The sequence below is a fragment of the Cheilinus undulatus genome, linkage group 6, assembly GCF_018320785.1.
Source record: "Cheilinus undulatus linkage group 6, ASM1832078v1, whole genome shotgun sequence".
Classification (NCBI taxonomy): Eukaryota; Metazoa; Chordata; class Actinopteri; order Labriformes; family Labridae; genus Cheilinus; species Cheilinus undulatus.
Genome location: NC_054870.1, coordinates 12956557 through 13100735, shown reverse-complemented (window position 1 = coordinate 13100735; position 144179 = coordinate 12956557). Strand labels below are relative to the sequence as shown.

At 39.5% G+C, this 144179-nt stretch overlaps 2 protein-coding genes across 3 annotated transcripts; one reads left to right on the top strand and one right to left on the bottom strand.

Moving 5' to 3' along the window:
- Positions 1-15869: 15869 nt before the first annotated feature.
- On the bottom strand, positions 15870-18154 carry LOC121511426 (5-hydroxytryptamine receptor 7-like). Its single transcript, XM_041790108.1, has 2 exons — positions 17577-18154; positions 15870-16776 (listed from the first exon to the last, which is right to left on the bottom strand). The coding sequence occupies exons 1-2, from the start codon at positions 18152-18154 to the stop codon at positions 15870-15872; spliced, it is 1485 nt and encodes a 494-aa protein (XP_041646042.1).
- Positions 18155-30327: 12173 nt separating this feature from the next.
- On the top strand, positions 30328-127023 carry arfgef3 (ARFGEF family member 3). 2 transcript variants are annotated; one of them, XM_041789829.1, is made up of 42 exons: positions 30328-30710; positions 37228-37279; positions 46724-46805; positions 47422-47562; positions 48004-48072; positions 57823-57939; positions 59993-60038; positions 63438-63522; positions 65561-65665; positions 66108-66232; positions 68927-69174; positions 70343-70455; positions 70615-70747; positions 70928-71511; positions 74388-74731; positions 80915-81081; positions 82192-82357; positions 82608-82715; positions 87161-87376; positions 88927-89037; positions 91322-91472; positions 92133-92438; positions 95429-95562; positions 96336-96481; positions 97469-97648; positions 97764-97905; positions 98031-98153; positions 99940-100043; positions 101543-101687; positions 101787-101915; positions 103221-103397; positions 104890-105004; positions 107187-107289; positions 115217-115348; positions 116267-116397; positions 117050-117058; positions 117734-117952; positions 118108-118279; positions 119335-119436; positions 120325-120695; positions 122103-122592; positions 122706-127023. In XM_041789829.1, exons 1-42 carry the CDS (start codon positions 30626-30628, stop codon positions 122895-122897), a joined length of 6870 nt encoding a protein of 2289 aa, XP_041645763.1. In that variant the 5' UTR covers positions 30328-30625; the 3' UTR covers positions 122898-127023. The 2 variants fall into 2 exon arrangements, with proteins under 2 accessions (XP_041645763.1, XP_041645765.1); XM_041789831.1 differs by lacking the exon at positions 117050-117058.
- Positions 127024-144179: the final 17156 nt, after the last annotated feature.

The window sequence follows — 144179 nt, the reverse complement described above, 5'->3', positions numbered from 1 at the left end:
AGTCACTTCCTGTTAACAGTAGGGGATGGGTTATTTACAGGCAAGCATGTTCAGTCTGATGCTTTGTCTCTCCAGAAACTACAGAAGAATAAAGAAAATGTGTTTACAAAAGTTTTAGCATGTTTAACTCATTTAGCACCATGAAAAAGCTTCATTTAGAAATTCAGATAAGCTGGTGGACTTCCTGTTGGGATTAAAGCATGGGTCCAAGAGGGTTTTCTGAGGTGTTCATGGTGCATATGCATGGCAAAGACCATAGCTTGAAAGTAGAGTGGGGGGTGAATGTTTTTATGTTTTACATGGTGAAAAATTAAGAATGAAGTTCATGTTGCCACAGCGGGGCGCTGTGACAAAAAAAGGACTCAGACATGGCGGTATTCAGGTTGAATTTGGCATTATCCTCGTGATGTTTAGTGATGACTGACCAAAGCACTGAAAAGCTGCGAAGAGTGTTTTTTTTTTTTTCAAATAAAAATTAATGCTGTTACTCGATTATAACTTTAATCAAGTTAATCACATCACTACACTGTGATTAATCATGATTAATCATAGCATTTTTTATTGTTTGAATATATTTTATGTTTTTAGATTTTTTAAGGTTGTTATTGTCAAGTGTTTTATTTTTATTCTTTAATTCTCTGATCTGAGTCCTTATTAGTACCACTACTGATACTTTCTGTAGTTTGGTGGAAAGACAAAATAAGGGCAAACATTGAAACTACAGTGGTCTTAGCTGAGTGGTGCTTGAGTTTAAAAGCTATGATTCAGGCCGTCCATTATCAAATATAAACACATATTCACAACTGTATTTATTGAAGTTTCTCATCAAAAAATAAATTTTTCCATTTTTGAACACATCATACATCTAGAATACAGTCGTCTAATTTACTGAGGTCACCTGAACACATCATATTTTCCATCTTTCAGCTCATAAAATTAGCTAATTTACTTCAGTTTCACCAATTCCACCTCAGGTTTCTATACTGGATTAATATTGTTAACAAACAGGACTTACTCAAAGCTTTGGAGCACTCCTCATCATTTATCTGAGCAGCTGAAGAAGAAAACTGTCCTGAAGCAGCTGGAGAGAGCGGTATGACCATGGCTTGATCCCGTGCTGTTGTTAGCGTCTTTGTAAAGATGTGCTTTACCTGAAGGTGGTACTTCAGACTCGTGGTCATTTGGAGTAAAGACAGTTCATCACTGCAGTATGAACCCACAGCTTTGGTTTTATCTTAACTAACATTCACCAGCTTTTTAAAAAGAAAACTGCCGTTAAGCAGACCTGCGTCTGTCTCCTCACTCCTGGCTGTGTCTGACCTGCCTCTCACCCCAGGCACGTAAACATCCACACTGGAGGACTACGGGAGCAAGCTGTGGTCAAACTTAGTCATATGATTAAGTTACGTTATTATTTTTTTAACTCATTAAGGTTTCAAGATTAATCACAAGCATTAATGTGTTAATCTTAACAACCCTATTAAAAACCCTTTGAATCATTAACATTTGCATATTTTTAAGTTAAGATTAAAATGGTGGACTTCCTTTTTGGGCATTGGTCCAGAAGGCAACCTGCCTCAGGGGCTGATTTTGTAAAATATTGTTGGAGGCACCATTGAACCAGTAGGTTATACCCACTTATCAAAATCATATCAACCAACAAGCTTCATGTGTGTGAAATCTGATGATGATACGAGCATGTAACATCCTCAATAATCTACTTCCTGTTGGCCTTTAAGGCATAACCATGTCAACAGTGTTATACACTGCATTTGTGTTATACGTATAAAAGATGGAACCGACGTAGCGTTGCATACTGGTCAATATATTCTGACTAAGGAAGCGTCAACATTCATCCAGCAGTAACTCAGTTCTGGTCCTACACAAACACTCTCATTACAAACAGGGTTGGGGCAGATCTTTCTGTCCTGGATTGCTACAATGGCCAAAGCGTAAGGATTGTTCAATAACAATCCTTAGTTCTGAGATCTTGTGCCCTCTTGTCTCAAGCTACTCAGGGCAGAGAATAGAGCTGTGGTGTGTTGCACAGCACTGCAGGCATGTTTCCAGTGTGTGAGGTCGCTCTGCTTTGGTTGGAGCAAAGCTGCTGCACGTTGGATTGCGGCACAGGCGAAGGATATGGAAATTGGAGGTTAGGGTGGCAAGTTTCCGGAGCTGAAAGTTTATCCCAATGTCTGATTTTGTTGGAAAGAGGTGGAAATTAAAAATAAAGAACATCATTCTCCTGTTTGGTGATGCCAGACCTTTCCCTAAGCTCTTTTTCCTTCCAGGCCTCCATACTCGGCTTGTGGCTGAAAGCTTTACATTCTCAGGAGTAAATTTGCACTTTTTAAACAAGAATTAAATGTTAACTGTACAGTTTATATTACCCTTTTATATTATCACACTGAAAAGGAGCGTTATAGGTATACATGAGATAAAAAATGACCTGCTGCCCCTTTCCTTGTCAAGGTTTTTATAATTCTTGAACAGTGTTGCAGCTTTTGGCAGATCAGCATGGATTTTAAAGTTGGCTTAAAATTTATGTCCCAGTTTTTGGACATAAAATGATCTATTTTGCCCTGCTTCTGGATGAGAATGACAGTTAATTAGAAAAGTAAAGTATAATAGCTTGAATACAGGGCAGTGAATCACCATTTTCTTTTTCCTCTCCTCTTTCCCACTCAGTCTGCCTCCATCTTTCCATTCATACATTTAGGCACCTCCTTACCAGCATTACTCTCACTCATTATGAATCTAATTTACCCTCATTTTTTTTATTATAAAAGGAATTATTTCAGTGCATTTATTCATTAACAAGGTGAGTCATCAGTGTTTTAGAGAAAAACAGTCTTTTCAGAGAAGCTTCTGTCATATCTGGATTCATTCATATCAGCATTTCAGCGCTGTCAGAGAAAAAAAAAACGCTGTTATTTTCTAAATGTAGGTCTGATCTTTGAAGAAATCACATAACAGCTTTGGGTCTGAGTCCTCTTTCATGTGGCAGAGACTGAACGAGATAAAATTCTATGAAAGTTTCAGACAATAACAAGAGTTGTTTTTCAGTCTTGGCTTATTTTTGTTCATCCTAAAACAAACAAGAAAATCACAAACAGAACAATTCGTCACCCTGCTGTGGGTCACTCTCATGTGTCCATGACAGCACCCGCTGAGGCTGGAGGCATTATGTATTCAGGTTATCCATCAACCTTTGAACACAGGTTCACAATGCCTCAAGGAGGAGCTAGCTAGATTTTGGGGGTTAAAGGTCAAGACCACTTGGGCCTGTTTTCATCTCTTGCTTGTGAGCATTATATCAAGAACACTTTGACTGGTTTTTGACTAAAGGATGAACTGAAAAATATTTTGAAAATTATATGTCAAAGGTAAAGGCCAGTTGGTCTCACCTCCAATTTCACCATACTTGGCCCATGCACCATCTCGGCCCTTCTCAGAAGCGCTACTCTGCTCCGCTCGAGATATGTGCCAGGTCTATTTTCAGCACCATGTCTATCCACGCAGAGCTGGTCAATCCAAACTGTCAGAAAACCATACGAAGCATCTGATCCGCTTCAAAGTACAGCACAATGCATAGACTTTTGACTGTAAAACATCACTATTCAGCATTACTCCATCCTGGCACAAGCAACAGGCCACTGATTGGTGAGCGGGTCACCGAGCTACTACAGAGAAAAGATCCCTTTTGAGGCGGAAAATGGAAACATGAAAACCAGACACCTTTTGTCAAAAACCTACAGCTTTTAGCTTCATATATACTCATCCAGGGGAGGCAGAAAAATCATGGAATCGTGCTAAAATGACAGCAAATCAACCCCACAAAGTCAATATAATCCACTGATTACATATTACTGTTTGAGCTTGTGGTTCAGCCGTGATCATGGGATCTAGAGCCTTGAGCTTTGGTCAGACTAAAGCACTGGCAGAGAATATGAATTTTAGGGGTCATGCTCACCCCTTCCTTGTGATCGCAGCATCTTAAGAATTTCTTACTGAATTTTCTGAAAGCCTTGCTCAAATGTTTACTTTAACCTCGGGATAAACTTGTTTGATTTTAGGGAATACTTCAAGGTCATTGGGCATCGTATTCCTCTCTTGCTTGTGATCCCAGCATCTCAGGATATTTAAGACTAGAACAGCCAGTAAAATTGACCCAAGGCTGTTCTTCAAATTGTGTCTAACTTCTTAATGATAAAATTTCAAAGTCTCTCGGTCTTTGACTTTTCATGTAAGTTTATTGTGTGGTCACTTTTTTTTTTTTTTTTTTTTTTTTTTTTGCATAACTCCAAATTTTATAAGTGGCCATTTATACCTTGAATTACCATGCAGGTAAAATGTACCCCATATGAAACTATTGATTTTCCATCCATTTTGTTTCACACCATCAGATAAACAATGTAGCAATGGAAATGCCCTCTCTCATTTACTGCACTACTTAAACACAAATCATGGATCAGTCATCAACGCCAATACCACGGGCAAAAAAAAGACATTCACAAGTGTAAAATGTCAAAAAAAGATTTGCTCAGTGCTTTGAGTGAAGAAAAATCTGATGGTGGAGAAGTTTCAAAAGTGAGCAGTCAGTCCTGAGACAGTTTTTGTGATTCAGGTCTGGGATTAAATAATTGCTCTTAATCAATGCTCTCTGTGAAAATCAATGCACTCAAAAAAACGGGTAAATTTTACCCATTGGCTGTTTGAGGTATACAGAGATCCCTGTTGGTTCTAATGTTAAAGGGATTTTTGAAGGCTATAGGTCAAAGGTCAAGGTCAGCCAACCTAATCCCATCCTTTTGGGAGCAATATCTCTATAAGTCTTTGAAGGGTCTTCTTAAAACTTTGCACTAATATCCACTATGATTTAAGGTTGAACTGATAAGATTTTGGAGGTCAGTGTTTTTGGGCATCATGTTCACCCCTTACTTATAATATTTCTTAAAAACATAATGCTACAGTAACCAGCCCAGTCCTCTTTACCCACCACTGTACTTTCAGGATTCAGCAGTTGTATAGACTGTGGAGGCATGTAACATCAACCATCAGTTCTAGTTTGAATGATGTTTTTATCATTTGGTAAATGTAAAGGTAATGAATAACATAAAAAGATATTTTTCATGATCAGTGTTGGTAGTTTTATAAGAAAGGACTCGACCTTATTCAAAAATGGATCCGTTTCCATTGCTCTTTTATCTCAAATTTTAATTTAAAAGTTTAAGTACTTAACATTTCTTCTGTACTTGTTATCATCAGATTTGCAGCTGTTTCAATTGTCCCATTGTTCCTGCATGCGTGTTGAAAAATGACTAAACAGGGGGCCCATAATGATTGCCCAGTCAGGTTTCAATATTGGCAAGGAAATGCAAATAATCAGTGTTGATGTATTTGAGCAAAATGTATTGATGATAACCCTCACTCTGAGGGAAGAAAATAATTTCCTTACATGGAAAACATTGTACACTAACAAGTAAACACACTGAGCGTTTTCTTTTATAACAGAAATCTGCTTTATTGGGTCGTATTTACAAGTTCGTCAAAACTGAAAACCGTGACACAGCATGGCATTAAATCAGTCAACAAATATAAAAGATGCCCTGAAATGTCCTTCACAGCAGAGTTCGAGATAAGAGGCAGACAGTCTAAAGGGCAGAAATGACTGCAAATGTTGCCAGCGTCATGTCTGGTTTTCAAAATAGTGACCTTTCTCTGTTCCTCATTTCACCAACATGATTTTCTTCAGTCTCGATGGCTGTTTTCTAGTTCTGGGTCAGAATATATTCATTACAGACACTGAGTTTTCTATTTTCAGGAAGGTTTCTTCCACTGCTGACCAGCCCTAGCTTTGCATTAATGATTATCCAATTAAAAGGGATTTGTGGGGAATTGCTCTTGACAAGGATAGACTATGTAGTTTTAGTGGTTCACTGTTTCTGAAGAAGGATCTATGGTGACATTTCTGTTTGTCTCCTTAAAAGTCCCTTTTCTTAAAAACATACTGATAATCATTTAAAATTCTGATTTCAGCCTTGTGGCCTTTTTATGTGATACAACTGAGGTATAAATAAAAGCATACGCTATATGCACAACAATATTTGGCTGCCTGACCATTACATTGACAGGGACTGTAATGACATTGTATTCAAATATATGTACTTAAAAATTACTCCCCCCCACCCCCAGCTATAACAAGCTCCACTTTTCTTGGAGTGTTACTGTGGGAATTTGTGCCCATTCATTCTGTAGAGCATTGAGGTTGGGTTTGGGCTAGGCCCCTTATCTCCAGTGAAGACCAACCTTAATGCTTCAGCATTTGGACAACGCTATGCTTCCAACTTTGTGGCAACGGATTAGGGAAGGCCCTTCTCTATTCCAACATGACTGTACCCCAGAGCACAAAGCAAGGACTATAAAGACATGGTTTGATGACTTTGGTGTGGAAGAACATGACTGGCCAAAGTCCTGACCTCGACCCCGTTAAGCACTGTTGTGTTGAACTGGAACAGAGATTGTGAACCAGGCCTTCTCACCCAACATCAGTGGCTGACCTCATAAATGCTCTACAGGATGATTGGGTACAAATTCACAGAGAAGTTCTCTGACCAGATTTGAACAGGAATGAATAAATTAGACTAGGATGAATGAATAAAACATTTGAACCTTTTGTTTGGAATTCTAAGGCAGCCTGAAAGCGGACTTTTTGAAGTTAGTTTAAAACTTAAAATAACTAGAGCATTGTTTTTGCACTGTAACCTCACTGTCTCAAATGTCAGAAATGTATAGAAATGGGTGTTTGGCTCCTCCCAGTGTGGTTTTACTCAATTATTTCTGCTTTGCCCATGAATTGACTTTAAGTAGCACGCCAACTGTGTCTCATTTTTTAAAAAAGGCTCATGTTTACACCTAAACCAATTATTTTCAGCTTTCTAACTTTTACTACCACTAAAATGTGTGTCTTGAGCTTTTATTTTAGACATTCGCCATGTCTGAGACAAAAGCAGTCAGAGCTGATCCACCACAGTGTAAATTTCACCCATGCTGCTTTTATGTGTGTAATTTTGTATCAAAAAGCATTCAAGCATGTATTTATTTGACTTTTCCAAAATGTGTGTTTAGCTCCTGGTTTTGTTAAAAACTGTTTACATGACTCTATATTTTATAAATGACAGTTTATACCTCATTGAGGTAACTTTGTTTTAATGTTGGGGCTCTTGTGCTTTATGTTTACATCATCCAGCCTATCTTAGCAACTTGAACAATATTTCTTTCCACTTTGTGTGACACAGAAAGTTGTAATAATTTGAAAGAACAAGGTCTTCATGACTTTGTATTTAGAGAGGCTGAAAAAACACCTTGTACAGTTTTATTCTTAGTTCTGTCTTATCAAAGACAGCATCTCTGTGATGAAGGTAACCTCAAAAGAAACAAAAATGCTTGTTAGCTTTCAGGTGCTGTTTTTAGCACCAAGCAGAACGTGAGGACGCTTTAGTTTTCCTTTAACATTTATGGTAAAACTAAAGAAACGTAGAACTATCAGAGGGAATGAAAGCTGCTGTTCTATTTGCCTGTAAAGGCTTAGGATTTCAAAGGTCAAGATAAAGACAGGAAACCAGACGTTTTTAAGAATAATTTTATTACAAAATATGGTGGCTGTCCATTTCCATGTGCTCTCTTTAGGCGCTGATTTGAACTCACTAAAAGGTATTCACACTGACAGAAATCAAAGCTGTTCCACTTTTAGGTGAATTTATTTACACTGACAACAAAAGAGGGTAAAATACAAACATCAGTTGTCTGGTGATTGAACACTGACCTTCAAACATATGACCATGAAATCTGCTCGTCTTTATTCTTCTTCCATATTTTGTTTGTTTCATGGACCATCTGGTGATCATACTGTCTCATTAAAAACCTGCTGTTCAAGTCAAATGTGAACATTTTACCGTCTTGTCCCCAGGAACTCTTTGTTGCATTTATACAAGGATACTGGGATTATGATTGGTTCACAATTCTTTGCATCTGTGCTGATAAATCCCTTAGACAAGCCCAAAAGGAAGTGATGTCATCACTCCCCTTATTTTTTTCTGTTTTTACCATTAACTATATACAGCATTCACAAAAATACACATTGCTAAATATTATATAAAAGCATTACTCCCCCATGAGGACTGCTCTTTATTAAGGATCAGTGTGGTACGTCCTATCCCGGTAGAGAACATCCCCTTTGGTACAAGTGCTTTATAAAAAGGTGATTGTATGCACTGGTCAGGACTACAACAAGGTTCTCTGCTGTCTTTCAGGACCAAAACAGCTTATTGTTACGACATACTCAACACAGTGAGCATCTGTTGGCACAAATACTGAAATGTCAAGCATCTCTGGTACATTTCTTCCAGCTTTTAGCAGCAGACGGTGACTTATTGTCCAATATTCCCTTTGCAAGTAAGATGATCCTGTAACAGTCATTTACTAAGACTCATTTAGGCTTCTGATGGAGGATGTATTGTAAGGGAACATTTTCGACTCTTCTGTGCCATAAAGATTGATCTTTGGTTGGTGTGTCTTTCTTAGCTGCCATTGACACAGATCTCCTACTCTCAACCTCACTGACCTTTGACCTCCTCAAAGCACGGGTCAGAAAATATACAAAACCACTTGTGACCAGGTTGACCAAATGAATGTTTGCATCCATCCTCAGATTTCTTTTGAGCATTTTGGGGGTTAAAAGTTGAAATTTACAGTCATAAATAGAATAGAAAGTCAAAAGTTGAACACACATGAAAAGAAGTATATTTCACAAGGTAAAATCTTTTTGTCATTTATATGCTTATCTTCTTAGTCATCTCACAAACTCTGGGTTAGGGTTAGGCAACTCTTCCATCGGCCCTGACCCACCGTTTCTGCACTTTGATTTTCATACTTAACACTAATTGTTTGTATTGATTCTGGCGCCCCCTGTGGACAACAAACAACTTACATTGTCATTATTTTTTTCCCTTTAATTGTGTAAGTTTTTTCACAAATTATCCATCTTTCTTTCATTTGCCTGCCATCTGTATTACTGCTTATGGATTTCTGCAGTATCAAATTTAGCCCATGCCACAGCGACCTTCATGACGCATTTCCAACAGGTGGTCCTCTTTGGATCAGTACAGTTTGGCATGGTTTGGAATAGTGAGCTCATCTTGCTTGTGTTTCCATAGTCTAAAGAGGGGTTTCTATTTAAATGTATTGCACAAAAATATTTTTGGAAATTAAGCAAAAACAAAATACAAATGTGTCAATTCCATACACTACTATTATGTAAGTACTGGGAGTCAACAGTTCAGGCAGCAGGTGGCACAACTCATGAAAAAGAGAAAACCACCGCAGAAGAAGGAACTCCATTCCAGTCTATTACCTTTAGGCCATCTATACAGTTGTAGTGAGCTTAGCTGGGTTCTCATCTTAGGATGACGGTAAGCATCGCTGAGCTAACTGCTAACGCCACTACAGTTTAGCAGCCACTTACACACATGCAGAATGCATAGACTAGATAAAGGCAAGAAAGGAGGATTTTAGTGGTGAAAATGGTGAATGTGGTGTTTTTCTTTTTGTTTTGTTTTGTTTTTTTAAGTTAAGCATGCATGGCTTTTAAATTGGAGTCAGCTCTTGTTGTTCACAGTAAAGACCAGGCTATTAGCAGCAGCACAATGACGCACCACTACGGCTTGGAGCTTGTGTTGATCCGCATTTATGAAATAAGAACAACTGAAAACTGGCTCTCAAACTGGAGTCAGCTCCTGGCGTTTACATGAAAGACCAAGCTCTCAGCACTGGCTCGTTTGTGAATGACATATCACTGCCTTAAAACTTGTCTTGAACTGAGATCCATCTAACTAGTACCCTACCAGGTTTTATTTCCTACACAGTGTTTAACTGTTTCCTTTTTAAGCATGTTTATGACATAATGAGGGGAAAACAGCTGTTCAACTCAGTACAAAACATGGCGTGTTCCATATTTATCTGTTATCATCACCATTTCACAGGTAGTAAGGATGTTAGTCTAGCTCTCCTCGTTAGGGTCAGAAAGGTACACCTGCTGCCCCGACTGAAGGGTGCAACAAAAGTAGGACGGTATGGATCAGTGATTTTAGTTCTGCCTCCTACTTTTGACTGAAAAAACTCAAGTATTTATATACGGTATACTAAACTGAATTCAACCAGACCACTTGGTGGAAATGCAGCTTTACAAGCATGAAGTTCAATATAGAAATTGCTGATGGTCTGCAGTGTTAATTTCAGTCTATTTCAGCTCAAAACTCCACACAGAAGTTTTAAATAAGGAAAGACTGATGTCATTATTTTGATGATACAGGCTTTGCACTCAGCCCTCAAAGTCAAAGCATCAAAATCCTTCAGCTCTGTTGAAAACATAAAAAAGGTACATACTGTATGTACCAGGGAGCAGGAAAGGATGAGTAAAACCAAAAAGATTGCACACTGTGTTTTGTTCTATTAGAAACCATTATCTGTGAAAGTGCCTCCTTTGATCAGAGACATTTATATGGAGTGTTTTGGGGGCTGCTCACCCAGGAAAGTGGAGCGAGGGAGACAGGCTTTTTAACTCTCTTCTTGTCAAATGGAGGGGGGACATTCGGTCACACCTGTCAGCCTGTCTGAGGATAAGACACAGCTGACAACCTCTGAGTGCAGGGAGGGAGCTTCTATCATAAATTCACCTTTTAACCCTTTCCTATCTCCATTCACCGTGAAGTACAACCAATAAAATCACCCCAGACCTAAATGGGCTTTGATTACATCTCCCTCATCCTTCAAGTTTCTTCTGCGCAGCGGTTAAAACTGTCAGAGAAGAGTCACCAGAGAACCAACTTTCAGTTGACACGATGTGACTACATCTACATCTGGATGGTGCTGCTTTTGCTGGAAAGATGTACGCCTGCTGACATCCACTGGCAAACTCTCTCCTTTTATTTTATAACAGGAAATGGAGCCAAGCCAGGATCCAGTTCAGTTCAATGGTTCTCAACCTTTTCAGTTCAGTTTACAGCCTGCAGACAGAACTAATTCCTTTACTTACAAGGCTGAGGGCATGAATCGGCTCAACCATGAACTATGACGAGGAGGATTTATTTGAACAGTTTAGCTGAAGTTACTTTAGTCAGGTTCAAAAGGTTAGGAATCCTTTCAGCACCCACAACACCAACAGCATCATGTTTACCAATCTGATATAAAGTCAGATGAAAAGTCTGAAAAGTCCTATTTTCCTCTGAATGAACTTTGTTTGTGTGCACATTTTGGACTTGTAGTTTGGGTTCGATTGCCCACTAATGATCAAAGATGATGGCAGCCTTTTATTTTGGCACACTGCAGCTGAACGTACACAGCATCTCTGCTGCAGTCCCAGTAGGTCATTAGGGCTCTGAAGCCTTTGTGTTTAAAAAAATATAGCACAGAGTGGCTTTAATTAATAATCAGAAAAAGACCAAAGGCAGTGACTGCATTGCCAGCTCAGTAAACAGACCTTACTGCTCTCTGTTGCTCCTTCTGCAGTTCAATTCAAGTTAAGGAGGTTGCATTTAGCAGCACAGACTGTATTGACAAATAAAGTTCAGTAAAAGTCCATCGTTATCCTCAAAAGTATTAAGAACATAAAACACACTGTTTCATGAGAAATAGGAATAACACCTCTTTGCCACTAATCTCTGTCTCAAAGGGAAACACCATATTGGAAAAGGCTGCCAAAAATAGGACCAAACATGCTCCAGCTGCTGTCTAAGGTCCCTCTCATACAGTAGGAGATTATTCCAGGCTCCACACAGGAGACTGCCATACCATTAATTTGATTGGAATTTCAAAGTGCATTAATATCATACACAATCTGTTGCAGCACAAGTGTAATTTCCAGAGCTGAACCTGTGCTTTTCCATAATGAAACTCTAAGCTGAGTCAACTAATCTCTGTGTGCAGGGCTTAAAAACACCAACGAAGTACCTGCCATCATATTTCCACATTTTTAAACCGAATCCTACCTTAGATTGACCTTTGATTTGGAGCCCAAAAAGCACAACTCTTCACATGTCATTGTACTTACTGTCTGGGATCACTTGTTATGCACAATTTGACACCTTGAGAGACATAGCGTACATAGCGTATATCCCTATGAGCATTACACTGCACACATTTAAATGTAAATTAATCATATGTGTCTAATTTCTGGTCAAAAAGACTGATTCCAAACATTTTGAGCCACATCCCTCCAACAACTCAAGATAAACATCTTATTTCTGGAATGTATAAACACAAATAATAAAGCCTGCATTGCTTTCAATAAGAAAAGCAAACTTCTCTTGCTGCATGTCTTAAAATGACATGTACTCTTTAATTCACATAGTAGACGTCACTCTTAAGAAGCTACTTTTAAGAAACTAACTCTAAGAGGGTTAGGGACCCTAAAGATCTGCAGCCAGATGCCTCTTGTTTTTTGTCTTTGTATAGAATTTTAATTTGGATTTTTAAGGTTAACGTGGCTTTAAAAAGCACAGTTAGTTATTTGATGCAAAAATCATTTAAAAAAGATTTTAGCTGTTGCAGTGTAGGAATAAGGGAATCTGCTTTAGTCCCTTGGTTCCAATGCTCAGACCTGATTATCTGATTTTCTGTGAGGGGGTTTACTGATCCATTCTTAATCTACCCAAACAGAAGATTTACAAAGGCCTCATCCATCTCAAACATGCTGTTTTTTATGAGTTAAATTCAGGATTATATCTTCCAGTGAGACCAAGCAGAACCGAGGCAAACATGAGCTATTACAGAAATGTTTATATATTTTTAAAACCCACTTTGCAGGAGGAAAGACCACTTTGGCAAAAATTATTTAACATTGAATACATTTGGTGGATGAGATCAGATTGTACCATATCCATCAACGTTGTGCAATGCTCTGAATCACAAACCAACTAGTGCTTCATGTGTCACTATTTTCAAATCTTTAAGTGTGTGCATTTTATAGATTAGAGTGAGTAATATATGTTAATGTCTTTCGTTCCAACTCTATTCCAACATTAATATTTATTTAGACAAAGCCCGACTTGAACATTTTTGTCTTTGCTGGGAAAATGTGTTAGAATAGAAACCACTTTCCCACAGGCTTTAAAAGCTCCTGTTAGGAGTTTTAATTGGTTAAACAGACTGAAACTAAAGTTGATATCATTTAATGACCTACAAGGCTGAGGAAGACCATCAGACTTAAGACTGGCCAGTGATCTCTGGTTATTCTTAAAGACCTTGTAAACTGAAATCCAAAAGTTGTTTTAAGACACTAGATATGTTGGAATACGGTTGATGTAAACAAGTTAAAACATGTTGTTGTACATCTTGTTTCATCGTTTGGTTTGGGTGGGGCAAATATGTAGGCTGGTGATGTCACCAGACATTTGCCAAATCTATCTGCCGCAGTGGTCTATGGGTTATTTAAAATATCATTAGAGATTTGTGCTGGAAAACAGACTTCTTCTCTTCTCTGGTTCAGAGCCAGGCAGCTGCGATCTGATCATAAGGTCAATGTAAGGTCAAGGGGCAGGCTTGTAGCGTGACAGCTTTCCTCCAATCAGATTGTAGCACGTTTTTTTGTTTGAGAGGATCGTATTTCTCCTCAGTGGGCGTGGCTTCAGCTCATTCAACAGACACGCCCACACCATCTTGGAGCAGACTTTACTGCCTCATTTTTCATGATTTTAAAGCTTAATTTGATGAACTTATGGATGTTTTATTTGACTGAAATTTGGCCTGGGTGCTCATCACACAGTGACCTGTCATTCAACAAACCTAAATACAGATTTATTTTCACTTAGGGTCTTTAATGTCTGGGTTGGTTGTCAGATGAAGTACGTTATAGTATGCTTTGAAACCACTTTTGTTTACATCTTTCACCTGAAGCACTCCCAGTAGGCAAGTTTGACTGCAATGACAATAATTATAATAATAATGAGCTCAACTCAGATAGGAGATATGACCACAGGGGGCGTCAAAATTCACGCAACCCGAAAATTCTTTGCAGGAGCTTTAAGTATATAAAAACAATTATTAATATACAGTACTATGCAGAACTTTAAGGAGTGTTTGGGTCAAAACTTGAGGCTGAAAATAAGTGTATAATGGTGTGTAGGCCTGTCTGAGGGCACCATTGGCAAGGGAGGAGGATTGACACAACCCCAGTTGTGCTCTGGATGTACTTGCATATTACCAGGGACATGGGAAATAAATAAATAAATAAATAAATAAATAAAGTCCACACCTTTTGGGCAGAGTAAGGGGTGGATGTGGGGAGTAAGCACAGCCTCGGGAACTGTCTGGGCAGGTGGTAGTGTTGTCACGAGCCCCTTGTCTTACTGTGGATGCCCAAAGTCCCTGAAACGGCCTGTGGTCTGCGAGCGTATTACCAGGGGTGAAAAGACAAAAGACAGACCATCAAGCTTGACCTTGGCTGCCAACTCTGAGTGACACAAGTCGACATGTGTTGAGCCTGACTCTTGCCACCCCTTCCTTCCCAGGGTTGTGGCACATCAGGCCCTGTGATGAGTCCTTAGAACCTTACATGCCTAAAGCATATGCAAATGACTGTAATTAATAGTTAAACTGCTTATAATTAACAGAAAATGTCTTGATTTTGGGAAAGGTAGTTTTCTGTATGGTACAGGTGTAAACCATAATCCTCTCTGCTTAGCCTTTGCCTGGATAGAGCCTTTTTCACAAGATAAAACTTAGACATGATAGACTCAAGAGTGCCTAGGGAACTGTCAAACATTGTGTCAGATCTAAAACACAAGGTGCATAGTTTGAAAGTAGACTCTCATATACTGCATCCCTACACAATAACTCAGGAGAAGGCACAGGCATGATTAAAGTGATCTTTTTCTTTACCTTTTTACTTTAAGCTCTACTTTCTTTCAGTGTAATTTCCCCAAAAAATGATTCATTTGTAAGCAGCCTGATTAAAAAAAACATCTATAAATTCAAAGTTGTAGCATGTCAGTTTAGAAAAAAGTGATCAATTTTTGGCACATTCAACACATGGTGACACTGACCAAAATAAGTATCTCCAAGAGCTAAAAACTCAATCCAGGTACAAAAAGGTCGTTAAAATGAATCATTCTGACCTCTAGGAAACAGTGTGGCTTGATTTGTGTACAAATTCTTTTAGTTGAAATAGTTTTTTCTTGCCAGCTTGTCATTAGGATTGTCCATTAGAGCAAACTCAACATACAGAAGCAGTGAAAGACCATGTCACTGTGATATTCTGGGACAAAGGTCTACGCTTTTGTTGTTACAGCCTCATGGACCAGTAGAGCTCAGAGGGATCCAACATTTACTCATAAGGCTCAAGTTTTTCTTGGCTCATTGTGGAAATCAAGACACCAGCTGTGGGCATGCACGTTTAAGCCAGGGTGCAGCTCCACCAACCTTTGAAGAATAATGTGCAAATGACCATTCAGCAGGGGAGCAGCCAGTTTCAAATGCACCAACTTGTCAACTACAGTTACAATTGTTGGACCTCACCGTGGGTGTCAGAAGAGTTCAGTAGTTGCAAGTGCACTGCCACAGCAAAGTTAAATAACTGAATCTGTCCCCAGTGAGTTTAAAGTCCCACAATTATCACTTAATCCCTGGAAAAATGTCTGTCTTCCATTTGACTTAATGTGGGTCCTTTTAACCACAGAGTCCTTCCTCAACTAGTTTCAGTAATCATCATATAAATGTGTTTAGCAGCACAGTGACCTTGTGCCACAGGCTGAGTCCCACTGGATGTTTTCCATAATGGTTGTCAGCCTGCGCTGCTACGCTGATGACCCACATCTTTACACATCAGTGTCTGGCTTCTCCACCAGCTTCAGAGCCTCATGCATGCCCGCCGCAGACAGTTTACGATTGATGTTCCTGTAGCGGCACCGCAGGAGATTACTATAGGTGGTCCTCAGATCCCGGTTGAAAAAAGCATATATGAAGGGATTAATGAGGGAGTTGGCGTAGCCGAGCCACAAGAGAGTTCTTTCAAGCCAGAGAGGAACGCAGCTGCACTCCACGCCACAGACAAACGGCCTGGCCGTGGAAACAAGGAAGAATGGCAGCCAGCAGAACGTGAAAGCACCGACCACAATGCCTAGAGTGGCTGCCGCCTTCTGCTCCCGTTTGAAGATGGACTGATTTTTCCTCTTCCGGCGTTGGTGGTGCTCGCCGGTCTTGAGGAGGCGAGAGACACGCGTGCTGCACTCCTCCTCCACTTCACGCTGGAGCTTCAGGGCAGCTGCCACACAGTCCAAGCTCTCCTCCTCTTCCTCAATTTCCTCCTCCTGCTCAGCCTCTGTCCCTTCAACGCTTCCTGTTTCTTCTGATACTGGGGGACGGGGAACCTCCTGCCCTCCTCTTCCCCCTCTGGCTGCCGCCCCTGCGCCCTGCTCCCCTTCCCTAGGGAAGCCGGTGATGGTGTGCTTAGCAGCGCTGAGTTTGGCTGCTCGGTAGATCCTGTAGTACATGATCAACATCACAGACATGGGAATGTAGAACGCCACAGCGGTGGAGTAGACAGTGTAGCCGAAGTCCTGGCTGATGAGGCACACTCTGCCGTCGTTGACATTCTGCGCCCATCCAAACAGAGGAGGGAGAGTGATGGAGGCTGAGAGGAGCCACACTGACAGGATCATCTTGGCCATGCAGCAGCCGTTTTGCCGGACAGGATACGTCAGGGGTTTAGTGATTCCCAAATACCTGCAACGAAAAATAAGTTGAAAGATTTCCACGGCAGACAGACATAATTCACATGTACTAGTTTGATTTTCTCATTTCTAGTCCTATAAGAAAAAAAAAATGTTTTTTTTTGCATTACCCTGCCATAAGTTCTGTCTCCTCCCTCCACAAGGTGCCCTTGAGCAAGATGGGTTTGAACAATCTGTGACTTCCAAGAACAGCCTCCATGTGGAGTCTGTGTAATTTTTATGAATGAAAAGCTTCATGATGCTCAGAAAAATATATAAACCTTTAACCTTTAACTGTTTATTAAAGGCTATAGTTTCTTTTGGAAAATCTGAGAGTCATCTTTCTTTCTGATTACCTTGATTCTTGTCTTTAACTTCTTTAGGATGTTAAGACAGAAAAGAACTTAGTGTACAACATGCACAGATCCAAAAGGTCTTAATCTTGATCCCCACATCAGAGGTAAGGAGTGAGCCTCCACGCGCTGATCTCCCCTAAAATGCTTTTGTTTCGGTGGGTGGAGAGCTGAGCCATAAAATATCTTATCAGATTGCATAATGGGATTTTTACAAGAATGTGATATGAATTAGGAGTGGAATTAGAGATTATTCGCCAGTGTGTTGGCTTCTTACAAAAGCGATGGAGAGTCACTGTCCATGCGTAAAAGTTCAGTCAGATAAAGAAAATCAAGAAACGACTGTGTTTGACTTCTATCTGATGTGAAATCTTAAATCATGGAGCCTTTATGGCCGTAGATGGCCGTTATGATGTTAGAATTTCTTAAACTTTGTTCAAAGAAAATAAGTTGATCTCACCTGTCAATGCTGATTACGCACAGAGACATTATGGACGCGGTGCAGCACATCACATCCATGGCGATAAAAACGTTACAAAAGAACTGTCCAAATATCCACTGGCCACCAATCAGGTCCGTGATGCTGACGAACGGCATCACCGCCAGAGCGACTGACAGGTCCGCCATGGCCAGAGACACGATCAGATAGTTGGACGGCTGGCGGAGCTTCTTCACGAAGCACACGGAGATGACCACCAGTAAGTTCCCGCAGATGGTGGACAGCGTGAGCATGGTGAGGACCCCTCCGATCAGGACTTTCTCCACCCGGCCGTAGCTCAGAATCTGCTCGCCGCACCGGGTCCCGTTAGTCTCCATGACCTCCGGCTGACTGGAGGTGGACGGAGAAGTCGCTGCTGCAGCTGCAGCTGCAGCCTCTGCGGCGCCCTGCGCAATCATCAGCAGCCGGGGCGCAAGAGCCTCCGAGATCATCATGTTGGTGGAACCCCCGGGATCTTCAGCACCGACCCTGTCCTCTATGAACGAAGACCTCATGTTGCCACCGCCAAAGCTTCCGTTAGTCGCTCCCACAACAACCATTCTGCTGCCTCCTGTTCCTTTTTATCCATGGACTTGGAGACCCGTCCGGTGGTGACATAGACGCGCACAGCCGGTGTTGGTGTGAGAATGAGTAATTCCTAAACACAGCACCCCTCAGGGTTCGCTACTCAAACAGACTCTCCCTCCCTTCATACAGACTCGACGCCTTCATTCTATTTAGAGGCATACTCGTCATTACGCACGTGGCGCTCCGCAGGCATTCTCCCAAAATACCTGACCTATAAAATACTATTTTATTTCCTGTTGTCTGTGACCATCAAGGCTTCCTCTTCACTTCTGAGCCTGATGTGCAGAGACACAGAAACTTAAAAACCGCAGTGCGCGCATCACAAAAGTTGACGCGTGACGTAGAAAGGCGTTTTGGATCGCCTGTAGGCTGCCGAGCACCTGGCATCTGTTTTTCTGGACAAAGGATCAGAAGAATCAGTCCTTCTTTGAGCAGCTGTTAAGTTTATTCCACCTAAAATGTACTGGCAGAGCTAACTGTGCCAGTGGAATGGAGCGTGCGTAATTGCGCATAAGAATGAACTGTTCCGTCGACATCAAATACATTTTGACAGGGTGGTTTCTCCCTCCACGCATACACGTGCCCACTCAGACGCTCAGGAGGGAGAGGAGACAAAGAAAGGATAGCACAGAATGAGAATAGACGATACATGATGGAGTCAAATGAACAGTCGTGGGGTATACAAGAAAATTGCAACTTTTATTCTAATCCATCCCAGAGAAAGCTCAGGAGTATTGTGTCACTTTTTGGATGAAAGTAAAAGCTTCATCTGAGCAGTGATTTGTTCCAGGTTTGACTTTCATCCTTCTATTTTGAGGCGAAAGGAGCCAAAGATGGCAAAGTGACTTCATTTCATAGAGACAGGTTTAATTTTAAAGATCGCTTTCTCCTTATGTAACCAAGGTGAGAGCTGAGGAGGATTCACCCCAGTGCCCCTTCAATCATTTTGCTATTTAGCGTTCAAGCGGAGGCATTAAATTAGTGTTAGGACAAGATGTGCCATCTACCGCCATCTCACTTGTAAAACTTATGAGATTTATGTTGCCAAAGGAAGGAGCAGAAACACAAACAGCCCCTGAAGCCTTTTCATCATTTTCTAATCTGAGCTAAATTATTGTGTGATAACCCCAGACGTGGGAAAGATACTAATGCAGAGAAGGCTTGAACAGTGGCGCACCCTAGCGGCCAAAGGCGTTCACTGCAGTGTGTTGAAGGCTGTCAGTGGCAGTACCTGTTTTCTCAGGCTCACTGGGAATCATGGGCTGTGCAGAAGACTTCAAGTGCTTTACAGTGGTGCCACTGCAAACTCTGTGATTTATTTTCAGACTGATTTCATCAGCATAAGGAAAGGCAAGACTGCCCATAAAGGGGTTAAATAGGAGAGCTGTCTGGGGCCATGGAGGTCAGCAACATCATGGCCCACAGAAAAGTCAATCTGTGATAACCACATTTTATTTAAGCCGAATCATAACCACTCTTCTCAAAGCAGCAAACATGATTTTCATTTATTTATTCCGTAACAGAAACTTTTTAAAATGCAAACCTCTTTTCTTCAAACAGAATGATGTTTTCTGGTAATGTTAACCATGTGGATGGGCACATGGAACTAAACCATTTGGAAACTAATGGCAGACTAAAAAGAAAAGCCAGTATGTGCTCAAATCTACCGACATCAGGCAGAAACTGATGTGACTTTAAGGGAAAACAATTTAACAATTGTAAAAGTGGCAGAAATGAGTTAAGTACAGCAGGAATTGGTAAATGCAACAAAAAATAGGTGAAAAGTGAAAAAAAAGGATAAAAAGAGGCAAAATCAATTTAAAAAATGGTCAGAAATGGGGGTAGAGGATGGCAGATAAGGACAGAGAAGGGGTTTAAAGAGGTTAAAAAGTGGTGAAAGGTGGTTGAAAAGTGGCAGATCAGGGCAGAAAAACTGTCAAAATGAGTTTGAGGAGGCAAAAATTCTTTTTAGAAGGCAAAAATGGCTGAGAAGCGGCAAAAAAGGGCAAAAGAGGCAAAAATGGTCAAAAAATTGGCAGAATGGTTAAAATTGGCAAAAGGTTTAAGAGAGGCACAATGGGCAGAAAAAAAATGTAAAAATGGGTAAAAAAAAAAAAAAAGTGGAGAAATAGGGCAAGAAAGTGTCATAAACAGGTAGAGAGAGGTTTTTATTTTTGCACAAATCGGTTAAAGAGGCAGCAAATAGCTATAAATGCAACAATGGCTAAAAGAGGTAAAAATATGGATCAAGGCATAAATGGGTTAAAATAGTCAAATATTGGTTAAAAGAGGCAAAATTGGGCAGTAAAAAGTGATGAAAGGGTTAAAATATTGCATTTAAGGCCTGTAAAAGTAGATGAAAGTGGTCAAAAGTGACAACATTTTTTAAAAGATTTTAAAAAATGGATTAAATGTAGCAAAAATTGGTTAAGAGAGTCAGAAACTGACTTAAAGAGACAGAAATTGCTTAAAAGTGACCAAAAAGAGACAAAACTGTCATGAAAAAGTAACGAAAGCAGGTTTAAAGGTGATGAAAAGGGGTCAAAACTGTCACAAAAAAACATTAAAGATTTAACAAAAAAAAACATTGGTTTAAAAAAAAGGACATTTTCTTAAAGATGCAAAAATGGCGGGAACATGACCAAATAATTAATGAAAAAAGGCCTATAAGAGTGGTGAAAATGTCCTGGAAAAAGTGCTGGAAATGGGTAAATGATAAGCACCTATACATTTTTTCATCATCATCATCACCAAATCAAAGCTTGGCACAGTTTTTTGGCTCCAAAATGAGACAACCAGTATAAAGGCTGCCAGCACCACTGCTACTGATCCAACACATTAGTTTGATATCATCAGTAAATCACAACTGGGGCAAACCCATTTTCTGAGTTTTGCAGGGGCACAGCAAACCCTGTGGGCCGAGCTGCTCAAAGAAACAGTTGGGAAAAGTGTTGCTTTCATCCTTTTCAACCTTTTTCTGTCATTTAAATTCATGAACAGTAATCTAAGCTGCTAAGTTCTCCCGTGAAGCTGATTTTTGTTGATCCCCAAGAATTATGGAGGCATTGAAATCTGCAGTATTTTAAAAAATCAAGTGAATAGGAGAAAAATATATTTGCAATGAAAAATGTTGACAGCATTTTTATCCTTCTCATTTTTCTCTAACCCAGATATGTACCCTGCTAGTCCTTCTGTCCTCTATCAGCATAATACGGCAAAAAGAAAATTTTATTTCACTTACATGATTGGAAAAAAGCATCTGTAAGCTGATCATCTTCTATAAACCTTCAGTGTTTAAGGACTTGTATGAACCCCATTCAAAAGTTTTTTTTTCACCAAATTGCACTGATGCTCTTATCCAAAGTCACATATCAGATGCATACACGGGAGAGCTGCAGAAAATAGCCCACTACACAAACACGACTCAGTCATTAAACAGGTCAGACTGTTTGAATGGAGGTCTGCCTTCAAAAGTCTATTTAAACCCAGAACAGCAGCACAAAAATGCAGGGTAAACCACAAAATAGCTGCAGATTGACACTGGCTGAACTGGAGAGGTCAATAATTTCTGAAGCTCTGGATAAAAACAAGCTTTTTAGAAAATGTCGTGAGAGTAAGGTGTGAAAAAACATACATGCCAAATGATATACTGTCAGTGCATTAAAGAACTACCCACATCAGCTTCATTTCTGCAGGAACATGAAAAAAGATAGCTTGTAAAATGTGCAACATGATGAATTGGTGTTACAGAAGCAGGTCAACACGGGCAGGGCCGGAAAGTAAATCACATTACTCATGTTACTGGAATTGGGCTGCTCTTTTGTGTATTTGTACTTTGTGGACAGTTTTTGAAATCACTGCTTTTATTTATTTGGTGGACATATTATATTTCACTGTGGTCACTTAGCATCTGAGTTTAAAAAGTGATTGAAGCTTTCCGTCAAATGTGTGAAACTGGCCCACAGACTGGCTAAAGTCTACCCGACTACAAAAACACGAATGCTAACACTCAAACAAGAGCAGGAGCAGGAAATTGTCACTTTGTGACACAGAATCAACCTGTTTGGCTTCAGGTTCAACAAAGTCAACAGCTGTATCACGAATGCTGGTGTGGTCTGTGTTTGCCCGGAGAAGGAACCTGACATCTAGTCTGCACAAGCATCAGAGGAGAACCCCACTGGATTGTGGACTACCCTAGTTTACTGTAAAGAACATAAACCCTGAAAAGTGGGGCTCTAATAGCCAGCAAAGAGGTGTAGAGGTTAAACATGCTGCCTTAAATTGGAAAGGGTGAGGGTTCAAACCCAGACTGGGGGAACTCATGTGGAGTTTAAGGCCTGGTCCACAAGTAGGCAAGTACTTTTGAAAAGTGAGGTTTTCCTGTTGAGGTTCCATACATGCAAACTTTGTTTTAGGCAAGCGGCAACCTTCAGTCCTGAAAAATAAAGCCAATGAAGAATTGCAAAAAAATGCAATACCACGAGTGTCCACTTGAGGCTGGCTGCAGGAACACCAGAAGTCTTGTACACAACACATGTAAAAAGCTGTTTTTTTTACTCTAGAAATAAACTGGTTTACAGCCTGGTTCAAATAACCAAACATGTCTCAATAGCCAGTGCTCTCATGTCCTCTCACTGTATGGGGGTAGAATTTCTTTGTACCACAGTTGTTTAGATTATATTGGGGAAAAACCTCACTGCGCACTGTTGGCACATCTCATTTGATAAACAGACGCTACCTTTCCTTTAACCAGAGGTAGCTGACAAGAAGTCGAGTCAGTAGGCGAACTGTTAGGTTGATCCAAAGTTCGGTTGAGAGATGGAAGCTGCTGCAGATTGGCTTCAAAAGCTGTTTGAGTCCACCTATTGTAAGCAGACAGCTGACATCACACAGGCTTTGTTTAATTCTTTCTACAATCGTTTTAGGTCACTGAAAATGGACTTTACACTGGACCTTCCAGGGTGACAATCTTTAGAAACTCTCAGTTTAATGTCTCAGGTGTGCAACTTTATCACTTTTTGGTTTTATGGAAACAGCAGACACTGAACTTGTGCTGGCGTTAACATTGCTAACAGGACTTTTAACATACTTATACATAAGCGGTTAAAGCATTTTGGACAATTTGCAAAAGAGGTTTCCCAAAAAATGAATAACACAGTGTATGAATCAAGTCTCTTCCTTTATTCTCATGCTGCTGCATGGAGAAAAGACCCAAAGTGTTCTCTCCCGTCATTCTTAGGACTCCACCTTTTATACCTAAGGGCAACATTCTACCACTGGTCATCCCTCCAGCATACACCTGCTTCTTGCCACTTATTTACTTGTAAACCCCCACAATGCAACAGTCATATCCTCAAAGTCTTTTTTCTGACCTTTTACAACAGACAGCTGTACACACATCACATGAGTTGCTTTCCTGAACAACATCATGAAACCCCAATGACTAAAACCTTACCCCCAAGAAAATATGCTTAAAATTCCCTTTGAAAACACACCGTTGCTGTGCCAATATGTTGATGAACAGAGACGCCTGACTGGACTACAGAGGTCACTGCTGCTTCAGACAAGACTTAACCTTTCAGTGCAGATAGATTGGCCAGATTCCATGTCTGTCATCAGGCAAATCCATCTTGCAAAGCTCCAATCTGGAACAGTTGTGACAGGTCTGAAAAACGATCTGGCCATCAGTGTCATTTGAAAAGAACAAGACAGTAGCTGCCCTGTTCTGTGTGCTAGAAGTCATTAAGAAAAGCTGCTGCCAGTGTAGCATTTAGCTTGAATGTAGAAGCAGAAGTTGGTCACATTACTGTGATAAACAAGAGTTAAAAACAGCACTGAAAGCTCCAGTTGACTGAGAGGTTTTCTTTGTACTTCTCCCACCCAGCTGCTGCATGAGTTTTATCCAACAACAACAAGCTCCAACATTCATAAACTATGATCATGCCAGCCTGCAGAGGTCAGGTTAGTACCAGAGCTGTGCATGCCTACTACCTCATTTTGTCTTGTTGCTCTGCCTTTAATGAATGTGACAGACTAAACATTCCTCAAATCACTTTCCAAGAATTTTTTTGCAAAGTCTTGCCTTTTCCAAACACTTTTATGGGAGGTTTCCCAGATGAATGTGAACTGTGTCTCATGCAATGGATAAATAAAACAGACCCATTCTAAACCTCGGCATTGTCTCCATGAAACAAGCCAACATGGAGGAGGAAAATGTCCATTTAGTGTTGTACTATCTCTGAGTGTAAACCATGAATATTTAACTACCCTTAAGAACAAGGATGTTTTTAATATCTTACAAACAAAAAGGTCATTAACAACAGTGCTGTTGTGCTTTTGAGTCCTGAGGTTCTGGGTTTCAAATCTTGTCTACGTTGGTCACCTTTGAACTTCTCTATTATTGTAAAAAGTACATTGACCCCAAGCAAGCACTAGAGGATGGAGTATTATTGTGGCAGTTAACACTAATGGCATCCAGGCATATGGGCCCACCCATACACAGCTGGACGGTTACGACCTTCTCTGACTGGAGCATGCACAATGATTTGAATTTGAACTGCTTTAATGTACTCAAAAAAAAAAAAAACATTGATTTTATTACAATAAAGGGGTAATCCATGAGTGTGGATAGAGGGTTAAGCCTGGCTTACTTCGATAAGTCTCACTCATTTTGGTGAGATCTCGGTTCCATCACCATGGCTTATCTGCCTCTCTGCTTTCTCTGCTTAAAAACCATGGTTACTTAGACAACAGAACTAGCCTGCTCTGGGGCAGGAAAACTGCCCAGCTACATCTAGCATCAAAAAATGTCAGACAGGCTGAAACTCAGCTTGCAAAGCAGATGGATTGACCAGATTCTATGTCTGCCATCAAGCACATAAAGGAACATATGGAACATAGATTGTTTAAAAAATTTGTCCCTTTTTCCTCAAGTATCATTGCATGGTTTTACTTCACTGTTGTAGACTATGTTTACCTAAAAACAGACAAACTTTTGAGACTGTATGGCCACCCCCCAAGCTCTTGGCAGCATCATCATGTTGTGGGGATGCTTCTTAGCAGCAAGCCCTGGAAGGCTTATTAAGGTAGAGGGTAAAATGAATGCAAAAAAAATATAGGAAAATCCTGGATTCCTTCTGGCCAAAAAAGCCAAATTATATTGAACATGATTGATTATAAAATTAATAAAAACTGTAACACATCAAAGGGGGTGGATACTTCCATAGGCAGTATACATGTAGATTACTGCTGATACTCATTCAACACACTGGAACAATTTCTTTGTTTCAGTTTTGTTAGTCAGCTTACTTCACTGTAATTATCATCTAATCTATTTTGGCAAACAGGATCTGTTCCCATCTTTAGCCATGTGCCAGGTTTTGACACCTTTCTGACCTAAGAAATGAATGACATTACTTTTGCAACTGTGCCAACTGTGGCCTTTTCTTATTTTGCAAAAGTAAAATTCTTGCATTTAAACTTGAAAGTTGGCTCATCATCTTAAAACCCAACAAGATAAGCTGTCATTTAAGAAGCCAATTAATTTCATAATCAAAGTAATTAAAGTTCTGGTTTAACAACTGTGTCTGAATAACCAGGAGCCTGGCTCGCAGCGATTCTCCTCACTCTGGTCTCTGTGCAGACATCATTTTGTTAACAGATCACCTAACTTCTTTTGTGGACTTTAAACACCTGCAGGAAGTGTATTAAGTAATCTTTAATCCGCGTTTCACCTGTGACTCTTGCATTCTGCATGTTATTTTCCAGTCTTTAGTTACCTTAGTCTCTCACTGTCCTTAACATCACACTGATAGTACAAGAGGCAAAACAATGAATATATGAATAAATGAATACAAATCATCAATCATCTTCATCCATCTTGCACAGCAAGAAACTATGAAAGCACATTATCATGTATTTATGAATGTCATGCATTAGCTCCTCACTGCTGGCCTTTCTGATTCAATCTGACCACTTTAACTTTCTAGCAAGTGCTTGGAAAGCCAAAACATTTTAGGATAAAGTTATGACTTATTCAACAGCTCATTTCAATCGGTGCACATACATTTCCCCTCATGCAGGGAGTGTGGTTACAAGGAGGAAAATGTTGGTCATTATGTAAATCCGATTTTTGGCAGGAAACATTAGGATGGACTATGTTAATATTTAGTTTACTAATGTCCTAAAAAGATCACCTGCCACATCACATTCATTTGACAATATTGCTCAAGTAGGATGCTTAAAGTTGTAATATTACATTAACTTTCTACTATTGAATATACAACCCAATTCCAAAAAAGCTGGGGCACTGTGTAGATGTAAATTAAACAGAATACAATGATTTGCAAATCTTATAAACCAAGTTTTAGAACATAAACAACATATCTGATGTTGAAACTGAGAATTTGGAGAACTACCCTGACTTGTTTGTGCTAATAATAATAATAATGATAATAATAATTTTTTAAATGCTATAACCCAACATGATGGTAAATGAGGGAAATCTCAATCATCCTAAAGGTTTATATAAAGGTTGATGATGATGAATTTGATGATGATGATCTCTGTGTGCAAGGGACAAGGCTGAATGTCAGTACTGAATGCTTGTGATCTTTGGGCCCTCAGGAGGCACCGCATTAAAACAGGCATGATTCTGAACTGCCTGGGCTCAGAAACACTTACAGGAATCATTATCTGTGAGCACAGCTTGCCGTGCCATCCACAAATGTAAATTAAAGCCGCATTGTGCAAAGAAGTTACGTTGCTGTCTTCTCTGGGCCGAAGCTCGTTTCATATTTGCTGAGGCAAAATGGAAAACTGCTCTGTGGCAGATGAATTTTTTTGTAAACCACATACATTGTGACCTGCTGACTAAATAGGACAGGAACCATCCAGCACACAGTTCAAAAGCCTGCATCTCTGATGGGAGGAGTTGCATTAGTGCTTGTAGTGTGGCCTGCCTGCAGTCCACACTTTTCACCAATAGAAAATGCAGCATAGAAGACCCAGGACTGTTGAGCAGATACATCAGACAAGAATGGGACAACATTCCTCTCCCAAAACTCCAGCAACTGGTCTCCTCACTTCCATGACATTTTCAAACTGTTGTTAGAGAAGAGGGGATGTTACACAGTGGTGAACACAGCCCTGCCCCTACTTTTATGAGACATGTTACTGCCATCAAATTTAAAATGAACCAATATTTTTCCTGAAATGGTAAAATTTCTCTGTTTCAACATCTGATATATTGTTGATTTTCTTTTGTGGATATTACATTGGTTTATGAGATTTCCTGTATTGGATGCCTTTCTTTTAGAGCTTGGCCGGACATAAACATGAGAAACTTAGCAGTTAGCACGTAGTAGGAACAGCTCCTTATGACAGTTATTTTATCAAAAAAATTGGAAATAAAGTAGTAAGCAGGCTGTTGAAGGTTATACTTACTCATCTAAAGTGATGAATAACCAAATTAAACAAGATATTAATCTGAAAAGAGGCTGGTGGAGCTAGCTGCTAATGCTAGCCATGCTCTACACAGCAAATTAGACTCAAATCATGTCTGCTGACACGATGACCCTGTGATGAATTAGACTGTGTTCTTTAGATATTTTTCCCTCTTTAGAGTCTGTTATACACTATTTTAATGGCTGTTTAGCTGATAGGGGAAGAGAAGCCTGGGAATATTCTTACATAGCTTTTTTAAAAGAAAAATCCTCCTCTATTTTAACTACAAAATGGATTTGAATTCACTTAAAAGTCATACTATATAGAGAAAAACACCAGAAACAAGCAACTGACACCATTCACTGGTAACATGTTTAGTGAGCTTATAAATAAACCTAGAAATTGGCTTTCATTTCCCATTTTGCAATTTTTTTTACACATTCAGAGCTGCCGCTGCCTGCTGGCAAATAGAAGATCAAGATCTCTCAAGTTTGCGTTATTTTTCAAACCAAGGAGCTGATGGCAAATACAGTCAATGTTGAAAATGGTCTTTTGTTCTGAGGGTTAAACCGCCTGGAGGCAGCTCTTACTATGGAGGACCAAACCTGCCAAAATTAAAAATAAATAAATAAATAAAGTAAAAATAAAAACAAAAAGAAAAAAGAAAAAAGAAAATTCAAAAATTAAATACAAAAAATAAATATAGATGGAAATAAATAAAAAATATAAAAAATATGAATAAATAAATAAATAAATAAAAGTAAAAATTAATACAAAATTGAAAATAAGATTCAAAAATTAAATATAAATAAATAAATAAATAAAGGTGGAAATAAATACACAAATAAATATATAAAAAGAAATTAAATATCTATAAATAAATAAAAGTGCTCTACTCTCACATTTATTTATTTCATGCTGCAGACACTGTCAGCATGAAATGCAGCATGAAATGTAATGTAAATGAGGGGGTGGTCCTAAGTGTGTCTTGGGTTGAACTGCTCCCCTATTGGTTGATCGACATGTGAGTGCAGAGATCGACTAGGCATGCCTGCCCACTGCCACAGCAAGAGGAACACTACATGAAGTCACTACAGCCGTGTTTCCATCAGGGGGTCCGGTTTGATTCAGTTCGGTTTGGTATGGTTTGGTACACTAAACCCCAAATTAGTTTACGTTTCCACAGACACCCGTGCTCTCACTTGGTGGGCGGGGCCGTGAGCATGCATGTGAAGTCACAGACAGAGCGAGTCAGCTGTTCCAGCTGCAGAGTTATAGAAAGGACGAGAGACAGAAATCAGTCAGGAATAAGCAGTAAACAGCTTTATTTCAGCTGAAAGTGTTTTTAAAAAAATAACTACATCTTAATGATGTTAACAGCTGTCAGTAAAGATCCTCAGCTGATGGAATACGTGTACAGAGAGAGTTTGAGTCATAACGCTATGTTAATATGTGAAAATATCTAGTCTAGAACAGTTTATAAGACAAAATATGAAAGTTTAGAGCTGTACTGTGAGAATTAACCACATTGAAAATAAATTAAAAGTTCAGCTGGTGTTAAAACCAAGCTAGGTCAGAAATCCTAGGTGTGCTGATCTTATTTTAAATAGTCTGCAGCCTGAAGTTTGAGCACATTCAACAACCACAGAGCGATGTTTTCACAGGTTACCTAAAGAAAGAAGCAGATTAATAACTAGTTACAGAAGAGAATGAACTGTTCCAAGGCTTCATATTCACAAACCTAAGCATTAACTTAGTTTCTCATCCACAGCTGATAGGACAGGCTGATGTGAGCCTTCAAGCACTGCTTTGAGTGCTTAAAATCATCCAGATAAACATCAGGAAACTTGATTTGTGGCCAGACATCAATATCCATAGACTAGGAAACAGTTTGGATCTCCTTCGAATCCAAATATTTCAGATTTAAGCAGATATCAGTCCATTTTTCTCCTGTTTTCAGACTTCTGTGTTTACATGCCTAGTCGATCTCTGCACTCACATATTGATCAACCAATAGGCAAACAGTTCAACCCAAGACACACTTAGGACCGCCCCCTCATTAGCATTACAGTTCATGATGACAGTGTCTGCAGCATGACATAAATAAATGTGAGAGCAGAGCACTTTTATTTATTCATTGATATCTAATTTCTTTTTATATATTTATTTGTGTATTTATTTCCACTTTTATTTATTTTTTATGTGTCTATTTATTTATTTTTTTATGTGTATATTTTTTATTTCTATGTATTTTTTATATTAAATTTTTGAATTTTCTTTTTGTATTTTACATTGTTGTTTTTATTTTTAATTTATTAATTTTAAATTTTGGCAGGTTTGGTCCTCCATACTTATCCACCTGTCGCGCTGCTGAGACAGGAAATCCCATTCCAGTGCCTCCTCAGATTCATGCCGTAGTTTAAAGCCTCCCCACAGGGAAACGATGTAAATACTGTGTTGCCATGTTGGGCAGAAATCCCCCTCTGCGCGGCAGACTTTGGTGGTTCATTCCTGGCGTGTAAAGCAGCTTGAATTGAGGGATAGTACAAACCGGATCTGGATTCCGTGAGGAGCACTAGTGTCTTCTGGAAAGGATTTCAAAACACGGACGGTAGCGCCGAGGATTAAATGACTGACGAAGATGATAAAAAAGCGTTTATTTCCCAAATCTGTCTACCTTTTGATGGGTTATAATTAAAGATAATGATTCGTCAGATGTCTGAGGGTGTTCGTTGTTCAGAGTGGAGGACATAGCGGTGGATTTATGCTTATAAAACACAGACGCTTCCTCCTTCCTCCTCAGGATTGACGGCTGGCCTGACATCATTGGCTGCTCGTTGGGAATGAATCATCGCCTCCATCAGGGGGGGTTCAGAGATGCTGTCACTGTCACTTCACCCTTAAAAGACCACAGACAACCCCACACGTACACAAACACGCCCAGCCGGGGTGTCTGTATTCTGTGACATCTCAAATCCCGCCGTTTCCCTGGAGCCAGCATGGAGGAAATCCTGCGAAAGCTGCAGAAAGACGCGTCCGGACACAAGCACAAAGCTATCCGCGATGCCTGCGTCTACGCCTGCGGTGAGTGTTGAACAGCCCCCACCCGGCTCTCCGGCGGCAGGAGGGGGGCGAAATCTGCGACTGTGTTCACCTGCTAGCCTTCAGGGATCAGCTAATTTGACCGTACAGGCCTTAACAGCATTACAGAAATGTAGCAGGAATCTTCCACTTGTGAAAGACTATGTTTCCCACAATGGTCAACCCCCAAAAATGATACTTGGGTAGAGGGGGTTTCCTTTCCCATGTGCAGGTGGGATGCTCCACCATCCAAGAATCAAAGCTGCACCTGTTGTGTTCATGGATGAAGCTCTTAACTGTGTGCAGCTGAAAACAAACCCAAGCCATATTGTCTATTACTGTCTGTTCTTTTTCTAAAATTTAACCTGATTATACATCATAGCTTCAGCAGATTTAACTGGCAGCAAGGAAAGTACATTGTAATGATCACTAAAAAGTAGATAAATGCTCCAGGTCCCACTATTCATCGCTCAAACAGGCCTAATCATTTCCTTTAATCTGACTGTTTCATGGCTGAATTTATTTTAGGGCTGCTGGTCTGTCCACAGTAGGTCCTGATATGTAAAGACCTTGAAATTCAACTTTGATACTTGTAATAATCCAGTTAAAGCCTGTTTCAATATGGCGGCAAAAATGTAGATCTCCTAGGTATCTGGATATTTATATTTTTTTATATATTGTGTTGTTAATATTGAGGAAGCTTCTGCACTCTGTCTAAATTTCACAAATACAATAACAACATTTCGATAATGAATCATCAGTGCAGTTTGCAGGAGTTTGCTTACCATTTTTGTCAGCTTCACATCTAGTCATGTACCATATAAGAAATAGCTGAAGTACTTCTGCAAGCGTGGGTACTTCACATCGCTTTTAATCATTCAGGCAACAGAGATTGTTCTGTTTTTAAAAAACACATTATTGAAAAGGATCAGAAAGCATCAAAAATTTGACAGCCTTAACGGAGACTGATAAGCAAGTATGGTTGAGGACCAACATGGATCACCTTAAAGGTTGTTATGATCAAATATGTCCCAACATGGATACAGTTCTAGTAAAATTCTAATGATCTTGGTATCTGCCTCTGTTTGATACCACAGTTAAATGACCAGATTGGGGCTAAAATCAGTCAGTCTTTATCTGTATGGTGCTACATGACCAAAGTTATCTTAAGACATTTTTCAGAATAGGGCAGGTGTAAACCGTACTATTCTTAACTTCCTTTTACAAGGCCGACACCTTAAACAGAACCAGACCCATATTGAACAGCCATCTGCCAAAGCTGTGCTGGAGTAGTGAAAGGATAGAGGGAAATGCAGAGAGCGAGGAGGGAGATTCAGGAAGAGACAAGAGGGAGAGACAGAGAGAAGGAAGAGCAATGAGCAGAAAAGAGAAGAGAGAGAGAGAGAAGTGTGGGAAGAAGGAGATACAGAAAGACATAAGAGGGAGGTGCAGAGAAAGAACGATCAGAGAAGCATGAATTCATCTTCAACTTAAAAATCCTGCTCACCATCTAAACTGCACACATGCTAACATGCTAATATACTTAAGCAACAATTTTGTTCTAGATGATGCCAAAGTATGGATCAGACAATAGATGTTCAGTGCCTTGGATTTTTTTCTGTGTCCATCCCCCTGACTTATATTTTTCAATAACCTTTTCTCTGAGTTGCTTGGAGTGTTCTTTTTCCTTGTGGTGTAATGGTAGCCAGGAATACTGATTAACCAGTGGCTGGACCTCCCAGTCACCGGTGTCATGATACTACAATCACTTGAGACTCATCACTGCACTCAGGTGATCCCCATTTCACTAACTGTGAGAGTACTGTCACCAAAGGGCTGGATCTGTTGAGTTAGGTCAGTCACTTTAACCCTTTAAATCCTGGTGCGTCGCTGCTGACGCGCTGTTGAAGCACACTTTGCATGACCATAATTGCATGAGTGTTTGTGTTATAGGAAAAATTCAAACAGTTTCTGAAAGCTGAGAAACGGTGCTTCACAGCCAGCATGTGGTTCTTACTGTAATTTCCCCTTTTCTCACTAAGATTGTAGCATGAAGTTCCCCCGTTTTTGTGTTTTTTCATTTTAAACTGTTAAAACACTCAACATGCAGTAAAATGTGTTTTATCCATGTTAATTATTTTTCCATCATCGAGTTACGATTATAAGGGTTTTCTCCGTTTTTTAAACTTTTTTGGCCGGGAGCTCCTCGTTTTAGCTGTCTACAGTCTCATCTACAAACCAGAAGTCCCAACATACAGTAAAATAACTGCCATATATTTAAAGTTTTGAGTATTGTGGAAAAATGGGCAACAGCTCGTACTCACAGGACATTTTCTGGGCCTTTTATGGTTTAAATAAGAAAAGAGTCGAGAATCTCAGGTTTTAAAGGGTTAAAAGGGGTGAATATCTATGCAGTCATTTTTTTTACCTCACATATTATTGTTTGACATAGAGAAACCTGCTTCACTTTGACATTAAAAAGGTGATTTTGTACAACTTTTTTTGTCAAAAAAGCCTAATTATATTGGCCAAGATTGTTTTATAAAATCAATAAAAGGGGAAAACATCCAAGAGAGTGTATACTTTTAATAGGCACTGTATGTGACATCATGCACACTGCCTTGTCAATTGGCTTAAATTTGAGTCTTAAATGGTTGCATTGACCCTGTGTGGTATTTAAAAGATGACACTGTCTTTCTTAAAAACCTTCAAATGTTCACTGTGATTTAGTAGAGGAAAGAATACAGGCAAAGTTAGTGCTGGCTTACTCCTCTGTTGCTCTACTAAAAGGGCTGCAAAGTTAAAGTGATTGACGACTTTGGGACTTAGAGTATTGTGGAAAACACAAAGAATACATTGGGAAAGAAAGGGTCATGCCTTTGTTTTTTAGAAAGCCTTTGCAAATGTCATAAGTCCTGCACAGTTCAGTACTCCCCCATCCCCAGTTATTCTCTCCTCTTCAAAACACTACACCAAACTGGTTAGAAATACTGCAAAGAAATCATTCTGAGACTTTATCAGCATAGCAGTTTCCACTGACGTCACTGTTGCCATCATCTTTATTAATGGTAGGCCTGATGTGCCGGCCTGACCTTTCTGATAGCAGGGGAAACTCAGCAAACAAAGAATCAGTGCTGATGAAGGGACAGTTGTGTTACATAATAAATAACACACACTGATTTAATGCACACACACACACCAGGGGTATGCGTTAACCTAAAGGGTATGAAAGCAGTGGACAGCAGACCTTGTAGAATCACCTTTAACTGCATTCACTAACAGAGAAGACACAAGTATGAATTAAACTATTCATTCTGGTGCATTAAATAAAGAGCATATCTGCACATTATTAAATCAATAATATGTGCATATTAAAGATGCTGTGTGAGAATGTGTTTTCATCAGTTAATGAAATGTTTCCTGGAGACACGCCCATACATCAGTCAACATGCAGCACATATTAGTCTGCAAATGTGAGGATGCCAAATGCTCCCATTGAAAGCCACCTTAAATACACAGACATAAAGAGAACATACAGACATATACAGAGCAGGGCCAAGGCTACTTTGAAATGCAACATGACAGCATGTGCAGTTACTGGAGATTTATATCTTTCAAACACATCAGCAAGTATTGTATTTCAAGTTTTGGTAGTAAAAAGGTATGTCCATATAAAGCTGAAAGCATGATGCCAAGGTAACATTTTGTCAGAGTTAAAGAAATATTGCACGTGGAACCCATTTGCTTTTAAAAAAAAAGTCAGATGTATTATTTCATGTCTTAAGTGTCTGCATGTTCAGAAAATAGCAGAATTATTTATTCATTTGTATTTTAACCTTTATTTAATCAGGAGGTATAAAAATCTCTTTTACAAGGGAGTCCTGGCCAAGACAGCAGCGTGACAAGTTACACACATAGGACAAGAAAACAGAGCATAAAGGTTAAATCAACGAACCAGTCAGCAGCTTTCATAAGAAAAACACATGCACACTGGTCAAATATTCCCTAATTCTTTCTTTAAAGTCTCCTAGAATAATATAATACTAAAGTTTAATATGACTGAAGATGACTGAGCAAACACATTAAAGCCCTTTTACTAAAGACAGAGCAAATTTGAGGAATCTCATACATAATGAATCCATGAGAACAAAATTTACAGCTACTGACAATATTTTGAGTCATAGGGAGCGTGAACTTGCCAGCCACTTTATTAGGTACACCAGTTCAATTGCTTGTCAACACAAATAGCCCGTCAGCCAATCACATGGCAGCAATTCAATGCATTTAAGCATGTAGATGTGGTCAAGATGACTTGCTGAATTTCAAACTGAGCATCAGAATGGGGAAGAAAGGGAATTAAGTGACTTTGAATGCGGCATGGTTGTTGGTGCCAGGCAGGCTGGTCTAAGTATTTCAGAAACTGCTGATCTACTGGGATTTTCATGCCACCATCTCCAGGGTTTACAGAGAATGGTTGCATGAAAAATGGTAAATATCCAGTGAGTGCCAGTTCTGTGGACAAAAATGCCTTGTTGGTGTCAGAGGTCAGATTGGATCAAGATGATAGAAAGGCACCAGTAACTCAAATAGCCACTTGTTACAACGAAGGTATGCAGAATACAATCTCTGAATGCACAACATGTCCAGCCTTAAAGCAGATGAGCTACAGCCGCAGAAGATCACACCAGGTGCCACTGTCAGCGAAGAACAGGAAACTGAGGCGACAATTTGCATGGGCTCACCAAAGTTAGACCATGAAAGATCGGTAAAACATTGCCTGGTCTGATGAGTTTCAATTTCAACTGCAACATTCAGATGGTAGGAATTATGAGTTTGGCGTAAACAACATGAAAGCATGGATCCATCCTACCTTCAACAGTTCATGCTAGTGGTGGTGGAGTAATCGCTTGGGGATATTTTCTTGGCACACTTTGGGCCTTTTAGTACCAACTGAACATTGTTTAAAAGTCACAGCCTACCCCAGTTTGTTGCTGACTATAACCAGCCTTTTATGACCACAGTGTATCATCTTCTAATGGCGACTTCCAGCAGAATAATGCACCATGTCACAAAGCTCAAATGATCTCAAACTGGTTTCTTGAGAATACCAATGAGTTTACTGTACTTCAATGGCCACCACAGTCACCAGGTCTCAATCCAGTAGAGCACCTTTGGGATGTGGTGGAATGTCAATATGGACCAAATTCAGGGGGTTCAACTCATTACTAGCAAGGTGTAGCTAATAAAGTGTCCGGTGAGATAAGGCAGTTCATGCAATATGGCCTTATTAAGAAAGATATTCCAATTTTCCATCCTTCTACTGTATAAGAACAGAAATCTTTCTCATACAAAACACAGTGATGAGAGAAGATGATGTAGCATGAATGTTGAGTATCACCATAATCATTTATGGAAAAAATAATGTTGCTTGAATGATTTTCTTGCTTGCATAAAAAACAGTGTTTGTTTCAGTTTGTTTCAGTATATTTGTTGACTAAAAGACTAATCATAAATGTTTGAACACATTCACTCAGCTCATTATTTGAGGGAAAAATCTGAGCACCATCTAGACCTTGAGAGGGTTGTTGTTTTGGTCTAGTTGGCATGAAGTAAAAGGCTTAAGTCACAGAGGTGTCTCAGGGAAAAATTTAATGCCACTTGTAGTTTATTTTTTAACTTCTAAGGATCATGACGATGCATATATAACTGTATCGTTGGCATAAAAACATACTTTATGTCAGTAAAGATAAAACGTAAGTTATTTATATAGATAGTAAATGAAATCAGGAACAATATGAACCCTTTTGGGACACCATTTTGAATATTCCATAACTAGATGATAAACCATCAACTTTTAACACTTTGTAATTTTCAAACCAATTCAGTGCTGTTATTTTTTTTTAACCTTTTTCATTATAATCTCGCTGTAATAAAAAGACAAAGTGGTTTTATTGAGGACTGTTTAAACTAGCACATGAAATCCCATTTTGCACTAAGTTAGCTTTTGCTGCAGCATGACAGTACCCAGGGGGATTAGGCCAAAAATAAACAACAACATGTGCATTTAGGGTGATTAAACAAAATGTCATACACTCCATGACATTTTTGTGACATTTCTTGTGTGGATTTTAACAGCTATAGTGCTTCAGACTTCAGTATTTCCTGTTTAAATGGTCCGCTGTCATTTTACTTGTTATTCTACTTCTATGTTCTCAATTTTTGCAGCAAAAAATGAGGTCAGAATCCTTTTATGTGTAAACATATTTGTGAACAAACCAGATTGTGGTACAGCTAAAAGGAAGCAAATATACTAAAAAATTGTTGCCTCAAATGTGGTTGACATGGGCTCCTGTGTGAGTTTTTTTTAATTCAATCTATGGATAAAGAAAAGCTAAGATCAACAACAGAAGACCTCTCATCAGTGAATTGTCTTTTCTTTCAGTTCATTTAAATGTAACACATGATCTCTCAGGAGTTACTAACCACAGTTTGTCCTTTTCTTTGTCCCCTTAAATCACAGAAACCCTTGAGTCTCAGAATGGATCTGCCAAGATTTCCCCAGCCCAGCTTCGGTAAGTTAAATGTCAGCGATGTGGATTTATTTTAACACCTATAGCTCATTTCTGTTAAAGCTTCAAAAGTATGACGACTGAACCTGCTAAAGTCTTTCTGGCTCAAAATATCAAACTCAGCTGACTTATAGAGATGCTAAACATGTTCATGTCATTTGATATGATGCAGAAGCTTTTGCTGATTCTGAATTCAGTCATTTCATACATTTTTCTACATAGGTTAAACTACTAGGATATCCTCACAGAAACATGAACATTGAGTTATCTCACTAGAGGGAGAAGATAACTGTGTCCACACCACTTCTCACACAGTTTGATTTGAATTAATTTGAATGCTACAATGCTCTGTTATGATAATGCAAATATTCAACTTTACTGAACCCAGGCAATGCCACACATTACTCAGCTTACAAACTTTTACAACACCAAACTAATTTAAAGTTTCTGTTGATAATTTCCTCTTGTGAAGCTTTTAAAATGTGCAACTGCCAAATAATTGCTGCTTTGTTTAATCCTCCAGTTAAGATGCCCTAGTTGTGAAAATTAGAACTCAAACCAACACCACTGTTTACAGTAACATCTGATTGCTGATCATGATACCTTATTTTACATTACTGAGCTAGTGCTTAGTACACTGTAACAGTTGGTTGTGGTTGAGGTGTGGACAAGTGGTTTAGTACATTTTAACAATTTTCAGTTGTCCAACCTCATGAAATGTCACCAAAACATATCCTACACAGTAAATTTACCTGAGTAAGTTTTACTCAAATTGAGTAAAATTTTACTCTGAAAAATATAACATTTGGTCCCAGTCTATTTGGAGGAAAATTTACTCTGCTTGCAGTGTAATGTTTTCAGAGTAGTTTTTACTGTAAAAAATGTTTTTATTTAACTCTAAATGATGCTTTTGTACCCTGTAATGAACAAAATAAAAACAACTCTAAAGCAACTGTACTTCCTGCAGAGTAATTCAGACCTTAGTTTATTCATTATAGAGCTGTTTTTCTCAATATAAAGTGACAGTTAGTCCTTTCAGAACGGGTTTTCATTCCTTATAGAAATGTTTCTACTCATTACAGAACATTTTCTGCTCCATATAGAATTTGGTAATGGTTATGCAGTGCTGTATCTTACTCTAAATGGACTGATCTTCCTCTTTGTATAGTACGGAAGAGTATTAGGGCCACTGAAAAAAAAAATGTTGAGACAATTTTTTTTTTCAATTGTGAGAAAAAAGTCAGAATTCTGAGATTAAAGTCAGAATTCTGACTTTGTTCTCAGAATTCTGACTTTAAACTCAGAATTATGACTTTTTTCTCAGAATCCTGACTTTAATCTCACAATTGAAAAAAAAAAAAAGGCTCAAATTATTTTTTTCAGTGGCCCTAATACTCTTCCGTAATATAGAGCTACATTTTCCTCTTAATAGATAATTTTGCCTTTCCACCTATAAAGGTCATAACAACAAAAGAGGTGTTTTTACCTATACATATTAGACACTGAAAAATCACTAGATTATCCAAGGTTAAAGAGGAGTTACCTTACTAGAATATAGTCCACAGCTCTCTGAGAATTCATCACCAGGTGAGGAAATCTTAATTGCCAAGGATTAGCTGCAGCTGGGACCGGCCATGAGTGATGGCAGCTGAGTTGAAACTTAAGTGGGTGTGGGTAAAAGTTTTACTCCAGCAGAATTTACTCTGTGTTTTTACTCCAACTCTGGTGGTGGCTGGAGATAAATATACTCAATAAAGAGTGAAATTTACTATTTTTGAGTAAAATACTTTTTACTCTGGAAAAATTACTCCAAAGATTTTCCTGTGTACCAGCAGCATTTCTCTGACCTCAGTGACAGTGTATATCTTCCAATATCTGTCAACATTTTTCTTCACACTTAACAATGCAAACAAATCAGAGGTTATCTCAAAGAAGAATCTGAATCAGCGGTGAGATATACCAGCTTGCCAGCATTAAATGGCATTACTACAACAGACCATATGCTTCTGACATTAATGCATGCCACTGTATTTGCCAACATGCTGTTTATCAGCATGTAGGAAAAGTACATTCAAATATCATACGCTTGTGTTCACCTCAGACCTCCTCTCAGGTATCTAACTGAAAACTCGTACAAAAATCCCTGAGACTTCTAGATGAGGGAACAAGGTGTTTGAGAATGCTAACAGACGTTAGAACTCACACTGTACAGCTTTGTTAGGTCAAGCGACCAGGAAGCAGATGCTTGTGTCTTATTTGAAATAAACTGTCAAAATTGATACAGTAATTAATCACTAACAAGGATAATGTTCTTAACCTAACCAAGAAGTTTAGGCCATTACATCTGACCATATATGTGCTAAAGGTTGTTATAAGTTGAAGTGAAGTTAAATTTAGGAACCACAACTATTTGGGTAAGTTTAGCTTCAAAGCATTGTTTGGATTTCAAAATGCTAATAAAAAAAGTGTATTAAATGCATCTTTATGTTATATGAACAATGGTCTTCTGTAGTCGACACTGAATGCAATGACAGCAGTGTGCACCAGCCAATCACAGCGCAGTTGTCATCGTTAACCATTTAACCATGGCACAAAAGGAAAGAATTATGTGGTACTCTGGGAAACCAAGAAATGATAGCAGTTTACATAAATGAGCTGTCTATTCAAGATTATAACTGATTGGTAAAACTGAGTTTAACATTGCCACTGACAAATGAAACTGTACACCTGATCCGTTTAATACGTCTGGAATTAAACAAGATCTGCTTCTCCTGTGCATGATCTCAAAACTTAGCAAGGTGCAAGATTTATTGGCTGCCTGGCCAGGCTGTTGAGTTGAGTTCAGCTTCTTTTATGCTGACCATGTCTTTCAAGGCATGCTGAGAAAATCAAAACACTTGGGGTGGCACTTAGGAAATTATTAAGCTGATGTTGACTGTGGCCTGAAAGCTGTGGCCTGGTTCAAACTTTAGTTACAATGTTTTCTTTTTTTACTACTCATCTATTAAATTTCTTAATGTTTAAACACACAAGTATTTTAACCTTGTTTTCATAGAAATACCATGCCTATAATTGTATCCACCCCCTTTAGTGTTTTTCCCTTTTATTTATTTATAAGTCAAACATAGTCCATATTATTTGGCTTTTTTTTTTGACAAAAACAAGGACGAAATCGTATTTAACATCAAAGGGAAATCAGATTTCTACAAAGAAATGTCAATTAAATACAAATTTGTAAGCTTAAATGAGTGACTGCATAAATATTCACCTTCTCCAAGTCAGTATTTAGTATATGCAGCTTTGGCTACAATTACAGCACACACATCTGGACACTGCAATTATACTTTATTCTTCTTTAAAAAAAAAACTGCTCCAGCTCTGTCAGGCTACATGGTGATTAGGCGTAAACAGGCCTTTCAAGTCCAGGCACAAATTCTCTATTAGATTGAGGTCTTGGCTCTGACTCGGCCCTTCCAGAACATTCGCCTTGTCTTTAAATTATTCGTGGGTAGTTAATGCAGCATGTTTTTGGTCATTGTCTTGCTGGATAACAAATCTTCTCCCAAGCCGTAGTTCTCTTGCAGACTAAATAAGATTGTCCTCCAGGATTTTCCTATATTTTGGCGCATTCATTTTAATATTTAAAACCTTCCAGGGCTTAGGAGCATCACACAGCATGATGCTGCCATCACCATACTTCACAGTGAGGATTTTTTTTGTGTTTTTGGTGATGTGCAGTGTTGGGTGTCTGCCAAACATAGCATCTTGTCTGATGGCCAAGAAGCATCATTTTGGTCTCATCAGACCAAAGAAGTTTCGCCCACTTGACCAGGGAGTCTCCCACATGCCTGTAGGTAAACTCCAGTCCAGATTTAATATGAATTTTCTTCAACAGTGGCTTTCTCTTTGCATCTCTCCCATAAAGCTTATACTGGTGAAGAACCCAGGCAACAGCTGCTGTATGCAGAGTCCCTGGCTGAATCTCAGTCTCCTCCCTAAACTCTGATCCCTTATGGACTTAACTGACTGCACCTTGAAAGGGCTTGAGTCCATGAGGCTGCAAGGGGTGGAAGTGGTATCAATGGGAATGGGACAGCCCTTTTTTGTTGACAGCATCTTGCAGAGTTAAAAGCAAAGATAAAAACACCTATAGGCCCATTTCCTCAGTGGATGAAGGCTGTTTTGTATAATAAATTCACAGGAAAATTTCTTCCCTTTTTACAGCTTCAATGCTTATTGCACCCTCCATGTTTTTTTTTTTTTTTTTTTTTTTAACCATTTTGCTTTTGCACTTTGGTTTTATGGCGTTCCCAAGCTGGCTTCCCAGGGAATTCCCTTCATACGTTGTAATGCTTTGAACTATGGGTAATTCCCTCTTGCTAAGTCTGCAGATATGCCCACTCGTGGAAAGGGTGCATGAAGGGCTCAAAAAGTCTGCAAGAGATCCCTTACACACTCCAGGATTTGACAGTGGGACAGCACTTACAGACACGCCTCAAAGTCAGTGAGTGTGAACGTTGAGACTGGGGCTGTATGCCATTTTGTAGTGGCAAATTCTGAGTGAGCCTTGTTATTGTGCACTCATTCTATCCCACAATGCATTGTGAAAAGTAGTGAACAACCAATGGTCACTAGCCCAGCAGTATGTACCATTATGCATCGTGGTTACTGCTCTAAAACATGACAGATGAACGAGAGGAGCTCAGGAACACTTTAAAACATTTTTAGCTTTATGCCAATAAAGAATCAACACTTTTTTATCTATTAGTATTTTTATCTTTTGTGAAAATATGTTGCGTTTAGTATCAGTTTTAAGTGAAATTCTACCGTTAATTTCAATCCTCAGCCATTGTCATGGAAATCTATGAGTAGGGAATGGGTGAGTGGTGTCAGGCAGAGCCTGGACCTCTCTCATCTCAGCTCCTGACACAGGTGCCTTTATACTACAATCACTGCTCTCTGATGATCCCCATTTCTCTAGTAGTGAGACTACTAGCACCAGTTGGCTGGATTTCAGTTGAATTAGGTCAGTCACTTTAAAAGGGATGAATATTGATGCAGTCGCTTATTTTACATTACACATTTTTATTTAATTGTCATTACTTTGTAGAAATCTGCTTTTACTTTGACATTACACAGTTTTTTTCTGAAAAAAAAAGATATGACAATAAAAGAGACAAATATTAGGGATGCACGATATAATCGGTCTGGTACCGATGTCTGTTCATTTCAGCATACATTAGCTGTAAATTTTGTCCATATATACTAATAAATTAGAAGAGTTTTAGGCTGAACCAACAGACCTATATCAGTTGAGGTCTCTTTCTTTATTTATCCTCATTCTTTAAACTTTGAAGTGTTTGTAAGGACTAAAGTTTGTTTCCTTGGTCATCCTCAAACCTTAAAGTGTGTCCTAAAGGACTGAAATTTCTTTTCCAACAAGCCTATTTAAATATTGGTATTGATATCGGTGTCAGCTGAAATTAATCTGTAAATATCGGCATACCAGATATTGGGAAAAATCCAATATTGTGCATCCCTATTGACCATGATTGATTTACAAAATCAATAAAAGGGTAAAACATCCAAGAGGGTGAATATTTCTAGACATTGTACGATGTTCATGTAAGAGCGTCGAGGCTTGCTCTGTTGTAACAACATGAAGTGAGCTGCTGCTGGTGGCCGTCGAATAGCAATGCTGTAAATTCTGGATGCTGTTTGTGCTCGTATCTTTATGAATTATTCACCAATAAACTCTATTGTTTTATTAGAGATTATAGATTAAATATTGATGATAATGTCTTTGTATTGTAGTGCCACAGCGCTCCTCTGTCTCACAACAAAGGAGAAGAAGACACTTTTATCAACAGTGAAATAATGAATAAAGGACTGAACATTTTTGAGAATTGCATTTTGGTGTATAGGCATTTTAGCTTTATTTGTTGTGCACCTGACTTTGAGACTCATCTTTTATTGATAATTTCCCTCATTTCTTGTTTAATGAATACCTGATTCTCTATTTACATTCTAATGTCTTTGTAGCCTTTCATTTGTTACCCTCTATATTGGACTCATTGACAGTGTCGCCTTGTATTTAGGCCAGTGGTGGTTTCTTGCAGCCCCTTTGCACTGGTGTAGTTGTGACAGCTCAGAGATGAAGCCCAGTAGCCCGCTATCAGCAGCAGAGCACGCTGACTCAACTGTCTACGAATAATAAGAGGGAGATGGAGCACAAGTGAGTGTACAGTGGATCACAAGACAAGGACAGGAAAGAAAATAGCACTGTGATTCAAGCACAGTCGCCTGGTTATGTAACTGATTCTGTCCTCCACTTTTGTTTATAATTTTGGGAATAGAAGGAGGTGGATTCTAAATCTTCTATTTTTATCACTGGTGTCATTTCTATTTCTGTAAATCCATAAATAAATGTGTTTTTCATCTAATGCAAGTTGACAAAACTGCAGTTTTGTTCAGTGTTTGGTGGGAACTATAAGTAATCAACTTTAAGACTAAAAGCAAACAGCAGGGGGCAAAAAGACAAATTCAGAGCAAGAGATTACCCCTGAAGTTCCTCGTGCATTTATGTTTGCCACTGGGTGAGCTTTGAATGCTTTGGTATCTGTAGAATTCACTGTTGAAATAGCGTGAGCTTGTTATCACAGGTTCTCAGCCTCTGCTTGGCACTTCCCGCCTGAAGACATGGCCTGCATGACTGCGTCTCCAGTCTCATCACAGTCAGCAGTGACATTTCTCTGTCTGCGTGGGTCTAGACAGAAAACGCCTCACAGAGTCTGTTTCTCCAACCATATAGATTCAGTAATCAAATACTTCATTACTCCTCTTTCTCCATACTCTTCATATTTTTAAATAATCTAAAGTGAATCCAAATTGACAAAAGATAGCAAGTTTCATTTGATTCTTATCAAATCTGAAGAGGATTTAATTTTGAGTGAGTAGCAAAGAAGCTTCTAGCAACATCAGAGCATGGTGTCCCTGTCAGCAGCTGAACAAGAGAGATGAGAGACAAGACAGAGATACAGACAGGCCTCTATCTCTGCAATCCTCCCTGCAAGATAAATCCAAAACCTTGATGTGAGATGCTCGATGGCTCTGTTGTTGATGAAAGGAAAAGTTGGGGGACTGAAGCTCCGCTGAGCTGTTTCTGTTGTAACTGATATTGTTAAAAATGCACTGATTTTAACAACCAGGCAATGCAGATGTTTAAAATATCACCCTAAGCTGATGGCCAATGCTGATGCCAGTGTTTCTTTCATTACTTCTTAGGGTGTCACGCTCCCACAGTAAACTCAGTGAATGGGCCCTCCCCAGTGGTGTTTTATTGACGTCAGTGCATGTGTGCTGGCTCAGTAGCACTGGTGCTAGCATCCTGGCTAACAGTTACTTCATTTTGGGGCGCTTTTAACTCATTTTTTTGTCATTTATATTTGCCACTTTAGACTCATCTTGGCCACTTATTTTTGCCACATTTAACCCATTTTTTGCCTCTTATTTATTACTTTACACCTATTTCTTACTGCATCTTTTTACCTGTCCTTCCACTTTTGCCCCCCCCCCACACACACACACATTTTCTCTATTTTTACCACTTTTTCCCTTTTTTTGCTACTTTTAAGCCTTTACTGCGTCTGTTTGTAGACATAACATTTTTGCCACTTCTTTTTTTTTTTACCACATTCAACCCATTTTATAATTGTTTTTGTGGCAAATTTAACCAATTTTTGCCACTCTGGACCAATTTTTTAGCACTTTTTGCCCCTTTGAATCAATTCTTGCCACTAACTATTACTTGCTACGTCTTTTTGCAGCTTTACCTACTCTTCTTTCCACTTTTTACCTATTTTTTGGCACTGCTTTTTGCCACTTTTTGCCTTCTTTGACACTTTGAAGCCTTATTTGCTCCTTTTTGCTCATTTTTGCCTTCTTTTTGACACTATAACCCTTTTTTGCCATTCATCACGTTATTTCTTTTATAATTATTCAATTCTTTACCATGTCCTTGTCTCAATTTCTTTGACTTTATTTTCTGGCTTCCTGACATTTGTGCACATTATGGCCTAACTATGAAGTCTGACATAGACTTCATTAAAGAAAAAGGAAACAGGACCTAGAATACTTCCTTGTGGAACATTTATGGATAGGGCTGGGTATTGCCACTGATTTCCTGAATCGATTTCAATTCGCAAGGTCCCGATTCGATTCGATTCAATTCAATATCGATTCATTGAGGGATATTTCAGCTACAGTACTCGTTTTGCTTGAATATGCAAGGGGGTCTTAGAGAACTAATGTCAGAAATGATAATTTCAGTTGAATTATTAATAAGAAACCTTTTAACTAGGCACAATATTTAAAATATTAAAGTTCACACTAAAAACTGACCCCAAACTTGTTTCCTGAAAATACTTTTTATTGACCAACACATTTGATCAATCAACATAATAAAGTGCAACATAGACTTAACAGTCAATAATAAAAGATTGATCTGTGAAAAAAATGAATCGATGTCGAAAATTCAAACAAAAAAATCAATCTGAATTGGAAAATCGATTTTTTGAACCCAGCCCTACTTATGGACTACAGAAGAAGTGGAATTAACTACAGTGACTCTACCCATTTGATTTTAGCCTGATATTTTTAAGCATGGAATTGGTAATATGGCTGTCTTTAATTTTGAAGTCAAAATTGAGCAAATCTGGATAAGTCTTTTCAGTCACTTTTTAGCAGAGCACAGAATAAATCCAAACTGACACGCACTTGGTACAACACCTAATGAATGTTTTAACACTCTATAACAGCATAGCCAAGATGTCAAGTTCAGTGACTGAATCAGCTGAGGTAATGTCTGGCAGACAGCTAGTGGTTTCTTCCTGGCACTGAAGAATCCCCATGCCCTATTATGCCTAAGTTTATTCACCTTTGAAAAAAAGAAAAAGTTATGAGTTGTCATCATTAATCACCCATCATATGGTCAACATTAACAGAGTTTAGCTATAAATACCAAAACTGTTTTACCAACACCAGGCTGCAAACATGGGATGATTTGCCGTAAAACTGGGAATTTTGACCTCTAGGACACTTGAATCTGACTCTCTTTTGCAGATGGCCCCAAGCAGCCATTTTTTTTTTACTGAAAATAATTGCCTTTTTGAAAAGAAAAAAAAAAGATTTATTTCTGGCTTTTTATGCCTCTATTGACAGAGGAGGATAGAATCAGAAACAGGTGTGAGAGAGCTGGGGAGAGACATGCGGAAAGTGCCACAGGCCAGATTTGGCCTGACCGCATCCCAAACCGCCAGGCCACCTGCACCTCCACTTCCTTTTTTAACCTACATGTCGCTGCTTGTGAAAATGCTATTTAATGAAGCTGCACCAAAAACAGTAAGAGCAACAGAGTTGTTATAACATGGTTGTGTTTCTCTTTTCCAGAGAGTGCTGTCTGCTGCCTCTACAGATGGCCCTGGAGTCTAAAAACACTAAACTGGGACAAACAGCACTCACTGGGATGCAGGTAAATATTTACTGTAAAGATGAAGTTTGTCTCCCTACTCTTTGATCAATTTCTTGAAGCGGCATTGTTTTTGATTTATAAAAACGCCAACATGCAAAGTTGAACTTGACCCTCAAATCGTTATACTTGGTCTGATTTGACCAAAGGTTTAGAGACATTGAGTGTGTTTCTTAGCTGTACTATCACTGTTGCACCATTGTTTAGAAACCTGAATAAGCCTGTAATTCTCACTACAAAATAGCTTTGAATCCCATGAACATCAGATTTTTTTGCCTGTATGGTTTTGTTGCAACAAGATGTTAATGAAATAAAATAGTTAGAAAATATAAAATTCTGCAGACATTGACATTTTACCTGGTAAGTTCTGGCCATTTTTTATTTATTATTGCATCTTGTATTTGTCTGTTGTACAAACCTCCTTTATTTTTGTAGTGCTTACAGTAAACTTCTTCTATGGCTGATTGTCTTGTTTTGTCTTGTTTTATTTGAACAATTGATGCCCATTGTGGATATATTTTAGGATGTTTTAACAATCTGCAGCATGTGCCTGCCACTTAGAGCTCTATTCCCTCTGCTTTTTTTTTTTTTTTTTTTTTTTTTTTTTTAATCAATTTAGAAGCTCCTGTGTGAGGATAGGTTTGTTGGTGGAATCAGCCTGGAGGTGGAGGTCCTGGAGAAGCAGTTGCTGAGCCAAATGTTGGAGGCCATTAGAGTAACTCCATCTCTCCATGAAGACCTACAAGTGGAGGTCATGAAGGTAAGACCTGGGGATGTGCAAACAAACAGTTTTGCCCTGATATAATGCTTCATGCTCATTAATGCCTGGAATTTATATTTAGCAAAGTGCACAGACATCTTGCAGAAACCCTGTGTTTTAGTACATGTAAGGATTTTTATATACACAACAACATATTTTTATCTGTTATAGGTTAACTGTGATAATTTCCTGCTTTTTTGGTCTCTTCAGTCTCCTTCCAGTTGGTTTGTGTCTTTGTTATATTCCCCTTTTTTTGCTCAATGCAATATGACCTCATTTTGTCAGAGAGCTCATAACTATGTTGACATTACTTCCATTAAGTTCAATTTCCCCCAGCTGTTATATTTTTCATACCTTATAAATAAACATAGAAACTGTCATCACTGAACCAGTTTTCTCTGAAAAAGAAGATAAAACTGTGTGTGTGTCTGTTGTGTCTAGGTCCTACTGTGTATCACCTACTCACCAAACTTTGACATCAATGGAGACTCCATCCTTAGGATCGCTGAGGTAGGATGCCCTGAGTCTTTTACTTAAGTTTTTATTCAGAGAAACAAGCAGGACCATTGTTTTTTTGTTTTTTAGATTTTTCCCCTGGCTGCTTCTGGAATTTCTGTAAAACTAGAGCCCTGTGTGGGACTCTATATTCCTAATCCCACTCCCACCAGCTCTCGCTGGATTTCTGACCATTACCCGCCCTCGCACAGTGGGTGCCATCCATTCCCACCCACAACAGATGTGTCGAATCTCGCACGGATTCTGACAATCCATGTTAAATATTCAGAATAACAGACAGTGATTTAAGTTTTCTCTCTGAATGAAGCAAACCCAGAGAAAACAACCACATCTTTGCCATGCATAATGGTACCAATTATGCATAAAAGAAAGCAGATGAGAGTCTCAGACTTATTTAACTCCTGGTTATGGCTTAGTATTGGCAATGACAAAGCAATATTTATCAGCCTTATTTACATATCATTTATCATCGTTTATTTCAAAGTCATACAGAGGTGAAATTGTTTTGTGATCTCTGGAAAGTTCATGTGTCATAAAAACTGCAGTGCACTTTCATCAGCTCTAATTGACAGTAGTCTCACCTTTACTCTATTTATTCTGTGCTGTCACTGCCCGTGTCATTAGATGCTTATTGCAATAAGGCCAATTTGTATGGAAGGGGGTATTTTTCCCCAAATAACAGCATAATGGCTCAGCATCTCTGTGCTCTGGTGCATATGTGCGTTGATAGGCCAACAACACAATACGGGGAGCATTAAAGCTGTGACTTTTGACTTATTTACAAAGTTTTAGTGAGTGCACTTTTTTGTGGAGCTTAAACTAAGCATCACACTGCCCACCTGCCATCTGAGGTGGTCTGTGAGCAAAGATATGAGCAAGGAGAACAGTGGGAGAGTCCTTTAATGAGGGATCATGGAACAGGTGTATCATCTCATCCAAATACATTTCCCTGTGGGCGTGTTTCTTTTGAAGTAAATGGAACATAGCAGAAGTCCCTAAATGCTGACTCAGCACAAACTTTTGGGGATTTTATAGAAAATCTGTACATATTTATGATTTTTTTTCATGCCACCAGTTTTGAACCAGTACATCCAATAAGTCTTCTAAGAGGCATCAAGGACAATTGGAGCAACGGTGTGGCGTGCAAATCAACACAGACGGACAGACACATTGGCAATTGTAGTATTAAAATGAATTTCATCTATGGTCAAGGGTTTTAAAATTCACTTCAAAAGATTTGTTCCCTGTATAAAGGATAGAAAATATTTAACCTACCTCATCTTTTCAAAACTAATTAAGCTTTAATGAATTTACAAAAGAAAGCAAATATTGGATGCTACTGTTTACCACACATTTTATTTAACTGCTCTGTTTGCTGTTTCTCTGTGAAGATATCCTCACTGACTGCATGTAACACAGTACGCTAATAACATAAAACCTCTCTCCTTTTTGTGCTCTTAGCAAGCACTGCATGGTCTGAAATCTATTTTTAAGATTCACTTCTTCCATACTCATCCAAAGGCCTTGTTTTATGATGCAATCTCATCAATTATTCAGACAGTTGAGAAGAGTGGTTCTGCATGTGTGCACACACAAACAGTGAAAAGATCGGCTTATTTTGGAATATAGCAAGAAAAAGAAAAAAGGCATGAAGGTTGAGAAGATAGAGAAGTATAAAAGAATAAGAGGTATTGGCTTTAAACCAAGAGACACTCTAGTCCTGAACGACTGCACAACAACTGTCAGGATTTCCATTATTTTTGAGCTATCATTGAACACTGCACTTGCTGCAAAGCTTATCAGTGATAAATAGTGATGTATTTTCAGATTAGATTTAAATTATAGGTTTAGAAAATGCTTCGGAATTTAAAGAAATTGCTTGATGTGATCCAAAACACTTTATAAATCTTCTCTACCGTCTTTGACAGTAGCTTGGTGCTGCTGTTAAGTAAAGTTTGTGTGTAAAAAATATTCTGGATTAATAATTTATTTCCAATGGTTCTTGATATTGTTGTGTAGATCATTCAGAGCAGCTGCAGCTCCATGATGGCCAACAGGTTCAATTCTGTGCTGGTTTTTGATTTAGTTCACCTTTTAGAGATGACTATATTGTTTGTTACTATCATTGTAAAAGCTTAATATAGCAAACAAGGCTATCTATGGTGCATGCCCAACCATGTACAACTACTCAAAATGATTGAAGCTTTGCAGCAGACTTGTTTAGACTATCATTTCAGGTTAGATACCAGTTGAATGTGTTAACCAAAAGCCAATTCTTGTTGCCAGTTGATGAGTTGATGTTTTTGTTTACTGTTATTTAACTCAAAGTCCATATATTCTAGATACATTTTATACAAAGTGAAATATTTCCAGTCTTTTTTGTATTAATCTTGTTGATTACAGCTTCTAGCTCACAAAAATCAAAAACCTGCTTTCTCAGATATTGAAACAATATGGGAAAGTCTACTTTGCAACTTTCCTGGGCTTTCATTCTCTCATTCTGGTTCAGTACACACAACTGAAATCATGGAAAAGACTGCTGACTCGACTGTTGTCCAGAGGACAGACTGTTCTCAGAGGCAGTATCACAGCATATTTATGGAAGGGAAAGTGTGGTAAGAAAAGGCTCACCAGTTCAAAAAAATATTTATAATACAGAAATGTTGACCTTCTGGAAAATGATGGTAATTCATGCACTCACTTGGTTGGATCACCTTTTACTTGTATTACGTCTATGTGACATGGCAAGGAGCCAATCAGTCTGGGGCACTGCTGGGGTGTTATGATGCCCAGGTTGCTCTGATAGCAGCCTTTAGCTGAGTCTAATGTCTCTCATCTTCCTCTTTGGCAATACTCCAGAGATTCTCCATGGTGTTCAGGTCAGACCAGTTGGCTGGCAGATCAAACACAGTAATACCATGGCAAACCAGTCCCTGATAGTTTTGGCTTCACTGTTGGCAGATCACAAGTCCTGGTGGAGAAGGAAATCAGTATCTCCATAAAGCCTCTCAGCAGATGGGAGCATGAAGTGCTCTAAGACCTCCTGGTAGACGGCTGACAGTATTGATTCTGGACTTGCCAAAACACAGTGGACCAACAGATGACATGACACCTCAGACGATCACTGACTGTGGAAACTGGAAACACTGGACTTCAAGCATCTTGGATTCTGTGCCTCTCAGATCTCCCTCCAGACTCTAGGATCTTTCCAAATGACATTCAAGATTTACTTTCATCTGAAAACAGGACTTTGGGCCACTGAGCAACGGTCCAGTTCATCTCTCTCAAGTCCAGGTGAGACCCTTATTCATTTTATGGTTCAGGATTGGATTGACACTAATAACACAACACTTGTAGTCCATTTCCTGGCCCCATCTGTGTGGGGTGGCACTTGATCCACTAAATCCAGCCTCAGTCCACTCCTTGTGAAGCTCCCATATGTTCTTGAATCTGCGTTATTTGACAGTCCTCTGAAGGCTGAGCTTATCCCTGTTGCTTGTTCACCTTTTCTTACAACATCTTTCCCTTCCAGTCAACTGTCCATGAATACACCTTGATACAGCCTCTGAGAACAGCCTGTTCAGTAGTCAAGTCAGCCGTTTTCCCTATGATTGTGGTTGTGTGCACTGAACCAGAATTGGAGAATGAAGGTTTAGGAAACCTTTGCAAATTGGACTTTTCAACAATATTCTAATATTTGGAGATAGTGGATTTTAGATTTTTGTGAGCTTTAAGCCGTAAGGTGAAAACATAAACACATTTTTCAAGATGCACCTGTAGTTGCCCATTCTGTTGAGGCATGCTTTTGACTTTCAAAGCTTTTCTGAGGCTCTGAACAGCCTCAAAGTAACATCCCAGGCTATAACTATCTCACAACTACCATATGTCGCTTGAAAGGTGGCTATGGCCTTATTTCAATTCCTCCCCGTGTCTACCCTAGTTTTGGTTTGCCTTCGGTCTTTTAAAATGGAACTTCAAAGGGTACTGTTGAAAATGTTACCTGTAAATGGGACACATCATATTTTGTTATAACCTCAAGCTCTGTTCAGGAGGAAAGAAGAAAGGGTCTACCTTATGCAAGAAAATTAAAAAGTCGAGGGTTTGTGGCTCATTGGCCAAAGGAGGATTTGACTGAGCTTTTATAAAGAATATCATGCATACAGTATGTAGTCAGCTTGGTTCAGAGACCTAACATGAATCCTGCAGCACAATTGTTTCCGTTATTAGGAGTTTTTTATTGAGTACCATGCCAGCTACTTCTCATGCAACGAGTGCCTTTAAATTCATCTTTCTTAGTAGCTTTAAAAAAAAAAAACGACTCAAGAAGTGCTTTGCTACAAAAAAACATGAAGTGAAACGAATACACCTTTCATTAGATCCTGCTGCAGGAGTCATCTCAGCAGTTTCCATAGAGGGATTTACATGCGTCTCTGTGACAATTAGACTATATTGCATTGACATTCATGCTGACTATGGCTTCTTTTGCAAATGTTAGGCTGGAACATTTTCCACCAACCCCTCAGACAAGTAGGTCCATTATCTGATTATCTCCTTCACTGTCATTGTCTGAGTCTTTTCTTCAACATACTGTAATTTCATTCGGTAGCAGCAGCAGCTCCAGCACCCAGGTGATGCCTGACATCCATTAACAGCTCATAAAAATCTGGTCAACATGTTGTGTTAATGGACTCTGTGAATCCAGGTCTGGCCATCTGGCGTGTGGTGTTTCTGTTAGAGTCAGGTCGTAACTCAGGGTGGCTTGAGAGGCTGTCAACAGCACTCCATTATCTGTAACATCCCATACAAACAGTGAGGCCCAGTGCAGGTTCTTAATGCAGGGATTGGCAGGACTGGGAGGATTTATTCAGTTTCAACCATCGGGGGCTGGAAGTTGATACTTAATCTTTGTGAATTCATCATATCTCTTACATCAAAACAGATTTTGACACTGGGAGATCTTTGCTGTCACCAGGAATTGAGTCAGCTGTCTCATTAGGTTTTATAGATCTCCATCTCTTTTCAGTCCAGTACTAAATGGCTCCAAGCATAGGGCATATCTTGGGCTCAACAGGTAGATCTGCTGTTTGGAGGGTTGGTAATTTGATGCATTGGGCCCCCAGTCCATATGTCAAAGTGTCCTTGGGAAAACTGCTGAACCCAAATTCACTCAAAAAGGCTTCAACTGGGGTTTGTTAGAATAAGGTAGGATCCTGATATTCAGGGTTCTCTTTTTATTTTCTCATATTTGATATTTATTTAACCAGGACTATTTCTGATGGGATATATAAACCTCTTTCACAAGGGAGCACAAGACATTACCTCCAAAGAGCACATGGCACACTATGACATCAGACAATAAGATTAGCAATGTTCAGCAGTAACAGTAATAGATCACTGGTAATAGAAACTAAAACCTAGTTTTAAATTTTTCTGAACTGATACAACTGGTGCTAAGCATAGGAGACTGTGCGATGCATACATGGAGTCTTAATTTAGCACATTTAGTACGAAGTTAAAGGACTAAATTAAATATTGGGCCAGTGCTGATGTGATAACAATAAAGACTGCTGTCATCAGCTGCAGTGCTCACTTTAAGTATAAAACTAATTCATACCAGTGTTTTCAGCTCTCAGCATTCTCAGCAGTACAATGCCCCCTCATCTTAATTTTTTTGGTCAATCTCAGATGAAAATGGTTGAAGTGGCACTTTTCTGTCTCTGACCTGACAAAATAAGGGGCTGTACTTCTGATAAGTGATTTATCAACAGCAATTGTGGTGGAGAAAATTACCTGACTCATTTTTTGCGAGGGTACAATTTACAGGTCAGAGCTGCTGCAAATGCTTTTTACAGTTTAGTTGTGTTACTAAAGTAAACAAAAGATAGTCACTGCCTCCTGAAAAATATTCACATTACAATTGGCTCAAATATTTATTCTTATAAGTTTGACTTGCACAAGATCTCTCCTTTCTGTTTTTTAATACAACAAGGTGACAGCAAAGTTGTGAAAATCATGTCAAAACAGCAGCTCATAGAAAAACTTGTGGTTACCTGCTGCTGTTGTTGAAAGTCAAGCTTTGCCTGCTCAGGATGAGTTGGCTTTATGCAGTTATCTTGACCCTTACTTGGACTCCAGGGGTCTTCAGCTTTGAGTTAGTATACTGCCTTTGCAGGTGTTTAGATAGATTTTATGTGGTTCACAGCAGTGGAGAGTGGTGTCAGGCCTGTTCACAGTTTACACTCCACCATCACAATCTTGTCCTTTTGTGCAACAAATCCAAAGTAGTGTTGTTATCTACATGCATCTAATTAAATTTATTTTCTTATTTGAACAGCTCTGCTGTTTCCCACAGACTTGATGTGTCAGTCCCCTGAATTAGCCAGTGTTGCACCAGCACACATTAAAAAGGATGCTTACTGTGTGTAAAACAGGAGCACAGAGGATTAAATTCAAAAAGGATACAGTCAATGTTTTGGCAGTAACCCCTGAAGCTGGGAAACTCACAAGATCTTGTATTTTAGCTTAGAAAAGAGCTGATTCTCCAAATGAAGGAAATGGTGTGTCTTTGGACCAGTTCTACACCTTGACCCAGACTAGCACTGATTACTATCACATTCATCACAGGCAGCCATGTTTGTCCGACCTCACACTAAGCTGAAATTCTGTGCTTATGAGGAACATTTCTTACTGCTGGGACTCAGGGGGACAGTAGTACCAATATCATGATAGATGGCATGGAAAAAAATGTAACATTTCACAGTTTCATTCTTTATTTGGTATGCTATTCTTTGAAATGTTCCATTTTATGCAGCTTGAAATCTGAAAATGGCATTATGACATTTTCTTTATAATACCATTTGAACATCCTGCCCTTTCCCTGTTGTCAGTGTGAAATAAAGCCATTGGAGTTTGATCAATTCAGACCATGATGTTACATTGTCGGCACAGTCAGGAAAGAAAGTAATAACCACAATAGTTTGCCCCCTTGCACAGCTCTAGTCGTAACTGATATCATTAATAATATGCATATTTTTTCACTATCAGTTCTAGGGGTGTAAAAGTACGTGTATTCGTACCATATCTGTTTGGTATGGGCCCTTCGGTACGGTACAGACGTGTACCGAACGAATACATGTTGAATGAACCTCATACACAGATGGAAAACCAGAGAACAACTCACTGTCACACTGTCCTGGCAACCACAAAACCACAGCAAATGACAGCCTGAATATTCCCAGATTACTGTCCTGTTAAGGAACACTTTGTTTCCCAGTAAAATACAACAGTGGACAAAGACAACAACAGTAGTACTGACATTATTCAGCAGGTGTGTCGCCGACAGCATGTCGTCCAACAGATCAATCAAGGCATTTGAAAAGGCTCCACTCAAACAAGAACGTCACTGTAAAGAGAAGGAACAACAAAAAGTTTCACCAGCTAGTTATGAATTTCCCATTATTGAACATCTTTTTATTATAACAATGGTGCTCTGGATTTGTGAATCAAATTATTTCTAAATGCATACCTTCAACTGTCAGCCTGGGAGGAGGGGGAGAGGGGACTCCATCATGTCTGCAGCTGTGTCATAGGTAAAGTTATCCTTAAATTTCACATGGCTCTAACCTCTTTATCCGCCAAGATGGGCTGTGAAAAGTTCTCCCAAACTTTGTAGTAGGTCCCATTGGTTAAAAAAGTAATCCAGTGCTGAAGTCAGTGTTGAAATCCGCAGGATAGACGCTGGTTAGCATACTTAACAAGCTAAAGCACGGTTGTATGATGATGTGTTCAAGTTGGCTGGGAAATTTTAGTGTTTAAAGAATGGGTATAAATATGTCCATTTATCAATTAAGATAACCTAGTAATTCAAAAATTCATTTCTTATTTTTTTTTTAATTCAAGACCTTTTGGAAGAAAATTGCAGCATGATTAATAATTTAAATGTAATTTATTCAGCCTATCTGTTTTAATACAATTTAATAAAAAAAAAAAAAAAAAAAAAAAAAAAAAAAAAAATCTGTTATTTATTCACTTTGAGTACCATAATGAAAACGTACCGGACCATGACTTCAAAACCGAGGTACATACCAAACTGAATTTTTTCCATACTGTTACACCCCTAATCAGTACTTATCTTTTTGTGTGCTCAGTGAATTCATGGAACATGGACATTTTTTATAAATGAAATGTCACTCGCCTCTCTGTTTCTTTGCTTTCTGAATCACTAGAATTACAGCCTCTTTAACTTCATTCAAGTGCGCCTGGCCAGCATTCAGGTTATATAATCGTTTTATTTTGGCTTTGAAATATCAGGTCACATTGATCTATTAAGAACATTTCAAAACAGCAGCTGCTGACCAAAGAACTGCAGTACAACAACAAAGACGGCAAAAAGGGAATCCTGAGAGAATCTGCCTGTTCAGGACCTAAGAAAATGTAAACCTCAATCATGCTCACTAAACTGCTGCATTTAAAGGCATATAAAAAGAATCAGACACTGATGCGAGTTGTGCAACTCTGGAAATGGCTGAAGTAGAAGAATCTCTTTTCTGGGAGAGTGTCTTATGTTTCTATCTTATGCACAGACTTAATTGCAGCAGGAGGGCATAATGATGCAGGATGCATTGATCTGTCATTGATTTGGCACAGGTGGTGGAAAGAATCCCTGAGGCTGCTGAGACATAAACTCTAAATATAATTAGCAGAGATGGTCTTTGTAAGCAGCAGGATAGGTCTGTTTGCTCTCAGCTCTTTATTATTCAAGGATAGAGCCACACTTTGTTGAGTAGTGAAACAAACCCTGGCATGGACATTTTATTGCAGACATGTTCTTTACCTTCTGTCCTAAGCTGTCTCCTGTTTACCTTTGTGAATTTTAAATTGTGAGTCTAAAAGTTCAAACTATGGGATTATGAAGTCAAAGTTTGGAGTTGAAAATATGAGGTAAAATACAAAATAATTGGTTAAAAAGGTCAAAATATCTCTTAGAAATTAGAATTATGAATCTTAAAGCTCAAGTAGTATATGAGAAGTCAAACTCATGAGTTGAAATGCTCAAAGTATGAAATTAAAAGTCAGAATCCTAAGTTTGAGTTCCAGTTGTGAGATGCTAAATTGAAAATGTGAAATTAAAACAAAAATTAATTTTCTTTTCTGACATTCCTGACTTCTCATCTAAATATTTTTACCACTCTTTTTAGATTTTGTGACTTAACAAGGATATCTTAAATCATCAAGGATAAGTTTACATTTTTATAGTTGAGGAAATCTGCAGACCTCATACTGATGGGCCAGTTATAACAGAAATATGAGATCATCTTGGGGGCCAGATTTAACTGTTTCACCGGCCGGATTTGGTCCCCAGGCCTTGAGTTTGATACCTCTGCTGTAAAGGGTCAGAAAACTGGTCACAAAAGATCCTGTTAGGACATACTGAGGTTCAACAGCTGACTGCATGCTTTTTTTCCTCTCTGACTTTCCATAGATTCATAGTTTACTCAGTCAGCTTCTAATCTGTCTAGAGGGTTTTTGACAAATTTACAAAACATCCCCCTGCCCGTTCTCTTTAATTGGTCTTGTTCCCGTGGTAATTTATGACGCCCTGAAAACCTCCAGAAAATCCCCCAGAGAGTTCAGAAACTGTGTCTGATGCTGGCTTTGATTGTGCGTCATCACTTTTCTATTTTTGTGACTCAGACAGGAGGGAAATATCACACTGACAGATGTTAATGTGTTTATGATGTTTAGGTGTGCATCGAGACCTACGTGTCCAGCTGTCACCAACGCAGCATCAACACGGCGGTCAGAGCCACGCTGAGCCAGATACTGGGAGACCTGACGCTACAGCTGCGACACAGACAAGAGGTCACGCTCTGACACAAAACACAACCCATCAATTACAAAACTCACACACACACACACACACACTTACACACAGCCTCATGCATAGCTCTCATTTCAAGGTGGCAATCACAGCATGTATGAATATAATGGTCTATTATTAATGTGGTATTTTCAGGAAACTTAACAAATGAAGAGCATAGGACAACAAGTTTGAGTCTAGGACAGTGGTTTTAAACTGGTTTACCTTCCAGACCAACCAAAACCTCGTGAATGAGCAATTATAACCCAAATGTGACTGATAAAAGAGACAGCACGAGTATGCCCTTATAGGGACCCTAAATTGATGGGAATTCATACATGGTATTTTATTCTGTTTTCCTTGAAAGGGCATATATTTTGGTTGTTTTCTAGAGATTCTTAGAAAATAGATCATGAAAAATAAAACTTATTTTGTTGTGTTCTATTTCTTTTTTTTATGAAGAAAAGTTCAAAAGATTTAGATCTCCAGAAAACACCCAAAATGTGCTTCTAATCACTGAAAAACAGTAAAATAAAATGTATAGATGCATGCCGGCTTTGGCCTTTCATACGTCATGGTCTTTGTACCACAGTATTTACAAGCTCAACTTTGTGACCCACTGGAAACTGTACTGCTACCCACTCCAGGGTCCTGACCCACCAGTTGAAACCCACTGGTCTAGGACATTGAATTAATCACAAAAAACAGCACATCAGGCTGATTTGTGTGTTTAGAAAGATTTGAACTCAGGAGTAGCTATAAAACAAATCAACTTGGCACAAAAAGTAAGTGTTTGGTAGATTATTTTTTGTTGTAACAATGCTTCTTGGCAATAAATCTTATACTAATGGAAAGCCTGTTTATTCCTCATTTAAAAGGTGCCACGTTTGTAAGGATCATGCTTTTTTGGGATGAGCAGCAGAGCTTAGAGTGGATTGCACCCATGAAAATTTTTCAAATCTTCTCTGCCAGTGACAAACGGCTTATTCTGACATTGACTCGTTTTGGTGGATTGGATGATTGGAGAACAAGACATATTGGCAATTTGAAAATTTGTTCATTTAACAAACAGCAGCCTCAGTAGTGTGTGGAGGAACCATACACAGCCACAACAGCCTGGTACCCCCTCCTCATGCTGGTCACCAGCCTGGTCACACACTGCTGTGGGATGGCATCCCATTCTTCATCCAGCATTTGTCCCACGTCAGCCACTGTGGTTGTGTTGGTCGCTCTGGCACGAACAGCACGTCTAAGCAGAATCTCATCTCGATATTTCTCTGCACTGAGATTGCCTCAAGTGATGACAAGCCTTGTTTTTCCCTTGAGGGAGATGGCGCCCCACACCATCACACTGCCTCCACCAAAAGATGTTACTGTCTTGGTGCGGCAATCAGCACAGCGGTCTTCACCTCTTCTCCACACTTTGACCGGATTCAACTGCCGTAAAATCTGGATGCATCGCTGTGCCAGTCAGGCACTTGATTGTCAGCACCTGGGGGTACCAGAAGCTCAAAACAAGAGTCAGTAGCAACAGCAGATTAACCTGTTTGGCATTGGAGAGAAGATTTGGCAAAATTGTCATGAGTGCAACCCACATACTCAGCTCTGCTGCTCATCCCACAAATGCATGTTCCTTACAAATGTGGCACCATTGAATTGAGGAATAAACAGGCTTTCCAACAGTATAAGATTTATTGCCAAGAGGCACTGTTACAACAAAGGGATAATCTAGCATACACAAATTTCCTTACCTTTTTGGCTACATTTTGTTGATACAACAGGCAAATCATCACGGAGATTAGAGGATTTGTTGCTATTTGTTTTTAAAGAGAAGTAATAAATCTCAGATTATTTTCAGGTGAAATGTTTTGGACATTAACTTCATTTATTTTTGCAGACTTATCCAGACTTATCATGCATTTTCTACTAATTATCTTTGATTCTTGGTTTCGTGTTTACTCTCTCACATGTAGTCACACTTTGCACACGCAGCTACGTAGAGCAATTACAGGCAGTCACAGTTAACATTGCTTCCTGCTGTGTTGTCCTCCACAGGGTGCAGATGGAGAAGAAGTGACGGCACCACCACTGCATAGAAGAGGTAAATCAATATGAGTAGCATCATTAATCTGTGAGAGTCTCCTCATCTGATCCAGGGCTGTTATTACCTCTATCACATAGTCCTCCATGGTGCTGGAGAGTGTAATTTTTGTTTTTTTCTTTTCACTGAGTTCACTGAGTAAATCTTGCATTGTACTGAAACACAGGGCACTTAGAGGGTTAAGTGTTTTTTTTGTTTGTTATTACTTTCTTAAAAAGGCTAGAAACATCTATAAACCTCAAACTGCCAGCAGGTAAAATTGACCCGTTATTAGGCTGCGTTGATTTTCATGAAGATCTCTGATGAAGAGCAATTATTTAACAACAGACAGTGAGAACTGGATCACTGTCCAGTGTGGAGTTGTCAGCGTACCAGGATTTTGTTATGATATTAGTCAAGCTCAAACAATACTGATACCGGTTTCCATACCACAGCAAAAATTTATTTGTTTATTTGTTCATTTCTAGCCTACTCATTTGAAAGGTTTGCTGAACAGTAAGCACATACCAACATTTGGCACTGTTTACAGTAATAAAATGCAAAATAAATAAGATTTTCCTTAAAAGTAATGTTCAAGGCCTACTTTAAATCAAAAACTTCATATGAATGAATCATTAATAAGTGTCTGCCAGGCCTCTGCTCTGTCTGTAATTTAATTTTTTTCATATTTAGGTCATTTTATGTTTTTTTTTAGGGACCAGGAGACTTAACTGTCTCCGTTCTCTCTGTCTGTAACAAACGCTAACACTGTATTATTCCCTTCCAGTGTGTAGAAAGTCTTGACTAAACACTAGTTAATCCAATATCAATGAAGACGGAGTTGTAGTAAGGTTTCTCTCATTTACTGAAACTTGGTCCAAATAATCTTAATGGTGAAAACTGCAAATAAATATATAAACACATTCAGTGTTTGCTATGTTACAAAGTAACCGAGTCTCTGAAACAAAACTATAAATTACACAAACATATCCTTATAATGCTTTATAAAATATATTGTCTAAAATCTCTTTGATAACATAAAATACTCACAGAATTGCCTGTCTTATGCATCTCAGTGGATGGCAATGGATTGTCCTCAGCTGTCTGGCTGCAACTGTTAACTAGTTCCCCAACGAAATAAATCCAGACCACGAAAGTTTAAGTAAGCCAACCCAGGGAAGCCAACCCCTGAAAGTGACGAACGCCACTAGGAAACACAAACAATAATTCTTGTAGTTTTAAGACACATTGAGAGACTGATAAAACATATTTTCTGACTGTTAAGTTAAACAGTAAGGGAGGATGGAGGTTGTGAAGGGCCACAGAGCAGGTACACGCAGTGTCAGAAAAAACCTGAATCTTCCTTCATTTCTGTGCAAAGGTGTTAGCATAGTTCTGATTTCTTTACAGAATAACTTCTCAGAAAAGATCAGAAAAGACTATCAGAAAGATAGAAGGCACATCTATTGTTTATCTACTTCAATGAGACAAAACTGAGAAAATTAATGCTTTCTTATCAGAATTGGGTTTTAATGCCAAGTACATTTTCACATACGAGGAATCTGACTTGGTGTTTGGTACAAATAACAGACAGGGAGAATGAAAATAATAAGAAGTAAAATAAAATATTAAGGGGTTAGACTTGAATAACTTGTTCGAAAAAATATTGTAGTGAAATAAAAATAAAGGATACAATATGTACATCACAGAGTACAAAGGTGCAAAAAATGAGAAACTGCAAATATACAAGGTTTTAGTGCTATTTTTCCAAACACATGCTGCGCAGCTGTAAACAGAAGAGATAAAGTCCTGTGAGTGTTAATGTAACATATAAAGTCTGTATAACAGGGGGAAGAAAATGTTCTTGTGGTGGGAGGTTTTGGTCCTGATGGACCTCAGCCTCCTGCTGGGGCCTCAATTTTACCTGCACGCCTTAGAGTGTTGGAGGCATACTAGTCATGGAGAGATGGCATCCAATCACAGTCTCTACAGAGCCGATGATATGCTGCAGCCTGTTCCTGTCCCTCGCCATGGCTGCAGCATACAAGAATGTGATGGATGAAGTGAGAATGGACTCAATAATGGCGGCGTAGAAGTGCACCATCATCATTGTCTCTAGCAGGTTGATTTTCTTCAGCTGCTGCAGGAAGTACATCCTCTGTTTTTGATGAGGGAGCTGATGTGGACCCACTTGAGGTCCTGGCTGATGAGAGTCCCCCGGAAGCAGAAAAGAGTCCACAGTGGAAACTGGGGAGTCACCAGAGGGTTATGGGGGCATGGGCAGCAGTGTCCTTCCTGAAATCTACGACCGTCTCCACTGTCTTCAGAGCATTTAGCTCCAGGTTGTTCTGGCTACACACAATTGACAAACAGCCTTGGGTAAATTTTACCTGCTGGTGGTTGTAGTGTTAACAAAAATGAGCAACATATGAATCATTTAAGGAAGACTTGTCATATTATGCTGCATCAAACTGCACTAGCATGCCTAAATGAGTGGTGTGCTAGTACCAGCACTAAAGATAGGCATCTTCAAGGGAACAGTTAGTGTGACAAATTCACACTCCTTTTTTTTTTTTTTTCTTTTTTTTAACAGAAATTCTTAACAAGCCTTGTAGATTTGATTAGTCATGAATTTGGAAAGCACACAGTGGTGTAACGGGCACAATCTCCCAAGTCGTTTCATGGCTTGGCTACAGCAGAGACTGAGAGAGTGCAGCTCAGACAGCTGAAAAATGAGTCCAGTTTGTCTGACAGTGGAGATCAGCCTGAGAAGCTGTTTGGAGGTTTTAAACCTCAAAAGAATTGTTGAAGAGTTGTTCATTTAATTTTCTAAAGGACTGCTTTTTCTCAAACAACTATGTCCCTTATTTGGAAAATCTAGACTCATTGAAATTTGCTCATGGCTTTCTCTTCATTTATTTTGCATCCATCAGGTTTTTTATGTGTGCAGTGCTTTGTTTCCTAACTGTCATTACATGCTCTCGGTAATGCAGTTATGTAAGCTATGCACTACCTATTTCAGTTTTTCAGGTCAATTTCAACATGATTATGTAAACATTAGTATCACCTAGAGAACACAGCGGTCTATGGGTGTTAAATGAAGCCACCCATGGTTGCAGACCTTTAATATTTTACGTGTAATAATTCTGTGAGTACTGTAATACAAATGTAATCATCATCAACATTAAGATACTGCAGTGACACACAAACATGGCCTCACATAAACATGTGAGATGGATGCCTTTGCAGGCAGAGAGCCAACAGGTTTATAGAGAAGGTACTGATTTATTTTATTTATTACACAAAAATCAGGCGCTAGGAAAGGAGAAAAAGTAATGAGGTTTTTATCACTTCATGTACATATTGAATAAAGATAAAATAGGTGCCATGAATTAACCTTGTTATTATGTGTTTTTGCAGATATTTCCCCAACCAGCCAGGCTCTGTGTGAAGATGTGGTGACCGTTCTGACAGTTTTCTGTGAGAAGTTGGAGTCCGTGGACAGGTACCATTTAATTTTATTAACATGATCTAACTGATCCCTTATTGGGTCAGGTTTTGGCTTGCCCTTCTTGTCCCAGAATCACACTATGTCAGGAATCTCCAGTATAAATAACCATACAAAAATTTAAATCAGAATTGGCTTTTTGGTAAACACAAATGTAAGGGGAAAAAAATAATGCATAAACCCTCCATCATCTTTGGTGCTGGTTGGTTTCAGACAAGATGCTCATTGTGACGGGAAAGTCTTATTTTTCCAATTCTGTGTTTTTTTTCCTAATCTTACGTTTGATCCACTTTGGCTGAGCTGTTTGTAAATCACGACTAGAGCACTAATCACTTGGGACTAGTTTTACCTGTGGACCTCTGATAATTTGTGAGTTACCCCCTGACGTCAGTGTTTGGTGCAGTGCATTCACATGGGATATGCAAAGTCTTTGATGCACTGAAATTTATAGACGTTTCTGAAGGAAAACATGAAGGTGCTGCATGGCTGCAGCAATGAAAATGCACATTGAATTTCCATTTCTAAAAATACATACAAACTAGAATGGCCGTCTGAGGCGACAGACCCACGTCTAAGCAGCGACACCGAGGAACTCACGCTCCCATTGATTACTATGGTGTTCAAAATTTCGAAGTCCAACAAAAACCGAACGGGTGCACGGATCATCACCAAAATCTATGTGATTCTTCCCTGTTACTATCCCAATATTCCCTGAAAGTTTGGTGAAGCTCTGACTTTCCGTTCTTGAGTTATCTTGTACACATACAAACAAAGAAACAAACAAAGATATGGAACCGTTTACATAAAAATGCAGTCTTGTGCACACTGTGTTCTGCAGAGAACCTTTCCTGCATGTGTCTTATACAAACTTTGATACTCATTTTCCAATCAGCAACATGCATGCACTTCAGGTTTTTTTCCTTCTCTATGTATGTATTTTAACATTTTTTATATATAGATATATATATACAGTATATTATTATGCATTCACAACAGCCCTCTTTCCACAGATCAGCTGTTGCAGCCTAACTACTGAATGTTGAGCTACACATTTCTAATCATTAACTGTGTTATGTAAGACATGTACAGCTAACCAATGCTGACATAAAACCAGGTACTTGCATAGAGAAACTGTTGGATGCAGAGCAGAAGTGTTGCACATATGAAGAGAGCAGAGTATGCAAATGCACATTTGGACAGCAGAGTTTAAATAAATAAGTAAAATAAAGCCATTATTATGTATAAGCTAAAATTAACTAAAAAATAAGTACTATTTTTAAAAACTCACATCCAAGAACCACACAGGGAAAGGGAGATGTTCTCACTTTCTCTGATGGTGAGATAATGAGTCAGCACTGAGTGCTGAAACCCAAGAGTAAATTTAAGCTCACCACACCTGGCCTCAATCAGGACTAATCTGCCACTCACACACCTGCCACCACTCTGATTAAATCACACTCGGGCCTTGTCAACACGTAGGAGGGTATTTTTAAAATCTCCGGTTTTAAAAATACACACTTGCGTGTGGACTAGCTCTGGTGAATGACCGGAGTGTTCTTCCTTACACTCAGCTGTGAGCTTTCTCTTCCCATCCAGTTCTCTCTGTGTTCCCAGTATTCATCACCCAGTATCCCACTTTGATATCATCCAAGCATTTCAGCGAGGCTCTAGATTTAGTTTGTGGCTTGCTCAAAGAAATAAGTAGCAAAAAAAGTTTCAACAACACAAGAATTGTTAAAACTGAGTCTAAAAGAGTTAAATCAAAAAATGAGTAAAAGATATTTGGAAGTTACGCTGGTTCTTCAAAGTGACATTTAAAAGAGAGAATGATGAAATGAATGACTGAAAAATAATGTTCTTTTCTGAAATTGTATCCAATGAATTACCTCTTTTTACTTTTTTTTTTTACAATGTGCATGCATTATGTGTTAATCACAATTCAAAGTTTATCAGAAATGTTGTCCATTAAAACTAATTTTGAGGCCTGACTCACTTGGTATGAACACAGGCTGTCTTTTTTCTTTTCACCTTTCAGTGGAAACCAGCTCCTGCAGCTCCTCTACCTGGAGTGCATCCTCTCCATGCTCAGCAGCTGCCCTCCCACAATGCACCTGTCCAGAGGTTTCACAGACCTTGTATGGTAAGACATGCAACATGGTGACAAACCTACTAAAACTGCAAAAAAAAAACCAAAAAGAAAATCGATTTTACAGCAGCTAAGCTCTGAAAATTGTATGAATATGTTATGATCATTGGGAAGTTGATCATACAGAATTTTTAGGTATTTTATCCTGTGTACTCTGCCCTCTCTCATGGATTTTATTAGTTGTTGTTTTTTTTTTTTTTAACCAAATCATGAACTGTTTAATGACAATAATGTTAAAATCTGACAATCAAAAAATAAAAAGACCTTAAGTTAAAAATGTTAAGAGTTATCCTCAATAATGGTTCAATTTTGTTATGCTTACTTTTTTAATTTTGTTTTATTGTCTCCAAATTTCTCGGCTCTCTTTAAGCTTTCCTCTATTCATCATCATAATGTATTCATATTTCTTTGAGAACAAAATTATTCCTCATTTCAGGAAGCAATTGTGTCCATCCCTTGTGGCAATTATGGGAAATCCTGTCAATGACAAAACCATTGCCTCCAACCATGGCTTCACAGGGACACCAGACCGAGACCGACTCTCTGATAGACTCAGTCTAGGTAAGTGGATTTGCAGCACACACGGAGGAATAGCCTTTTTCTTACAGAATTATTCAAGGGTTACTTTTAGCAAGTTTTTGTGAACATATAAACTCATGACATCAACCACCTTTGGTGTTTAGAAGTTTACTATTTTCTTAATGGTAACATCAGTAGTTTGAATTCAGCAACTTAAGTAGCTAAAGAAAAAGAAGTGTAGTTGTATCTGCTGTTTGTCGCAGTTTATCTGGCAATCAAAGCAGAAAGTGAATAGATCAAACTCTTCTAATCATGGCTTATTCTTTATTATCATGTCAATGTTTGCAGCTAATGTGTGTAGCTTATAAACCAGCCTTTTATCCCTGATAAACGGTTAAAGGTGCCGCATGTGAAACTGTAGTAAAAGCTCTAGAACAAGCAGATTTACCCAAATAGGCATTTGATATTCCTATGGGATTATAGTCTGTGTCCATTTGTACAGAAGCTCTGAGCAGACACACATCTGTATATATTTTTTGTTCTCTTTTTCCTGTTATGTGAGTAATTTATGGGTGTTTTGTTAAGATCCCTACTTACATTGGGATGCAATGTGATCTTGGTTACAAAACGTACACACAGCTTTATACATCCTGTGTTTGCCCTATATTAGACTATGGTGCAGGGGTTTGGGGTTTCCGTAGTCCATCCAGATGTGAAGCAGTTCAGAATAGAGCTATTCGCTGCTTTCTAGGCATACATAAAAATGCCCCAAAACTTGCATTCAACGGTGATATGGGCTGGGAACCTTGTGCAGTGAGACATATGGGTGACACGGTGTGGCTATGGAATAGACTGATCAATAAGCCAGATAGCAGACTGACTAAAATATTTAACTGGGACATGTCCAATAGTTACACCTGGGCAAGAGAAGTAGCAAAAACATTTGATAAGGCTGGTCTCCAGTATATATATATATATATAAGAATAAATTAAGGTGTCATGTAAACCAAATCAAATCAATACTTTCTGAGAAGTATAAACAAAATTGGGCTAAGGAAGTTTTATGTAAACCTAATTTAAGAACTTATAACCTGGTTTAAAGAGTTTAGAGTCCAGAGCTTTGTGTTACTCTGAACCTAACTAAGGCTCAGAGATCTGACTGTGCTCAGCTCAGATGTGGCGTCCTTCCTCTTGCTCTGGAAACAGGTCGCTTCCATGCTGTTCCTGAGGAAGAGCGAGTGTGTGTGTTGTGTGATTTGGGTGAAGTTGAAAATGAAACGCACTTTTTATTCTGTTGTCCTCTGTATCACAATCTAAGGTGTCAGCTTTTCTGTAAAATGTCTGCAGAGTGTCCTGATTTGTTTTCTATGTCTGATGAAGAAAGACTCAAATTTTTTACTCACAAAGTGTTTCAACTCGCACAATTTGTGCTGAATGCTTTTCAACAGCGTAAGAGGACACTTTATATTTGACTAAAGCTGCGGTCTAATAATAAGTGTGAAGTCTAATTGCTAACAAGCAACATTTTGTTAACACTTGATTTGTTCCTGTCTGATAGTACTGTGATGAGTTGCTCTCATCTGCGCTTGATTGCTCTTATTTGTTTTATATTTCAGTGTCTTGTAAGCCTGTGAGGGCTGGGCACCTCCTTTGGTGTATGGCACGATGAAATAATAATAAAATAAAACTAAAAAACTATAAAAAGAAATCCCACCTTCGATGTTTTATCTGTTTATTGGTTTTATAAATCAATGTCAATACAATTAGGCTTTCTTGACAAAAAATACAGAAAAAAATCTCTTTCAAGTCAAAGTGAAAGAAATTTCTACAAAGTAATGTCAACAAAACTATGTAACGTAATATGTAATGTAGAATAAATATTTACTCGGCCCCCTCCCCCCAATTGATTGTAGTATAAAGACACCTGTGTCTGGAAGGTCCAGTCACTCATTAACCAGTATTTCTGGCTACCATTACACCATGAAGACAAAAGAACACTCCACACAACTCAGAGAAAAGGTTATTGAAAGGAATACGTCTTTGGATGGCTACAAATTAATTTCCAAGTGTACTGTACTGAACACCCTCCAGAGTTCAGTTCATCATCAAGAAATGGAAGGAATATGGCCTAGATCAGGCCATCCTCATGAAATGAGTGACAGTGGAAGAGGGAGACTAGTCAAAAAGGTCACCAAGACACCTTTGATTACTCTGAAGGAGTTACAAGCTTCAGCTACTGAGATGGGAGAGACTCTGCACACAACAACTGTTGCCCAGGTTTGTTACCAGTCAAAGCTTTATGGGAGAGTGACAAAGAGAAAGCCACTGTTGAAGAAAACTCTCATTTAATCTGGACTACAGCTTGCTAAAAGGCATGTAGAAGACTCTGTTGTCAAAAAAGCCAAATTACACTGACCGTGATTGATTTAAAATTCAATAAAACCAGTACCGTAAAAAGAGCTGTATTTTTTTCTTTTGCAATATCTAGATCCTTTTCACTAATGAAAGTTTTGAAATGATTGATGGTATTTGCTTTCAAGTGTAATAAATCTCTTTAGAAGAAACTCCTCCTCTCCTCCTGTTAGGTATTACACATAATGATGGACAATGGAGTTGAATTTGGATGGACTTTGAGATTGTCTTCCTGGTAAAAAATGCACAATTTATGTCCTTTTAATGTCCACGATATTATATATTCAGCTTTCGTACCCCCTTTTTTGTCTTTGTCCTTGGCAGGAATCGGCCAGGAGTTGGACTCCTCCAGTGGTGGGGTATTAGATCAAGGTAGAGGGTCCGGCTGTTCCTCCAGCGCCCCCGCCAGGATTGCACCTGTAGTGCGGACTGTGTGTTACATTGCAGCAGAGCTTGTTCGTTTGGTGAGCTGTGTGGAGTCGATGAAACCAGTGCTTCAGTCACTTTACCACAGGATCTTGCTGTACCCGCCTCCTCAGCATCGCACTGAGGCCATCCGCATCATGAAGGAGGTGGGAGAACAAGACATCATGGCACACCATTTCATAAAGCACTTTTGAATTTGTGATTGATTGTTTACCCCCAGGAAGACAGTGATTTTTTTTTCCATTCCAAACAAACTATGCATGTAATTTCTGCTGTCCCATATACTGCACGTTAAAGGAGCAACCTTTGCAATATAGATCCATAGAACTGAGATCTTCTGCAGTTTATGCAGACTTAAAATGACCATAAAAGACTCTAAAATTCATCTAAACAGATTTGGACTGTATGACAGCTTTCATGACTAAGATTGAGTTAAAGAGAGGGATACACAAATATGAAGAGGGACAGACTTTATTTTCAACTGAATGTAGTCGTTCTGTCATCACAAATTAAATAAGGGCTCAAGGGACAGGCCCACCCACAGATTTGGCTGTGCCCCTGACAGACTTGAAGAATGGGCCCTCCCCCGTTGTGATTTATTGATGATATCATTGTGTGCTTGATCAGTAGCATTGGTGCTAGCTATCCTGGCAAACAGTGACATTATTTTGGAGTGGAAAAGTGTGTCAAACTATTACTGGGTCTGTTGTTGAAGGTATTTATTTGTGACACTTTTTAACCTTTTTTATCTACTTTTGCAGCCAATTTTTACTACTTTTTATTTGCCACTTTTTGTCAATTTGGCACATTTGTTACCCAATTTGCCTCGTTTTGCACATTTTAACCACTTTTTAACCCTTTTCCGCCACTTTTTCCGCCGTTTTTGCAAATTTAAACCACTTTGCCTCTGTTACCCCATTTTTGCCTCTATCACCACTTTTTTATGCAAATTTTTGCAGATTTTAGCTGCATTTAACTCTTTCTTACACTTATTTTTGCCATTTTTAACCCATATTCACCTGTTTTGACCCACTTTAAACACTTTGTTGCCACTTTTAACCCATTTTTATTCTGCTTTAAGAAAAGGTGTTTTCATTTTGTAGAAGGCTTTATACCACAGCTTAAATACATTAATAAATAATTTGTTGCTTCGATAAGGATGATTGTTATTCAGGTGAAAAACATCAATTATGGTTTTCAGCTGGGCCCCAGAAAGCTCTCCCTTTCACCCCCCCTTATGGGTGGCATTGTCAAGAGGAAATAAGACATCACATGAATGTTAAATTAAGTGCTCTCTTTCCCTTTGTGTTTCAGATTCTGGGCAGCCCTCAGCGTCTGTATGACCTGGCCGGTCCGTGTGTGGCTGAGCCTGAAACCAGGAAGCGCTCCTTCTCAAAGAGGAAGTCCCACCTGGACCTGCTCAAACTGTGAGTTAATCTTCTTTTTTGCTCCTTACAATGATTTCTTAGAAGTTGAAAAGGTAGAAATTATTAAATTATAAAAACGTGTATGCTCTTATATGTTAGTCTTGCTTGCTGTCTGTTAGCATCTAATTCTTGTTTTTGCGTTTCTTTCTATACCTGCAGAGTGATGGATGGGATGACAGAGGCCTGTATGAAGGGAGGCATCGAGGCGTGTTACTCCTCGGTCTCCTGTGCCTGTGCTCTGCTCGGGGCGCTGGATGAACTGTCGCAAGGACGAGGCATCCAATCAGAGCAAGTAGGCTACTGAGAAAAGATATCATAAACATTAGAACAGGGACCCCAGTGCTTCAGTTTTGTTTTCTTAAAGAACAGATGAACAAGTTCCATGCAGATTTTAAAGATAGATTACATTATGGAGTGAATTTGAATGAAATAATCCTCCAAATGCCTTAAAGTCTAAAATTATGTATCCTAGGCCCGGCTTCTCCTCAGACGACTAGAGGATCTCAAAGATGGAACAGAGTCGACACGTGAGTCCATGGAGATCAATGAGGCCGACTTCAGGTGGCAAAGACACATTCTGTCCTCTGAGCAGGCCCCTTGGGACCCTAGCTCCTCTTCCTCCAACATGGCAACCAGCGGGGCCACCGAGCGGAGCCCCGACATCAGCATTAGCATCACAACTGAAACAGGCCAAACCACCCTGGACCTGGAAGTAGGGGAGCTTGGCCTGGGTCACACCACTCCTGAGGAGTGTGGGGAAGATGCACACCTCCCTTCACCTTCATCCTGCGGAGGCCCAGAGGGGAGCAAACATGAACTGAGCCTTGAGGTCAGTCAGGGGAACCAACGGGAGCAGGTCGGAGGAGCCGTAGAGGTCGAGGGGAGAGCAGAGAAACTGAGAATAGGAGTAGGAGAGAGAGGAGGTGTGGTTCCTCCTGATGTGGTGCAGCGCAGTCATGCGCTCGTCTACCCTGACATTACTAACTTCCTGTCAGTGGAGTCCAGGACCAGGTCGCACCATGGTGGAGGATCTCGATACAGCGAGAGCAACTTCAGGTATGCCTACGTGTGCATGTCTGTGTTTGGGGAGAATTTTAACTTTAAACTTTTTGTGTTTTAATCTAGTGTCAGCTATCAAAAGGTAATGTTTCAGCCTTGAAAAGTGCTGACGAGCTTGAATTGTTCTGTCAGTGCACTGCTGACAGTACAAATATAACAGAATTGATCCCCCACCATAATTTTGCAAGATGTTACAATGTTGATGTATTCATCAATTTCTGGTGCCAGAAGCTTCAAACTTTCTCTTGCTGAAAGCGTAGATATAGCTTGTTTTCAGAGTCATTCTATTGCTGTTTTTCAGAGCATATGGCTTACCCTGTTGGTGCGTACAGCACAAGTTCACCTTATCCTTAAATGTCAAAATCTGCACTCTTTGAGTCACATTTCTTTCACAACAGTCTGCCACTTTACTGTTTTGCAGCAGCTGTCTGTTTTTGAAATACTCTTATAATCAAAGATCCAAGCCTTGAAGGCAAAGGGAAGAAAAGTGACTGATTATCCATTTTTCAAGCATTTTTCATCCAAATAATCCTGGAAATTTATTGGAAATTTTAGTACAGATTTTATATAAATATTGCTGACTCGCCTGTTTACATCATAGATTTTAGAAAATATAAGATGAAGCCAGAGTGACATCAGTGATGTGGTTACTGAAGGTGGGGGGTTTGAAGCTGATCTTCAGCAGCCTCCACATTGAACACACTGTCTCAGACTAACTTTAGATCAACCTAGTCACAAGACAAAGAGGTGGAAATGAGGCAGACCTTTAGCCTGTTCTCAAACCGCAACATCCTTTTGGCTTGGAGTTATATCTAGGGTTAGGCATTGTTTAGGTTTTTTCTGATACCGGTGCTAAATCAATATAAATCTTTATATGGGGCCAGTGCCTAAACAGTGCTTGAATCGATACTTTTAAGTGATAAAAAATCTACTTAAAGTCAGCGGGAAAATAAAAGTTGTCTGGCTATTGTAAATGATTTGCAAAAATATCTAAGATACCAGTTGAACATGGAATAAGAAAAGGAACCCAGTGTAACTTAACTCATCAATCAAACACAAGCCATAATGTCTACCTTGCCTTTTATTTGGGGTGGCTGGGAATCAAAATTAAGTACCTGTGCTGCAATTCGGTCCCGTGGGTATCAGATATGTTGGTACCAGTACCATGTTGGTACTGGATTTTGAAACTCATTACTAGTTATATCAACTACACCCCTAATTTTCCATAACTCCGTATCCTTGATTAAACCAAAATAGACACATTTCAAAAAAAGAAGTTCCACCCTGTACTGTGTGTGCTCATAAAAGGCACTAACTATACCAGGCAATGGCAGGAATGCAATGGCTTCATTTTTAAGTACTGTTGGTTGCCATTTGGTTCACATATGTGTTGGTGGGGGCTGTATGAGCAGGCAGGCCGTGATGCAAAAATAATGGTACAGAAATGGCAGACGAAGGACGCTTCTTTGTGCATATCTTCTCCAACTCTCTATTTTCATGTTTCCTGTCTCTCTTCACCTGTCCTATCAAAATATGAATAAAACCCCCAAAATTATATTTTACAAAAAGTAAAAAAGGCAAATAAAGCAATAACATCCAATGCTATTATGTTTTTTTTTTTTTTTTTTTTACTTTATACAGATGCTGTGATAACTGGACATATTAACAGTATCAGTGAAAGCATTGAAAAGAACAAACTCTCCAGCAGAAATGTTATGAATCAGCATCATTTTATTCATATAATCTTACTGCTCACTCCTGGATCATTACCCCTTTCTGCCTGCTTGCAGTGTATGCTCCAACTATTTCCTGCTGCGTTTTCGCATCACATTGGCTCTTTCCCTGATTTCATTTAATTTCAAAATTTTTACATACAGGCCAGCAGGAAAATTCTGGGTTAAGTATTGCCCAAAAAACTTTCTATGCTCCTTTATTTGGTAACTTAAAACAACTGAAATGCAAGATATACTGTTTCATATATCCGCTGCATGATTTATTCCACATTCATCTGGTTTCCTAGAGGAGTGTGGTTTAGGATGGGCAGGACTTAACTTGTAAAAGTTCTGTCCATCACTTCATGATGGGTCAATCAGAACGACAAGACAAAATATGGTAGTAGACATGCAGCTCCAGAGCTAAAGTCAACGGCGAGCCCCGCTGTAGTATTTGAACTGTGGAGCTTATTGGTTGCTGAAATCCATGCCGAAGCCAATCAGGAGTCATGCGAAAACAACTTTTCTGCTAAGAGAAGCTATCTGTGTGGCTCTTTGCTCTTGTTCTGATAAAGAAATGTGGTTGAGGTCTGATAATACTGCTGCTATAATAAAGCTGCATTCTAGCCAAGCTACATTACTGTACAACAAAACCCCACCTGTATCTACTGAGTCATTCAAGTTAGATTTGCCTGATGACAGTGTCTGGCCAATCCATCTGCTTTACAAGGTTGGTAACCTAAAGCATCTGAAAAAGTGGCAATATCATTTTTTCAAACTTCATAATTTTTCCTTTATGAAAATTGGTGAAAAACACTTGATCAAAGTGTTTGTTGCTGCACTGCTCATTTCAGTAACAAGGCAGACGGCTATATTATCTCCCCACCAGTAATCACCTTAGATGGTAATAAGATAAGTACATTAATAAGTTACAATTTTGAAATACTGTGATGGCACTCAAGATTCTTAGTGCTTTGTTCTTGTGTATCAAACAGAGAAGATATTATCAAAATCAGTCTTGTGAAAAAGGCAAAAGAATCTTACTCTAACTTGTCTTCTGTTAAAATCTGAGCAGAACTGTGAAAAAAAAATCAGATCAACATGTTCAAATTTGACACTGTTTTAAACCAAAGGTGGCCTTGTTTGTTCTTGTTCCATCAGTATGGAGGAGCAGGACTTGTCCCGGACAGAGTTTGACTCGTGTGACCAGTACTCCATGGCTGCTGAGAAAGACTCGGGGCGCTCCGACGTGTCTGACATCGGCTCTGATAATGTCTCACTGGCTGACGAGGAGCAGCAGACGCCTCGTGGCCACCGCTCCCTGCGTACCGCCGCCCTATCGCTCAAACTGCTCCGCAACCAAGAGGCCGACCAGCAGAGTGCACGCCTGTTTGTCCAGTCACTCGCCGCTCTGCTGCCACGACTGCTGGGATTGGCTACTGCTACTGAAGTGGACCTGTCACTGCAGAATTTCTCCTCAACTTTCTGCTCCGGACTGCAAGCGGGTGAGAGACAGAGGGAGGGAGGGAGGGTTGATTAATGTGCTTATGTGTTTGGGTTTTTTGTCCTGTGAGAAGCCTGGAGAGATTGTAGACTCTGTGATTGCGTGTGTGTGTTTGTCCAGTGTGTGTGTTTTAGTGCAAGTTAGCAAATCAAACACTGGATATTTGCTGTGGGTGGAGATCTGTGCAGCTGCCTTCTCCTTTATTAATCAGCTCTGGAAAGTTGCTGCTATTGTTGAAGTCCCTAAATGAGACTTTGGAGTCTGGACGAGAGAAGTTTAACAAAAAACTGCAAAATATTTCAGTAAATACATCTTACTGCTGAGAATCCATAAATTTAGAGCAGGCCAAGTGAACTGTATGATGATATATAGATTTTTACTGCTCATCTCTCACTAAAAAGCCTAAAGTTAGACATGAGATTGTAGCAACCAACTTAATTACAGCTTCTTTTTTTTTTAGTTCTGTATGAAATCAAGAGCCTATTTTCAATCACAATTTCTCACTGTGATGTTCAATCTGGAATAGGACTGCATGCCATGAGAACATTAATCAATTTCGCAATAACAATAGGAAATGTAATAATAAAAAAGACTGCATATCATCCATAGCTCACAATTTTCTGTGTCTATATCTGGGTTTCCACTGGACTTTTTTGTCTCCAGCCAAACTGGCCAGCAGTCCTCAAGAAAACTGACCATTTAGAACAACTACTGAACCTGTGATTTAGATAGCCATGTGACCAATAACCTGGATTTAACAGCAATATCGCAAAAAACATAGACAATGTGATGTAGCTTCATGTCTATGCTTAAATGAGGCTGGAGACGTATTTTTATTTCCAAACATGACCCAAGATCAAGACAGTACAAACCCAGCCTTATGGTACACCAGAGTAATTGTTACCCTGTTATTACAGCCTGCCTGTTTACACAAGACAGTCTTTTATTTGTCTTTGTATAAGTTGTTTAAAAACACTTTATGAAAATTGTGAGCTGTTCCTTACAAACATGTAGTCAGTTGCTTGATTTCTGCCTATGTTTAACACATAAGCACTTAGCTTCACATTAGCTCCTTTAGCTCTAAGTTGGCCCATTAGCTGTTACCATAACAGCTAACAGCTTACACCAGCCAAACGCCATCCTCCACCAAAAACACCAACAAATCGTCCAAACCATTAACTAACAGGTGCTCTGTTACCTAAACGCCACCTCAAAACTCTGCATTACAAAGAAAATTGAGTCTTACCAGTTGTCCAATATTAGTCCTCATGAACTGATGATCTCAACTGTAACCACCAATAAAGCAGTAAAATTCAGCCATCATGGTTTCTTTGGAGTAGCCCTGAAGAAAGATGGTGTTCTCACTGTCAGCCTTACCGGCCCATGCCTTTTTGTATGATGTGGTCCTGTGTTAAATACAGTTCCAATTCATCTTAGAATTCAACATAGGTAGATTTACCCACTCACTGAAGTCCACTACAACTCTCTGCTCCACCCAGGCCCGTCCTCGTCCCAGCCACTGCATCAGTGTTTATGTCGCTCAGCTATCTGCAGTTCCCTTTGTTTCAGCTTCTTTATTACCTGCAGTGATGACAAGCTCAAGGCCTTCCATGTCATTGGTTTCCCTACATAGTTTTCAGTAACTCTAAAATATTCCAGGGGCGGACCCTGTGGATAAGTTCAGAACCAGACTGTGTGATACTCAGAGGGAGGAGTTGTACAGTGAGAAAGACCTCCTCTGGTGCTCTGTTGTGCATTGTGGGTGAATGAGTCACTCCTGAGTTTTGCCAGCATGTTGTGGTGGGGGTGGGAGGCATTGTCCAAGGTGCCATGATTCTTCAGCAGCAGCTTTCTCTCAGACATTTTTGTCAGAGTCCAGCTACACCTCCACAGCATCACTGGTCTTACAGATCAGTTTGTAGGGTCTGTTGATGTCAACTAACTTCAGTCTTCTGCCCCAGCTCAGAACAGCAAACAGGATAGCACTGACCACTACAGATAAAAATATCCTCAGCATCATCCCCGTAGATGTTAAAGGACCATCTTCCACGCAAAAATCCAAACCAAATTTATTTATAAAGCAACTTTTAAAGCAACAAAGGTTGACTAACGTGCTCTACAAGCATATGTAAGATATAAACCAACACAGTGAAAACACTTTTAAAGACAAAAGGATATTCAAAAACAAAAAAAACAATGCACCAATAGGAAAATGGAAAATCAAAGTGGAAGCTGATACTACCCTTCACTTTTGTGTGTTAAACATAAGTCACTGGATAATCAAGAGAAACATTTCAGGCTTTTGTTGCCTCTGAAATAAAAGTATTTCTTCTGGTTGATTATGTGCGAGTCCAAGGATTTTAGAAAACATAATTTGACGGTGTTTAAACCATACTCTATATTCACTTCATCACTCCAGAGCAGGAGCAGTTTAATAAAACGTTTTGCCTCTGAGGCACAACCCATAATCCATCAGTGAACACAGTGAGCCTGCTGGGAGTTTTTTACATCTGCAGAGCAAAATTACCAGTCAAATTAAACTCTGCGGTTAAGTGACTTAATGAATTTTGTTCGAGACTGTGAATCCCCGGAGTGAAGGGTCTGATTCTAACACTTGACTTCATCAGCGAACAGATTATATCCCTCTGTCTCTCCTCACCTTCACACTCTTCATTTAACAATCAGCTCTTTCTACCTGTCTCATGTCTGTTTCTCTTTTCCTCGTCTTCAGTTCTTCCTTCTCTTCCTCTCTGTCACTCCTATCCTCATTTGTCCTCATTCTGTCTTTCCCCCTTCCTTCTTTTATCACTCACTACCAAGTTTTCTCTACTTTACCACCCACTCCCTTCCTTGCAGAACTCTCATTTTCTTTCTCCTTCACTATTAAACTCTTTGTGTCCCAGTTATTTTTCATTCTCAGATCAAATGAGCTTTATTTAGTAAGAAATACGCTGGCAGCTGTCAACTTGCTCTCTTCAAAGTCCCTTAACCCCATTGACAATTATTTATCAAACTGTAATATTCCAACAAAGGGAATTCTTGTTTACAGCTGCATACGGCTCCATTTGTTGTTGAATGTTTAATTTTTTGACTATGGTTTAATGAATGGTTATCCAATAGGATTTTTCTATAACACAAAATAACAAAAAATGACAGATTGAGGTACAAGTAAATACGGTAAAATAACTCCTAGGTAGTAGTCTGTTGATGGTGGGTCTATTTCTGTGCAGACCATTGAAATATTGTTTCAGACATTCAGAATTAAATTCAGTGCCCAAGTGAGAAAACTAAGCACTCAATGCTAGGTCTGCTGGGGGGTCTCTATACACCCAAAACTGCCAGAAAGTATATTTTAAAGGTCACATATTATGCAAAATACACTTTTCCAGGCTTTTCTAACAAAAATATGTGCCCCTGGCCTGTCCACAATCCCCCCAAGAATCAGAAAAAGTTAGCATGGCCCCCAGGTTTGGTTGGACCTCCCTGCTTGGAAGAAAGTTCCTCACTCCTCTCCTGATCAGAAGAGCCACATCCATTAACCACATCCATTTCCCGTGAGGGGTGGAGTAAGGGGCGGATTCCAACAGCTCATTAACATTTAAAGCCACAGACTCAAACAGCTTGTTCTGAGCAGGGCTGAAACAGAGGGGTTGTTTAGACATGCAAAAAATCCCAAATTTGATTGTTTTTTCAGCACAAACTTCACAGGCATGTTTTGGGGACCTCTAAGACCAATATAAACTTGTCTTAAAATAGTAAAATATGTGTTTTTTAAGTGTTAATACATTTTTAACCACAGCACCCGATTAACAACAGAAAGAAAACTGGATAACTGCTAAATGAGGATCCATCACATCTAACTTTATTGCTCAGTCTTAGAACTTTGTCACCATCAGATTCTCCTTGACTCAAAGCATTGAGCAGATCTAATGACACTTCCTCAGAGTGAATGACTTAACTTAATCCCAAGGATGTACTGCAGCCACTACAGCCAGTTTTGTGACTTCCTGCTGCCAAGATCTACTGGAGCAATCCACAAACATTGTGTACTAATCCACTATATGGATAAAAGTATTCAGTCGCCTGACCATTACTCCAACAGGGACTGTAGTGACATTTTATTCAAATTAGTGCTGTCAAACAATTAAAATTTTCAATCAGATTAATCACAGGGTTGCTGTGGATTCATTTTGATTAATCATGATTAAAAATCATTCATTTTTAATCTACATTAATCGTGTTTCATTTTGCATAAGCAAATAGACCCAAGAAACAAGGGAAATATATATACAAGAGCTATTCAATTACAAATTCAACTGGGCCAAATTTTTAAATCAAGAAATGTAGCCGGGCCAGACATGTTTGGCACCAAGTAAGCAGCTGGTAATGTCAAATTTTGAAACAATACAGATCAATTTGATGAAAAATATTCACTTTTATTCATAGTCTCCCTTTTAAATTTGGCAACATGACAAAAGCACATCAAAAAAGTGCATAAAAACACAACAACAGAGCTGTATTTGAACATAACCTGAGGCAGTAGGATTTTTTTTCACCTGAATAAAAATAAAAAAAATAGATGTGCTAGCAGAATGAAGGTATGCTTCACGTTAATGTGGTATTTTAAGCTGGAAGTGCTTCAGTGAAAAGAAAACTCCTTCCTGCAGAATGTGCATAATACTTTATGTCAGTTGACTGTTCCGTCCTGAGTTTTTTTGTACTCATATTTCCCAACTTGCTGCTTAGCAGGGCCAACTTGCTGCTTAGCTTCTTCCATATCGAGTTGGTTGGTCACTACCGGATCCATGGCCCATTTGCACATGCTCAACGGTAACCCTACTTGGGCAAACTGCCAGAAATGCATTGCCAGAGACGTTTCAGGGATTTTGAGTCATTCTGCGCTGTAGATGGGTTAATTGCCTTAAAATTTTTAATCAGATTAATCATGATGATGGATTAATCCTCATTAATGCATTCATTTTGACAGCCCTAATTAAAATACATGTACTCTAATATGGAGTTACCCCCATTTGCAGCTATAACAGTCTCCACTCTTCTTGGATGTATTACCACAGGTCTTTCTGTGGAAATCTTTGCGCATTCATTCTGCAGAGCATTTACAAAGGGACAAATGTTGGACCAGAAGGCCTGGCTAACATTCTCCGGTCTAGTTCCTCCCAAAGGTTGCCACAAAGTTGGAAGCATTGTCAAAAATGTCTTGATATGCTGAAGCATTAACATTGTTTTTCATCCAAACCCTGAAAAACAGCTACCTACCATTATCCCTCCTTCACCAAACTTCACAGTTGACACAGTGGAGTCAGGCAGGTAATGCTCTCGCCCAGACTCGCCCATCTGACTGCCAAACAGAAAAGCGTGATTCATCTCTCCACAGAACACATTTCCACTGCACCGCAGTCAAGTGTCGGTGTTTTACACCACTCTGTCCAACACTCTCATTGGACTCGGTGATGTGAGACTTGCATGCAGCTGCTCAGCCATGGAAAACCATTGCCTGAAACTCCTTCCGCACAAGTTTTGATCTTACATTATTGCAGGTGTCAGCTGGGAACTCTTCAGTATTGGAATAAGCAGAGCATTGGTGATTTTTACACACCGTGCACCTTAGCAGTTGTTGAACCCTGTCTGTGATCTTATGGGCTCTTCCCCTTCGTATCTGAGTTGCTGTTGCTTCTAAATGCTTCCATTTTTTCATAATATCACTTAGAGTTAATTGTGGAATATCCAGCCGAGGAGAAATTTCATGAACTGCAATGAAGTGATTGCAAAGATGGCATCCTGTCACAGTTTCACGCTTGAAGTCACTGAGTTCTTCAGAATGACCTGTTTAACAAATGTTTGCTAATGGAGACTGCATGGCTAGGTGCTTGATTTTATACACCCGTGCCTCTGACTGGCACATAAGCTGAAGAAAGGGCCATTCTGGTAGCATGAACACAGAGCTGAGAACAACACTGAGGGAGTTGACTTCACTCTCTTTTTAGGCATTCATTACTTAATAATAAATCTACATAGGGTTTATCTGATTTTTGATATATTGCTATTCAGAATCTTGTATACACAGTCGTTCAATGTTCATCAGCAGACTCAATTTTAAAGTACTTATATTACCTTTAAAGCTCAGTTCTAACAATTCAAAATCTCCCTCTCACTTTCTCTCCAGGTGGAATCCACTCTCCAGGTTTCGAGGCAGGTGATACTCTGAGCTGTCAGGCTCTGATGAATGCTGACGGTCTCTACTTGGTGTCGTACTACGCTCTGCTGCTCAATCTCAAACTTTGCTGCTGTGACTACTACAGACGACGGACACTCACACCTGTCCTCAGCCTGGTGAGCAAAGTTCTGCTTCACACACATAATCAGTTAAGAAGAGTAGGACATGGTTTCTAATGGAGTTTTTGCACATTAAATTATTGATAGCAAGTTAAAGCTCCTATGACAAATTTAAGGATGGCTATGACACAGAGTGAAATGTACACTGACAAGAACATTGGTAACACGAATGTTTTTTTCTGGTTATTTCTATAAAATGTTTTTAACACCTTAGATTGCTCCCATGGGTAGGTGTCATATTAGGTGTTTCATATCATGATGTAGAAATATCTTGTTTGTGTAATTCTATAAAGACCAACTGCAAAACACAAATTTGACTGTTCAAAGAAAGCTGGATGAGGGTCTTCTGTCAGTAAGTGACAAGATCAAACACCGGAAAAAAATTTTCTGTAGTTATTTTTTCAAATTTATTCAAACAGGAGAACCTCTTTGAGGTTAAGAATCTCATCTAAAGGGGTCCTGGCCCCAGAACAGACAGAACAATTACAGACACAGATCAACTAATCCTTGTCACAGAGCAGGAAGTTGTTAGTCTACATAGCCACAATGTTGTGAATACTTCTCAAGCACCTTTAAAGGTCACATTTTTTAACCCTTTAAGACAAGTTTATATTGGTCTCAGAGGTTCCCAAAACATGCCTGTGAGGTTTTTTTCTGAAAAAACACCAGTATTGGATTTTTGCTTGCCTAAAAACTCTTCTGTTTTAGCCCTGCTCAGAAGAGATGTCTCTGTGTCTGTAGCTTTAAATGTTACTGGGCTGTCTGACTCCGCCCTTGACTCCACCCCTCTCAGGAAATGGATGTGGCTTAACGGATGTGGCTCTCCTGATCCTCCTCTCAGGAGAGGAGGACAAAACTTTCTTCCAAGCGGAGAGAGCCAACCAAATTTTGGGGTGGCGCTTGAGTCAACCAGAAAGAGTCCTTTACATGTGTCTCAATGTAGCAATAAATAACAGTGTCATCAGCATACAAGTAAAAACTAGCATTGGAAATGTATGACTGTTAAAGTAATGTAAAGATTTATAGCAGAAGTGACAAAATTTTACTAATTTTTAGCAACTGTTTGATTCATGCATTAGATTTTGATGTGATGTCTCCTTATTGTAGAAGGAGTTTGTTCGTCTGATCCAGAGCAGCGGAGTCCTCGTAGTTCTTTCTCAGGCATGGATCGAGGAATTATACCACCAGGTGTTAGAGCGCAACCTGCTGGGTGAGGCTGGGTACTGGGGTTCACCTGAGGATCACACATTGCCGCTCATCACCATGCTAACAGGTACACACACGCACACAGACAAGTATGTCTAATATGTTCTCATATAGCTTACATGCTGCTAGCTGTTACTCACTAGAGGCTGTATTTTACTGAAAATGGCCCCCTTTTTACCACTTTTTACAATTGTTTCACCCATTTTTGTGTGGAGCTTTTCAGAAAAAAAATTATTATTTACACAGACATGCTCTACAACAACCCTGTTAACCTCTTCTCTTTGTCTTATACCTGTCCTCTCTCCACTCTCCTTCAGATATTGACGGTCTGGGCAGCAGTGCAATTGGAGGACAGCTGATCCGGAGGGCATCCAGCCAATCACCACTCAGCTATGACAAGACTGGCAGTGACACTGTGATGGCAGGTTAGCTCCTAATCAGCATAAAACTTTCCCAAACTCTCAGTGATATGATGTTTGAATGGATGAATGGACTGATTGATTTGTTCTCTGTGAATTATTCAGTAGCATAACTTCAGCAGTGAAAACAATGACACCCAGGGAATATCGTTGTGTTTTATTGCATATTATTTTTGCCTCAGAGCCTCTAAATCAGTCCAGGTAAACCTCTATAAATAGGGTTCACTCACCCTGAAACTGCTGCAGCATGGCTGCTGTGTTAATCAGCTGAAAATGTTCCACAGACTCTGTGCTGAAGGTGAAGCGTCCCAGTGAAGTGCTGCATGGTCAAATACTACAACCTTGTTTTTTTGTAATGTTTGAAAACTAAAGGACACAAACAGCAAGGTCAGAATAGATGAATAGAGGAATATTTGGCTGTTTTATATTCTTGTCTGTAACCATGAAAACATCAGTGAAAGTATAATCTAACCCTGGAGCAGCCAGCATTTAAAAAATGAAACAGTAACAACTTATAAAAAGATCCTAAAAACAGAGTTCTTCTTTCTGAATTTGAGTTGGACTAATATACACTAAATGGAAAATAGAAACTACACCAAAAGATACTGTAATGAAATTGTATTCAAATACAGGTGTATCTCAAAAAATTAGAATATCATAAAAGAAAACTATTTTTTCTTTGAATCAGTTCAAGAAGTAAAACTTATTCTAGATTCATCATTACTGAGTGAAATATTTCAAGACTTCAGTTTAAATTTTGATTAAAGTTTGCAGCTCAGAAAAATCAAAAATCCACTTTTTCAGAATATAGAAATATTTCAAAACATCTGTCTAAAACAAGGATTTATAATAAAGAAATGTTGACTTTCTGAAAGATTGTGCTCACTTAAGCACTCAATAATAAATTGGAGCTCCTTTTATAAAAAAATATTCCATCTATGTGGCATGGCAAGGAGCCAGTCAGTCTGTGGCACTGCTGGAGTGTTATGAAGCCCAGGTTGCTCTGATAGCAGCCGTCAACTAACATTGTTGACTCTGGTGTCTCTCATCTTCCTCCTGACATTTCCCCGGAGATTCTCCATGGGGTTCAGATGGAAGCATGAAGCTCTTTAAAATCTCCTGGTAGATGGCTGACAGTGGTAACTCTGGACATGATAAAGAACAGTGGACCCTCACAGCAGATGACATGGCACCCCAAACCATGACCAACTATGGAAACTGAAAACACTGGACTTCAAGCACCTTGGATTCTGAGCCTCTCTGATCTTCCCCCAGACTCTGGGACCTTGATGTACAAATGAAAGGCAAAATGTAGCTTAATCTTGAAAACAGGACTTTGAAGCACTGAGCAAAGGCTCAGTTCTTTTCCTCCTTAGCCCAGGTGAGATGCTCATGACATTGTCTATGGTTCAAGGGGCACAATACTAAGAACACCACACTTGTAGTCCACTTCCTGGACCTGACTCCAGTCTCAGTCCTCTCCTTGTGAAGCTCCTACCAACTGTTGCTGAGGCTGTTTTGCATGAATATGAATAAGGTGTGCCTTAAGATTTTCGCCTGATCTTAGGCAGAGATGGAGAAGATACATGACTATCATACTCAAGTAAAAGCACAGTTACTTTTGTTAAAATTTGCTCAAGTAGAAGTAAAAATACTACTCTATATCAGAAAGTAGATCATTCTAAGTCTACTCAACGAACCAAGTACTGAGAAGCAACTTTTGGCTACCCAAGGGGCTTGACCAGTAAAATATGATCTTACCTTGTTGAGTAATAACAACAAGAGAATATGAATCTCCAACCAGGTTGTTTATTATGGGATGTGACTTAACCCAAAGTAAATTAAACAGATTTTTAGGAAATAAGTAATCAATATCTTTTTGTGTGCTATTGAACGTCACGTGCAATGAAAACCATACTTCTGTGTCATTGACACATTGCTTTTTTTTTTGTTTTGGCTTTTAGTTGTAATTTTTTTACTCAGTACTTGTTGCTTTTTAAAATGTAGTGACATAAAATACTTTCTGTAGAATATACTTGAGTGAAAGTAAAATTACTGTTTTTAAAACTACTCAAAAAAGAACAAGTGCACAAAAAGCTACTCACAGTAATTGGAATAAATTTAGTGAGTTACTTTCCACTCCTGAGATGAGGTATGCCATGGACAAAAACAGTTCACTGCCTTACACTGGGTTCCAAATTATTATGCAAATACGGTTCCATTTCAACAAACATGTGATTTTTTGTTTTTCAATTCAAGTTTTCAATTGTGCTGCTTCTCCTGTCAGTTTACATCACTAACATTAATCTCAGACAGGTGTGGTTTTTAGTTTGCCAGGTGAGCCTTATTAAAGGGAAACTACTTAAGGAGGGTGTTCCACATTATTAAGCAACTCACAGGTTTTATGCAATATGGGAAAAAGAGAGATCTTTCTGCAGATGAAAAGCGTGAAATAGTGCAGTATCTTGCGAAAGGTATAAAAATACTGAATATTTCAGGAAGAATTAAGAGTAATCATCACACTGTGAAAAGATTTGTGTGTGATTCAGAGTGCAGATGAGTTTGTTCAGATAAAGGCTTATTAAGGAAAGTTTCTGAGCAGCAAATTCATGGTATTAAGAGAGCAGCTGTTAAAAGTGGTGGATGGAGTTCTGGATGGTTGGTTGATAGCCACCATGTCCCAACAAGGCAGCAATGTCAGCAAGGAGGGGTTGGAGGTATGTTTCTTGATGGAATAGAAAGTGAGTTGGTAGGCCCCCTTAAGGTGCCAGAAGGTGTCAAAATGACCTCAGCAAAATATGTGGAGTTCCTGACTGCCCATTTCCTGCCATGGTATAAAAAGAAGAACCATGCCTTCTGGAGTAAAATCATTTTCATGCAAGACAACGCACCATCCCATGCTGCAGAAAATCCCACTGAGACCTTGGCTGCTATGGGCATAGAGGGAGAAAAACATCATGGTGTGGCGACCATCATCCCTTGACCTCAACCCTATTGAGAACCTGTGAAGCAACCTTAACAGGAAGCTCTTCGAAGGGGGACAGCAGGTCACCTCCAAACAGCAGCTCTGGGAGGCTATTCTGGCATCCTTACAGGAAGCAGAAACCGTACATGGACTTACAAGTTCAATGGATGATATCAAAGAAAGACTCCTTTGTTTTTATGCAACTTGATCTGGAAAAATGTTTTTAATTGAAATCGCTTCAATTTGAGAAAAATTACTTTCTAATGCAAAACATTACAGATTTCTGTTTTTAATCATTTAGAAACTAGTAAGTGTTTTGAAACTCTATTTTGCATAATGATTTGGGACACTGCATTTTGAGTTTTTTTTTTTTTTTCTTTTTTGCAAAAAATGCCGTTATTGTCATTGGTAATTTTCTGAAATAAAGTCCAGATTGCAATGTAATTGTTGAGGAATGAAAAATCCTGTTGACTGCCAATTATGTTGAGTAAGAAAAAATGAACAAGAATATGCATTATAACTTGGAACACAGTGTATGTCATATCAGTTATATCCAGCTTGCAGGTCATCAACCTAAAAGGAGAAGACACATGTTAAATGGTGCTTTTTAAACATTTTATGATGTATGGGAAATAAGGACAAAGAAACTATTAAAAAGTTTGATTGGTGCTTGGTTTGGTAGAACTTCAGTGTGAAAGTAAATTGGACAAACTTCAGGGACCAAAGAGACCAAAGGAGAGAAACAGGAAAAGCCTTGGGGGGAAAACAGGTTAGAAAAGAAGGAAAGAGCAGAAAGGGCAGACGGAGAGAGAGAGAGAGATGGAAAAAATGAGTCAGAGACCACCTGCTCTGCTTCTGTGTTCCCTGGGAGGACAACGGATTGGCAAGATTTGCCATGGTAACTGCTTCTGACTCACCCATGATGAGAGCTACAGTCTGCTTGAGTATGTGTACTAATGTGTAAAACAAACGCTCCTTTTTAACTGGTCAGCATCATCACCCTCTTCACCATCTGCTGCTTAAAGACAGCGTAACGGGCTGATTTGTTGCATCATGTTATGCAGCGTCCTGTTATGTTTTGGCATCAACTGAAGAAGAATTCCAGTATCAGTCCTGGTATTCTGTGTTTTGGCTTCCAGCAACTAATGCACATATATGCAACCCACTGAAATCAACCTTTGGGTCCTGGCCCACCAGTCGATAACCCCTGTTTAAATGATAAGCTTACTTCAGACAATATTTATGTAACACACTAAAGCACAAAAAACATAGGTAAGCACTAGACCTGCAACCCCTGTGATTTTCAAGGCATATTCACTCTGTTTTTATAAGAAATTTGGGGGACTTTAAGAGAAAAATCTAACTGCTTCCTGTTTAAATAACACACTGAAGATCCCCAAATATCTAATATAAGTTCTCCATTTGAACTGAGTCATGCTTCCCTTCCTCTTTGACGGTTTATTCTTGTCCCACGTTTATTTTCTAGGAGCTGTTTTCTCCCGGTTCATCCTCACCGGTGTGTGGAAGAACCTGATCGATGTGCTGTCCACTCCACTGACAGGCCGCATGGCGGGCAGCTCAAAGGGCCTGGCCTTCATCCTGGGAGCGGAGGGGGTCAAAGAGCAGAGTCAGAGGGAGAGAGACACCATCTGTCTGAGTTTAGACGGACTACGAAAAGCAGCCGCACTCAGCTGTGCCTTAGGTGGGTAAAACATGTGCCCCATATGTTTGCGTTAATAAGAAAACTGAGGTTCATCACTCATCTCTACAGGGAATTGTTTGCTCCACCTTCCCTTCTAACACAGAGGGCAAATTCTGCAACATGTACTCAATGGCAGCCCAGGAGCTCCAACAGACCCAAGTCTGAAATAACGGAGATGTGTGTATATGTTTTTCGGCAGATAACAGCCACTTGAATCTAATGCAAGGGATGAAGAAAAGAAACTATGATTTTGATCCCACGTTTCTTATCTTGCTTTGGCTATCTTAACCTCTAAGAGCTGTTATTGTGTGATAGATTGTGGTTATATGACAAATGCATCACTTTTCTATTGGTTTTTGTGATCCAAAGGTCTTTCACACCAAATTCATCAAACCATGTCTTTGTAGTCCTTTCTTTGTGCATTGGGTCACAGTCATGTTGGAATAGAAAGGGCCTTCCCCAAACTGTTGCCACAAAGTTGGAAGCATGGCATTGTCTTGGTATGCTGAAGCATTAAGATTGGTCTTCACTAGAGATAAGGGGTCTAGCCCAAACCCTTAAAACAGCCCCATACAATTATCCCTCCTCCACCAAACTTCACAGTTGGAACAATACAGTCAGGAAGGTAACGTTCTCCTGGCACAGGAGTCCAGTGTTGGTGTGCTTAACACCTCTTCATCTGGCACTTGAAGCTTTTTGTTTTTCATCCAGAAACATTCTGTGTTTGCCACTATTTTGTGATGCAAAAAATAGGCTATAGCTATTGTTGCTAAAAATCTACTTTGCTGGATTTATGTCCACAAATTGGTTTAATGGTTGTCTGCTGCCATTCTGAGGTTAATAGAATATTTAAGGTTAAAACCATGTTGTTAAAAAATCATTGCATGATTACTCAGTGTACATTCACGGTGTTTTAATGTATTTGTCAAAGATTTTTGTTGCTGTATTGTTTTTTTTCTTACTGTAGCCTATTTCACATCACTCATATTCTCCTTTTTTCTAAATCACGGCTGCATGCTCTGAGACAGCCCTAAATAGGACACTTAGCACCTCACCTTGAGGTTATCAGGAAAGGCGAAGTTTTATATTAAGAAAAAAACAACTCTCATAGCAGATTTTTAAAAGAATATCAGGGGAAATACATTTTTATTATCTTCTCATTTTAAAAACCCATATGTATCAGTAAGTAATAGTTAGTGGCACAGCCGCACAGGCATCAGGGAATGAAACCTGATTGAAATTATCCGCACAGAAGCACCCATGAATATGAATGAACACATGGTGTGCAACCTCAGGAGTGTAGTGAGAGCACTTTTTAGAGGGATACGTGCATGTTATTACGGCCAGATAAAATTTGAAAACACCCAAAGGAGACGAAACCCCAGACTTACCATACACAAGTCTGCATAATGTCTCATTTTTTGGAGTAAAGGTTGCATTTTAATTCTGCAGATATGAAGTTTTTTTAATGATAAGAAAATAATGAAAATGTTTCTACAGGTCTGTCAACTCACTGTCTGTATGTCCTTGTCTGTGTGTGTGTCCATCAGGTGTTGCTGCCAACTGTGCGTCTGCTTTGGCCCAGATGGCTGCAGCCTCCTGTGTGCAGGAGGAGAAGGAGGAGAGGGAGGTGGGCGAGACTGGAGACGCCATTACACAAGGTACAAAACTCCACTCCACTCTGTTTTTTTCCAGTGTTCCCAAAGCTTCAACCTTAAATGACACATGACTGTTGGGAACCATGAGATCTGTGACCAACCTGTACTCAACAAAAGCTTCATCATGAGTGCCCTCATACAGACAATGCAATTTTAAACATAAAAACACCCACAAATACATTCAACGCCTAATGCAGGATTTGAGATGGTAGCGTCAGCTCAAACCTTTCAAATAATGTGCAAACATGACTTAATTCCAACTATTATTAGTATTTTTTAAGAAATCAAAACATAAAATCAATGTAAAAGATTGATTCTTGATTAATTTTTCATCACTGCCTTTGTTACCTGAAGAGACTCGGAGCTTGGAGTCTGAGCATGAGCTGGACAGAACTGGTCTATTGCAACATCTGGTGACAGGAATGGTGAATTGCAACCACAAACTAAAATTGACTTCCTTTGACAGCCCAGTGAGTGGCAAATATTACATCCAGAGTTTCTCCTAGACTTCATTGTCTCCAGAAAAAATGACCATTAGTCTGCAAGAATTTCGGTCATTTAGAACAATTTCCAGACATTTGAACAACTTTAACATTGTGTTTCTGCATTTAATCAAAGCAAAACCCATACATCAGAAACCCTGTGATACAGCTTCAAGTCCACGCTAAAACGGGACGGAAGAAACGTTTTTCTTTCCAATATGACCCAAAACCGAGACAGCAGAAACCAACCCAACAGTATCAGTATTGTTATTACAGCCTGTTAGACACGTATACATGACAAGACCTTGGAAATGAGTGTGCAGATACTTTCTCTTATCGCCTTTGTGTAAGTGATTTAAACAAACAAAATGAAAGCTGTGAGCTTTTCCTTCCATACATGCAGTCAGCGTCACAACATCGCCTATGTTAAACACATAAACAACAACAGCACTTAGCTTTACATTAGCACTGTTAGCCTGTTAGTAGCTATTGTAAACTTAATAGCCAAATACCATCCTCTACTGGCAACAACAACAAATGATCCAAACAAATAACCAACCAGTACTCCATTAACTAAACACCACCTTAAAACTCAGCATTTGAAAAAAAAAATAAAATAAAATGCTGATACTGAAAATCAAACAAACCCTGATGATTGTTTGCACTTTGAATCAGCTGTTCAGGTCATCCTCAGTAGCTGATTGATGTCGATTGCACTGATGCTAATGGATTTCTCCTATGGTAAATTTGCGTTCTCTGTCCTGATGTCTCTTCCTCGTGTTTATCTTCAAGTTTGTCTCTTGTGAGGGCTAAAATACAAAGAAACAATGAGGCATAGAGGGACACATTACTGAAAAGAGTATATGATATAAGATAATTCATGTTTGACTTAAGATTTTTAAATTAACCCCTTTTTAGTTTTATTCAGGGGTGGTTTAGTAATTTAGAAGCCCCAGACTACAACCAATATGATATATAATTGGCATGATTTAAAGACTTTTAGGCTTTTTAGGGGATCTCCTAATTTTTCTGGTTAAACCTTATTTAAGTACCCCAGGCATTTGCCTACCTTTACCTTATGGTAAAACCACAGATCATTCTACTTCGTAATTGCCATTATTTGTAATAAAGGTGGAAGTCATCAGTGGTGATTACTGGTCCTAATCCATTGAGATTTTGCAATATCAATTATTCCTCTCTGACCACCATCACCCAGTAGAGCCAGAAGAACCAGTCGAGCCAGCAGCAGTCGTGGACAAACACAGCAATTGTGGGATAAAATAAGTTATGCATAGGAGCATTTCTGTCAACTTGAGTGTTTTCTTCCAGGTGTTGTGTTTCCTTTGTACATGGGCAATTCTATGATTTTCTTGTTAAGACTTATTGAGACTTTGTTTGAAAATCATGTTGTTTGTCTTTAGATTTAGGAGGCATATCTCTCTAAACAACATGGAGACAGATTTGAAGAGAGTAAGCACTCATCTATCAGATGGCAGAAAATGTAAAGATGAGCAGATGGATGACTTGGGGGGCAGAAAGTAGTAAGGCTAGTTTTCTAAAACAACTAATCTCACACTGAGTAGCACAAAGCCTAATTAAAGAAACACAACATTAATGTTGGTTGATTTAAGTACAGATGTTGGTGTCAGTGACATAAAATAACACAAGCACAGCTTGTTGCGTGTAACATGTAGAAGAGTTTGGTGGCTGTATGTGCCACTCCTTGACCATAACTTGTTCTCTGACTACAATCCCTCCTGTGCTTGTCTTTGTTTTTGTGTTTCTGCATGTGTGTCTGTGTGCAGTGAAACAACGTGTTGAACAGCGTCTGGAGCAGATCGGTCGTCCTCAGGGAGTTCGTCTCCACACAGCTCATGTGTTGTGTATGGACGCCATCCTAAACGTGGGACTTGAGATGGGTAGTCACAACCTCGACTGCTGGCCACATGTCTTCAGGTACACAAACATAGATGAACACTGCAGTGCAGAGCAAAATTCTAAGATTGTCATCAAGCCGGTCTGTGTAATACCCAAATGACATGATGAAAATTTAGTTTATCACAAAAAATAAGACAGAAGGATTGCATTTGGTGTGCCTAAAAATCAATCATCAGTCAGTCAATCTTTATTTGTATAATGTCAATTCACAATTTACTATTATAAAGACCAGCATTAAAGGTCACATATTATGCAAAATACACTTTTTAATGCTTTTCTAACAAAAATATGTGATCCTGGCCTGTCCACAATCCCTGCAAGTACCAGAAAAATGAAAAAATAGTTATTGCAAATTCTTCACACTTTTTCTGGCAAATTATAAAGAAAAATAAAATGTACATTGTAATTTAGTATTTGTGATTTATAGGTATCCTATAAGAACAAATTATAGAATAATACTGGTGGTACCACCATTACGTATACAGTATTCTGAAGCCAGTCATGGTCGCCTCTTAAAGAAGTCTGAATCTAAAGACAGTCCCATTTTTTTAATACCCTGTATACCCTTTAATTTAATATTGATATTGACTGGATTCTTTATTCTTTCTTCTTTTCTATTTTCTCACCTCCATTCTCCCCGCTCCTGCCTCTCACTCTTCCTCTCTCTTGACCCCTCAGAGTGACAGAGTACATCAGCTCACTGGAGCACACCCACTTCAGTGATGGCTCCTCGCAGCCGTCCTCCCTTACCACCATCACCCAGCAGGCAGCTGCCGTGGATCTGGGGATGGAGCTCAGCTGTGAGCCCAGCCCAGAGGCCACTGAGCTGGGCCTGAGCCAGCCGGTCATCCAGCCTCTGTCCATCCAGGAGCTGCTGAGGGAGAGCAGCAGAGGAGGCAGAGGTCTGGATTTGAAGACTGGCAGTCTGATGACAGGGAACAATGCTGCCAAAGCTGTGTGTACGCTGTCAACACAGACCGATAGGTGGGTGCAGACATCACACTATTGTCTTTAAATGTGCTGTATCTGTATGAATGCAAATTATTTTTTCTTGTTAAATTCTAAAATGCTAAATGATATCTGACAAAATGACTGCAGATGAAAATTAGCCCTTTGACTTAGTGGGTATGTTTAAGGGTTTGCATTATACTTTCTCAGGTTGAAATGTTTTACTGACATTTGGTGCTCAGCAGAAGCTGTTGTGTGGAATACTGCACTTCTTACATTGACCACAGGAGGGCAGCAGCAGAAAGGAGCTGCAGAAGTGTGTATGCTCTTTTACTTATGTCTGTAAGGGCTTTTTTTGTTTTAGACCCTAGAAGTAAAAGTTTGAAGGTGAAGGTGAGAAAAGGCTGTGGGGTCAACTCCTCTTTTAGCAATTTGTGAGTTAAGACTATGTTAAAGATCAATAGGGTTCAGCCTGGTACAGTCCAGTTATAGAACAGAAATGAAAACCTTCATCTACACATTTGCATGGCAACAGTTGCGGTGTGCATCACAGTGTTTCCCTTCAACATATGCAAAGGTGTGGATCTCAGTGTGCATGCCAACACTCCTAATCTGCACAACAAACTCAAACTCACAGGCACAGACGCACACTGTGGCAGTTAATATTAAGTGTGTGTTCATTCTAAGGATCATCTCTTATATAACTCGTTATCTAGGCTGCTTTTAGAAGTGAATAAAAAATGTTCTCTCTGATCCTCTGGAACAGATGGACTGAACACATTTACAAGCTGAAATTAGAGCCAAAACATTGCAAATTCTCCTCCACAGAGCTCCGCCTCGTAAAACTCAGCACTCACAGGGCCATGTCTCTGAAATCTGAATATAATCAGTATTTTTCTTTGATCCTTTTATTTACATAGGTGTGGGGTCACCTCATATCCCTTTATCTCCCTGATTTGCAACCCCTCTGTATTCCTTTAAGAATGTTGAGCCATTTTATACATGCTTGTTTACCTTTCCATGACCCCACATCCTCATATGACAACATATAGGGGTGGCTACACCTTTTTCTGTATCCTGCCTACTGTGGCCATGTTGTCTTCATCCATGCACATCTTTATCCCCAGTTTCCATCTATTTTTAATATTTACAAAATAATTCCAGGGGTCATCACTTGCATTTATTCAAGGGCAAGATTTGTCTTAGTGGGCACTTTGGGGACCAGACTTTTAAATTAATTAAAAATGATATTTTGGTTCAAATAACATTATTATATTAGTATTAGTATTTTCTTTCAAAATGTTAGTAATTTTTGAGCATTAACAGTGATCAGTCCCTATTGGCTATGAAATATTTTAGCTAAATTTTCAGGACTACCTTGTTGTCCTTCACTAGATTTGACGCTAATATGCTGCATCCTGATTGGTGAAAAACAAATGGAGGAAACAGGTATTTTGTTTTGATTCTCAGGCAGGAAAATCACTTTCTCCAAGAGCCTGAAGTAAAAAGTTGACACAAAGATGTATGTGCTTATCATGAACCATATTTATTTATAAAAGTGGAGAGGTGGATTTCTGTTAGAAACTGATCAAACCTTAAGTCATTCCTGATAAAACTGTTGTATTCTTGATCATTTTAGGGTTGATATGATAGCTTTAGAGATTTAAAAACACCCTTAAAACCACAACATATCTTCCTCCTCACAATTTCTGAATTTAATCATCTTTAGGGGGCTGAATGGGGAGCTCTGGAGGCCTGATATGGCCCACCTGCCCCCAGTTGATGATCACTAACCTAGGGTACCATCTGGGCAGGTAGTTCGGTTGCAATGAGCCCTTGATGAGCTGTGGATGTCACAAGGGCCCAAAAACCACTAGTGTTCCCCAGGCATATCACCAGACAAAACAGATGCAGTCAAGCTTGACCTTGGCTGCTGAGTGATACACTTGTGTGTCAGCATGTGTCGGGGTCGACTCTGGCTGCTACCCCTGTCTCCAACCCCAGGTTGTGGCACACTAGGACTGTGATGAATCCTTAGCACCCTACATACTTAAAACACATGACTGTTGGTCTGTTGGTCCAGCCTAAAACTCCACAAACTTGTTAGTATATTTAGCCAACATTTACAGTCATGCTGCCAAAATATTGGTTGAAAATATTGGCAGATATTTTAATATAATAAAAATAAACCTTTATTTATAAAGCACTTTTAAAAACAGACATTACAAAGTGCTTTACAGAACATAAGACATGCACAACATCAAATTTAATCAGTAAATTCCATGGGAACAGTTTTGATTATGCACTAACTAGGTGCATAAAACAAATTAGATACAAAGTGTCAGAAAAGACGATACTTTAATGACAAATTAAATTCAACCCCAACATAAAGTCAGGAAAAAGCCCCCCGGTAAAAATATAAGTAAATACCAATAATTGTTCTTTCAAGCTGATACCTGCTGATACCAATATCAGGGCAATAATATTGAGAATCCCTATTAAAATTAGTTAAAGTCTAAATGTTACCAGAATTCTGCAAATAATCAGATTTTTCAAAGTTGGTGAATATAAAGTCTGAATAATGACACTGGAACTTTATTCGTCTTATATATGAAAAGTGAGTTTACAAAAGGAAGCAGAAAGGACAATTTAAAAAATACGCAAAGTATAAATGCTCATTTTTATCTTGAACATTAAGCTAGGATTTCAGTTTTAATTTCAAGTTATTCTCACTTTTTTACTGCAGTATTAAAGGCACAGAATTTAAAAAAAAAAGTTGCACATTGGCTTAACCTGCATGTTTTATGTATTTCATAACAATAAAATCATCCCCTTTAAAGACATTTGAAACATCCACTTAATGACAGATGATTTTAGTACAACTAATGAAACTCTTACTCTTAATGCTTAGGAGAAACTACAATGGTGCACAAAACAAAAGGATTCGGGCCTAGGAGGATAACATAGTTGTTTGCTGTAATTAAATAGTTTTTGTGTTGTTGTATGTGTGCTCGTGTTTGTTTCAGGTTGTTTGAAGAAGCAGCGACCAAGCTAAATCTGGTCGGTCTGGTTGGCTTCCTGCAGCAGCTCAGGAAAGCATCTCAGTCTCAGCTGTTTGACTCAGTCACTGAGACTGGAGACTACTCGCTGGCAATGCCAGGTACATATACTGAGCACATATTCTGTTTCTGTTGTCTTAATACTGTCAATCCCTTTTTCTTAGTTCTTATGTTGATGTTGAATCATGCAGCAAAAATACTGAGTAATTTAAAGTAATTCCCAGTTTGTACATATAGCCTTTTCTGTTTTGAGTTTACCTAAAACTTAACCCCTTCTCTCACCTATTTTGGCATGATAATTTTGAATATGTGGAATAGCTTCACATGGTCCTGACTGTTATTGTTAAAGTCAGATGATGTTTTTTTTATCACTGATTTTATGTTTGATATATATCTTATCTTTTTTTCATCTTTTATTTATTATCTATTTGTTTATCTTTTTATTTATAGTTTGGAGTTTTTAACGTCTGAATTTATTGTAGAGCTTTTGTTTTGTTCCTTCTTTTGTGCATTTCTCTTTTAATTTTATTTCATTGTAAAGTCCCACTGGAGACTTCCTTCTAAGCCTTGCTCCCAAAAGAACAGACTTTTATTTTGGGGTAGCTGTTAAGTGCAAGATACTGTGTAATGACAGTGACTAAAATATATGTTTAAAAATGACAAAATCAGCAGTGTAATCCTCAGTTTGCATCTAGTATGTAAGCGGGAAGAAAGTCTACTGATGCTGACTTTTAACATCTCTCTGTTTCTTTAAAGTAATGCTAAATAAAAATGAGAAAAAAACATAAAGTTTCTAGTCAGTTTTTCACATTAAATGTTTGTAGATGAATTTAAGACATGGATAGCTTTTGGTCAAATTCACTCTTGTTTGCAGGAGAGGCTAAATCCACACTGGACCGCCGCAGCGCTCTCCATCTCTTCCGTCTGGGGGAGGCCATGCTGCGAATTGTCAGGAACAAGAACCGACCTCTTCTGCACATGATGAGGGCCTGGAGTGTGGTGGCCCCACATCTGGTGGAGGTAGGAAGCCTTAGCCTCGTAGTAAAGCAAAAGAAAACTGCTGCAAAGGACCACCACATCCAAAATCTTTGATGTGAAAAGATCAGGGATGTGCTCGTCTAACATATTGTGAAGTCACTTGGTTTTTTTGACAGATAAATTCCACTGAAGAACTTGTCCAGTTCATGTAAAATCTTTTTGTTGGCTATTTGTGTTCTTGCAATAATCTTTTTTTAGTTGTAAGTTCAGCAAAGTTTATCCTTCTTATTATGCTTATTCCTTCCTCTTTGTTACTGTTAATTTCACTACATCACTACACAAGTGCAGAGCTTTTGTTCCATTAACTTAGAATGACTACTGTAAAGAAAATAAGGGTTGTTATACAGGACATACCATGAAAACCCTACCTTTTTTTATGGTAATTTTGCATGAATTTTTGGGTACCCTGAGTATCTACGGACCCACAAAATGTGAAGCAAGACAGCCCAGTCCTTTGTTCTATGTCTGAAACGTGACCTCTGATGGTCAATTCAGAATGGTGCTATTTGAGAAATCAAAAATACAATTATAACAACACCTGCCCCTCACCCATGGCCAAGGAAGCACAAAGCTGTACTTGTGTGGTCTACAAAAGAGAGTGGCTGGGTGAGAAGACGCTCACTTGTATTTAATGAGACATACACCAAAAGTGAGCCTTTTAACAAGAGCAACAGTATTTGTAGTAGGTTTTTATAATGCCAAAAATTCCTTCTCATGTTTGATCCATAATATAGTTTGACCAAATCATAGCACAGACATTTCATTTAGACCACAGGGACTGTGTTCAAAGGTGGAAAAGGGTTTATATAATTTATATAAATTCAAATATTTGTGAAAGTTAGAGTTTTATCACAAAATATGTATTACTTTCATCAAAAACACTCCTTGACTAAACTGTCTGATACTAATGATGCTATAAATGTACTTAAAACTCACTGCACATGCTGTAAAAGTTTCCCTTTCTACCAGGCGGCATGTCACAAAGAGCGCCACGTTTCCCAGAAGGCCGTTTCCTTCATCCATGATGTTCTGACGGAGGTGCTGACGAGCTGGGCAGAGCTTCCTCACTTCCACTTTAATGAGGCGCTGTTCAGGCCTTTTGAACACATCATGCAGCTGGAGCTCTGTGACGAAGACGTCCAGGACCAGGTTTCTCATTTTACATAATCTGGTCACTGCATCAATACATATTCATATGAGTCTAAAGAATACTATATAACTTCTGGAGTCTGCTTGTCAAGTTTCTCTGCATGTTTTTCTACAGGTGATAACATCGATAGGTGAGCTGGTGGAGATGTGTTCCCCTCAGATCCTGTCAGGGTGGAGGCCTTTGTTCAGTGCTCTGAGGACTGTCCACGGCAGCAAGACGGACACCAAAGACTATCTACTGGGAGAATACTCCATGGGTAAACAATCTAAACAAAATATGTCTTCTTTTCTCATCGTTATTCCAAGTTACCTTTTTCTTACCCTACTTATCTTTTTCATCTTTACTTTCCTTCTATCCCATCCCCACTTTTTCCTTTTCCAGGTAAATCCCAGGCTCCAGTGTTCGATGTCTTTGAGGCTTTCATCAACACTGATAACATCCAAGTTTTTGCAAACGCTGCAACCGACTACATCATGTGTCTCATGAAGTTCGTCAAAGGCTTAGGTTTGTTACATTTATACATTTGTGTCTTTGGTTAGAAAAAATATTTTTAAAGCCTTTATTAGTATTATTTGGCCTGGGATCAGGCAGTAAACTCTGCAATTGACTACAGATGCACAGAGCATGCGTGCCAGGATTGTACAGTCGCTTATTTTCTGCTCAGCTGGATGGGGGGGTGACTGATTTGTGTGGTTCTAAATGTGCCTATTTTCTGTGTTTCCAAGAATCTTCAAAAAATATCTTATTTAAATTTAAAACAAATATTTGAAATTGAATCAGAAAGACAAAATATAACACCAAATGGGCACAATTTTTGGCTATTTGGTCCAAAAATAATCTGTATAATCATTTTTATCATCTTTTCCCACTGATAAAAACATTTGTGTTGTACTTTATGTTAGCAGGCCTAATTACCTTGTAATTTTATTGTAATAAGCATAAATATCTAGTAGTTTCTCAAGAATAAGGTGTAATTACCTAGTAATAAGTTAGCATTTTAACAAGTAATAACAGGGTAATTTTAAGGAATTATTTAACAAGTAATAATGTATTCATTATTAAGCAATTCCGGGTAATATTGTGGCAGTTCTCTGGTAATTAGGTGGTATTTTACCCGACCCCGGTTCTAACCCCAATCCTCCAGCCGTAACCCTCATAAAATTGTAGCAATTTCATAATACTGTTAAAAGTACTTACCTATTAATCCCTTCATTCAAACAAAAGATGCAGCTATTATCTATGTTAGTACATAAAATGGACATATGCCAAATATTTTAGTCTGAACTCTGCTAACATTGCTGTTTTAAATTAAGGTGTAGAGGGGAGGAAAGACTGAAATAATAATGGACTCAAGTAAAATTGTGGTGTCTTTGAATAAAATTCACTTAAGTAGAAATAAAATTGCTGGTCTGTAAATCTACCCAAGTAAACTGAAAAATAAATATACTTAAAGCTTATTTAAGGAAGTAATAAATAGTTGCTTTGTCTGCTTTTGATACTTTGATTTTTCAAAATGACAAACAAAACATATACTATTTTTTCAAAACAACAAGAGAATATGAATCTTAAACCAGGTTGTTTAATTGAGAGCATGGCTTTAAAATTAAATTGCTGTGTAACTGCATATTTGAATGTGTTCATAAGTAATTCTCTATGTGCTGCTAGTCTGTCTGGTGTAGCAAAGGCCAAATAACTGGCTACTTTCACATAACTGATAGAAAGCCTTGACCTCCATTTTTTAAGTTTTTTTTTTTTTTTTTTTTTTCTGTTAGATGCTGTGTGACATGGCAAAAGAATGATAATTTTCTCAAGAATTACCTGAAATCAGTGGTTTTAAAAAACACTCAAAGTGCTAGTAGACCTACACAAAAAAAAAGCTGAAAAAGAGTAATAATAGTAGACGTGTTATTGGCCTGTGGTGGCTGTGGACCCGAGGGGTGTGGGGCGTCCCTTATTTTTATGTTGGAGGCCCTAGGTTAAGGTAAGGTTAGGACTAGGGGTTAGGGTAAGGGTTAGGGTAAAAACCACCTAATGACCAAGGAATTGGCACAGAATTACAAGGAATAACTTGATAATAAATACATTATCACTAGGAAAATTCTTACTTAATATTACCATATTTCCGAGTTATTATTTGGTAAAATACCAGTTTACTACAAGGCGATTATACTTCATTCTTGATAAATTACTAATTAGATACACTTACAACTATGAAGTTGATAGGCAATTAGTGCTCACTAAAAACAGTGTTACCAACATTTATTTACGATCATTTTCTGTGTGTACACAGGAGAGGTGGACTATAAGGAGATAGGAGACTGTATCCATGTGTCGGGTTATAGTTCCACTGATCTCTGCCTCCCTGCTCTCGACTACCTTCGTAAATGTTCACAGGTAGGAGTCCTGCTGTTGGATCTAGTCCTCATTGTTTAAAGAATTTGATTTGGATCAAAAATAATCAAGACTGGAAATCATATCTTCACTTTCAAGGATGTTTTGGTCGCAGAAGTGTCTGATCCAGACACGTTTCAGGTCTACTAAATCCAGGGGATCAAGGTTTTTTTTTTTTTTTTTTTTTTATTAAACATGACAAAAAAACAGCAGGAATCTACAACTGAAACATCTTTGTCATTTTCTTATAGTCTATTCAACTTGATGTGTCTTAGCAAATCGATAAAACATACTGACATCATACTCTATTTGATCCAGATCAGTTTTGATCAAATAGAGGACCTGGAAAGACAACCAGCATCCTATGAGGAATGTTGTTGAATGAACTTTTTAATTTGAATAAACACAAAATGATAGTCAATAAGGATTAATAATGATATACACTATATAGACAAAAGTACTTGACCACCTGACCATTAGTCCTACACCAACAGGGAGAGCAATGGCATTGTATTCAAGTACATGTACTTTGATATGGAGCTGCGTTAGCCCCATACCATTATCCCTCCTCCACCAAACTTCACAGTTGGAACAATGCAGTCAGACAGACGTTTTCTTGGCATTTTCCAAACCCAGACTCACCCATCTGACCAGTGTCGCTCCCACCACAGAGTTTTTGTGCTTACATCAATGCCGATGGAAGTTCAGAACCTTTCAGCTATGGTACCAGCATCCATTATGCACCATGGACCTTAGCAGTCTTTGACCCCACTCTGGGATTTTATGTGGTCTTCTGCTCTGTGGCTGAGTTGCTGTTGTTCCTAAATTCTTCCACTTATGTTTACTGTGGAATATCCAGCAGGGAGGATATTTCATGAACTATCTTATGGCAAAGGTGGCATCCATCACAGTACCACACTTGAAGTCAGTGAGGTCTTCGGAACGACCCCTTTCTGTACTGCAAATTATTGTAAATGTAGACTGCATGGCTAGTTGCCTGGTTTTATATACCTGTGGCTACGGGTCTGACTGAAGCACCTGAATTCAATAAATAACAGGTGTGATTAAATACTTACAGTATATTTTAGTATTGACAGCTATATCTTTAACACTGTAACAGTTTCCAACAAGTGACTATATATAAATGCTATGCAATTAAACATAAAGAATATATTTCTTTTAAAGCTTTGTTCTTTTTCCTGATATCCAGCTTGAATGCTGCCTTCTGATGGGACAACAATAGGATCCTTTTGAATCCATTGTATACTAGCTCAGCTTCCATCCTACTAATGGGTTGATGTTTTTTTAAACTAAAACTTGATTGTATGACCTAGTCTGCTTATTCTGCCTTCAGAGTCCTTTTTTTCCAACAGACCACTTTTGGGATTTGATGCAGGTCAAAAGCGGATATGATTACTTTAGAAAAAATGGGCCACTGTTTTTATTGGAAATTTGCAGGTCATTTATCCCTTTCACTGATTGGAACCATATTTGATTGACAGTTGCTAGCAAAGATTTACAAGATGCCGTCCAAGCCGGTGTTCTTGGGGGCACGGCTCGCCAGCCTGCCAATGAGAATCCAGGAACGCCCGATAGGCACTGAGGATGGGATGGACTGTGTCCTGCAGGAGTTTGATGATGACACAGGTAAAGTGTTTGTGGTCAACATGATTTTTCTTCCTTATTTCTGTGTCTTTATTCTTTCTAAACCCAGCTGTGTGTGACTCTGTGTTTTCTGTATCACAGGTCTGATTCAGGTGTGGATTTTGTTATTGGAACAGCTTACTGCAGCTGTGTCAAACTGTCCCCGCCAACACCAACCTCCAACTCTTGACCTGCTCTTCACTCTGCTAAGAGAGGTCACAACTGTACCAGGTAACATTTATCATTATACATTCTTCCCCAAATTAAGATAAAGGCATTTCTGACTTTGTTCAAATGGCTACTTGAAATCCTAGAAAAAAACTGACTTTGGTATATTTCGTATTTTGAAAAGTAGGGGACTAAAGAAAAGAATAGATCAGAGAAAATAAAGGCATCCACATCAGACTGTTTTGTTTTTACTGAGACTTGAAGCAGGCAGCCAATGCAGTAGTGTATGTGAGATCTAGAGCCTTTAGCCGCTTTTCTCCCCGCCTCTGGAACCGACTCCCACTAGACATCCATAACATCAACTCTCTACATTTTCAAATCATGTCTCAAAAGTCATCCTTTCAAACTTGCTTATTCAATCTGATTGAATCATTTCTTTTACACTGTTTTATTGGATGTTTTTATTCATTGCTAACTTATGTATTTTCACTAAGTTATTGATATTTCTGTTTTTAACTTTGACTTAAAAGGTGACTTTGAGTGCTTTGATGGATGCCTATAAAATGCATTACTTTTTATTTTAATAGTTCCTAGAAGCGTATTACTTTGCTTCACCCACATTATTTGGCGAGCCAGCCAGGAGAGCCTAAACAGGGCTTCTCAGAGACCTTTATACCAGTTAATAATAATAATAATAATAATAATAATATCTTGAATTTATATAGCGCCTTTCAAGAAACCCAAGGACGCTTTACAGGAACACATATACATGGACAAACTATGTGAGGGGTAGGATGAGTGTAAGGGGTGGTTTAGTGAAGACTGTAGGCTGTGGTGAACAGGTGGTGCTTGAGTTTACTGTAATTGCACCAAATCCATCCACAACCAAAACAAATGAAAATAAATTTTGCATTATCATATTAATGATAATTATGAAGATAAAACATCAATTGATCTGTACCCATGCAAGAAATAGAGAGATGAAATTATTTGAAGAGTATTTTCTGCATTTGTAAACCAACCCCTCATGTCAGGTTTATTGTCACATTCATTGAAGCTGGGAATTAGAAGGCTTCATATATTGAAAGTAAGGCACTGTAAGTCAGTTTCATACACTGACAGAATCTAACATTCGTTTTACGACATTTAATAAAATTCTACCAAGGTAGCTATAAATTTAAGGAAATATCAAAATATGTTAAATTGAAAAGGTATTATAAATCACTTGGAAGAATAGCGAAATAAGTCACACTAGCCTAGTCCAAATTATCAGGTGCTAATTCGAATGGGCTGTCTTACCCTATGAGGTTACCAAACACTGTCCTAAAAGAAGACGTACTGAAAGACTTCTGCTTCTCCCCCTTTTAGGTCCAGGGTTCGCCATCTTCTCCGTCATTCAGTTGCTTCTTCCTGTGATGGCACTGTGGCTGCAGCGTAGCCATGGCGATCACTCATATTGGGATGTGGCGGCTGCAAATTTCAAACATGCCATTGGCCTGTGTTGTGAGCTGGTGGTGGAGCACATCAACAGTTTCATCCACTCAGGTAAGACGCAAAGTTTCAGGAGCAGGTGCACAGCCTGTATAAAACAATCAATCGAATAAAGCAAACATTCTCACGTTTTCCTCTTATTTCCATGTGCGACTCCAAGATTTACAGTCCTAAATTGTGTGTGATAAACCCCAAAAACCTGCAAAATGTTGCACTTAAAAAATACTACGCTTCAATTACACTTTGCTCTAAAAGATCTTATTTTGAAAATGGCAAACAAACTGCCTCAGTGTCAACTACTTTGAAGGGACAAACACTGAATGCAGACCATGTTATGTCTGCATTACTAAGCCGTACTTCTAAATTTATTGACCTACAATATTAGTGGGTCAAAATGTTTTGAACCCACAATCATTTTAAATCACTGGGTTAAACCTTCAGTTCCTGCTACCACTGTCACCTATTTTCACAAAACAGGAGGTATTTTTTCCTCTTTTATAACATGAGGATATTAATAATTTTTAGATTTTTAAACATTTTTATTATCAAGTGTTTATTTTCATTATTTTAACTTTATGTACAGCCCTTTGAAAGTGCTTTTTACTAAAAAATGTATTTTTATTGATATTATTATCTATTAACATTTTAAATACTACCATTTACTTGTATTTTTGGTTGACATAAATTAGTACCAGTATGGTGTTTAATTTAAGAAATACCAAACAAACTAGAGTTTTTTAATTTATTTGTGGTTTATAAATCAGAGTGTTTTAATTCACTGAGCAATAATATTTATAAACTGCGAATGAGCCCAGAAGACAAACATCCGCGCAGGAGGATTATGGGAGGAAGTTGTGGTCAAACTTAGTCATATGATTAAAGTGCATTATTATTTTTTTTAATGCATTAAGCTTTCCAGATTAATCACGAGTGTTAGTGCGTTTATATTAACAGGCCCAAAAATGATATAAACCTCGTTATGAAGCAGATTTTCTAGAAGGCAAAAAAGCACTTTTCAGATGAAGCAGATAAAACCCTACAGACAGTGACTACCTGACTTTTGAGAAATCATAAATTCTTTACCATGAAATAAACTTTTCAGTCGGATTTTTAAGATTTTTCAATATGCTGGAAAATTGAAACTGCCTTACAAACACATGCACACAAGATTCTAGTCTATTATTTTCATCAACTACCAAAGATATGAAATGAAAGGAAGAAGAATTAAGGGCACAGGCGAGGAAGAAAAAGAAAAGGAAGAAAAACGTGATTAAATCTCAACAAGGAGATTCATTTTTAATCTCAGGAACATGAATCTTTGATAGAAAATTTCTAATCTCAGCTCTGCGGTCACATATGAACTGCTGCTGTTTATCTGGTGTTCAATACAGTGTTTGTGTACCCACGTTAAATGGAGCGTGAATGATGTGTTGTTGTTCCACTTGTTGTTTCACCTCTTTAGTCAAATGAAATTGTGGCTACTGCACCTTTATCCCATGTGCTAATAGGACGGGCTGTGTTTCTGTGTTGTGTGTGAATGTTGCAGACATTGGCTACGAGTCTTTGATCAACCTGATGCTCAAAGATCTGTTTAAACTGCTGGTGGCTTGTGTGTCTGAGCCTGCAGAGACCATCTCCAGAGTGGGCTGCTCCTGCATCAGGTGAATACAAATTAAACACAAATTAATTTTCTCAAAGTTTATGGTTTAAAATGGTGAGCAATGTTCTTTATCTCAGTAAAGCCTGAATGTGCTTAGTTTGAACCGTAAATCATACCAAAAACAATAAAGTTGCACATTTTACCTGTAAAATGTTTTAACACTTTATAAACAGAATGTGATAACTTTCTTGTCATTTTCAACAAATACAATGCCTATAAAAAGTATTATAATCCCTTGGTTGGTTTACCATTTTATTGATTATACAAATCAATCATGGTCAATATAATTTGGCTGTTTGGATAAAAACCTCTTTAATGTCAAAGTGAAAACTGATTTCTACAAATTAATGTAAATTAAACAAAATCACATAATGTAAAATAAGTGACTGCATAAATACTTTATCACTTCAACTCAGTATGTAGTAGATGCACCTTTGGCTGCAATCACAGCACTGAGTCTGTGTGGATAGGTCTCAATCAGGCTTGCACATCTGGACACTGCAATTTTACTCCATTCTTCTTTGCAGAACTGCTCAAGCTCTGTCAGGTTGTGGGCTTGAACGGCCCTTTTTACTCCAGCCACAAATTCTCTATCAGAATTAGGTCTGGACTTTGACTCATCCACTCCCAAACATTCACCTTGTTATCTTTAAACTATTTCTGTGTAGCTTTCGCTGTGATCTTCAGGTCATTGTCTTGTTAGAAAATAAACCCTCCCCCAAGCCATAGCTCTCTTGTGGACTGACTAAGATTGTCCTCTTGGATTAACCTATATTTTGCAGCATTCATTTTAACCTCTTGCTTTACAAGCCTTCCAGGGCCGGCTGCTGAGAAGCATCCCAACAGCATGATGCTGCCACTCCAATGCTTTACAGTGGGGTTGGTGTGTTTATGATGATATGCAGCGTTTGGTCTTGTCTGATGGCCAAAAAGTACCATTTTGCTCTCATCAGACAAAATAACTTTCTTCCACTTGACCACGGAGTCCCACATGCCTTTTGGTGAACTCTAGTCAGATTTCATGAGTTTTCTTCAACAGTGTCTTTCTCTTTGTCACTCTCCCATAAAGCTTTGACTTGTGATGAATCTGGGTAACAGTTGTTTTATGCAGAGTCTCTCCCATCTCATCTGCTGAAGCTTGTAATTCCTTCAGAGTAGTCATAGGTGTCTTTGTGGACTCTTTCACTAGTCTCCTTGCACGGTCACTCAATTTCAGAGGACAGCCTCTGAAATTGCCGCATGTGGCAGATTTACACATGCGCCATATTCTTTCCATTTCTTGATGATGGATTCAACTAAACTCTAGGGGATGTTCAGTACCTTGGAAATTTTTGTATCCATCCCCTGATTTATACTTTTCAATAACCTTTTCTTTGAGTTGCTTGGGGTGTTTTTTTGTGTTTGTGGTGTAATGGTAGCCAGGAATACCAATTAACCAGTGACTGGACCTCCCAGACACAGGTGTCTTTATAATATATCACTTGAGACACATTTACTGCACTCAGGTGATCCCCATTTAACTAATTGTGAAACCACTAGCACCATTTGTCTGGGTCTCTAATGAAACAGGTCAGTCACTTTAAAAGCGGTAAATATTTATGCAGTCAATTATTTTAACCTTATAAATTTTATTTGATTGACATTCATTTTTGGAAATCTATTTTCGCTTTGACATTCAAGAGATTTTGTTGTTGTAGTTTTTAGTTAAAAAATGCCAAATTATAATGGCCATGTTGATTTATAAAATCAACAAAAGGGCAAAACGTCCAAGGGGGTGAATATTTTTAGAGGCACTGTAGTTTAACATTAAACCAGATAATTTATGTTTCTTTCAATCATTTAAAGACGGTTGCATTCACATTTTACTCAGCATGTTTTAAAGGGAGTTGAGACTTTTTTTTCTACTTTCTGAGCAGCAGTAAAAGTAAGTCTTTTTGCTTAAACAATACAGCTGAAAGCATCATGAAAACTACCGTGTTTAAAACTTCCATTTAAATTTCTGATGGAAATCTGCAAAAGATTATAACCTTTATTGAGCCCTACAAACAGGATTTAGCAGTTTTTACAGACTGGATTTATTAATAGGTTTGTTTACCCTTTTTTTCAAGACTTTACAAAATAGGACTCTTTCTGGTATGGGTTCACTTTTCTGCCTGATCTAACCCTTGTTTGTCTCTCTGCAGGTATGTTCTGGTCACAGTGGGGCCGGTGTTTACAGAGGAGATGTGGAGGTTAGCCTGCTGTGCTCTGCAGGATGCTTTCTCTGCTACATTAGAGCCTGTCAAGGTACGCACACACTCCCAAGCACACACATACACAGCTGCTTACACATTTCAGAGAATATATGGACATGAAATACTCATATGTAGCATGTCAAAAGACACACAGATGTAAGCAAGAACGAAAATTATGATAACAAACCATCAGTTGCACTCTCTTTCACACTCAGCAGGCCAGTCCCCTGTAGTAAACCACATAATCCATCCCCAATCTGAAGCCGCTGGTTGGGAGAGAAGTAATCTAAAAGCCTTTGCTGCTAATACTATCAACATGCTGACACTCTGTGTTAAGCTTGATAACCCCAGTTAACCTTCTGCAGCTGTGAACAACAGCTGTCTCCTCACTGTGTCACACCGTAAATCTGTTGCATCTCTCTTTTTTTTGTACAAGGACAAAATGTCATTTCAGATCGATGTTTTTTTTTCTACAGTGGCACCTAAGCTATTTCACAACTCTGACAACTGGTACTTGACTTTTTGGGTAATAGATATTAGCCACCATTTATGATATCTTCAAATAGTTATGCAGGATTTCTCTGTTCTTGTTCTTGTGCTTTGTCACAGGCCCTCTTTCAGGCTATCCTATTTACACATGCACCTTGTAACAGGACACTTTCACTATCAGACAGAATAGGAAAGGTCTCAGAAGACAGGACAGTGCAGAAAAAAGATGTGCTAGAATGAGATTGTTAATTACAGAATTTAGAAATGGGATCTTTTTGAAATAGTTTTCTTTAATATTCTTGTAAGAACATGGGACACTGCAGGAGTGGCATTAAACTTGCGTGAACAAATTAGTGAATAGCATGCATTTACATGTTCTATACTAGAATACTCCCAAAGATTTTTTTTCTTTTTGGGGTCATGAAATTAGTTTTAAGAATTTCTTTGCTTTAGTATTTGTTGAGACATTTATGTCTGCAGTAAATATTACAGCTATCTTGGGGGCGGAGGGGATTCATGCAGGACACAGCAGTCATACACCCAGACCATATGTGACCGCCGTGATCAGATGACGGCCAGCTAATCCCAATTATCACCTCCCACAGCCAATCACAGCTCTTTCTCTAAACACAGCTGTGTATGCAGATATGACGTACTTCTCACTAACCCCTGTTTGCATTAATGCTAATGCACCACGCTGCTGCTGTTTCTGCTGCTGGTAAAGCTTAACCTCCTCCACCCCAGCCTCCTCCTTCATAGCACAAAGCTTGTTGCACCCTCATATAGAGATTCATGCTGCTATGGATTAATTACATTTTAACTAATTTTATTGTATTCAGTCTGCATTGTCATAAATATATCCATCCATATGGGCTTTTCTAGCTATGCCCTTCCCAGAAAGTCAAAGTATGCTGCTTGACTAACTAAAAAAATAGATAAAACAAGACTAAGTTGAAAAAAGTGAAAACAAAAAAAAGAATACAGTGTACTGAAAGAAACAAACCACTTTACTCTTGGTATATCCATAAATGTTTGATGTATTTTTTTCAACCAGGGCTGTTAAAAGATTCACATTTGTAATCCCATTTATCTCAGAATTTCTGTAGTAAATCACCATTAATCTTGATTTTTTTATACTGACTTAAACTACTGGTTTATGAATTCCTGTTTAGATACAGACCTGCTTTGGGTACGTTGGTTTCTTTGGGTAGACTTAAGTAAATATATCCAGGGGAAAAGGAGCTTGTAATGGATTTAAAGGGAAATAAGAGAACAATAAAAAGGTAAATGATAAAACAATGTGCAGATGACTTTTAACCTGTCCACTGAGCTGTCTGTGATTGTTTTAAAGTGAAAAGAGACACTAAGAAGCAGTGGTGGACTTACGCTGAATCCCAGTTCTCCCCTTAACCCTCAATCTTAACCCTCAGTCTCAAAATACGCTTTCCCGCAAAGTGCGAGGGCCGCCCGAGAGTTGAGCTGAGGGGCGAGTTTGAGGGCTTTATTTCCCTCAACTTTGAGATGTTCCTGGAGCTCCCTTTGTGTTGAGGGTTATCACTCAAAGAAAGATGGCGGCAGGTGCAGGGAAGAAATCGAGCTACATATGTAAATTTTTTTGTTAATAGAGATCTAAAAAATATGAAAAACCACTCCAATATCTTAGTTTAATGTTATTTTATGGATTTTTCCCCTTTTGTAGTGTATCATTTACTGTTACTTTAACGATCATAAGCCGGTAACTGCGCCATTGTGGACAAGCCTACAAGTTACAACTGGTGTTTGGCATTAGCTAATGGCTGTGTTATACCGTGACTTTAAGCTGAATATGTCCATGGTTGTGGTGTTTATACATGTTGTTTGGTTGAATAGTAACACATTCTTATTTTTCTTCTTCTTTCTCTGAATCGGACCATGCCGTTTTGGCACATTACTGCCCTCTACAGTCTGAAATCATAACTGCTATTAAGGGGTGTCACAAGATGACCCTTAGTTGGTTTTGAGGGGTGAGTTAAGACTGAGGGTTGAACTTGAGGGTAAGATTGAGGGTTAAGGGGAGAATTGGGATTCAGCCCAATTTTACATCACTGTAGCTGCAGGGAAATGTTGCAGAGGCTCAAGCAAAGTGTGGTTAAAGGGGCAATAAAGCATGACATTAATCATGTTTGAAAATGTGTAATGCACTTAAACTGAATCTTGATAAACTGTGATTAATGCAGTAATGCTGACAGCCTTAAACTGTTTTTCACAGCCTGCTGAGCTTTAGAAGAAAAGCTGAAACTGGTGTTACTTGTTTAAGTACATGATGATGATGATGATGATGATGCACTGATGATGATGATGATGGGGACTATGACAATAATGATGATGATGATGATGATGATGATGATGCACTGATGACGATGATGATGGGGACAATGACGATGATGATGATGATGATGCACTGATGATGATGATGGTGGGGATGATGATGATGATGATGATGCACTGATGACGATGATGATGGGGACAATAATGATGATGATGATGATGATACACTGATGACGATGATAATGGGGACAATGACGATGATGATGATGATGATGCACTGATGATGATGATGATGATGATGATGATGATGCACTGATGACGATGATGATGGGGACAATGACAATGATAATAATAATGATGATGATACACTAGTAATGATGATGTTAATGATGATGATGATGCACTGATGACGATGATGGTGGGGACAATGACACTGATATTACTGATGATGATGATGCACTGATAATGATGATGCACTGATGACAATGATGATGGGGACAATGACGATGATGATGATGATGATGCACTGATGACAATGATGATGGGGACAATGACGATGATGATGATGATGATGATGATGCACTGATGATGATGATGATGATGATGATGAGAATGACGGTGATGGTGATGGTACCTGCTGTGTGGACATGGTGTTTCAGTGTCGTGGGAGATCACAGACTTTAAGAGTGCAGCCTCTGCTTTAATCTACCGCCTGCTTTTCTATGTGTTAGTGTGTTCAGTAGAGGTGGCATGGCCAGGCTCTCCATGTGTGTGTTATGTGCTGTGTGTTCCTGCAGTTGTGTAGCAGCAGCCTGACTGACGGCAGCTAAGCAGCTTTACAGCTTAGAGCCACATGTGCGTGTGTGACTGTGATGTATGTCTCAGGGAGATAAAGTGATCATGATGATCTAGCACCATTGACAGATTTTCTTTATTTGTTTCACAAAGTTCTATTTTTGGACTGGAACATGCTAAATGAGTTATTTTAGGGTTTGTTTTAATATTCTCAGCAAAGTTATAAAATGTGGTTTTCTCCATTTTTTAGGAATGCACGGTATTGGATTTCTGCCTATATCTGATATGCTATTTTAAAACTAATTTTGGCCGATACCAATACTGATATTTAATAATATTTTTTTCATTGTAAAAAACACCAATTCCATCCTGTACTACAAATATTTTTTTTAAGCATTGGTATTCCATTTTTATTTGAACCAGACAAAACATTTGATTTTTATCAGAAATAAAGGATATATTGTTTTTTCGAATACAGCCATACACTAATGAAAAACCTACAGTAATATCTTTGGGTTACATGTGCATTAGATGCTACATGTATTTTTAACAGTACAGCCAAAGTCATCTGCATCTTTGAGTACAATAAACAGCAGCAAAATAGACTGCTGACACTGAGCTCCACAGTGCAAAAAAAGAAATAGCTTGTACATTTAGACTGATTCTCCTTATTACTCAGCCAGTTAGCATGATGACTCCCTGAGATACTCCTGAGAAAGGGCTTTAAATAACAACAACAACAACAACAAAAAGATTCTTAAATGCATAAAAACCAGCTATAGTTCAGAGCTTAAATATGATCTTAAATTTTTGAGACTCAAGATGAACAAAAGAAATAAAACTTCAACTGAAGTAGTTCTCCTGACTCTGCTTTAAACAGCACAAACTAAGCAACCAAGTTTAATTGGCATTTCACTGTAAACAGCTCTGTAACAACCCAGTGACACCCACATCTCCAATGTTGGAGACAGGACACCTGCAGAGTGTGCGCCATGCACTGGAGACTTGGCACACAGATGTCGGTCATTGCTTTTGCCATGTTTGCACACTCATGTAGCACAACATGCACGTTCTTTATCTCTGTTTTCCATATCCAAAACATGTCATCAAAAGCAGCTGTAACTGTGGTTGCTGAGTGAGCACTCCTGTGAGTGTAGGACAGGCTTTTTAAGAGTGAGATCCTCATCTATCCACTGAGGCAGTGAGGCTCAACATGCTAACAGGACAGACACTTTATGTCCATATATCCTTGGTGAAGCTAATATGTTTAGTTGTAACGACGAGCTTCTCGACGTGACTGGAAATGAAGTTTTGCAGTTCAGGTAAGGCAAAAGCGCCTGCTAGGTATAACGCAGCGGGGCATTAAGTGCATCATTAGCCCTCAGAAACCCATGTATCCCACAACGCTGAAGGGCTGTTTATCAAGAGCTATAAATTCAGTGATTTTCCTGTTCAGCTCCTTACCTTTGGGTGGTCGCTGCTGTATTTTTTAGCTTTGTCGAATGACTTAAGTAGAGGCTGTTGACGAGTTTTCCCTGGCACGAAGTTTTGTCATTCTTTATCTTAACAAAGTCCTTGTAGTCATCAGGTTGACAGTTTTTTAGATGCAAAATTAAAATGGTGGTGTTTAAGGCGTGTTGTCGAGTCCTCCTCATATCACATGTACTTTACAAGCGATCCAAACAGCTTCTTTGCTGTCTTGTTCTCACACCTCAAACTTCTCCCACACAGCCGACATGTTGAGTTTGTTGCTGGCGCATGTCCAGCGTCATTGTCTGCGCTTAATTATGGCACAACATTATCGGCAGTACAGATTGGTGAAAATTTTATTATTTGCTGATACTGATATGCTGCCGATAATATTGCGCATCCCTAATGTATTGCTTTAAACAAGTGATATACAATAAAAGATTTCTTCAAGTATTCTTTTTGCCAATATTTCCAAGCTAATTTTGGCCAAAACTGATGCCGATGCCATTATGTAAAAATATTTTTTTTAATTGTATAGAATACCAAGCCTTACCTGTTTTAGTTTTGAGTTGTTATTGAAGAATTCTCCTGATTATGCAGCAGGTTAGCATGGTGGCTCTATATGACAATCTGACCAAGTGCTCGAATTAAACAAAAAAAAAAACTAAACAAAACAAATTGTTATCAATTAGAAAAATTAAACCCAGCTGGAGGTCAGAGCTAAAACTTCAGTCCTTAGAAGAAACTTTGCAGCGTTCCAAATTATCACATAAATATCATTCCAGTTAAACAATCACTTGATTTTTAGTTTTTCAATTCATGTTTTCAAATGTGCTGCTTCTCCTGTCTTTTTCAACACTAATATTAATCTCAGACAGGTTTGGTAATTAGTTTACCAGGTGAGCCTCATAAAGGGAAACAACTTAAGGAGGTTGTTTCACATTATTAAGCAAGTCAAAGGTTTCATGCAATATGGGGAAAAAGAAAGATCGTTCTGAAATTTCACAAGCTGTCTTACTGCAAAGGTAGCATCCATCACAGGGTCTCACTTGAAGACACTGAACTCTTCAGAACGACCAATTTAATTTCACAAATGTTAGCAAATGGAGACTCCATGGCTAGGTGCTTGATTATATACACCTGTGGCAACAGGTCTGATAGAAACATCAGAATTCAATAGGTGTGGCCTAGAACCTTAGTCCATAAAGTGTAGCTTTGAAATAAGATACCTGGGAACATTTCATCCTACAGCAGTGAGCTGTTCAGCTTTGTCACTCTTAAACAGCTGAAACATTGAAGCATTATGTGAAGCAGTTCCAATAATTTAGTCTTAATCTGAAAAACTCATCTTCTGTTTCCTCATCTTGTTGAATCAGTGTATGGAAATTTTCTCACACACAAGCACCAAAAGTGATTACTAAAGCCTTGATTTAAACCCCAGTGTTCATCTCTATAGTCTATCAGGAGTTCAGGGACTTCAACTTCTGCCTCTGAGATTAATATTTAAAATCTTAACATATGGCTTTATGTGCCATAGAGTTTTGTTTATGTAACAGTCTTTGTGACTCCGGTAAATGTAAGGACTAACATTATCTTTTAATGTGGCACACCATATTTATTTAGGTCTTATGGTTGGTTATATAAGCACTCCTGATGTCCAGAGGCCTTCAACAATTACGTTTTGAACACTGTGTCCTACGTCCAGCTGTTTGTTTCTTTGTTTGTCTGTTTGTTTCTTGTTTTTTGCTTTTGTTGTACTTTGTGCTAGCTGGAGCTGCTAAATTTCAGGGTCAGGATGTTTTGGGATCGTCAAAGTCGGTATTCAGTCAAAAATACCCCAAACCTTTATTTTAAGGAACAAAATGCTCAGGAACTACACTATTACACATGTTTTGTGTGGGTGTATGCCCAGTTTAAATACCAGAATACCCCAGATAACAATTGCTAAATAGCCTAACATTTAAATGCTTGTCTCAAACCCCTTATTGTCAGGGTTTTAAGCATCCTAAGAATTGGTTTGTGGCTTTTTAAAACGAGAGAATCATATCAATTTGAGAGACACAGTAAGGTTTCAGGTTTTCTTGGTGTGTTTAGTTTTTGACAGCATCACAGATGTTAGAAATCAAAATACAGCTGTACCCCAGTGGTGCCAGTGACCAAAGTATTAAAATACTTTTGTGTGGTTTGACTATAATAACATCAGCAAAGATGACACATAGAGTAGGTTTGTTATTTAGGACACTGGCAGCCTTAAACCTAAAGCTTATGGTATGTGGAAGTCAATACTTAACATGTAGCTTATGCTTTCCGACACATCAGCACATGACCTTTGACGGGGTTTATAGAAAAGCTGAATCTTTTCATAAGCAATGTGTTCAGGTCACATGGAATAAAATGTACAGACTTTATAATACTTTATAATGCAAAGGTTTATTAGGATGAAAAAGTACAATCTTGCAGCCAACATTTGGTTATAGAAAAGTTTTTTTTTCTACTTTATTAAAAACTTCATGGTAGTGGAAAACTCTGATTATAAAAATGGATTTGTGTCATTGAAAAAGATCATGTACAATGTGTAAATTTGTGTAAGAATGTTTCCGGGAACATGTCAAGGAAGAAGTCACTACAATTGGAGTTGTTTTTGGGCAGAGAATATTGAACTGTATGTGATATAACTTAATCATCCAGATATTTTGTCAGGCTGTCTATAAAGTACAAACATCAGACAGTTTTAAACTCCAGTGATCACCCCCACTGGTCTTATGTATTTTAGTTATTTTTCATGTTTTTTCTAACAGCTTTTTAACTAATTATCTATCTGTATGTAAAGGCTTCAGAGCCTAATATTTGATTTTGTGCACATTATTTTTATTTGATTAAGACTGTTTTTGTCTCTCTCTTTCTGTTTGTTTCTGTAGAATCTTCTAGCATGTTTTCATAGTGGCTCTGACAGTTTTTCTGGAGACGCCTGTGAGGTAAAGGTGGCAGCTCCGTCCCATTCTCCTTCTGCAGAGGCTGAGTACTGGAGGATCAAGGCAATGGCTCAGCAGGTCAGTGTAACCTAAAGGGCAATTCTGGTGTTTTTGAACTGTGGCCATATTTATTTTCTAGTAGATAGCCTCAGCCAGCAGATGCAGAATTGTCTGTAATGAATACTACCTCTCCCCTGTTGTCTTTGTCTGGCAGTTGTGTATTTTTATTTCACATGTCAAGTTCACAAGTCATTTTGAAAGTATCTTTAAGTATCTTTAATCTTTAAGATTTATATATTAGAATAATAGGTGCCCTTTAGGACCAGAAACAGCCTTTACTTTGCTTCAAGAAAAGTCATACAATTCTGCACACATTTTTTTCACCTGTTTCACCGAGGTTGCTCGTTTCATGCTGCCTTGACATTTTTGTTAAAGAAATATTGTCATGCATCCAAACTTCCTATTTAGGCCTCAGAATGCACACACTGACACCACAAAAATAAAATATAAAAAACTAATTATAAAGACATTGTTGTACAAGCAAATCTCTTAGTCCTCAGCATTAAATTGCTGTTTCTGCCAAAGTCTGGTGGACTTTTAAAGAACAATGTTGCTGCTGATTGTGGATCCTAACAAGCATCATTCGCCAAGAAAATGATGCCTTTCTTTAAGTAACATCTCTGCAATGCTGTCAAAAACCTTGAACAACAATCAGGGCCCAAGAAGTGTCAAAAAATGATCACTCTCATGGATGCCCTTGCCAAGAAGAACTCCATTTGAATAATTTGCTTCTTTTATAGTCTATTCAGGAAACTCCACCAATCAACCACCCAAATTAAAGGTCAAGTAAAATAAAATCAAAAATAACTTAAATGATTCATTAAAACTTAAAACAGACAAAAAGCGCCTGTCAGCTTACTTCACTACAATATTGTATCATTAGTTTAGCTACACTGCAGCTTATCCAGAGGGGTTGTTAACGTGTTTGTGTTTCAGGTCTTTATGTTGGACACCCAGTGTTCACCAAAGACACCCAACAACAAGGAGGGCTTTGAGCACGCTCAGTCCTGCGTTCTCATCATCGAGCTGCCTCCAGACACACAGTCCAACGGACACACTCAGAAAAGGTGGAAAATACACACATACACATAATAAATAATACACACAGACTCATTTTTAGCTCCACATATGATGGATATTTTCTTATATATTTCCCAATTTCAGTCCAAAAATGCAAAGAATCCAGGTGTATGTGTGTGTGTGTGGGTGTGGGTGTGTGTGTGTGTGTGTGTGTATGTGTTTGCCAAAGGTAGTGAACCAATGTTTTAAGACATCTCTGTGTTTAATGTATTGTCATTTCAACTGTCTCAAATACTGAAAAATATTGTGTTTTCCTCTAAGCCATACAGGAACCAGATTTATTCATTCTTTAATTTTCAGGCTTTCAGTAGTGGCCTTAAATGTTGAAAATGTTGAATTTATCTTTTTTTTTGCCTTCAGTCTGTTACATCCTGAAATCATGTTTTATCTTAATTGTTTAGTTGTAGGAATGTATCAGCTACTGTAAGAGAAAGAATTGTATGACCCCATTTGTCTATAACGTTTGAGGATATTGTGCTTGTAAATTTCAAAGTAGGAGCAAATTAAATTAGCAAAACATAAACCTATTCTCACATGACACAAAAGAAATAGATGAATAGAAATGAAATGCAGCCATGATTAACTGACTAAATCAAACTGATGAACTCTTTCTGTTTGTCTTTCTGCTGCTGTTTAAAGGAAAATTGGGTAAGACTGTTGTGTTTTTGTCATGGTTGACTTTACATTTTGCCAAATGCCTTCATATACAGATTTACAATGTCAAACTTCTCGCAACATGGAAACAGCTATTTGTGAATGTTAAAATTGATCATGTTTAAGTGTTATTAGATGTTTTATCACATAATAAAATGAAATTTATCCTTTATCTTTATTGACCAAAAAACTGCTATTGCATCTACAACAAAATTTGAAAACTAACACCGCATTTGACTGAAGATTTCAGTGCCTCCAATAAACTTTGCAGCTCTTTCTATTGTGTGTCTACACATTGTGCCACACACTGTTTGTTGTACAGTGACCATCACATGATGCATGCTTGCACAGAAGCCCTGCCGAAATATGTTCAAGTACTCCTTTGTCTTGTGTTAGTGTTTATTTAAAGCTGACGGTTACTCATATGACAACAGTATTTCTAGTGTCAGGATTTTAAACTTGAGTTTTTCTTTGTTATAACTAAATTATTATTTTTATATTTAACTTTGAAGACTTTACAGTTTATGCCTGGAAACTTCAAATTACTGTTTTCCTGATGATATAGTTAATTTCTTTGGGAGCAAAAAGGGACACAATTCAAGGGATATATCCCAGAGTAGTGGCCAGTTATTGTCCCTATTCATTTTTAATTGTTTCTGAATTCTGTAGGATCCCATTCAGGACCATAGTGGTCAGCCTGCTGTCCCACCAAGTCCTGCTTCAAAACCTCTACGACATCCTGCTGGAGGAGTTTGTTAAACAGCCCGAAGGTCACGAAAGAGTCACACCTGTGAGCTCTGACCCCAGCAGAGCCTCAGCAGGCTTCCTGCGCTACATCTCTATGACTAATTTAGCAATAATCCTGGATCTGCTGCTGGACTCCTACAGGTAAGTCAGGCATTATTTTTCAATACAGTGTTAGATCTGTAATACTGCTGTTTGAAGAATTTAAACCAAAGGATCAGCTGATGTTAATTGTTATAATGTTAATTATTAATATGTTTTACATGAAGCTGACTCTGTCTTAATCCCATCTTCTGCAGAACAGCTCGGGACTTCGACACTCGACCAGGTCTGAAGTACCTTCTGATGAAAGTGTCGGGTGTTTGCGGAGCAGCAAATCTGTACCGACAGTCTGCCATGAGCTTCAACCTTTATTTCCAGGCGTTACTCTGTGCAACCCTGAGCCAAGCCGATGGCATGACCGCTCAGCAGGTGAGCACATCATCAGCACTCTTCATTTTTTCTAAACCCTCTCTACTCAATCTCTACTCAACTCACATCTTTTTCACTTGAGAGATGTCTGAAACCTTTGCTTTATTTCATCTATTTTTTGACATCACCAAACAACAGACCCTCACATTTTCAGTAGCATGAGACATACAGGGAGCTAAGAGCCAGGTATTCTCTCCAGGGTAAGTTTAGAACAACCCAGAAACAAATGGTTCAGACTTATGTCTACATTCCTCAATCTTCTCAGAGACACATCTTGAAATAATAACTTAACTTTTGCATGTAATGAATGAGTGAGAAAAGGCAACTATTAGCTATATATGTAGCTTTATAACACTGTCATTTAAGAAATGTACCTTTATTTATTCAGAAAAAGAAAAAAAAAAGAAAAATTAAGCCTCCAAATTTCCACACTCTAAGAAAAAAAGTAACCCATTGGTGTAGTAAAGCAACGTATATTGTAATTGTTTTATCGATGAAAATAGTCCTAGATATGTTATTCTTATAAAAAAAGACCTTTGTATGAAGTATTTAATAGGTGTTTTGTTGTGTTTTTAGTTTATAATTGCAAATTTAATTTTGATGATCTCAAAGCAGATGGACCCTTGACCACCCCCAGGGGGTCCTGCACCCCAGGTTGGATACCACTGCACAAGGATCATCATCATCAGCCATCAGCACCCACACTTCCTGCTAGATTTTGTCTGTCTTGTACAAGACGTCATGTACTTTTTGTAGTACATTTTTGTAGTGTTTGTATTTTTCCATCTACTTTGGTTCGATGGAAGTTTACTCTATCTTAGCAAAAATATTCTACATAATAAACTCTGTTATATTAGATTAATCCTAAAATTCAGTGTGTTTTAGTTAGATAATCTACAACCAAAGCAACAATTTAGCAACCACCTATTGAATGCAGAATGGTGGCATATATTATCAAAACAACAACAAACAATGCATAGCCACCACTTTGAAGATGGAACAGTTACCAAGAGAGGAACAATCCGAAAATGTTTGATATTTAAATGTTCTTTCAGGTGAAGCGAATCCTGTATGAGGAGGAGGAAGGGAGTTCTGACTCCTCTCATCCTGGCTCTGCTTCCTCAGAGGACGAAGACATCTTTGAAGAGACAGCACAGGTGACTCACACAGTGTCTGTCACTGTGTTAAATATTTACCTGACACACCAGAAAGATTGTTGAATATATCTCTTGCATGAATATATTTCCCATTCATCTGGGAAATCTACCATAGAAAGCATTTGGGGAGGTCAGGACTTTTCAAAAATTCTCGGAAGGTGATTGGTGGAAAGTTCTGTCCATCACATTCATGTCAGGCCAATCAGAGCGACAAGTCAAAAAGACGTCATGCATGCGCTTCTCTTGAGTTGACAGGCTAGTGCTGCTGTAGATGATGGCAGAGCTTCTCTGTGAATAGAACTGATGCCAAGGCCAGTCAGGAGACATGCAAAATCATCTTCTCTGCAAAGCTTTTGGGGTGGCTCAGTTCTATTCACAGAAATGTGGTCCAGTTCTGGTTAAATTGATGTTTTGCTGTTTGCAGTGGTACAACTAAACCCCACCCAAAGCTACCTCGTTCTCCTCAGGTGGCACTGATTGGTCCGAACAATGTTGGGTTCGTCACAAACTTTATGGATTGGAGCTTTTCAAGATAGATTTGCCTGATGACATAGATGGAGTCTAGCAAATCCATCCAGTTAGATAAATATAACAGTGGTTTTAAATGTATTCTTGTAATAAAAGCTTTGCCAGTTTGAAACTGGGAAAACTTCTCAGCTGCCCTGAAAAGAATCACTGGTAACAGAAACAAAAATTTGCACTTACAGGCCATTGTGATTACAAGGTAGAATCCCAAGAATCCCACTGCTCTTTTTGCTTCTCTTTGTTGTTCAACTTTAACAACGACAGTCCACAGAGAGCTTAAAACTTCTCATATAAGAGGAATAATTCGATGCTCTACTGAAAAACACTCAAATCATCCACTTGATTTCCGGTTTTCTCCCCCAGGTCAGCCCTCCTCGAGGCCGTGATAAACGTCATCACTGGAGAGCCCCTATCCCGTCCCTCAGCGTGCAGCCGATAGGCAGCGCAGACTGGGCCTGGCTGGTCAAACGCCTCTACAAGCTGTGTATGGATCTGTGCAACAGCTACATCCAAATGCACCGGGATCTGGAGAGCACACTGGAGGAGGCGGCGGTACTGAGAGGAGGAGGAGGGGACCATGTCTTCTTCCTGCCCCTCTTTCAGTCTGAGACTTCCACCCCCACGTCAGTGGGTGGGCTGTCAGCGAGGGGGACACCATCAGAAGAAAGATGTCAGACAGCGGATGCCAGTGTAGCATCACCTGGAGACACGCCCACACCAAGCCCAGGATTCAGGTTTGATTTAAGACTCCTCTAAAGGCATATTTGGGATTTCAGTGAAGGAGGTGGTACTTGTCATCACCCACATAATAGCTGGGGTAGCCACAAACAAAACAACAAACATATTTATAATTGTCTTTTTTCTTTACTTTTCCTGTGAGAATCTTGTGTTATATGGGTACATGCCATATATGTGAGTATCAGATATCTTTCATTGGTATGTGCAGCTCTGTATATATGTGGGTTATTGCTGCTATTGTTCTAATTTATTAATTACATGTTTTTATCTGACAGCTTCATGTGTGCAGCACTAGTCCAAGACTTATTTTACTAAGGGAACAAGTGTGTCGTATTGTATCATACATAGCCAACAGTTCAAGCTAGAAGCTAGCTAAAATGTTAGAGTGGTCTAGTTACAGACCAGAGATCCCTGACGGCCACTTTCACAGAGCATTCATGTGAGATGCCGCCTCTTTCAGCACAGAAATACGGCTAAAAGGCTAACACTTTTAAAATAAAATCAGATTAGACTTCCATTTAGGGTAAGAGTTAGGGTTAAAGTAAGGGTTAGGACACCAAAGTTGAAATTTTAAAACCTGACCTGCCAAACCTGATGACTAAACATTTAATAAAGCAGAGTTACCATTCGCTTACAGGACTAAAGCTTATCCTCCATTAAAACATTCTGACATAACTTTCATAGCTCTGTTGTCTGCGTAATCCGTGCAGATGATGTGGCTAACATAGATAATGTAGCTACGTAGCTAACGTAGTGTAAGATGAACTCACAAAGCGGCTATGTAATCTACATAGCCACATTGACTTTAGCTATGTATACTAAAGCTCATGTTGCTAAAGCTAATGTAGCCACATTGGCTTATGAGTTAATGTTAATTATTTAACTAGCACAGCTATGTTAGCTTTAGCTAAGGCAAGCCACTGTTCATATAACTACTTTTAAACCGGTCCATATTTAATTTAATCCCAGATTAGACCTCAGATCTTTCTCTCTGCTTCATTTATGAAATGTTGCTTGGTCTGCAATGTTTACAACGTTGTTATTTCATGAATGTAATGACCAGATTTTGTTAATAAATAAAGTTGCGTTCTGTGAGAGCAGCCATTAGAGATCTACTGGCTGCAGCCAGACTGTCTTGAAAGTGGCAAACCTTCACTTTAACTTTCTGAGGAAATGTTGCCTAAAATAGTGACTTATTAGAAACTACAAACATATATATATAGCAATTCTTTTTTATGCAATAGGTTGTAAATATGTACATCTCCTTGAAATTATGGCACTATAATCATTGGGAATATGAGGACTAATTCAGTTTCACCACTGGATTGGCTTTCTTTTAGGCCCATGGTGTCCCAACTTGAGTGGAGTAGTCGTATTAAAGCTGCTCTTCTCTGCCCTCACAGCTGCACAGGCAGTCTTCCTCACCACTTCAGGACTGGAGGTGAGAGGAGAGACTCTAGCATCACTGGGAGCTCGGTAGGAGGAGCACCTAGCAGCTCTGGACCAGGTAGAAGAAAGGAATGGTGGGAAAGTGCCGGGAACAAACTGTACACCATCGCCACGGACAAAACCATCACCAAGCTCATGATGGAGTACAAGCGTAGGAAGCAGCAGCAGCAGCAACCTCAGCAGAGTCATGTCAACCTGTTCATGAAGGAGCAAGGCCGGGCGGCAACAGCAGCAGGAGGAGGAGGCGTCGGGGAGAGGAGGGGCCCTGTGGAGCCCCAAAGGCCCCCACAGAGGCCTCAGCATCTGGTGGACCAGCAGGTTCCACCTTTGAGGCACTCAGTTAGCGCAGGTCCTGAAGTCCTGAGGCAGGAAAAGAGACCACGGTCTGGATCTACAATCAGCTCCCACAGCATCTCACTGAGGGATTCCGAAGCTCAGATACAGGTATATGAGAACATGAATGACAAAGAGCACCTCAAACAGACTGTCAGTTGTGTCTATGAAGCCCAAACATTCAAACATCAGCTTTGTTCTTAAAACCTTTGTCTTTCTTTTAGGCTTGGACCAACATGGTTTTGACCCTCCTGAACCAAGTCCTCCTCCTGTCAGACACTTCTTTCTTGGCACTCCAGCCAGCGCTGTATCCCTGCCTCAGCCAGCTCACCTGTCACGTAACTGACGCTCGTGTCCGCCAAGCGCTGCGTGAGTGGCTGGGCCGTGTCGGCAGACTCTATGACATCATTCTGTGATGTTGCAGTAATGAAATGTAAAACATGCAGATGAGGAGGAGAGCAGGGAGTTTGTCAGTGAAGGATTAAAAACAGGTGAATAAGATCGATGTCATTGGCTTCGATGTCGCTATGCAGTTGATTGATGAAGCGTTTGATTGGCTGATGATGCCAATGGAATGGACCAGTGGAGCATTAATAGGCAATCATTTGACATCAAGTTTAAGGATTTGACTAGCAGAGTGAATGTGCCACCTGTGTTGTTCTGCAGCTGGAGTTTTTCATTTCCTCTCTACAAACACTCAAGACAGAGAACACAAACACTCATATAGTAGAGGCTGTTCTTACTTCGCTTTCTGAGTCTCTTTGTCCTTTCTCACCTCTGTCATCTTGTCTGCAAACAGGTCAGTGATTCAGTGTCTTCAAGAAGCTTATTTTGAGACAGGAGGCTTTCTGGAGGAGCTTTAAGCGCCGATGTTTAGGTGTACACTTGGAGGAAGCCTTTTAAGCCCCAATGTGTATACAAAACAATGTATTTATTGGCATTGTTAGGATGATCATAGCGATTGTTAAAACAACACAGCAGGCCAAAGATGCATCTGTGCCATATACTTGATTAACAATGCTCTGATTTGACCATCTGCCACTGCAAATGCATTTTGCCTCCTCACCTTCACAGCTCATATATCAGGTGGAAACAAGGGAGTAAGGAAGGAATAAAGGATGTAAAAGAAAACCTGAAGAGGGTACTTTATAGAAGCATTAGAATGATATTTAATTATCTTTTTTTCATGAAAAACTGTAGGACAACACAATTATTTAAAACATTACAGTATTCATTCACTACGCTTATGTCTATATTTGATCTTACATATTTATCATGTACATTTTGGCTGCTTTTGTGGGACTGGGAGGCCGATTAATATATTATTGTCTGCCTTCACTTCCTCGGAAAATTGTATCCTGACCCACTATCTAAGGCTGGCACTTAATCTCTGTTGATGTGACGCATGGACGCCACAGTGACAAACCACAAGTAACAAAAATAATGATAATGAAATCAAGAAAAATCAGGTCACAGTGTTCACAATGAAAATTGAATGTTATATTTATTTCTTTAATTTCCTCCGCTTTAGATAGTGAAGCTAAATTACACCCTGCGGGGGAGTGGTTTTGCATTTTTTCAAGTTTTCACTGCTACCATTCATTTACTTTATAGAGCACATTCATTCACTTATTCATCTTTAACTGATTTTTTTTTTTTTTTTTTATTAGTGGCCCCCTAAAAAGAATGTCTCACCAAAATATAATGAAGTATTTGATTTAACCAAAGCCACATGCAGAGAGTATGTGCATTATAATAGATAATGTTTATTTAAATGTTTATGCGTGTACATATATTTATGCAGATTTTTATTTATTCTGAGTTAATTTTAGAGGTGGATTTTATATTTTGTCATGTGTTATCTGAAATTATGCCATGATTTATGTTTATTTTGATTTTTATTATTGTTTCTGCCACCAGCAAGGCACCACATATTTACCCACTATTCACTGTCAGGTCTAGCCCCAGAAGGACTGCTCATGCTAAATGTGCACCTAGGTTATAAAGTCAAGTTGCATTAGAACTGTTGTTCTAATGGAAATGCTCCTAATGGAGACTAACCCATGCAGGTTAAACTGCAGGAACTGTTTTTACCTCAGAAACTGCATCATGGAACCGTTTGGCATGCATAAGCCTGGTGTACACTGTGTGAATTTCATCTGATTCAGACATGAATATGTCGCAAAACTTGCTTGGAACCCCAGCCAACTTTCAGCCAAAACAATTCTGCATCGTTAGTCAGTTTGTCATGTGGTGTACTGGAGGATAGGACGGCCAACCATGACCCAGCTATCCTAATCCTTAACCTCTGGGCGTTTTTCCTTTGTGAACTGTCGGACACATCTTAAATCATGACAAGAGCAGGAGTGACGGATGAAAACGGAAGAAAAACATACCACTATCCACTTAAATTAGGGATATTTTGACTCAACAGAGGTCCAATCTGTTTCCTTAGGCCCAGTTTTTTCATTTATCATAATTTCACACATAACATCTCACCTCTCACAGCATTAGATATGTTCACTTCATGAAACATTTACACACACAAAAATCAATGTTTAACCAAGTAGAAACCATGTTAATTTACATATCCTACTTTATTTTATCTGTGGTACATATCAATGGTTTTGAGAATTTCTTGGTCTTTCCCTGTAAAATCAGCCGTGTTAATCAGACATCCCGGGACTATCTGTACAGCTATATAACATAATCAGTTGTCATTAAGTTCCTGTCACCTCTGATATTATTTGACCATCTGGTTGATCTGCTGAAATTTAAGGTTGTAATTTTCTTTTAACGTCAGAGGAAAGAGAATTGTTGTATTGAGCCCAGGTTCATTTTTGTGTCTTTATTGATGTACCATTACGGCTCCAAACATCTATCAGAGGATCTGGATCTGGACTATGGTGATCATTTAGTTGTAACTATAAAAAGTCGCCACTTTTCATCTTAAACAAAGTGGTTTACTGTTTACTCAATACAATTTTCTGTCTCTAGACTACTATTTTTGCCACTCAGTGGCTGAATTAGCCAACTGCTGCTGTGGCGTCACGCGCGTACCCTCGAGAGTCAGCTTGAAATCGCACAGTGTATAACCGGCATCAAAAATCAACTCCAATGATTGGTGGTGTAAACGTACAAATTATGAGTCAGGGCTTTACAACTTTTAACCAATTGTGACACAGGGGTGGGACAAAGCATCTACAAGCACTGCCTTTTGGTTCAGAGGACAAAACATGGATCCTCTAAATCAATCAGTGCTGCTGAACATGCTTGTATTTCACTGCTCACTGTGGAGTGCATTTAGTTAAATGAGACATACCACTGGAGAGTAGGAAATCTCAGCTTTCACCCAATTTTTGAGGCAATTTGATGTGATAAACAGTTCAACATTATCGCATCAAACATTTTTGCTGGGTGGCTATTTTCAGCCACCGTCTACTAGTGTTTGAGGGTTAAATAATGAGAGAATAACCAGACCTATCAGTCATGAGGCGGTAGCTACTGTACTGGAGGCCTGCAAACAACGGCAGCCAGCGAAGAGACTAGCATGGATGTATACTGTGGAAGTTTTATCAGAACTGGACAACATTTCTTTACTAAAAGAAGAGCAAAGAACTGCTTTTGAACTGCCTGATTTTCTTGGTGAAAAAGATGTTTTTGCTCTTATCTCAACCGGCTGTTTTGACTTTGGTGTCTCTTGATTTTGTCTAATATATGCAGAAGTAATGCTTTTCAGCAAAATAATCTCACATCCCATTTCACCCTTTCAGATTTCTTGCAAAGAAAATGTAGAAAAGGACGCATACCCCGCAGCAGTGGTTTCAGATATTGCAAATAAACAACAGTAATATTAAATCCTCCTTTGAGTGGTCCTGTTTGCTTTTGTGGGCCACAAAGAGCCATTAATCTGAATTTCAGCCTGTTTCATAAAACATTTCAAAACCATACACAGGAGCTTTAAATCTGCAGTTTTATATCAAAGAATTGATAAATTAATTGCCTTAAGTGAATTCCTCCAAGCTGCATGGTCTATTTATAAAACTGTTGCAGGCATTCTGCCCCTATACAGTTTTGCCAGCCTGGTCTTTTCACGAAGAACTTTATGAAACCAAAATATCCCACTAGTGGACATTTTTAATAAGGCATGCAGATTTACAAAGGGCACTACCAAGCATATTTATAGATAAAACCTTAGCTGAACACATGGACATCTCACTGCAACTGCAATCTGGATTATCTCTGCATTTTAACCCCCAGTTATAAGTCAGTCCTTGTTACTCAAAGTGAAATCATCCAGCAGTTTTGTCTGGTTTCTGGATTTTTGACTCACTCATCCTATAAAAAAGACCCTTTCTTTTGTAATACACTCATCTGTTGGCAGACGTTTGTCATGTTCATGCTATTAATGCTGGCCTTATAGGACTTTTCAAGACATTTCCAGTCACAGCCAAATTTTCAAAGTCTGTATGAAATGAAGACTTTTTTCAGAGTTGGGCATGCTCCCATGACCCCTGTCTTTTTGTGTAAGGTGGCCGTTTAACTCAGTCCAAGCTGTTTTAAGGCATTCTTTCCCTTGCCTTTGCTTCACAATAAAAGCAAACTTGTTTGAATTATTCCAAGTCTTTTGTTTTGTCTTATGTATATTTTCTTGTTCAATGATGTGACTATTGTCAGCAGCTGACAGCAGTAGCCTCACCATCACCATGCAGGAAAGTAGTAAACATGGCAGGGGGTAAAAGAATAAGCAGCTCTTCTAGACAGTGGAAAAGTAGGACAAACTGGTGGAGCTGTTGGGAAGCTAGAACGCATATTTACCCCCTTTAAAGTGACTGTCCTAATCCAACAGAGGTCCAGACAATTGGTGCTAGTAGTCTCACAATTAGTGAAAAGGGGATTCACCTGAGTGCAGTGAATATGTCTCGGGTGATTGTAGTATAAAGACACTTGTGTCTGGAAGGTCCAGTCACCAGTTAAATGATTTACTGTTAATCAGTATTCCTGGCTACCATTACACAAAAGAACACTCCAAGCAACTCAGAGAAAAGGTTATTGAAAAGTTTAAATCAGGGGTTGGATACAAAAAATGTCCAAGGCTGAACACTGAACATCCCCCCTAGTTCAGTTAAATCTATCATCAAGAAATACAAGGAATATGGCTCATGTGTAACTCTGCCTACATCAGACTGTCCTCACAAACTGAGTGACTGTGCAAAAACAAGACTAGTTAGAGGCCACAAAGACACCTATGAAGGAGTTTAAAGCTTCAGCAGATGAGATGGGAGAGACTCTGCATACAACTGTTGCTGGTGTTCTTCACAAGTCACAGCTTTATGGGAGAGTGGCAAAGAGAAAGCCACTGTTGAAAACTCATGAAATCTCCACTAGAGTTCAACAAAAGGCCTGTGGGAGACTCCGTGGTCAAGTGAAAGAAAGTTCTTTGGTCTGATGAGACCAAAATGGTGCTTTTTGACCATCGGTCAGGATGCTATGTTTGGCAGACACCAAGCACTGTACATCTCCACAAACACACCATCCCCACTGTGAAGCATGGTGGTGGCAGCATCATGCTGTGGGGATGCTTCTCAGCAGCCGACGCTGGAAGGCTTGTAAAGTTAGAGGGTAAAATGGTTGAGACAAAATATAGGAAGATCCAGGAGGACAATCATATTCAGTCAACAAGAGAACTTTTATTTTACAGCAAGACAAAGATCCGAAGCATACAGCGAAAGCTACACAGAAACGGTTCAAAGACAACAAGGTGAATGTTCTGGAGTGGCCGAGACAAAGAAAGACCTTGATCCAGTAGCAAATTTGTGGCTGGACTCGAAAAGAGCTGTTTACACTTGATACCTGTACAACATGACAGAGCTTGAGCAGTTTAGCAAAGAATACTTCAGTAAAATTGCAGTGTCCAGATGTGCAAGCCTGACAAAGACCTATCCACCCAGACTCAGTGCTGTGATTGAAATTTTTACATTAAAGAGGTTTTTTTGTTTAAAAAAAAAAAAAAAAAAGGTCAAAAATACATTTACCATGATTGAGTAATAAAATCAAGGGTTAAGATATCCAAGGTGGTGATTACTTTTTTAAAGGCACTGTACTTTGCTAACAAGCAATAGAATAGATGTGTAATTTTTGTTACAAAAAAATAAGAATGTCAGTGTCTTGAATCAGTAAAGACTGCTAAACTGATGCTTACTTCATTAGCCTGGACAAAAATGTAGAGCAGGCAGAGCAGATCAGGGAGGGTGAGGCTGCTGTCACTTCTAAGAAAATTTATGCTCCTCTTTTTCCATCCAGTCGCTGAAGTCTATTTAAAGAACATAAAATCAACAAATGTGGACCGATGTGTTTCACAGAGATTAAATTCTGTATATGATGTCGAGTTCAATCAAATAAAAACATGGAAAGATTGAATATGAACACAAACAGCAGTAAGACGATGCAAGTGAATTAATAAAGCACAAAAATACTCACAGGCAGAGGGTGGTCCTGAATGTATTTGGATGACAGTTGAAAGGTAAAAGAACCCTTCTATGCCATAGGACTGGTGGTACAGTCATATGACTGCGTTGTTCTTCTTCCTTTAGAGTTTCATCCTGAAAGCCTTTTTTTATTTTGAAAACAAGTGTAGTTTCATTGAAGAGGACGATGAGGGAGAAACTACTGTAATGCAGAGTGAGGTGAGTACAGTCCTTAAGATGTGAAAAGAGGACCCTGCAGCCAGATGACATGACCTCCCACACTGCAAAACTGAACAATTTGAAATAGCCTACTTAAAATTTTTGTTGAAACTGATTACATCAAAGTTTTTAAATACATTTTTGAGTTAACCCCAATGAGTTAATTAAACTCAAATATTAGAGGCAACTGATTTAGAAAGAATTTCAAGTGACTAAAAGTCAGCACCTAAAACCTGTATTTATTTATGTGCAGGTACTTATATCAACTCCATTTTTGCTTACGTACATTTATGTTGGGTTAACTTCACTTTTTTAAGTTAAACTACAATGTGAAAACATTCCTAATCTTAAAATCTTGTTTAAATCCAACTCAAAACATGTTTAAGTACTTTTTGTGATGCTACATGATCTTCATCCACTGCAATTTTGCCTTATTTCTATCACAAACTTTCACCTTGAACATTTGTGCTGCTCAAGGTCTGCCAACTTAAGTGTCAATAAGTACACTGAACCAGGAAGTCCTCTTCCTGTTAAGTATACCATCCATTTTATATAGTGGTTGTTCCCCATTGGCAGTACTTCTCTTACTGTGTCAGCAACTTCACTCATAGTGAAAAAGTGTCTTATTGGCAAAAGCATTCAGGAAAAAACCTCTCCGGGTTAAGGGATGATTGTTGAAAAATTTGAGAACAATTACAAGAAATACTTAAAGTGATTGAGTACTGTTTACCTAAAACTAAATGTGGGTTCCATCAACTGAGAAAAATAAAGCTGAAGTAATGGTTTGGATTTTTAAGTTAATACAACTCATCTTTTTATCAGTCTTAACTGTTGAGATCTACAGTAAGAGACTGACGGGTTCATTCGATCCAGAAAGTGCACCTTCACAGAGTCCAGTAACCTTGCAAAGCAGATGGATACGCCCGTTTCCTTGTTTTTCACTGGTGAATCCATCTTGCAAAGCTCCTATCTGAACCGTTTGGGCCCGGTTAGAAAGTGATAGGACCAATCAGCGACGAGGGGCAGTACTTTCAGGTGCAGCAGAGTCGTGACGTAAACAAGCAGCAGCAAGAGCTGGTGCAGTTATGGAGGAAGAGATTAGCGTGGATGCTGCTAAAGCGCCAGTTTTATCAGAACTTGACATTTCTTCATTAAAAGAAGAACAAAGAACAGCAGTGAGTTGTTTTTCTTTTCAAAAACAACAAAAGTCGAGTACTCACAGGTCTATAGTCGCCATGTTTCCCGTTATTCCTCAGTAGCTGTGCACGCACAGCTTGCTAGCAGCTACGGCACATGCTCTGTTGCTCTGATTGGCCCATAGAGATGTGACAGACAGAACGTTCACCCAATCACACTCTGAGGACTTTTTAAAGCCTCTGCCTTTTCACAAATGTTTCATATTGAAGATGGATGTGAGAAACAAATCCATCTGGCGTGTCAGGTTAGCTACAGCAGCAGTTTTAACAGAGCTGGACATTTTTTTAACAAAAGAAGAGTTAAGAAATGTTCTGAAAGCTCGTCTTGGTGTAACTAATATTTTTGCTCTTCTCACAGCTGGCTATTGCATGATTTAATCTACATAAACGCTGATAGTGAACACTGATAACAGCTGCCTGCTGAGCTTATGTTAAGTCTATGTCATCATCAGTTATGTCGCTCTGATTGACCAATAATGAATGCCACAGACAGAACATTCATCCAATCCCCCTCCAAGACAAAAGACAGTTTATGAGCTGGACATGAAGTAAATCCCATGTAGAGGGTATATGAACAGTTTATCTGGCTTGTCTGGATACTAGAATATTCTTCTTGACAGTGGGTCTTGAATGAAGAGCAGTAATTGTTGAGTGCATCTAGATTCTTGTTAAAGAACTTTTCATATTAGTCTGCACTCATTTCTTTCTCATGAATGACTGAACTTCTCCTTGTCTATCTATGCCCCAAAAATAACAGGACTCACAGTCACAGGGATAAGCTAGACCTTAAACGTGTCTCTAAAACAACTCAATGAGCCCATAGCCTGTCAATCAAGCAAATGCTCCTACACATGGCCTTTGAGACTTTGTTTATTCTTAAAACTGGGTTAGGGAGTCTATTTTAGGATCAGTTTGAGAATATTGATGAAATCCTCTTAAAAATCCAGACAGCAGTCAATAAATCAGATACAATGACAGAAAAATACATGAAAATAATTTCATTTCTGTTGCTTACTATGTTACTATGAAAAAGTGACTTATTTATTTTAAGACCAAACGGGCCTTTTTTTGATTGCAGTATGTTCCCATGTAGTGCTGTTGAGCACTTTGAACCGATTGCAGAGTATCACAAAGTTTCTCCTGAACATTTAATTCACTTTGGACTCTTTTTACGTTTTCTAATCCCATATTTAAATTACCAGAAGCTGCACTCCACCTTTCTTTACACAACACAGTATTTGCTCCATGGGGTGCTGTCTGTTCAGGGATGGCGGCTCTTGCTTTATTTCAGGGGAGAAAGAAGAAGACTGAATAAGTCAGCTGAGTAGAGTCATCTAGAGAGTAATTTTCTTACATTCACTCATATTTTCACAGAGATATCCTCAGAGCCCATCCTCTGACATGCCCTGATCGACCCAACAAAAATACCAACAACAATAACACTTTTTAAAGTGATGTGCTACGAATAACCATCATTTTGAACAGCTACCCTCTTTGTCTCTCTTGGATGGGCCCAGAAAATAGTCACCATAAAGAGTCCCACTTTTATGACGTTGCTGCTTCTGTAAAGGTCATGAGAGGATATATCAGCCACTTGTAAAAAAGAAAAAAACAATATTGGTGCCACTTTATGACCTATAAAAGAAAGCAAGATCATTGCAAATAATAGTTAATTTAAATACTTGTCATCTTTTCCACCAAAAATACAACCCCAATCCCAAAAATGTGGGACGCTGTGTAAAATATGAACTAAACAGAATAAAATAATTTGCAAATCTCATGAAGCTGTATTTTATTCACGATAAAATTTGAATAACACATCAAATGTTGAAACTGAAACATTTTACCATTTCATGAAAATTACTAGCCCATTTTGAATTTAATGCCAGAAACACATCTTTTAACTAAGTCTGTGTGTCTGGGAAGTGAGGCAACTACTTGCTGGATTTTTGGGAGAGGAATGTTGTCCTGTTCTTGTCTGATGTAGGATTCTAGCTTCTTAACAGTCCTGGGTCTGCTTTGCCAGATTTGTTTTTGTTTTGTTTTGTTTTATGGTGCGCCAAATGTTTTCTATTGATCAAAGGTCTGGACTTCTGGCAGGCCTCTTCAGCACCTGAACTCTTCTACTGTGAAGCCATGCTGTTGTGATGGATGTGGTATGTGGTTAACATTGTCTTGCTGAGATATATAAGGCCTTCACTAAAAGTGATGTTGTCTAGATGGGAGCAAATGTCACTCTATATACTTTCATTGTTCATAGTGCCTTTCCAGATGTGTTAGCTGGCCTCGCCATAGGCACTTAAGCAACCCCATAGGATCAGAGATACAGGCTTTTGAGCTGTGGGCTGATGACAAGCTGAATGGTCCTGCTCTTCTTAAGTCTAGGGTACAAGGCTTCCAAGGGGTCCAAAAGAATCTCAATATTCTTTTTTTCACCTGACCACTGAACAGGTTTCTATTTTGCCTCAGTCCAACATGGATGAGCTTTGGCCCAGAGAAGACAGTAGCTTTGACCCAGAGAAGACAGTAGCTTTGGCCCAGAGAAAACTGTAACTTTGGCCCAGAGAAGACAGTAGCTTTGGCCCAGAGAAACTGTAACTTTGACCGAGAGAAGACAGTAGCTGTGGCCCAGAGAAGACAGTAGCTTTGGCCCAGAGAAAACTGTAACTTTGGCCCAGAGAAGACAGTAGCTTTGGCCCAGAGAAAACTGTAACTTTGGCCCAGAGAAGACAGTAGCTTTGGCCCAGAGAAAACTGTAACTTTGGCCCAGAGAAGAACTGTAGCTTTGGCCCAGAGAAAACTGTAACTTTGGCCCAGAGAAGACGGTAGCTTTGACCCAACGAAGACGGTAGCTGTGGCCCAGAGAAGACGGTAGCTTTGGCCCAGAGAAGACGGTAGCTTTGACCCAGAGAGGACAGTAGCTTTGACCCAGAGAAAACTGTAACTTTGACCCAGAGAAAACGGTAGCGTTGACCCAACGAAGACGGTAGCTTTGGCCCAGAGAAGACGTTAGAGTTGGCCCAGAGAAAACTGTAACTTTGAGTCAGAGAAAACGGTAGCTTTGACCCAACAAAGATGGTAGCTTTGGCCCAGAGAAGACGGTAGATTTGGCCCAGAGAAAACTGTAACTTTGACCCAGAGAAGATGGTAGCTTTGGCCCAGAGAAAACTGTAACTTTTAGTCAGAGAAAACGGTAGCTTTGACCCAACGAAAACAGTAGCTGTGGCCCAGAGAAGACGGTAGCTTTGGCCCAGAGAAGACGGTAGCTTTGACCCAGAGAGGACGGTAGCTTTGACCCAGAGAAAACTGTAACTTTGACCCAGAGAAAACGGTAGCGTTGACCCAACGAAGACGGTAGCTTTGGCCCAGAGAAGACGTTAGAGTTGGCCCAGAGAAAACTGTAACTTTGAGTCAGAGAAAACGGTAGCTTTGACCCAACGAAGATGGTAGCTTTGTCCCAGAGAAGACGGTAGATTTGGCCCAGAGAAAACTGTAGCTTTGGCCCAGAGAAAACTGTAACTTTGACCCAGAGAAGATGGTAGCTTTGGCCCAGAGAAAACTGTAACTTTTAGTCAGAGAAAACGGTAGCTTTGACCCAACGAAGACAGTAGCTGTGGCCCAGAGAAGACGGTAGCTTTGGCCCAGGGAAGACGGTAGCTTTGACCCAGAGAGGACGGTAGCTTTGACCCAGAGAAAACTGTAACTTTGACCCAGAGAAAACAGTAGCGTTGACCCAACGAAGACGGTAGCTTTGGCCCAGAGAAGACGTTAGAGTTGGCCCAGAGAAAACTGTAACTTTGAGTCAGAGAAAACGGTAGCTTTGACCCAACGAAGACGGTAGCTTTGGCCCAGAGAAGACGGTAGATTTGGCCCAGAGAAAACTGTAACTTTGACCCAGAGAAGACGGTAGCTTTGACCCAATGAAGACGGTAGCTTTGGCCCAGAGAAGATGGTAGCTTTGACCCAGAGAAAACTGTAACTTTGACCCAGAGAAGATGGTAGCATTGACCCAGAGAAGACGGTAGCTTTGACCCAGAGAAAACGGTAGCTTTGACCCAACGAAGATGGTAGCTTTTGCCAAGGGAAGACGGTAGCTTTGACCCAACGAAGACGGGAGATTTGGCCCAGAGAAAACGGTAGCTTTGACCCAACGAAGACGGTAGCTTTGGCCCAGAGAAAACGGTAGCTTTGAACCAAAGAAGACGGTAGCTTTGGCCCAGAGAAAATTGTAACTTTGAGTCAGAGAAAACGGTAGCTTTGACCCAACGAAGACGGTAGCTGTGGCCCAGAGAAGACAGTAGCTTTGGCCCAGAGAAAACTGTAACTTTGACCCAGAGAAAACTGTAACTTTGGCCCAGAGAAGACGGTAGCTTTGGCCCAGCGAAGACGGTAGCTTTGGCCCAGAGAAGATGGTGGATTTGGCCAAGAGAAAACTGTAACTTTGACCCAGAGAAGGCGGTAGCTTCGGCCCAGAGAAGATGGTAGCTTTGGCCTAGAGAAAACTGTAACTTTGAGTCAGAGAAAACGGTAGCTTTGACCCAATGAAGACGGTAGCTGTGGCCCAGAGAAGACGGTAGCTTTGGCCCAGAGAAGACGGTAGCTTTGACCCAGAGAAGACGGTAGCTTTGGCCCAGGGAAGACGGTAGCTTTGACCCAGAGAGGACGGTAGCTTTGACCCAGAGAAAACTGTAACTTTGACCCAGAGAAAACGGTAGCGTTGACCCAACGAAGACGGTAGCTTTGGCCCAGAGAAGACGTTAGAGTTGGCCCAGAGAAAACTGTAACTTTGAGTCAGAGAAAACGGTAGCTTTGACCCAACGAAGACGGTAGCTTTGGCCCAGAGAAGACGGTAGATTTGGCCCAGAGAAAACTGTAACTTTGACCCAGAGAAGACGGTAGCTTTGACCCAATGAAGACGGTAGCTTTGGCCCAGAGAAGATGGTAGCTTTGACCCAGAGAAAACTGTAACTTTGACCCAGAGAAGATGGTAGCATTGACCCAGAGAAGACGGTAGCTTTGACCCAGAGAAAACGGTAGCTTTGACCCAACGAAGATGGTAGCTTTTGCCAAGGGAAGACGGTAGCTTTGACCCAATGAAGACGGGAGATTTGGCCCAGAGAAAACGGTAGCTTTGACCCAACGAAGACGGTAGCTTTGGCCCAGAGAAAACGGTAGCTTTGAACCAAAGAAGACAGTAGCTTTGACCCAGAGAAAATTGTAACTTTGAGTCAGAGAAAACGGTAGCTTTGACCCAACGAAGACGGTAGCTGTGGCCCAGAGAAGACAGTAGCTTTGGCCCAGAGAAAACTGTAACTTTGACCCAGAGAAAACTGTAACTTTGGCCCAGAGAAGACGGTAGCTTTGGCCCAGCGAAGATGGTAGCTTTGGCCCAGAGAAGATGGTGGATTTGGCTAAGAGAAAACTGTAACTTTGACCCAGAGAAGACGGTAGCTTCGGCCCAGAGAAGATGGTAGCTTTGGCCAAGAGAAAACTGTAACTTTGAGTCAGAGAAAACGGTAGCTTTGACCCAATGAAGACGGTCGCTGTGGCCCAGAGAAGACGGTAGCTTTGGCCCAGAGAAGACGGTAGCTTTGACCCAGAGAGGACGGTAGCTTTGACCCAGAGAAAACTGTAACTTTGACCCAGAGAAAACGGTAGCGTTGACCCAACGAAGACGGTAGCTTTGGCCCAGAGAAGACGTTAGAGTTGGCCCAGAGAAAACTGTAACTTTGAGTCAGAGAAAACGGTAGCTTTGACCCAACGAAGACGGTAGCTTTGGCCCAGAGAAGACGGTAGATTTGGCCCAGAGAAAACTGTAACTTTGACCCAGAGAAGACGGTAGCTTTGACCCAATGAAGACGGTAGCGTTGGCCCAGAGAAGATGGTAGCTTTGACCCAGAGAAAACTGTAACTTTGACCCAGAGAAGATGGTAGCATTGACCCAGAGAAGACGGTAGCTTTGACCCAGAGAAGACCATAGCTTTGGCCCAAGAGAAGACGGTAGCTTTTGCCAAGAGAAGACGGTAGCTTTGACCCAACGAAGACGGTAGATTTGGCCCAGAGAAAACGGTAGCTTTGACCCCACGAAGACGGTAGCTTTGGCCCAGAGAAAACTGTAACTTTGAGTCAGAGAAAACGGTAGCTTTGACCCAACGAAGACGGTAGCTGTGGCCCAGAGAAGACAGTAGCTTTGGCCCAGAGAAAACTGTAACTTTGACCCAGAGAAAACTGTAACTTTGACCGAGAGAAGACGGTAGCTTTGGCCCAGAGAAGATGGCAGCTTTGACCCAGAGAAAACTGTAACTTTGACCGAGAGAAGACGGTAGCTTTGGCCCAGAGAAGATGGTAGCTTTGGCCCAGAGAAAACTGTAACTTTGAGTCAGAGAAAACGGTAGCTTTGACCCAGAGAAGACGGTAGCTTTGACCCAGAGAAGATGGTAGCTTTGGCCTTGAGAAAACTGTAACTTTGACCCAGAGAAAACTGTAACTTTGACCCAGAGAAAATGGTAGCTTTGACCCAACGAAGACGGTAGCGCTGGCCCAGAGAAGATGGCAGCTTTGACCCAGAGAAAACTGTAACTTTGACCCAGAGAAGACGGTAGCTTTGACCCAGAGAAGATGGTAGCTTTGGCCCAAGGAAGATGGTAGCTTTGGCCAAGAGAAGACGGTAGCTTTGGCCCAGAGAAGATGGTAGCTTTGGCCCAAGGAAGATGGTAGCTTTTGCCGAAAGAAGACGGTAGCTTTGGCCCAAAGAAGACGGTAGCTTGGCCAAGAGAAGACGGTAGCTTTGACCCAACGAAGACGGTAGCTTTGGCCCAGAGAAAACGGGAGCTTTGACCAAGAGAAAACTGTAACTTTGACCCAGAGAAAACGGTAGCTTTGACCCAATGAAGACGGTAGCTTTGGCCCAGAGAAAACGGTAGCTTTGACCCAACGAAGACGGTAGCTTTGGCCCAGAGAAAACGGTAGCTTTGACCCAAAGAAGACGGTAGCTTTGGCCCAGAGAAAACTGTAACTTTGAGTCAGAGAAAACGGTAGCTTTGACCCAGAGAAGACGGTAGCTTTGACCCAGAGAAGACGGTAGCTTTGGCCTTGATAAAACTGTAACTTTGACCCAGAGAAAACTGTAACTTTGACCCAGAGAAGACGGTAGCTTTGACCCAAAGAAGACGGTAGCTTTGGCCCAGAGAAGATGGTGGATTTGGCCCAGAGAAAACTGTAACTTTGAGTCAGAGAAAACGGTAGCTTTGACCCAGAGAAGACGGTAGCTTTGACCCAGAGAAGACGGTAGCTTTGGCCTTGATAAAACTGTAGCTATGACCCAGAGAAAACTGTAACTTTGACCCAGAGAAAATGGTAGCTTTGACCCAACGAAGACGGTAGCGCTGGCCCAGAGAAGACGGCAGCTTTGACCCAGAGAAAACTGTAACTTTGACCCAACGAAGACGGTAGCTTTGACCCAGAGAAGATGGTAGCTTTGGCCCAAGGAAGATGGTAGCTTTGGCCAAGAGAAGACGGTAGCTTTGGCCCAGAGAAGACGGTAGCTTTTGCCGAAAGAAGACGTTAGGTTTGGCCAAGAGAAGACGGTAGCTTTGACCCAACGAAGACGGTAGCTTTGGCCCAGAGAAAACGGTAGCTTTGACCCAACGAAGATGGTAGCTTTAGCCCAGAGAAGACGGTAGCTTTGACCCAGCGAAGACGGTAGCTGTGGCCCAGAGAAGACGGTAGCTTTGACCCAGAGAAAACTGTAACTTTGACCCAGAGAAAACTGTAACTTTGGCCCAGAGAAGACGGTAGCTTTGACCCAGCGAAGACAGTAGCTTTGGCCCAGAGAAGATGGTAGCTTTGACCCAGAGAAGACGGTAGCTTTGGCCTTGATAAAACTGTAACTTTGACCCAGAGAAAACTGTAACTTTGACCCAGAGAAGACGGTAGCTTTGACCCAAAGAAGACGGTAGCTTTGGCCCAGAGAAGATGTTAGATTAGGCCCAGAGAAAACTGTAACTTTGACCCAGAGAAAATGGTAGCTTTGACCCAACGAAGACGGTAGCGTTGGCCCAGAGAAGACGGCAGCTTTGACCCAGAGAAAACTGTAACTTTGACCCAGAGAAGACGGTAGCATTGACCCAGAGAAGACGGTAGCTTTGGCCTAAGGAAGATGGTAGATTTGGCCCAGAGAAAACTGTAGCTTTGGCCCAGAGAAGACGGTAGCTTTTGCCGAAAGAAGACCGTAGCTTTGGCCCAAAGAAGACGGTAGGTTTGGCCAAGAGAAGACGGTAACTTTGACCCAACGAAGACGGTAGCTTTGGCCCAGAGAAGACGGTAGCTTTGACCCAGAGAAAACTGTAACTTTGACCCAGAGAAAACTGTAACTTTGGCCCAGAGAAGACGGTAGCTTTGACCCAGCGAAGACAGTAGCTTTGGCCCAGAGAAGACGGTAGCTTTGACCCAGAGAAGACGGTAGCTTTGGCCTTGATAAAACTGTAACTTTGACCCAGAGAAAACTGTAACTTTGACCCAGAGAAGACGGTAGCTTTGACCCAAAGAAGACGGTAGCTTTGGCCCAGAGAAGATGTTAGATTAGGCCCAGAGAAAACTGTAACTTTGACCCAGAGAAAATGGTAGCTTTGACCCAACGAAGACGGTAGCGTTGGCCCAGAGAAGACGGCAGCTTTGACCCAGAGAAAGATGTAACTTTGACCCAGAGAAGACGGTAGCTTTGACCCAAAGACGACGGTAGCTTTGGCCCAGAGAAGATGTTAGATTAGGCCCAGAGAAAACTGTAACTTTGACCCAGAGAAAATGGTAGTTTTGACCCAACGAAGACGGTAGTGTTGGCCCAGAGAAGACGGCAGCTTTGACCCAGAGAAAACTGTAACTTTGACCCAGAGAAGACGGTAGCATTGACCCAGAGAAGACGGTAGCTTTGGCCTAAGGAAGATGGTAGATTTGGCCCAGAGAAAACTGTCTCTTTGGCCCAGAGAAGACGGTAGCTTTTGCCGAAAGAAGACCGTAGCTTTGGCCCAAAGAAGACGGCAGGTTTGGCCAAGAGAAGACGGTAACTTTGACCCAACGAAGACGGTAGCTTTGGCCCAGAGAAAACGGGAGCTTTGACCCAGTGAAGACAGTAGCTTTGGCCCAGAGAAAACTGTAATTTTAAGTCAGAGAAAACGGTAGCTTTGACCTAACGAAGACGATAGCTGTGGCCCAGAGAAGACGGTAGCTTTGACCCAGAGAAAACTGTAACTTTGACCCAGAGAAAACTGTAACTTTGGCCCAGAGAAGACGGTAGCTTTGACCCAGCGAAGACAGTAGCTTTGGCCCAGAGAAGATGGTGGATTTGGCCCAGAGAAAACTGTAACTTTGACCCAGAGAAGACGGTAGCTTTGACCCAACGAAGACGGTAGCTTTGGCCCAGAGAAGATGGTAGATTTGGCCCAGAGAAAACTGTAACTTTGACCCAGAGAAGACGGTAGCTTTGACCCAACAAAGACGGTAGCGTTGGCCCAGAGAAGACAGTAGCTTTGACCCAGAGAAATCTGTAGCTTTGACCCAGAGAAGACGGTAGCTTTGGCCTTGATAAAACTGTAACTTTGACCCAGAGAAAACTGTAACTTTGACCCAGAGAAGACGGTAGCTTTGGCCCAAAGAAGACGGTAGCTTTGGCCCAGAGAAGATGTTAGATTAGGCCCAGAGAAAACTGTAACTTTGACCCAGAGAAAATGGTAGCTTTGACCCAACGAAGACGGTAGCGTTGGCCCAGAGAAGACGGCAGCTTTGACCCAGAGAAAACTGTAACTTTGACCCAGAGAAGACGGTAGCTTTGACCCAGAGAAGACGGTAGCTTTGGCCCAAGGAAGATGGTAGATTTGGCCCAGAGAAAACCGTAGCTTTGGCCCAAAGAAGACGGTAGGTTTGGCCAAGAGAAGACGGTAACTTTGACCCAACGAAGACGGTAGCTTTGGCCCAGAGAAAACGGGAGCTTTGGCCCAACGAAGATGGTAGCTTTAGCCCAGAGAAGACAGTAGCTTTGACCCAGCGAAGACAGTAGCTTTGGCCCAGAGAAAACTGTAATTTTGAATCAGAGAAAACGGTAGCTTTGACCTAACGAAGACGGTAGCTGTGGCCCAGAGAAGACGGTAGCTTTGACCCAGAGAAAACTGTAACTTTGACCCAGAGAAAACTGTAACTTTGGCCCAGAGAAGACGGTAGCTTTGACCCAGCGAAGACAGTAGCTTTGGCCCAGAGAAGACGGTAGCTTTGACCCAACGAAGACGGTAGCTTTGGCCCAGAGAAGATGGTAGATTTGGCCCAGAGAAAACTGTAACTTTGACCCAGAGAAGACGGTAGCTTTGACCCAGCGAAGACGGTAGCTTTGGCCCAGAGAAGACAGTAGCTTTGACCCAGAGAAATCTGTAACTTTGACCCAGAGAAGACGGTAGCTTTGACCCAGAGAAGACGGTAGCTTTGGCCCAAAGAAGACGGTAGCTTTGGCCAAGAGAAGACGGTAGCTTTGGCCCAAGGAAGATGGTAGCTTTGGCCAAGAGAAGATGGTAGCTTTGGTCCAGAGAAGATGGTAGCTTTTGCCGAAAGAAGACGGTAGCTTTGGCCCAGAGATGACGGTAGCCTTGACCCAGCGAAGACGATAGCTTTGGCCCAGAGAAAACTGTAACTTTGAGTCAGAGAAAACGGTAGCTTTGACCCAACGAAGACGGTAGCTGTGGCCCAGAGAAGACGGTAGCTTTGGCCCAGAGAAAACTGTAACTTTGACCCAGAAAAAAAAACTGTCTCTTTGGCCCAGAGAAGATGGTAGCTTTGACCCAACGAAGACGGTAGCTTTGGCCCAGAGAAGATGGTAGATTTGGCCCAGAGAAAACTGTAACTTTGGCCCAGAGAAAACGGTAGCTTTGACCCAGAGAAAACGGTAGCTTTGACCCAGAGAAGACGGTAGCTTTGGCCCAAAGAAGACAGTAGCTTTGGCCAAGAGAAGATGGTAGCTTTGGCCCAAGGAAGATGGTAGCTTTGGCCAAGAGAAGATGGCCCAGAGAAGATGATAGCTTTGGCCGAAAGAAGACGGTAGCTTTTGCCCAGAGAAGATGGTAGCTTTGATTCAGAGAAGACAATAGCTTTGACTCAGAGAAGACAGTAGCTTTGACCCAGAGAAAACTGTAACTTTGACCCAGAGAAGACGGTAGCTTTGACCCAGAGAAGACGGTAGCTTTGGCCCAAAGAAGACGGTAGCTTTGGCCAAGAGAAGACGGTAGCTTTTGCACAAGGAAGATGGTAGCTTTGGCCAAGAGAGGATGGTAGCTTTGGCCCAGAGAAGACGGCAGCTTTTGCCGAAAGAAGACAGTAGCTTTGACCCAACAAAGATGGTAGCTTTGGCCCAGAGAAGACGGTAGCTTTGGCCCAAGGAAGATGGTAGCTTTGGCCAAGAGAAGACGGTAGCTTTGGCCCAGAGAAGATGATAGCTTTGGCCGAAAGAAGACGGTAGCTTTTGCCCAGAGAAGATGGTAGCTTTGATTCAGAGAAGACAATAGCTTTGACTCAGATAAGACAGTAGCTTTGGCCCAAAGCAGTGCCACCAGAGGTCCTGAAGATCACCAACATCCAATTTTACCTTCAGCATTGTCTCTTGTTCACAGAGATTTCCCAAGATTACACTGAAGAACATTTTTCTGAAATTGTTCGTCTTATTGTCTTTAAACCATTGACTTATCTCTGCTGTTTTGCTTTTTTCCACAAAGAACAAACTGTTTAGATGTTCCTGAACTGCTGTTGATTCAACCATCATTTATCAGTTTGTAGTGATCTACTTTACACAGCAAAACACTGCTGTGTGTTAGCTCAGTCACAGTCATTGTCTTATACAGTAAAAGGATGTTTTGTAGTATTACATAATTTTATCATCAAGCTTATGCGGAATTAGTGTTTGGCTACAAATCAAACATCAATTACAACAATAACTCACTGGGTGTTTAAGAAAAAAGCCTTTAATAATGTTCTCCTGTTGTGTTTTTACCCCACTTGACCTAAAAGCTAAAGTGACATCAGAAAATCCCTCAAAAATGTGTCATTAATGAAAAAAAGCCTTGTCCCCATTCATGGAGTTCTATCTTGTTGAGTCATTTCTGCAAATAACAAACAGCATTAGTTAGTCTCGCCTCTCTGTCCTGCCCTGTCTCCTCTGTCCATCTGCCCCTCCCTGCGTCCCTGACCCGTCCCCATTCCCGTGCGTCTTTACTCCTGATATTTGATGGCGAGCAGCGAACGGACAGATGTTGTGAGCCATCAGTGTGATCAGCTGCAGTGAAGGGCATGGATTTAGTTGGTGTTAAATCCATGACAGCGTTTCCATTCGAGAAAAAAAGCAGTGGTCTAATGTGTCAGTGTCGTGTAAAAATCTACTCTTCTCCTCTGGCTTGGCTTGACTTTTCATTCAAGTTATTCACTGATGATTATCCTGCTTTTAGTCTCACTGGGATTGCTTGTCTGTTGAGCTTTCCTGTGATTTGCCAGCGATCATAAAGCTGCATGTCTGACTTTGACTACTTGTAAACATTTCATATCGAAGATTAGTAACAGATTGATTCTCATGTATAAATCTTCATCTGCACTCTAAGCAGATTTAATGCACTTGGGTATAACTCAGTACAGAAGCTCCAAATGTGTCTATTGTCATGCACTTTATCAGTGAAATATGTTTTAAGTCTTTGTTACATTTTGATCACTAACTTCTTTTTTCAGATTTGTAACACCTCCTTTTTCTATACAGGAAAATTAAATTCTAGCTAAACTTTACAGTGAAACCATGCAAAGTTTAGGGTCTTACTGTGCTTCGAGGGATTATTAGGACTACTCAAAAAAGACTGAACATCAGTGACCTAGAACATTTCCAAAAGTGATGAAAAGAAAAAAATCTTAAATGAGAAATAAGAAGATGAATGAGCAATTTTGCTGGCTGTGACCTTCTGTGTGAATCAGTTCATTGAGGTTTAGTTTGCAGGGAGGAGTTGACACGTCAGAGAGCGTAGGAGTGAAAGCAGAGCAGACACTGACACTGATGGAGGAAGACTATACATGACCCAGACATTTGACACACTTACAAAAGTGGACGATCACATGACAGAAGGCGTCATAAGAACTGACAGAAACAGAGAAATTAAAGACCAAGACAAACTGATAGAGGAAGGTCTCTTTGCAGTTATCTATCTTATTGTTTTATGTCGTTTTTTTAAACATACTTACGCATCATTTTCAATATACAAGGTCAGGTTTTGCCAGGGTTCAAGGCAATAAATGTCGCTGAAATTCATACATACAAGATTGCTCTGATGAACCACATCAAATATGTCAATCAATCAATTACTGTCTGCAAATATTTACAAAAATGGTTGCTTGGTTGAGGTTCCATGATTCGCTGTGTCATTAGAGGGTGTTGATAGAAGGATTGGTTCGTCTGAAGTGGGAGTTGGATATTTTAAGTGATTAAAAGTGGTATATTTTTATCCATTATTGTTAAAATATCCTTAAATGAGTTCAATTTAAAATAAAGCCATAGTTTTAAGTGAGTTTTGTGCTTAGATTTAAGTAATGTGAATAAAAACACACTGAAATATAAATGTGTACCAGTGCTGAGTTTAAAACAGTACAAAATAACACATAAGGGGAGACTGGGGGCAATTATAACATACTCAATTCCTCCAGTTAGAAATCAGCAAGAGTGATGAAACTAACTCTGCACATGCTCAGAAGGATTCTCTCTCTGCCTACTAAAATAAAGCAGGAATACTTCCACACCACAGAAGCTCTCCAC

Coding starts and splice junctions, on each gene's coding strand:
- LOC121511426 (XM_041790108.1), bottom strand. CDS start 18,154: ATGGTTGTTGTGGGAGCGACTAACGGAAGCTTTGGCGGTGGCAACATG. Junction 16,777..17,576: donor TGCGTAATCAGCATTGACAG/GTGAGATCAACT, acceptor TTTTCGTTGCAG/GTATTTGGGAATCACTAAAC.
- arfgef3 (XM_041789829.1), top strand. CDS start 30,626: ATGGAGGAAATCCTGCGAAAGCTGCAGAAAGACGCGTCCGGACACAAG. Junction 82,358..82,607: donor GCTCATCACCATGCTAACAG/GTACACACACGC, acceptor ACTCTCCTTCAG/ATATTGACGGTCTGGGCAGC. Junction 115,349..116,266: donor TCAAGGCAATGGCTCAGCAG/GTCAGTGTAACC, acceptor TTTGTGTTTCAG/GTCTTTATGTTGGACACCCA.